We start from the raw sequence: 144,179 nt of genomic DNA on the forward strand, positions 1-144,179 counted from the left end.
CCAAATCAGTCAGCTCCCACCTCCTTCTAATCTGCCTTCTTACTAGCAGGAGAAAAATTGAGAGCACGAAGATCAAACGACGGGTCTGCGTTGCGCAGCCGGGCAGGCCCTAGCTGGAGCCGACGGCAGGGAAGGCCGGCTCAGCCTTTCCTGAACTGTGCCGGGACATGCTCTGTTGGGAAGATGAAGGCAGCGGGCTCATGCCGACGTGGTGAGGCAAAAGAGCATGCCCGGAGTGCGAAGGCTCCACCGGGAATTTCGGTGCTGAGCTCCCAGCCCCGACCGAGCGTGCTCGGACAAAGCGGTCTGTGAAACCCAGAGGCACTGCTGTGTGCCCGAGGGACCAGCCTGGTGCCAAGTCTCTGCTCTAGAGGCACTAAAAGCAGAGCGGAGCGGTTCTGTGTGCAGGCAACAACTTTTTCCCCACGCTTTGCTCTTGGAGCTTGCTGCAGTCGTTTCAGCCGGAATCACAAGCAAAGCAGAAGTTGCAGGAGGCAGGAGCCCGCCGCGCTCTGCCACCAGAACTGAAAACCAGCAGCGGGACCGGGCTGGGCGCGGGGACACCTGAGCGCCGGGGCTGCGAGGGGGGAAGGCCCGGCCCACCCCGTCCTGAGACCCCCGGGCCGGGTCCCGCGGGCAGCCGTGGCCGAGGCTGCCCCGGCCGGGAGAGGGTCTGTCAGCCCGGGGCCGGGCGGGGGCTGCCCGCCCTCCCCCACCCGTTGCCTCCTCCGGGACGGGGCCGAGCCCGTGTGCGTGGCGGCTCCCCCCGGGAGGGACCGGGGCCGTCCCCGTGTGCGTGGCGGCTCCCCGGGGCGGGGGCCGGGGCGGGGCGGAGAGCGCGGCGCTGCCCGGGCCGCCGGCGCCGCCGCCCTCCCTCCATCCCGCCCTCCCTCGCCCGCTCCCGCTGCTCACGCTCCGCGCACGACGGCGGCGGCGTCCCGCCATGTCGGCCGCCAAGCACCGGGGCCCTAAGGGGGGCAGCCCGCCCGCCGCCGCCGCCGCCACCAACGAGAGGGGCGCGCAGGCCGGCGGCGCCGAGGAGGCGGCGGCGAAGAAGTCGGCGGCGGCGGCGCACGGCCGGGGCGGCAGGGCCGCCGCGGGGGCCGGGGGGGGCCGCTCCGGCGCTGGCCCCCGCCGCGGCTGGGCGCTGCTGCTGGGCGCCGCGGTAGTGCTGGGCGCCGCGCTGCCCGCCGGCTGGTACGTGCGGCAGCTGCGGGAGGAGGTCGGGCGCAGCGCCCGGGAGAGAGAGGCCTCCGGCCGGCAGCGGCAGGAGCTGGCCGCCACCCTGGACGCCGTGGTGCAGAAGGTAGCGCGGCGCCGGGCACCGCCGGGGGCGGGCGGGGTGACCCGCAGGGCCGCTCCGCGGTGGCGGCGCCGGCAGCGGGCGGGAGGGCGAGCAGGGGCGCGGGGACCGTCAGGGACTCGGCATTGCTTGGGGGGGCGGGGGCCAACAATTGCTTGGGGAGTAACGGGGGGTGTTAACCCCTTTAAATAAGCAGCCGCGCAGCTCTCGGATAGCCCGGCTTGCGGGAAAGCAAGCGCGTCCCATTGCCGCCTGCCGCCTCTCGCTCCGTGAATGATGCTTCCGCGGCGTTACAGGGACAAACCGAGCCTGGGCCGCGCTTTGCCGCGCGCCTGCAGACGTGGCCACGGTAAAGCGAGAAATCCCTGGCAGGGAGCGCCGAGCGGGGCCGGGCGGGGCGGGGCGGGGCGGACCCCGGGACAGCCGGCAGCGGCGGCCGCAGCCGCTCCTTGCCTGGTTCGCTCTTCCAGGGCTTGGGCGCGAAGCCATTTTATGTAATGCAGTCAGCACGCTTACGTGTTGGCAGCAGTGCAGACCTGCAGTTTCGAGAGCTTGCTGGCGGTAATTTTACGTCTTCGACTCCCGCAAATCTTTTCAAACCGAGTGTGGCCGGTGGGCTGCTCTTTGTCGACACGTCGAGTGGTCAGATGTGCGTGCAGAGGGAGTTGGTGTGGCAGCACATCTGGAATGTGGCAGCAACCTGCCTCAACATCCCCGTGTGCTCTAAAAACCGAAACGTGCCAGCTTCAGCAAACAGCAAAGACCGTGCCAGAAACGGTGATCCTGCCGTGTGCTGCCCTCCACATTCCTGCTGCTGCCTCCGGCCAAGGGAACGAGAGTGTCCACAGCAGTCCAGGATCGCAGAAGAGCTGTGAAGTTGTTGGCAAAGGGTGTAGCTCAAGTGAAGTGAAAGAAATGCTAATTTTCCTCATTTTTTTCACTCTGGCCTTATTAGCCCCTGAGCTAGAGTTTCAGAAACAGCACTGTCCATCTGGATATGGCTTAGAGTACCTAAACCCTTTAAAAATGACATCTGTGAGGCATATCATCAACATAATCAAGTTCCTGTCTAGGGTATAGGTAAATAGGTTGGAAAGCAGTATGTAAAGTTACAACTGAGTCGTATCAAAGGAAAGGAAATTCTTGTCTCAGCTTGACGGCTTTCTGCACAGCGTGCCATGCAGATTCCCTGTATTCCCTGCAAGCTCGGGCCCAGGCCGGCAGTGGGGGGACAGGATGGTGGGATGTGCGCTGGCAGAGATCCTCTGGCTGTTCTGTGGTGATCCCAGAAGCGCGGCAGCCTGCACACGTGGAGTTTGTAGGATCAGTCTCAGTGTTTCCCCTCCCTTACAACAAAGAAGAAAAAGAAAACTCACATGAGAGGGGAAAGGGGTTGTAAAATCCAGGGCTATCGTGTTGTTTCTGAACCTGATTTTAAGTCCTGGGGGGTTTTATTCACTGATGGCTGGGGCATGATTTGAACTAGCAAGAGTTGTGTTTTTTTCCTAGTTTTTAAGGCATTTTTACAGACTCTTTGTAGGAAAGAAGAAATTGCAGTCACAGGGCATGCAGGACCTAAATTTACAATAGAGGAGTATAGAACCCAGGTGTATGAGCAATGTATAAGCCCTTCCAAGCATAGGTATGGGTACAATTTGCTGTCTCCCATCTCCATGTCATTGCAGAAAATCCTAAGCAGGTGTTATGTATTCTAGGGTACAGGTATATAACAGAAGTTTATAAACAGTTGGTTTCAAGGAGAACTGAAACTTTATTTGCGTATAGCAGATGGCTGATGTTAGACATAAAGTAGTGCAAGAATGGAAGGTGGGGGAAAGAGATCACACATAGTTTCGGTGTAACCCTTGAAAGCTTTGCTTGCTGTGGTTTGTGTTGTCTTTACGAAGAATATACTTGAGGAAGAGGAGACCAGGCTGTATTTCATTGCTTTATGGAAGTGCAGGGTCCTGCATGGTACTTACAGAGGGCCATCAGCGCAGGCTGCTGTGCGGAACTGGCTTTGCCCTTCAGTCTTTTACTGCAGAGAGCTCCTGTCAGGAGTGTGTGTTATATAAGCTCATCTGCTTTACACATCAGCAATAGGAAGAGAAAGGAGATGATACGTAAGTTTGGTCTTTAATATAGAACGATCCTCAGAGAGGCCAAAGTTGTTCCGTGGTTAAACACAAGATAGCATGACCACTTAGAGAAGACATAGTTGTTAGCAATAGATATATTTTTATGTGCTATTTATGATGGTAAACCTTTCAAGGGCAATGGTTTCAAACCTTGCCAGCCATGAACACTGAACAGGCAAACTTGCACATAGGTGCACACACAAATCAACTGTGTAGTGAATATGAACTACTACTTTGAAGTTGTGAATTTTACCCTTGTTGTGCAAGGGTTTTGCTTTGGGCCCCAGTGGCACTTGGTTAGGACAGATCAGACTAGAAGCTGGTCTAATTTGAAGACCCCAGTCCATTTTTATTATGTCACAGCTCTCCGGTCTTCAAGTGGCTGGCCTAGCTGGAAGTATAGGAAAATAGCTTCAAGTTAACATCATAGGCATTGCCTGAATGCAGTGGAGGAGCAGGTGTAAGGTACTTCCACTGCAGAGGGGTGGGATCTATCTCTGTCAAACATAGCAGCAGAGACCTGGCCCTTTGCACACTTCTCCTAGCCATTTCTGATGCCTTTTCATAGACTAACAATTGAAGATGCTTAGTTGCAAATACAAATTTGGTGATTTGGTTGGAATGTGTCAAAGAAAATACATTTTCATAAGAGGGGGAGAAGAACTTCCCTGTATATGTCTTCTAGATTTCCGAAGTCTGTTTATAGCGATACAGAAAAAGCTGTCTGTGTGGAGAAAATCAGAGTGAATAACAGCTAAGATGTAATGAAAATGGGATTGGTAAGTCAATATCATGGCTGGTGCCCTGCTGCAATATGTATGGCAGTATCACCTGCTTCCTCCCCACCCTTTAGCTCATTTCTAGTTTCGTATGTGAACACTAGAGAATACAAGTATAGGGGACATAAAGTCATTACAAACCTTTTTACAGAAGGGGGAAAAATAAGTCATCTTTATGAGCATTCTTAAAACTGTGGGGATCTATTGAGGCAAGAGTAAGTCTCATGGCCAAACTCTGCAATCCTTACACAGTGTAGACTTCCGTGAAGACCAGGGAGGATTTGGCCAGGATTTAGTCTTACAAAAATACATATGAATAACTGAATTTCTAGTCAGTAAGTCTGTTAGGTCTTTTGAAAATAATTTCTAGGCTTAGAGTCTGACTGGGAACTGGTAGAGCCTCCTTCAGTTAAAAAGAAAAGAAGCTCTGTATATTTCTTTCTAAGAACATATAAAATATACTTCCTTCTATTTATAAAATAAAACCACCCCTCCAGCTGTATATCTAATCATTAAACATGGTAACCCATGTGGCATGACTGATTAATGTACCACTCAGACACAAGGAGTAGCGTGAGGGAAGGCGAGATGCATTACTCAGCACTTGCCATCCTGCCAAAGCCTTGAGGTATTTTCTACGTGATGGATTCCTGTTGCAGCTAGTGGGAGTGCTTACACTGCTTTACAAAGTTTAAAAAAACACAAACCCCCCCCCCACACAGAGCCTTCTTCACAGTCCTGAGACTGATACTCTGCTTGGCCTCAAAATTAAGTAATGCGTGCTTCCCTGGCCTGGATCTTACCTTTAAATGCAAGAGTAAATGAATGTGGCAGCCACTCACCCCTTGACCTTTTCGCTCTTGCTACAGCTAAACCCAACTGTAAAGACAGTTTTTGTACTTGGGAAGCTTAATAGCATACCTGATCCAGTGGTAACAGCTTTCTGCATTAACCTGAGACAGATGCAAGTCAGTCCCCTTGGCAGCTGCTATGGCTTTGTTCGCTGCCTGAGTACATACATGTACCCCTGTTCACTAAGAGCATGTGGGTGTTCTCATGCGTGAATAATGAGGTACTAAGTATTTAAAGCCTTAAAGCATTTCTATTTTTTTTATCTTAAAAAGTAGTTAAGAAGAAAGCTGTGTCTCCATTGGTGTCTAAGAGCAGCAAAGTGTCATGATTACAGCTCCCATTCCCCAGCCATTCCCAGCTCCCCTTTCCCCCTAATTTTTCCCATTACTCTTTCTTGTCTCCTGTGAACTTCTTTCATGTTCAGGAATTGGCCTTGGGTCTTACTGCCTGCTATAGTCTAATCCCAGCTTTTCTGTATTCAGAAACTGATGCCAGATGTTCTTTAGGTTTTTTTTTACCCATCCCTTTCCTCCTTCATGGACTTGTGGCCTGTATGACCAGCAGTCGTATAGGGGGGAAATGGCTCAGGGGTCTGGATGCAAACTCTGGAGATCTGAGTTTGATTTTCACTTCCATGGATTTTCTGGATCATCTGTGGCAGGTCAGTGAGGCCAAGGATCCTCAGCAGAAGATGGATGTATCTATAGAGCTGTAAGGCTCTAGATGCTGGGCTTTTTGTGCCTCCTGTATCTGTATGTCATAGGGTCACCTCAGGTGTGGAGCATGAAGGATTGCAGGGTGACCAGATAATTTCATATGGTTACAAGAGCCATAAGGATTTTAGCCACAAAAGGTGAGGATGTAGGTAAGGATGAAGTTTTAAGTATTAAACATGTGGATTTCTGTTTTAGGTGCGTTCCCTTCAAGCCACATTTGGAGAATTTGAATCCATGATGAAAATTACTCAGCAGAAGCAGGAGGTTACCGAGAAGGCTGTTAAACAAGGGGAGAGTGAAATAAACAGGATCAGTGAAGTGCTTCAGAAGCTGCAAAATGAAATTTTGAAAGACTTGTCTGATGGCATCCACATGGTGAAGGATGCAAGGGAACGAGACTTCACATCTCTGGAAAACACAGTGGAAGAGAGACTAACAGAGCTAACCAAGTCTATAAACGATAACATTGCTGTATTCACTGAAGTCCAGCAAAGGAGCCAAGATGAAATCAACAGTATGAAAGCAAAGGTTGATTCACTGGAAGAGGCAGATGTCTATAAACATGAAATTAAGGTGCTAAAAGATGCTTTTGATGAGATGCAAGCATCCATGAAAACCAAAGAAAAGGACATAGAGACCTTGAAGAGTACAATAGACTCCATGGAGTCTGATGTGTATACTGAAGTGAAAGAGCTAGTCAACCTCAAACAAGAACATGAGAAATTCAAAGAGGCTGCGGATACTGAACACCTTTCATTAAAAGCTTTACAAGAGAAAGTTCTGAGAGCTGAGGATTCTATCATGCAGCTCCCTAGTGACATTAAAAGACTCGATGAAGATTTACTGCAAGTTAAAGCTGACCTCAACAAATGGGAAGAAAATGAACTCTTCAGAAAAGCGTTAGAAACTTTTGGGAAGAACAGTGAAGGACTGGAGTCTCGATTGAGGCACATAGAAGACAGCCTGGAATCTCTAACTTCTGTTGCTGCTGAAAACAGTGAAAAGTTGCAATCTTTCCTTTCGAAGGAGGCAGAGTATGAGAATAAGCTCAGCACCCTAGAGCAAAGCGTTACTGCTTTTCAGGGAATCTCAGATATGGACATAACTTCAGTCACAGACATTCTGAAAAATCTTGGTGAATCACAGACTTCGTTGTACAATGACGTGGAAAACTTGAGGAGAAGCATCAGTGACCTGCCATCTGCTGGTGCTCTTCAGGATGTCCAGAAGCAAATTAGTACTTTGTTAGATCAAGGGAGTCTTCAAACGGGTCAAGGACCTTCTCAAGGCTATCTTGAAAAATTTTCTTCTGTGGAAGGCTCTGTAGATGAACTGAGATCTTCTGTCAGCCAGGTTGATTCCGATTTGAAAATGATAAGAACTGCAGTGGATAGTTTAGTTTCCTACTCAGTGAAAATTGAAAATAATGAGAACAGCTTGGAATCTGTGAAGAGCTCAATAGATGACCTGAGGAATGATCTGGAAAGGTTGTTTGTGAAAGTAGAAAAAATACATGAAAAAGTTTAGGCAGCGGTGCTCCTTGTGCAAATAATGGATTAAGGAGAATGGCTTTTGTATGCCCAGTTTTTTACTCTTTTTAAAAGCAATTTGATACCTCCAAAGAGAATAAGAATACTTTAATAATAGAGACAGTTCTGCTTATTTCCTTTATTTCTCTTTTGTGTAGTGTTTTTTTGGTGGTTTTGTGTTTGTTTGTTTTAAATTGTTTTAAGAAGACATGAGTTTAGTTGGGGGTTGAGTTTCTAAGGGCTCGTCTTCTCTATTAAAAAGTTGTACCGCTGTAACTGTGGTGGTATAACTAAGGCACTACAGCCTTGTTAGCATGGGCACATATTTAATGGCATGAAGGTGTTTCACACTATGACACTAGATAGCCCACACGGAAGGGCTACAGCTGTTCTGGTACAAAAAACATACTGCTGTACACACTGAGAATTTTACTGGTATGTTTTAGTTTAGGAAACAAATGAACAAAACTACATCCCTATCTTGAACTGGTTTGACCAGTAAGTTTGTAAACTTAAGTGTGGACCGGGTTTGAAGCAACTCATCCGTTTCTGCAGTTTGGGACTCAGCCATGGAGTCAGTTTACCAGGCATCAGCTGAGGTGTAGTGTATTTCGTGAGTCCTTAATCTGTACCACAGAGCTAACAAGGGGCTAGCTGCACCCCCTGAAAGGAAGGTTTGAGGTAAGTGGCATTGCTTGGGGCTAAGACCTGAGAGAGGTGTTCTGCTACATGGCTGGAGAGATTCATTCTTTCTGGTCACAGCTGCCTTTGCCAGTATCCCGAGCTGCTGGTGCAGAAGATCAGTGCTTAGAAGGGACACCTGAAGGATGGGATTGATTTCAAGAGGGTACAGTAATATTTGTGTTGTATTTTTGGACTGTTTACATGATGAAGTTGTGTCTTTCCTGGAAAGGCCTAATTTGTCTGTGATACAGGATTTTCTGTAAAAACGACAACGAATTTGAATGAGGAAGGAGAAGGACTAAAACCGTACCTCTTGTGTTCCATGTGTAGCAAGCATGCTGATGGTAATAGTACACTCCAAAACACACAAGGGGGAAAACCACCATGAAATCAGCAGAATTGCTTCTAAGATGTATACATTTCCAAGTTTTCACACAGGTGACAGTGACCTGAAGTCTTGTTACATATTCGGGACTTGGTGCCTGATTCTTCTCACCATTGTTGTCACTGGGTGTCTGCCTGGGGCATTGGTAGCAAAGGATCCTTCTAGGAACTGGCTGAGAGTGAGGAAAAAGTACCATAATTCTCTAGATTTTCATTTTAAAACCACTTTCTCATGGAACTTTCTTGGTTTTCTGTCTTTTTGGAAAGGATTTCTAATATCCCTCCTTTTCAAGCTTACTTTTGAACTTTATCCAAAGATCTGGTAAAGGAGTCTGCACACAGGTAGCTTGCAAATAGGTTATGGACATCATGCCCACCTCAGCCTGCACTAGCCAGATCCTTGGCTATGTTAGAAGAAGAATTCCTAAAAACAGCACCTCCCAGAAGTGGTGTGCTTGTGGGAACAGCACAGATGAAAAGGAGTTCTCCTAGGTAAATAAGATCCCAAACCATGTCTAGTGTTGTACCCACTGTAAACAGGGAAGAATTGCTGGCAAAGAAAGAGGGACCCACGGCATTAAGGTCACTGTTGTCACTGTTGGAACTGCACTGTTCTTTGTTGACTTCTCAAATTTTGAACAATGTTGTTTAGGTTACTGTGAAATGAACTGTATGGCTTATTTGCGGTATTTTTAATACATAATAAACATTTGGAATATTCTTTGCACCTTTTTCTGATTGCTGCTTACTTGACGTTGCATTTCCTGGGGTGCTGCCAGTGGGGTAGAGGAAGGGCCTTGGGGGAAGGACCAGCTGTAACCCAGCCCTGCACTTGGGCTCAGCCTTCGCAGGGGAACATGGAGGCACTCCTTCCTGTGGCAGTTACGGACCAACTCTTGAAAATAGGATTTGAGTCGGGTCAATGCAGCTGTGCTGACACCAGGCTCAGGAGTCCAAGACGATAGTTGTGAGGTGTGAAATACTTCATTTATGTAATGAATGAATGCTATGTCAGACACTGCCAGCAATGCCTTGGTAAGACTTTCTCAATGCCTAAAGCACGTAGAACAGAAATAATGTACAGTATGAACCTACATAATCTTTCCAAAGTGGCTGCTGCTTTTGCATAGCTTTGAATGCTGGATTTCAAGGCCCATAAACTGATACTATCTTCATGATGGATGCCTGGCTTTTGAAAGTTTGGGAAAGGGTGTTCTAGAGTATGGGCATCATGATGTGCTAGCAATTCCTGAGGCCAAATTCATAGAAGTAGGTAATCCCTGTTACTAGATTACTTATGTAACAAAACAGGTGAGCACACAAGCCTTTCCATGAAAAAGAGATTCAATATAACCTGTTGACAACAAGCTGGCTGTGAGCATGCTGGCTTTAAAGGGTAGTAGCTGCATGATGAGAAAACTTAAAGAGGCTACAGCAGTGCAGCTGGGCCACATTTGAACTCAAAGATTAAATGAAGAATTACTAGTTACGCTTCCAGTATCTTAAATTTTTATAGCAAGCTGTTGAAATTACTTATTTCACTTAATAAGAATAATAGTTTTCTGTAATAGTGATATGGTTGGAGGCAGGCATAATGACAAGGATCCTTTGGCGGACTGGAGGTTCAGCTTTTATATTTGGCTTGACAATTTCATCAAACACAAACACTTCCTAATTCCCTCATAAATGCTCACAGAGCACATCCAGTCCTAGTGCTGCTCTTTACCGCTGTTCTTAACACTTCACAGTAAAGCAGCGGAGAAGGTCTCAAGCAAGACATAGTCTCTGTTGCCAATCTTCTTTCACGTTATTAGTCGTTTATCAATAACACGCTGTTATAGTAACAAACTTAAACCGAAACTGTCTACCTGATTGCTGAGGTATTGATTGAGCTGGTGCATTAACATTTGTATTCGTTTGCAGCTCTCATCTTGTAAATGGAGAAGCCGTTAACCCTGAGGCCCTGAGTACTTGATCACACTGCAAAGGCCTTGCCCAAAGAGCTGCGCTGGGGGACGTGGTGGAGATAAATCCTGGGCGGCAGCTGCTGCTGCAGGGACTTCTCCCAGCAGGGCTTCTACCGCTGCCTCGAGTGGAACAATGCGTAAGAGCAAGAAGAATTTTCTGGTGGCCTAAACGCGTATGTTAGAAATTTTATTAACACATGGATGAGTGATTTAGTCTTTTTGCCATCTTATTTGGTGCAACTCAGCTCGTAGTGTAAACAAAGCTGCAGAGAAGTTAAAGGACTACAGCAGAAAAGGCTTTCTGAGATGGACACGCACCACCACAGCCTAAGGTCCTGGTGTGGGCGCTCGGCTCTGCGCAGCGGGGCCAGGGACGGGCTCTGCTCGGTTTGGGGCACCAGGAGAGCTGTGGTGGAGCTGGGGAGACTCTCGAAGAGCAAAATGATGATGATCAGAGGTAAAATGTCTAGGAAAAGAAGAGACTGAACAATCGCGCCTGCTTAGGCTTGAGAAAAGTGGAGAGGGGGCGGAAGGGAAAAGAGGCGTGAAAGAAATGAAGGACCCTCGACTTCCCGGAGGGCTGTTCTGCGACAGGGACAAGCCCGTCCGGCAGCTAGGGGAGGGTGAGGCGTTACCGGCGGCGGTGCCGCAGGGGCACGCAGCGGCGCGGCCGCGCAGGTGCGACGGATACCGGTACCGCCGCCACCGGCCGGGTGACCTGCCGCCGTGCCGCTGGCGGGGCGGGGCGGGGGCGGCGGCGGGCGCCCCCCGGTGGCGGCGGGGCGGCGCGGCAGGCGGCTCGCGGCGGGCTGCCCGGGCCGGGGTCCCGCCTGGCGCCTCCCGCCTGCGCCCCCACCTCCCTCCGCCGGGCCCGGCGGCGGCATCGGCTCGTGCACCCTCCTTCGTACCCGCCTTGCATGACACCGTCCCCCTGGAAAAACCGCCAGCCGGTGCCGGGCTGATTTTAGAAGCGACTCCTGCTCACTCTGCCCGGTTTAGCCCTTTTGCTAGTAACTGGTCCCCGGCCTGTTGTGTCGCCTGCTCAGTTTGTAGGTGTTTAGGGAGGGGGAAGCTGTGGCTGGTTTTGTCTTGGTCTTAGTATCAGCTGTATATTTAGCACTGTGAGATGCTAATCCTCACTGGTCCTCACAGTGCTCTCACGGTGCTACTACCCTGCCCCTGCTGTGTGTCCTGGTCATTGTCATCTTCTGCCAGCCGTGAACAGATAGCCACCCGTGTCAGAGGTGCTGAGTCAGAACACTTACACGCAGGACTTTATCAACACTTATTTGTAAATCCTGGCATGAGATGGTCCAACAGCACGCAAAGCCATTTTCTTTTCCCAAGAACCCATTTGATCTGACACTGACCTAGGATGCTCAAACAGCAATTCTGCCTTGGACACCAAAGCAAAAAGTATTGTCTGCTTGCTCACACTGCAAAACCTCTCCAGAATATCCAGCATACAACATATTGCAAGCTCACAGTATATATCTTCTCAGGAGTCAGTGCTTGCTCATGGACTGAGAAAGGGAACTCTGAACTCTCTTTATAAGAGCGGAGCTAGTTGGTTCCTGCAATTATAATGCAAATACTAAAACCCAGAGCTATTCACAGTTAATGCAGCATCACAGTTGTAGCCTGCTTGACCTCAAAGAGATCCCTGAACTCTGCTTTTTTTATGTTGGAGCTTATTGAGCAGGTGTTCCTTTGGCTGCTTTGGATATACAAATAACACGTGTCAAAATCTTTTCCAAGTGGATACTATCTAGATGGTGAGCTTAGCATCGGAGGACAAATCTTTTCTCAAGTGATTCCAATTTTACCATGAGAGGAATAACAGCCAAAGAAGCAATTTCTCATTTTATCCTGTTCGGAAAAAAACAGTTCGGATGAAATACTTATTACACAGTTAACTCCTGCGCTCCACCTTGGTGTTCATCCACAATTCTAAAGGAAGAAGCTAGTTCATATAAGGCCGGCTTTGTTCCACTCAGAAAAATTTTCCTTTGGCACTCTCTAGATGTAAATATGTCAAATTCCTGTGGATAATCCTTTCTTGTCAATACTGCTTAGGCTGAGGTTGGGATAGAGTCCTGGAATTATGAGTAAGGACGGAAAACATAACAAATGGAGAAAGAATCAGGGTTACCTTGAAACTTTAAATTATTTCTTGGTGCTTTGACTTTCAAACAAAGATCTGAAAATGTTTTATTTTCTCCTCCTTTCTTCCTTTTTACCAAACTTCCCATCAATGTATACATGTCAGGGGGGTGCAGAATATGACGCTTCAGTATTATTTGCTTTACAGTGATAATTTGAAGCCACAAGTAAAAACAGGGCTTGAGACGAAAGCCACTGCAGAGCCACCTGTGTGGAGAGAGCACTGCAAAAGACACTACCTAAACAAGTGAGTTGACATCATTGTTAGTGGCAGGAAAAACAAAATATTGCAGTTCCCAGAGTGTGTTTGGATAGTTCACACTTCAGTGTCGCTCAGGCCAAAAACCCTTCCTGCCAAGTACCTCCCTGGCCTGGAAACCCAAAACGCTCTGTGCGAGGAGGTGGGATCCAGCCTGCGAGGTGGCCTGCCTGGGAGCCAGAGACCCAGGAAGGGCAGGCAGCAGGCTGCCTCCGAGCTGCACAGCCTGGGAAGCCTCACTTGGGCAATGTCTGTGGACCGCTCGGTCTGTACATTGAAAACAGCGAGGTCTTAAACAAAAATTTCCAACCAGGTGGGAAACAGAAATTACAGAACGACAAGGGTCCTGATCCAGATCCCACTGAAGTCAGTAGCTACACTCTCCTTTCCTTTGATGGTACAGAATCAGGGCCAAAGCACTCCGCCCAAAGCCACATGGAAAATGTGTAATATACTCACCAATGATTTCTAATACCTAAAGCTCCAAAAATCCTCTCTTTTCCTTCGAGTGCATCATGGCTGTTTACGGGAATACCTAATAGCTGACAGGTCTTCCCATACTGAGCGAGCCTTTCATTTTTGTAGTCCTTCTTGGGGTCCGGACACAGCAACGTAAGAATATTATCAAAGGAGGTAGTACTGGCTTGTAAGTTTTATGGTTTAAACAAATATGGTTTATGGTGTTGGGGAAGCAAGCTAGGCCTCGGGACATATTTACTAGCTATTTCTGTTCAAAAGATTGCAAACATTAATGGTATAGACAGCCCAACACTCATCATTAAGCTCCAGAGTAAACACCTAACTGAGGGACAGATTTCTCGATGCTATTGTTTCCAGCTGCCTGGAATTTCAGGCAGAACAGCTACACTAGTACATGTTTAGTTTATGCCTTCAGACATTCCATCACAACCCTCAGCCAGAAAGAAAAGGGACATCGACAGATCTGCATGTAGCGCCCTGTGTGAATGAAGCTGTTGTTATTCCTATGTCATGTATGTAACGCCATTGCCCAGATGTTCAAACCCTATCCTAACGGGTGCTGGATGAGAAGACTTATTTAGGCACCTGTCTGCTGGAATGCTCTGGGCACCAAACTGCTCTCCCAATGGCATATTTTGTAGGACTAAATGTGGACTTCAAACACTCCATTCTGATAATTTTTGCCTTTTCCCCATACCAGACTTCTACCATCATACATTCGGCTCTGAAGACGGTATTGTTCTTAGCACTTTCATTAAGTATTACACATTCTCAGCACAGTTTCTAAGAGAGGGAAAGAAACCCAGTTCTGTCTAATGTGCTTAACATTTAAAAATAAGATATGCAAGAAAAAGAACAGCTTTTCCATTCAGGAAGGAGATATTTGTATTGCTAAAAATAGCCCTACTAAGCTTTCATGAACATGAGATTGATGGAAGGATAATTAACATTTGCTGGAGCCTGAATCCTTGCAGATAATTAACTGAGGTGATAATAACCTCTTAGACCCATGAAAAATACCTCTGTACTTGAATGCGTTCAGTGATCAAACTGCATTACAGCATCCCAGAAAAATGTCACAGCCTTCCAGTGACTGCAGGTTGGTGGCACAACTGGAAAAAGCCCTGTACCTCTTCCCCGAGTCACTGGGGTTTTAAAGCCACAGCAACTGCACAGACAGCAGGATGACCCCTCATGGCCTCCCTTGGGTTCAGGGGAACCTTCCTGGATGAAGTCAGGCCAGGACATCGTGTATTGTCACACACATGCACTTCTGGGTTATCCTGTAACGACATTGGGAAGAATTAAGCTGTAGAGCTGTAGCAAGTGAGGGTGCAAGCTACCTTGGTTCTTTGTGTCACTGTTCCCTCCCTCCACTGTACAGTCACATAAGAGACTACGTGCCCAAAGGAGCCGATCAACCAAAGACAGCAGAAGGACAAAGACGAGGTGTACTAAAGCAACGTGGCACACAGCAGAGAGGTCAACTGGTCCAGGTGGCTGGTGGTAACCACCGCACCTGTAACTTTAGAATATTAACTTTTAGGTGGTTTTGTGCTTTCCCCTCCCTGTCTTCTGTAGGATCACATCTTTCATGCAGTATGATCTGAGGCCCATGGAGACGGATAGATCCTTCTCTGTTGATATCCATAGTCATTGGATGAGTTTTGTGTGGGATGGGATAAGGGAAAGCGAAGCATTCAGTTACAAAGCAAAATTTGCAAGGACCAAATAGAATAGGTACCTGCTGCTTTCCAGCCTCCAGCCCCATTTCATATTTTCCAGGGTTTGGGGAGCTTTATTAGTTTATAACTTTTTCAAAGGCAAGGAATCTTTTATTTCTTCTGTCCATGCTTTCAGTATGGATAGGAAATACTTACAATGCAGTTGGCAATAGGCAGTGGTATTTTTTGTTAAATACAACCCTCAAAAATAGTTTTTGGTTCAGGTCACGGAAGATCAAGGACTTTAAGCATTGCAGCTAAGAGTTCCAGAAGTTCTGGCAGCTCCATAATGCAAGACAGAAGTCGCATGTTTGAACTCTCCAGAATTAGTGTATTTTTACTAAAGTCCACAAGAATCACCAAGGGTGGGATGAGGGGCTGCATTCAGCTTCCATTCATTTGTTCATCTGGTTTGGGGGATCACTACTGGCATGTAATCTTGCTGTTGTAGTGAAAGCTCTGTAAATACTTTTAGCAGAGAAGTATGTGTCTCATATTAATGTCTGAGGGTCATGCCCCTTGCAGCATGCATGCTGACTCTGCTTATCGCAGCTCAGTGATGCAGCTCTTGTGCATGTGAAGGTCTTCCCCAAACCTCAAACAGCTGGAGTAAAGGCTTAATCTATCCAAGAGTCCTACTATGTTGTTTGGATCCTGATCTGTCTTCACTTGCCTTCACAAAGCTCTTCACTTTCCTTAGGTTTGCTATTTCGCATTCATTAGAACCGATATATTTTACTACTTCACCTATAAAATTAATTCAGTAACAGAGCTGCTGTTTCAAATGGTTGCACATAGCTAAAACCCTGTTTGTGAAAGTGTTTGAACTATAAAAAGAAGCATGTCTATTAAAAAGAGGTTTTGGGGTGCTCTTTATTGTTCCTTTCAATTTCTGTCATGTCACCATAACAAAAAGTTATCCTCCTCCTGAAGAGCAATGAAATAAATCTAAGTGCTTGCAATCTTCACTGCACAATCCAAATTCAGGACTAGGTGTGCTTTCTTGTGTTGGCAAAAGAGAAGCAAACTAAAAAAAGATGCACTGTAGGAAGTGAAGTTCAGTGTTTGCATTTTTGTCTGAACTATTTAGAACCAGCCAGGTGGTTAATACAGCCCTGATTTCAACATTTCCTGGACAAAATTTGGAGATAAGTTTGTCTCAGGATGGCTGAGGCTAGCAATCTGTACTTGATTCCTACAAAAAGGAATCAAGAATGCAACACACAAATGTACATCGCCACGTTCTCCAGTGAAACCAGCTGGCCTCAATACCATCGCCTGCAGAAGGGAAGGGGGTTTCAGAGGGTACAACTGCATCTGGAGTGTGAGCCCAAATTGCCCTCACGTCTAAACTGTTTGCACCAAGGCCTGTGCTCAGGAGTGGGGTTTAGTACATATTTGGGCAGAGAAGCCCAAAGAAGCTTCTTTCCTTCCCTCTCTTCCAGTCTGCATCCAGAAAGCAGCAGCAGTGATTTACTATGGTTTACAGAGGCAAAGGGGGATTGGGGGCTCAGGCTAGCAGCTAACTCTCCCACCAGCACAGTCAAAACGCCCAGCCCAAGTGCTTGCTCCCAATTCAAAGTGCTTGGGTCCCTCTGAAGTTTGTACCAAGTAAAGATAAACACATCCTGAAGTGCTTTGCTAATACTACAGGGATGGGCTTGACACAGGGTTTGAGAGAGGAGTTCTGCACTGCAAATGAAAAAATCCAGTCACCAGGTGATTTATTAGTCCCTCTTCAATGATACTTTTGTTTTAAAAGGACTTTGGTTACCCTCTGCTGACTGGAATTTTTCATTTATGTTGGAGAAGTATTGCTCCTTGACTTGAAAAATGACTTCCAGTGAGTAATAAATGCTGCGGGCCTCATCCTGTGGCTTTGGGCATGACAGCTCACCACTGGTCACTTTGCCACAGGATCCATGCCATTCTTTCCCTGTTCTCTTTTTCTTGCCTTATGCTTTACACATGTTTGCAGTTTGCTTTTTTTTCCTTTTTTCTTTTTCTTTTTTTTAAGTTGCCTTGTTACATCGCTCTCTGTTCCAGGCTGTCAGCTATAGATTTCCCTATATTTAAGTACCAGGCATTCCTCATCAACGTGCTCACTGAAATGCTTTTACTGCAGGAGAAATCCTTTGCCCACATTGTTTCCAGTACAGTGTGGTAGAGCGAGTCCTTGCAGTTAAGGAAAATCCCCTCTGGGGAGAGACCCTAAGTGCAGTGAAAGACTCAAGACCACCAATTAACCTGATTTAAAAAAGAACATCAACAGTTAAGGTGTGGCTGAAATTCTTCTTGTACATTTTGATCCTAGACATCATATGAACACTTCTGACAATGAAAGCTGTGTCTGGCTCTCTATTTTGAGTCTCCTTCACAGTTACCAAGGGAAAAAATTGCATGTTTTGGCATTGGCTCTCTAATGCAGGTTCTATGAGTAAGTTTACTCAAAACAACTGCTTTCTTTAGTATGAGCCCCGATCTTGTGGAGGATCTTACAGCTTCCTGTGCTTCCGCCACAGTATTGCTCCACCTTATATCAACCCTTGGTAAGGAACTGTGAGGTCTGTCTGTTCTTCCCCTGCCTTCTCCAGCTCCTTTCACCGGGAGTATTTGTGACAGACAAACACTGTATTTCAAGGCAGTTCAACTGAATTTACTCTTTTCAATGTCAAAATGAAACTATTTCAAAGTAGGTTTTTTACTTATCAAAGAAACTCTTGCATACTTACACACATAAAGAAAACAGCACGTTGTTATGATTAATGGTGTTAAATGTCTAAATGTGAGTAAGCAGCTGTGTGGGAGACCTTGCCAGAGCACCCGCATGCAGCAAGGTGCAGAGCTGCACGGCTGCCTGGCCAGCCTCACGCACTGGGCAAAGGAAAGCTGCAGCGCCCGTGGGACCAGGTGTGATGCTGAAGCCCCTAATTCTGCAGCTTGGTTTGTTGAGACATGAGAGCTCTTTCTCACCACTCTGGCAGTGTGAATGTACTTCCAAATTAAAACAATTCCATAATCAGTCAAGAACTTGCATTACTTAGGATGTTGTGTAGGGCAGGTCTGGTAGTGCCTGTCTTTGGCTAAACACGTTAACTGCTTCTTGCTGTCTCAGATCCCATAGTATTCTCAAACTGGTGCAGAATTTCCCATTTGCTGCCCTAGGAATGCATAGGGAGCTAGCTTCTGTTGACCAGGCCTTCTGTGATGACTTAAGAAATCGCATGAGTAACTCACACAGTGTTTGCTCAAGTCCACGTGGATCTAGAGGAAGGTGTCTCAGTCCATGGCAGGGGGCTGGAACTAGATGATCTTTAAGGACCCTTCCAACCCCAACCATTCTATGATTCCCTGATTCTATTATGATTCAGTGATCTCTGAAGAAGAACATTGATCACTTTTTATAAATATAGTATAATTATAAACACGTACAAGTCTTCACAAATACAGAGATATATTGCAGTTATCTTTCTAGCTGATTTGCCTGCGCAGATTTGGACAGATCAGCAACACTCTGATAATATCTTCTAACACTGCCTGAAATTTGCTTTATATTTCCTTATATCCTTGTAAAGGATAATGGGAGTTGTGCCTGGGGATTCTTCCAGCACGTCTTGCTTCATGAAAGATTTAGACTTCAGCTTTATGCTGAGACTTCTTCAAAGGCAGCCAGGAAGAGCAAGGTTGCCAGACCTCACTGCAACCCTAATGGGACTCAGTCATCCAGTTCCCCATGGTGGCTGTGAAATCCCACTCCCAGCTCCATATCTTGCTGTTTGCATAATGTTCACACCCCCATGCTACAGCTCAGCTAGCGTCAGTCCCTAGGAGGCAACTTGTCTTTGGCTGTCTTGAAGACCTGCAATTTAGTTGGTGTGCCCAAAGAAAACACAGGAAACACATCAGAGTAAAGAAGGAAATCAAGAGAAAATCAGATAACAACACTGATCCTTAGCATTGCCTTGAAAGCAGTGAGTTAAATGTAAAGAACAGAAGGAGCAGCCACCAAGTAAATAGGTCGTTACCAGCATGAGGCTATTTAGACAGCGCTAGCAGGAATGGTGATCAGATAGGCAAAGCTTTTGAGATGCAGATTTAAATTCCCCTGGTCAATGGCATGGCTCCAGATGTTCTTTAGTGTAGTGGGGCAGAATTTTTTCCACTGTATTCCTGCTTTCTCCTCCAGGTTTCACTGACCATAAACTTTTCATTAGTGCCCTTAACATGAGGCACAGAAGTCTTCAAACTAACACCTGTTGCATCTATTTTTATAAGCCAAAGGACTGATCGGTCCACAGGGGATTCAAGAATAAAATATATTTAGTAGCCATAAAGGTTTTCTATTAACTTTGTGTTTCTTTTCCTTTCAAAACTTGCGACTATATGGCCTATATGTGCCACCTGCTGCTGCTCCTTTTTGACAGAAACCTCTCTTTGTTTTGGTCCTTTAAACTCTGTGCCAGATTCTGCTCGTGCTTGTGCCTGCGTAGATCCAAAATAACTCCTTGGATACTAACGTTGTAATTCCAGGCTCTCTCTGGGGTAACTGAGAATAGGAGCTGGCGCTTGTCGGTTCAAATTTACCCTTGATGCAACTTCACTGAGGGTGAAGGACCTGCCATGAGGGTGTTTTGGCCTCAGCACCCCATGACACTAAATGTTTCCTGCAGGCTGCAAGCAGTTGGAGTGTTGTCCAGCCAAATGTGGTGAGTGCAGCAGGTCACATACCTCTCCTAAAGCTCTGGAGCTAAACTGGGTCAGCAGAGGCATGAGTCCACACTGCTACAGTGGCCCCTGTTATTTATGTGCAGGAAGAAAAATATGTGCAGATGCATCCATCCAGACCTGTAACTGGAAGTGACAGAGGCGAGGGGGAGTTCCCCGCTTCACTCTCTCATCAGCGATCCTTGATAATAACCCCTGACGGAGAAAGCCTCTTCCTGGGCAGCTGCAGATTTAATTTTGGTCTTTGTCCAGCCCAAGAAGCTGAGATCTCTAAAGAAGTGGATTTTCTATACAATAGGGGTGGGATGCACTGAAGCGTGAGGAGGGGGGTGGGACACCAGGTGTCTATGAATGAGCTAAAGAGGAGCCCAAAATGCCTCTGTATCCCTCCCCTGCCCCCTTGTTCTGCCCTTGGACTGGAACACGGAGCAGCACAATGAGTCAGTATTAGCACCGGTGCAGCTGCGAGGGGTCAGGCCCTGCACTTTTGTACAGACGTCTTTAATTTAAGCTCCTTGGGGACTCATTTTTCAACCGATGAGAGGGGTAATGCTGGAGCTATCCGGAGAAATGACATCAGTCGGTGAGAGGACAGGCATTTAAGAAAGCCAGCTTGTATTTTAACCTCTCCTACCACACCCTTGGAGTGATGCTTAGGTAGCCTTTTCTGCCTTGGTCTCTCTTTAGTAACTTGTATAAAGTCAATAGCCCAAATCCATTCACCTATTCTGCCACGGATTTTTAGGAATGCAAAATCCAAGGAAATAGAGAATTGCTTTTGGTGGCACCCAGTGCAAGGTGAAGTCCTGAGACACAAAGTCTGACAGCAGAAGAGGCAGAGATAGGTGTGCGCTTTTTGCTAACTGCATCATAGGGAGAGTTAAGGTTATCTTCATTCTGATCTGCTCTCCCAGCTGCTAAATATTAAGCCCTTTTGATCGGCTCTGATGCTTTGCAGTGCAGCCTGCTACTTGCACATTATTATTTTCTTTCTAGTTTTATTGACATAGCCTATGTTATTAAACACAGGCTATTTCTCCAGGGAAAATTAGGTCCTCCAGCCAACCCACAAGGAAGAGAAGGGATGCTTCATGCACACAGAGCAGGAACCCTCTGTCTCCACTCTTTGGACCATTAACAAGTAGCATTAATGAACTACCAGAGGGCACAGCCCTTCCTGTCTGGAATGGTGGTGGCTGTGATGGTGGCAGGACAGAAATGCCAGTGAAGGCAACAGGGCAATCATCAGGACCAGGAATGGGATATGCACCAGGGAAAAACATCCACTCTAAAGAGTTGGTACTGGGTGTGGGCACTAACGGTCTGTCTGCCTTCTCATTGAAAGTAAGGAAATCTGAAGTAAATGGAGAAAAATCAGAGGAATAGCACCTGCGGAAAAACTACAGTAAAGCAGGAAAAGAAACAGGCTCTGAAAGTTGTTATCTAGCATCTGTGCTGAAAAGCAAAGACAAAAATTTCCACCACTTACACTGGTATAAATGAGTATTATTCTTACCAAAGTAAAGTGGAGTTACAGTGACACGAACACAAAGAAAAATGAGGTCTCATAAAGAACAGTCTCTGGATTAAATCCATCACTGGTGCAAGCAAATACATTCCAGAGACCTCAAAGGAGCCATGCTTGTACCCATGGGGAATTTGGTTCATTTTCCCTGGAGGCCTTTTTCCATTTTAAATACAGTGTGCATGCAGATGGCGAGAGCTTCAATGGGGTGCCCAGCGTTGTATTAAAACAGGCAGCTTGGCTTCAGCTTAAATGAAGCGATGTGCTCCACTGCAATCGTATTTTTAGAGCTATCAGTGAACAGTATTTCAACTCCTTGTCAACTTTGGTTTTCAGATCCTCAAGCATCAAGATAAACATAAAAGTGTTTAAGCAATAAGAGCTTGCATGTGTACATACGTACATACATATATATAGGTATTATTGTTTATATATATTCATCCCTTCTGACCCAAACCATTCTACAATTCAATGATTCTGTGTATATATATATATATATATGCTGCTGTTTGTTATATCACAGACATGTGCACAAATGCACTGTTATTATTGATTACAATAATCCCTTGGAAATTAGACACTGCCGTGTGTTTTGACTCAATTTATCTGCTTTCCCTCAGGGTCAATCTAGCCTTTTCTTCAGGAGTGCTGAAGAGCTACTGCTCCCATCTAACACTGTAGCAGCCATGCATATCACCTCCTTTGAAAAACACATTCAGCTCTCACAAGCTTGCTTATGATGGGTCCTGGTTTGTTGGTGCTTCTCTTCTTTTCAAATAAAAATATTCACATTATATTACATCTGCAGTATCTTGCTGGAGGATGAGTCCAACAACCATACCACCGGCAGCTGCTGTTCTTGAAATGGGACTCTGCAAAGCTTCACCTTAGACTTCACCTCAGGCCCCTTTCAGCTCTGCCTGTCATGCTAAGAAATATATTTTTGTAAGCATATCTCTGCCATTAGGAATGCTGGGTCTTCTGTTGCTTTTCCAAAGAGTGGGCATCTGAGGCATCTCTGTCTGTGTTGCAAGTTTGCAGGCAGGCAAACAGAACAGCCACCAAGCACCTGCTTTATTAATTACAGAAGTGTTAGCTAGTGCAAGAGAAGGTGGCCTTTTATTCCCTCTGGTGGTCGTTTCACCTGAGCAACCCCCATGAATGGTAGAGGTGCCTTTGGTTCCCCCTGTTCCTGGAGGCAGAAGGGAGCTAATGTTACTGTGGCACTGCAAAAGGTCAGTGATGAACACAAGCCTCAGTGTCCTCCTTTTCAGCCAGGAAGCAAGTAGGGGTCATTGGCCGAGACTTAATGATACCTACAATTGATGATCATAGTGATTAAAGCAGGACATGATAGCTGAGAGGCATATTACATGGTGTGCCCTTCTAAGGGCTAATTATTGCAGATGCAAGGGCTTTGCTCCTGCACTGAAACCCACTGAAATCAGTTTTATGCAGATATAGCCTGATGGTCTGGTCCCAGGAGCAGTCCTTTTCCAAGAATCAGATTTGTGGGTTCAAATAAGCCGTGACCAGGACAATACCAGTAGCTTGGGCTCTTACGCTAGATGCTTGTGTGCTACTGAGGACCATATTGGCAGCTGGGTTTTCCATGGGACACCGTAGGCAATCGCTTTGCCTGCAGGTCTCTTTGTGATGAGGGTGAGCTTGAGCAACCAAGACGTTACAAGGCCCTCTCCTTCATAAGAAGAGTCAAGGCAACAGCTTGTAACATGTCGTATGAAAAGGTTTCACTGATTATTTATCACTGGCAAAGGACAATTTTGCACCAGCAGCCTTTCATGGAACCAGAAACCAAGCTCTGTCTTTATTTCTGATCACATCCCCTTTCATAGATCTTCAAATCTGATTTATAAATCCACACAGATATTATTTTTTTTTCAGGAGAAGTAAATTCTGCTCAAAAAAACATTAAAAGATCTTGCCTACCACTGATTTCTGATACCACTTCCCAGTGAAAAATTTGTCAGAGAAAGATATATCTATCCCTCTATGCCTGTAGGACTCTTACTGCAGCCAGGTCCTGGTTCACCGCTCAAGGCATTTGCTGGCCTACAACAACAGACAAGCACGAAGGTTTTGCCCGTCTTCTGACAGTTTTGAGTGTAACATGTCTAATACTGTCTTCACCCACGCTTTGGCCAGCTTCAGTGATGTTAATCCTAATTTACATCCAGTTTGGCATGCTGAAAATCGTGTTTACTACTTAAAAGACTGTAAAGTAGCTGGAAAATGTTGCGGTGCAGCACTGCTGCGTGCTTGTTTTGCAGACAGATTTTTCTACAGATGCTCAACCACTTGGTGGTGCTACAGAAGGGGTCTGCTTTGCTTTTTAAAGCGAAGCAAAGCAGGTTTCCTCTCTTTCATCAATGATAACGGGAGTTCACATTAGATAAAGCTGTGGCGAGAAGCTCCTTTCTTCCTTTCTCTTTCCTCATACGAGTATTGCCGTTGCAATGGTCAGGTTGAAATTTTAGAAATCTAGCTATCATATTTCCCCGCCAAATGTGTATGTAGAGTTACAGCCTCGGCTGATTGATTTCCCTCTATCAGATATTTGATCTACATATTTCCAATGGAGCTGAAAATTGCAGGAGAGGGGGAAATCTGGAAGAATTCACCAATTTAAAAATTAATGTGCCCCACACCACCTCGTGATTGTTTTCTGGATGATCCAGTGCTAACTTGTGTTTTTCTTTGGCATTACCACTCACAGAAAGCCAGTGTTCAGGCTGCACCCTCAGGAGCTCACACTGCAGTGACACAGGGCAGGTGTGTGCTGCTCCGTGCAAAGCCAGCGAGAGCTGCGCACCAGCACCCCTTCAGCTCCTTGGGAAGTCCCAGGCACACTGTAGGTGCTAGCTGGTACACAGGGATGAGAGGTGAAAACATTCCTTATTATAAAGCCAGGGCAGAAAGGTGGTGAAAGCCTTGAGAAGAAAAGTTCTTGAGCTTTGTGTCTAGTCCTAAGGGGGAAATGCCCACGAGAAGCCTGTCGCATCTGCCCCAGCAAGTGGGAGTGGGCTGGGGACTGAGGGAAGGGAACAAAAGCAGGGAGGGACGAGACAGAAGACTTCAGACAGTATCGTGGCAAGGGGAGATGACTGCAAAGGGAGAAGATCAGGAATTCCTGGCTGTTTTGCAGCAGCATCTGGTTGATTCTAGGCAGCCTAACTAGTGTCAGCTTTGTAGGCTTCGGTGCTGGCAAGGCTCCTGTGCATGGAGCCCTCATGGAGATCAGCACAAGCTGAGGTAAAGTGAGAAGGATATAGCCTTGCTAAAGCAATGGGAAGTATGCAGAGGTCATGTTGCTCCTCTTATTAAATTTGAATACTGTTTTCATTTTGGTAACAGACCTTCAAACATGTTCTTTAGAAATGAGTGTCCTGTTCCATTAAAAATAAATGTTTCTTTCTTATAACACAATTAGTGTCAGCAAAGCATTCTGCAGATCCAAGAAGATTTATTTTTGTATAATCTTGGGAGGCAGGAAAGAGTATTCTAGTTCTGGAGAAGAGATAAGGAGACACAAGTTTAAAAGTGTTTTTAGGCCCTAGGCCAGGTTTTCTGATTTGCCATAGATCATGGAGGAGAGGGAGGCATCTCTTCAAGCCTCTGTGGACTTGCTGGGGAAGGTAGGTCTTTCCTACAGTTAGCATCACCCAAAGCATTGTGCTCTTTGCATTGGTACAGGGATGCTGGAGGCATCAATGTGTTGCTTTTCCCTGTAGGATTGTGGCTGCATCTTCTCTTATGATCTGTTGGGGCTGTTGAACTGTAACTGTCTGTGGCTTCAGCATAGGCTGGAGAAGCCTAAGGGTGGCTGTCCTGTGGCCCAGATAGCATCAGCTCCAAAGAAAGTGACCTATCAGCATAGCAAGAACATCTCTTTCCCAACCCTAAAATCTCCCACGCTGGCCCTGACACCCACCCTGCTGTGGGTCTGGCAGTGAGGATGGCGTTGGGAGTCTGAGGGGCTGTCACTGTCCTCCTGGATGCTAATGCACGAGGGGGTGGCATCCTTTGCTCCCCTACGCCTGCTATGGGGATTTTGGAAATCTGCAATTCCCTTTATACTGCTTGAGAAGCACAAAGGAAACACAGGGAGCCACGAAACCTTCCCCCTCTCAATTCCCTAGCCAGTGAAATGAAATTTTCATGCATAATGGGGTTTTGACCAAGCTTTGTCGCTTAGCCAATTTGCTATTGATTTAAAGAGTTCTCTCTGCTAGCAAACAGGCATAAAGGGTGGGATTTTAAAAAGATCTGATGGAAAATTCTATTTGGTTCTTGGGCATCTATACGCAAACAGATTCATTTTCCATTTAACTGCTCTTTGTAGTTAGCTGCCCTAGATTTCTGGGTATGTCCTCTTCCTGTGAAAGCTGTGCTGTACCATTGGTACACATCCTAAACTCATAATATTCTGTTTACATCTTTCTAATCACTTGCCATAAAATGATTATGTTGCCATTAACAGTTTTTATTATTTGACCTAATTTTATTTACAAGTCATAGACAACACTATTTTCTAAAGCCAGGAAGTAGCTGCAGACAAATGAAAAGTAAACAAAATAAAGCTAAAGGAAGCTAGCAGCCTCTGCCCTGAATCTATTTTCTAATTTAGTAGTGTTTTGACTTTGACAAACTAATGATCAGTGAAGGAAAAATACAGCTAGTCTTACAGCTGTGAAGCCATGATACACACTATGCTGAATTCCAGTATTTCAATGGGAATTTAGAGGGAGGTGGGGAGCAGGAGATTTCTCAGGGCCAGACTGCCTCCCCAGCGTGCAGTCTGTGGCAAGAGGTGGAGTTGTCCACTGTTCCCCAAAACACCTCCAGGAAGGGATAAGGCTGCCTTTCAGGAAGGCACAATTCATCCCTTTGTCTGTGGAGGGAAGGAGGTTGCTGGCCAGCCTGCAGCACATGTGAGAAAGAGGGAACAGAGAGCCACGTTGCCATCTGTTCCTCACAGATTTATCTCCTAACAGGAGTCAGGTGGCACACAGAGCCCTTTTCTCCTCTAGGCTTGAACGGCATACCCACACTGCCAAGCCAGGCTCAGGGTCATACCCAGGGAAGTGATGTGTGTCATCAGTTGAATGTAATGAGTGCTGCTCTTTCTGATGAGGCACCTTGTATATGTACCATAATGTGGTAGATAGTAAGTTCTAAGTGTTGTGGGGTCCGTTTTCAGTAACTAGGCAGGATTTGCTGACAACCCAGATATCTGCCAGTCAGTGATGGTCTTAGGGATAGGCTGGCTCAGATAAGTGCATGAGTGTCCAGTAACTCATTGATGCCACATGCAGTGTGAGTTTTAGCATAAGGTCTTGTGCTTAACCTTTTCCCACTCTAAAATACATATATATATTTAAGAAAAAAATATGTCTTTTTTACTCCCTGTATTATTGGAGTAACCTTACGCTTGTATTTCCAAGAAAACTGGTTATGCATCCAATAGCTGTGTGAAAAGAGTGATATAATCTAGACACAGATCCACAGACCTCAATGTCAAAACAAACATCTTGTGCAAAACATAGTTTTGGTTTTCTTCATTGCATGCATCAGCGCAACGAATGCCACACAAAAGCCACAACTGAGGCTAAACCACCACTCCTTGTAGGATGTACCCAGTGGCTGTGATATCTCCATTTGACCAGACTGGGCAGGAAATCCTAGAGTCCTGGAGGATGTATCTGCCCCATCTCATCCATGAGTCATGCAGGATGAAGGAGTCACAATGGCAAAAGTTCAGGCTTCCCCATTATGTTCCCATAGAAACATCTCTTGAGTGAAGGCCCCTGCAGCGCGAAGCAGCTCCCCAGCGTGGGCTGGCAGCCCCAGCAGGATGCCCCCATCAGCATCTCGGTTGCATTTCGCTTCCTTCTTCTCCGCTCTGGCTGCCTCCTGGCCCCAACCCAACTGGTGGCCGCACAGCTCCACCCTTTTCCGCCACAACCCACAGCCACCGCCGACGTTTGCCCGTGTTTACCAGCAAAGGTCTTGGGGTTGCAGTGCCGAAAAACAAAGTTAAAACACCCTGTTTGTGTGCGCTGTTGTGCTGGGGGAGTTGGGGCTGGAAGCATCACGAAATGGTGGCCGGGGGGGCGACTGCTCTTGATGATGCTTTGGAGAAACTGTGTGTGTATAAGATTTGCTAAGAGCGGTTGTTCCACGTGTGGGAGCCAACAGTGGGCAAAATGGGCTGGGCAGGGATCCGGCTGCCTACATGTGGCCTCAAGTGCTGATGGTTGAAAGTGATGCAGCCAGTCCGTCTTTCAAAACAAGGGCAAAAAAACAGGCAGTGGAAGGGAGGGAGCCAAAGGCAAAGAAGGGAAGTGATGAGAGGAGGGGAGCACACTGCTGAACAACTTACTACTTTTTTCACTTCTTTTTTGCGGTTTGCACTGGTGAGATGTGCAATCCAACGACTGTGGCCCGCTGCAACTCCCTGCTCATGATGATACAGCTTGCTGACGTACGTGGACTGTAATCCCAAAAGGATTAATGTGCAGGAGAAGGGAGAGGGGCTGGTAATTTGGATTGTATGGCTCATTTATTTAATAAAAATAATATGTACACAACAAAGTAAACATAGCATCACAGAATTTTACTGAAAGAATATCTAAGCTGAACAAGAAATAGGAAAGAAACAGAAAAAGAAGGAATTGTGTGTGCCCAGTCCTTCTGGAAACCCTGCAACAGAAGAGAACCTAAGGCTCAGCCCCCACATTTCGTTTTTTTCTACTGTGTGGTTTGGGTTGTTTCTCCTTACTTCTCAGTGGTGGTGAGTGCCCCAGTTTAGCAGCAGTGGTGAGGAGTTCATGTATCATGCAGAATTGTTGGGTGTAGAAACTTGGATTTTACATGGATAAAATCATGTGACACAAGCATACAGGCACACACATGCACATGCAAATAAGTACATGAGTTTTCAGATCTGGAGATGTAAATTCAGCAGGTAATTGGTATTCTCTGTGGTATGGATATTCCAACAAAACATAGCAAGCAGTAGAAGAAATAACAAGTATTACCAGCAAAAATGATAATACATTCATTGCCTAAATTCTCAGTGAAAGCCACTGAAGCAAAGGCTTGAGGCTTGGAAATGGAATTTTAAAAGATGTTTTTATGGACATAACTCTCCTCTCCTACTGAAAGTCTTATACTCTTACAAAGAACCCCAGCCTAAATGGCAGAGTTGTCTCCTGACAGGCTTATAAGATTTCCTCAGTTTCTACATTGTCCATAAAGCTCTGTGATGGGTCCAGGATCCAGATTCAAGAGGGCTTAACTCCACCTAAGTCTCTGTATTTCCTATTTCATGGACATCTCAGAAGGTCTAGAGGCAACCAAACAACAAGAGGAGGTACATGAATTTAGATGGAAGTTATAACCTGTTAGAATCCAGATCCAGGGTGTGGGTATTCATTACTTAGTTGAAGTATTGTTTTAGGAGTGAACTGGCATCAGTGAGATGCAAACAAGGCACACCTCAAAAGACCACTACTTGTCAAGGTAAAGTTTTTTATACAGCTCACTACAGAGAAAATCAGCATTATAGGCTTAATCCTGACCTTGTGCGACTCCTCTAATTTTCATAAAGCATGCAATTTCAAGGATTGGATGTGATCTGCCAGGGTAGATAATATGCAGATACCTGCTGCAGGAAACAGATGGATGCCAGCTGTCTCTGCCATTCGCCTCTTTATAAAGGATAATCCCTATCATTGAGTGGAACGCATTAGCATGCTTTCACTTCATCAGACCAAAAAGCTTTCTCTCAGCAGGTACTTACACAGAGGAGAAAGTTCAGTTGAGAGAAAGTCCTCTGGTTTCACCTGCCAGCATCTTCCAAATATTTGCAGTTGTACCATCTTTAGATTTGCAGACTGGAGAATGCTGAGCACTTCAGCTTGGTCCAGCAAATGCATATTGCCTGTACTTCACTTGATCACCAAGCACAGCAGTCTAAATAACTCAATTGACTTTAAGACTATTGTTATGTGTTTCTCCACATACAGACTAAAGCTCAGCAGAGAGGACTGAAACTTAAGAGATCAGCACGTTAGCATCTGAGAGTACGGGTCTGCTGCATCCAGGATCCCCTTTTAGTACTCAAGATTTCTCCTCTTTCTTCTATCTTACACTGTAGGGAACAAAGAAGGTATTCCGGCTCTCCATCAACCCCCTGGAAGCTGACCTTTGCAAGAGTAGTAACAACACTGTTGGAACACTTTACAAGCCCTGTAGAGTGCTTATGAGCAAAAAGTCTTGCTTGTGTACAAATGATACCATCTCACCAAGTTAAAAATGCAATGTGTATAATTGTTAAACAGAAAGTACCTGGCCTTAGTCTGTAAAATACATATTTGTAGTAAGTATCTTTGAAACCCAGTGTTTATTTTTTTATTTAGCTAACTACATGGAATGAATTAACATCAGCTCTATGAATCTTATGTCTTATTACAGGTATTGTAAACTTTCAGAGGAGACCTAAACATTTGACCGAGAGCTATTAAAGCCGGCGTTTTCTTTATCTTGAGTGTCTCTGTGCCAGACAGCAAGTTGTGCCATTTTGAAAGTCCATGGCAAGAATTAATCCTAAAAATGTACTGAGTTTTATGATAAATTTGTATTGCTAACATGTCACAATCCTTCAAGATTGTTTTCCAACTCGCACTGACTTCAGAAAGGTAAGCCTTCTGAAACTGTGGCTTTATCATTGTTATTGTGATTTTCTGTATAGTTTAGATTCGGTACAACATATCCTCCAATACTGTTTTGCAAATTGGAGCCTAATCCTATTTCCTTTGAAGCTGGCTAGCAGAAGCCTGCTGGTTTCAATGGGAGGACAATACCTTTTTGCGAATAAGGAAAAGCATTTATGTAAAATAATACTGTCAGAAATGAAGAATTCCCTAGTGGTGTCTATACACTCAGAGAGCTGAAATTCTCACCAAATGTTTATTTCAGAAACAGTTAAACACTGCATGTTTTACACTGACATGAACAGCGAGAATGATGCAAATTGCCTACAACAGTAACTAAGATTTTCTATGTCTGTTCTAACATTGTCTCACCTGCCCTCTGTGATTTTTACTTCTTGGTATTCTTATACCTGTTGTGAAGAACCTGGTGTACTAGTTGCTCTAGTGATTTTTATTCTTGTAGTGACAAGTACAAAACTGATTGCAAAGCTGACAATATGCTAAAAATTAAAAGGAAGTATCTCTATATGTCAGTGATAAACTCAATCATATGTGTACTTCTATATTTATCATTATTTTCAATTCCCATTGCTATTACATATGAGCACAGAAAGCTTCTTGTGTCCAGTTTCAATTTAAGTATTTAATTTGCTTAGTGCCCTCTGGCTTCACATTTAAGAGCATGGAAATTTAAAAGGAAAAGTGGTATTTCTAATGCTACATAGTACTTGTGCTTATTCCATTACAAAATTGGCATTTTTCATTTTGGAGCTTCTGGTATTTTATTGTACCTTATATCTCTCCAATCACAATATATAGCAATGATTCATGACATATTTCTCTATGGAACTGGTGATGTATGCTTCCAAGCAGCTAGAAGAGAGTGCTCTTGGGAATATTAACAATGCTCATAACATAATGAAACCTGTTTTCATCACTGGCATTCATGCTTTTTGGTTATTCAAGTGGTATAAAGGACCTGGATATAAGCTATACTGAGTTCCAGCCTGAAGGGAGCTTTCAGATAACCACAGCTGAACACTCTTCCCTTCTGCCTCTGGGGGGACTGAACCATTTCGGAGCTGCTCATGCAGTCCGGTGCACGGTCAGCTGGCAGGGATCAGAGCAGGACCCAGGCTGCATCTTTGGTGGGACTAGGGCTTGCGCTGGCCATGCAAAACCACGAGGCTGTCATCTTGACAGCCTGCTGTACCCTTGGCATTCAGCAAGATCGAGCTTCTGATTTAATCTATTTAAGTGAAGTTGCACTGAGGTGAACACATGCCAGGACAATTTTTCACTTTTTGCAGCAGTCAAGGGCCCCTCTCCTAGCTCCTTCCTGCCTCTCAGTGCTGCATCCCCATCCCATCACCATGCCAATCCCTACTTGCAGCAGGTCTGCCCTTCGTTCCTTCTGGTGGATGTTTCTTGGGGCATCCCCTCGGTTTCAGAAGAGCTACATGAGTGGGTTTCAAACGGGGGGCACTGAAAGTAGCTGACGGAGTAGCAGATCTCCCTCTCCTGCATGTTTAAGTAATTCAGGCATTGCTTTATTCTGTGCCAGCTGGTGGGAATGCATTAGCACTTCAGAGCACTAAAGTAAAACAACAAAACCATGAAAGCTACCAACGTACTCTTACTTCTTACAAAGAGAAGGCCACAGAATTTTCGTCCTTTCCACGATTAAAGGAAGGGACTACAGGAGGACAAAGCATTCTTTTTTTGTGTAGTAACAGAGTGAGGTTTCCCCTACCCTTTCTGCTTTGGAATAGCTGGTTTGTGGTGCACTCTGTAAAAGAGATGTTTAATTTCATGCTCCAGGGCTTAAGCTAATATCAGGCTCCCAAAGATCAAGAACACAACGTGGGAGGTGTTACTTCTGACCGCTGCAGGATTCTTTCTGTCTTCTTCAACCCATGCAGCATAGTGCTGGCTCCTGCCAGGAACAGGGTATTGCCCTAGGCAGACTCGTCTTGAGTCAGATGGACAGTTCTGCTGATCCTAGAATTAAGGTGCAGAGATGGTAAGTACAGAGAAACTTGTGATTTTCAAGTCAGAGGGGCTGAGGCTGAAACCTCAGTGTGTTCACTATCCCAGGAAGAAACCTTGATGAAGTCCAGCTTTATACGCTGGCCTGGTGAGCTAGAGGAACCAAATGAGAGTCCTCACCAAAGCTGGTGCCTGGGCATCACCCCAACACCTTGACACTCCTGAGTTAGCAACCTCTGACAAACTTGAGCCTGCACAGGAGCCAGCCAGTCAAATCACCGAGCGCACAGAGCAACTTCTGTGTTGTTAACACTCCCCGAACAAGACGGAGGCATGGAGTTACTGACTCCCACAATTCTGTGCCTTGACATCGCTGTGACCACGAAGCTGAACCCAGGATTTCAAAAGGTCTGTGCATTAACCTTGCAGAGCAGACAATCCCAACCTGTACTTGACAGACAGTCAGTGGGGAGGACACACCAAGCCAGGACTCTCACACAAAGGTTTTGCATCGGTTCAGCAAACTGGCCACACCAGAGCACGGCAAAATGCTGTCACCCCACGCAAATTTCCCATTTCTGCTACAAGAGCCCATCTGCCGGCTCTGGCCATGGGCTCGGGTACGGCTTCTTTTCGAAAGCAAACATCTGATTCGTCTTAACCCTGGCAACAATTTACACGTCCGCATTGGTTTTTCAAGACGTCTTTGCAAAAGAAATAACCACCTTCCTTTAAACGGAAGGAAAGCATGGACACGATGCATTAACCCGCATCGCACAGATCCCGAGGGCAGAGGCGCAGGGTGCCGCAGCTCCGGGCCTGGGTGCAGGCTGGCACGGCCACGCAGGGCCCGCACCGGGAGCTTTCTGAGGGGCAACAACCTCCCGCCGCGGGCAACCGGTGCCTGGCGGTGCCGCAGGCCGGCAGCAGCCGGGCACACCCGCCGTGTCCTGCCGGTTCTAGTTACGCGGACACCCTCCAGGACCGCCCGCCTGGCGAAAGGGGAAAATTTCGCGTTTTCTGGAAAACCTTCCGGACCCAACTTCGGAGCAGGTCACCGGGGGCTCTGCCCGCCCCCGCGCAGGTGCGCCCGCCGCGCCCGGCCTCACCTCAGCCCGGCCCCGCGCCGGCCGGGGGCTCAGCCCCGGCGCCAGGCCGCCCTCCCGCCGAGGCACCGTCCAGCGGGCCGGCAGGGCGGCCGCGGAGCCCCGGCTCAGCGCACAAAGGCGCTCCCCGCCGCCAGCGCCGGCCCCGGCGAGGCCGCCCCCGCCCGGCCCGCGGCGCTGGGGACGGCCCGGCCGGGGCGGGGCGGGGCGGAGGGGCCGCCCCACGCCTGTGCGGCCGCCGGGGCGGGCGGCGGGGAAGGGGAGGGAAGGGGAGGGGAGTGCGGGGCGCCGCCGCCCCCCGCCCCGCCGCGCTGCGCCCCGCCCCGCCCGCCGCGCCCCATGGTGCCGGCGCGGGCGCGGGGCCGAGGCAGAGGCTGCGAGGCCGGCGGGGCGCTCACACCGCTGCCCGCCGCCGCCGGGCATGGAGGGCGTCGAGGCGGCCGCCCGCGGCAGCAGCAGCCCCGCGCAGCCCCGCTGCTCCTCCTGCGGCTCCGGGCCGGCTGCCGGCGGCGGCGAGGCGGCAGCGGCGGCCATGGAGGAGCCGCTCGGGGAGGCGCCGTCCCCGGAGGTAACGGCAGCGAGGAAGCAGCAGGGGGTGAAGCGGCATCACCACAAGCACAACCTGAAGCATCGCTACGAGCTGCAGGAGACCTTGGGCAAAGGCACCTATGGCAAAGTCAAGCGGGCCATCGAGAGGTTTTCTGGCAGAGTGGTAAGGCAGGCGGAGGGGCTTCTCTTTGCCTTATATTATATATACATATATATACCCACACATATACGTGTATGTCATTTTTCTTTCCAACGCCTGCTTCAGGAGGCGGGCGGCCGGGCGCACCCCGGGGGCCCGCTGGGGCCCGGCCGTGCGCGGTGCCGGGGCAGGACCGCGAGGCCTGGCGGCTCCGCATCCCGCCCGCATCCCGCCCGCATCCCGCCCGCATCCCGCCCGCATCCCGCCCGCATCCCGCCCGCATCCCGCCCGCATCCCGCCCGCATCCCGCCCGCATCCCGCCCGCATCCCGCCCGTGCCGGCGGGCGCTTGGCTCCGAGGCTTTGTTCGGAGTGCACATCCTACAGGGAAACTTCTTTCTGGAGGGGAGTGGTGGCGGTGCTGTGGTAACGCATCAGAGCGGTTTAAAAGGATGTGTTATTATTGGAAAAATAGGGCGGCTTCTTGTTTTTTGTTTGTGTTTACATGCGGGTCCACTGTGAGCAGTTATTCTTTCCCCACTGGAAATTCACGGTTTAGCAAAACCTGTCACATCCCCCAGCTAACCAAAGCTGCTCACAAAGTACCGTCAGGAGGGCAAATAGTGCTTCTTTGGTTAAAAAATGCAGTGATGCAGTCATACTTTTGTGACCTGAACTTTGCTGACACCTAAAAAAATGGCAGGGACTGCAACCCAGCCCCATTGGTTTTTACGATCCGTTTCACTGCTCAGTGGTGCCGGCTGGCTTGAGACTTCAAGCAGCCAGGAGGTTGTCCAGCAATAACTCAGCTTCAGCATTTCCTCATTGGTACAGCGCTCCAGCGGGGTGCAGAAATGCAATTGAAGAAATGTACATATTTGTCAGAGTTATTGTCATTTTTCCTTCCCTGGAATACTAACTATTCGCAGAAGGCAAGGGAACGAGAGGCAGGCACTGCATTAAAGATTGCCCAGAGAAATATTTTTCTAAACAAGTCTTAATGCTGCTTTTCACGTAAAGTATACTAATTGAGTTTGCACTAGACTTCATCTGAAAGCAAGACTTTTCCCTAGTGAGTTACAGGTATCGTCTCATATATCTTTCCCTTTTGGTTGCCTGGAAGCTCCATGTGTACCCAGAAGTGGAAGCAACTGTAAAACAGAAAATGAAATTGCAGATGCCATGGCTTTAATAAGGAACACTTACTCTGCAACTAAATATCTTTGTGTCGACAGTGAAAATGAGTTTCAGCCAAGTTGTAGAGTCATATCATGTACGTTTTCAGTTTAGCTCATTTGGAGGCTGGCTAAAGAGAAACCAGAGATGGACATCCTCTGCACATGCTCACTCCAAGTCCATGTTTTTTAAAGTTTGCTGTCTTGGCTGTTTTACAATTTCAGGCTAACAAAAGCTCCAAAGCTGTGTTATATATTAACTATGATTTTGGAAGTAGATTATTTTTGAGTTGCATTACGAAATGTAGTAAGTAAGCAAACACATTGAAACCACCTTTTTTTAAAAGATGTGATGAATTTTAAAAAAAAGGTGACTGTTGTAAGTGAGATTTGGTTTTGGGAAGGGGCCTCAAAGAGGAAAGGATGTAGTATAGATGTGTATCTCCTCTAAGTTAACAACACACCAGGTCTTTCCATATTTTGCTAACTGTCAAGCACTTCAGCTACACGGCCAAGGACAGTTAGATGATGCGGTCTGAACTGAATTTATATGGCTAATGCCATCTTGAAATGTGGTGAGGGTAAGAATCAGAATACCCATGCAATCTTAAATGCAATAAAAGTGTTACACTTGCTCTATCAGCTGGTATGTAGGAGCTAAACAAATTCTTACCAGGGTGTGAGTTTTATACTGGTGTAATACAAGCCTCGGCGTGTGGCACTTCATAATTATTAACTAGTCTGCTGGCGAGTTCTGGTGTAATGTGTCTGTTTGAACTTTAACATCTGTGAGTGTTTGTAGAATATCCACATTTTGTCTGCTTACAGAATAAAAGCTCGTTGTCAGGAGTCCAGCCAGACCTAAGTGAATGGAAAACGCTTCTTGTTTTCTGACAGTTCCCTTGTCTGGCTGTTGGCAGTGAATACCGATTGCTTTCTGTGGGTGACACGAGAGCACTGACAGGACGACTGATCGGAGAGGGGCAGAGTTTTCCTTCACTTTTTTCCCCTCACTGCTTTCTCTTGCCTTTCCTCTCCTCAGTTCTTTTTAGTGGGTGGTTTTGCAGCATTGATGAGCAGGTTGGAGGGGATGCTGCTGTGCCCAGCAGGGGATGCACAGAGCGAGTGATGCGGCCAGCATGTCTCTTGCTCCACGTCCAATGCAAATCATCTCACAACCGGCAGCTAGGTAGCGAGAGTTCCAAGGTCGCTCTAGTCCAGTCTGTTTGCTTCCTATCCTGCTACTGCGTTACCTAATCATCTTTTTCTTTACTCAGCGGTAAGCAGGTATTTGAAGCTGTATGGTAAGAGATTGCAAAGCTGGACCTTGGCAGCAGCATTGTGTTCCTAGTCGTAGCCTTGTCCAAGCAATTCTCCTATTTGGCCTTTCAGTGTCTCTTGTCTGTTAAGAATCTCTTTAGCTGTGCAGCATTTCATAAAGATACTTGCATGATTAGCCAGGCTTTTAATATGAAGCACAATTTTCGGATTTGTTGTCATCTGTACAAATACAGAGCTCAGGAGTGAAACAGAAATTGGCAGACGAGTTAACAAAGTAAAACCAAGGTGAGAAGATGGTTCGATCCAAGGTACAGATGTGCTTTCGTCCTGTGCCATTGGAAATCACTAGCAGGATTTCTGTTGGCTTGAATGAAAGTGGTATTTGGCACTTACTAACAGTTGTAGGTTTATTCAGGTTGTTACAGTTTCTTTGTCTTTCCTCTTAACTCAGTAGAATATGATCATAAGCTCCGGGGTAGATTGTATGATACATTTAGTTTGTTAGTGGAAACAACTTCTGTGAATCTGTGTATTAGTTTCCACAGTGACTACAGACAGTATTACATGCTGCATGAAGCAGTTAAAATATTGCCCACTACATGACGTATGAGGTGCCTAATTTTGCCAGCAAGATTTCCTTCATTAGTACTGGCTCAGTATACACTGTGTAACTTACGATACTTTAAATTAAGGCACCTGTTAGTAAGTGTAAGGATGAAGAGATGATATCGCAGGTCTGTGAAGTAACACTCATGTTGACGTTTCTGTGGGTGTTTTCCCCACTTGTCATCTTGCACATGTTAAACCAAAGAACTGAACTTTTGTTCATGTTATTTATTCAATATTTGTTAGCCAAGAAATCCACAGTTAACACTTATGTCAGCCTTAGATAAGCTCTGTGTTGACCACCTCTGGCCAATCCCATGCATGGTGCACAAAGATGGTAGATGCTGCTGGGTTCTTTGTGTAAATGCTTCCTCTGCTGGAGTAAATACTCCTTATAATGCAACTTTAAATTACGGATAGGCATTTTCAGTCTTGTTATCCATCTTTTCCTGACATTATACAAAAAGCAATGCCTGGATACAAAAATGCATTAATATTAATTAAAATAGCATTAGTAAAGGAGCATGTAGCTCTCTAAAGTATGGAAGACACCGGGTAAACCCTGTTAGGCTGCACTCCCAGCAGAGTTTAAACCAGGGGTTCAATACCCTGTCTGGTTTACAGCTCCCTGTGGGTGCCCTCCTGCGAGCTGCTGTGCTGGGAATCATTTGCTCTCCCTGCCACTGCTGGACCTGGAGCTTGCTAATGTTGCTGGTGGTTTTTTGTAACCTCTGATGAAGCACCTTGTATTATCTGCCCTTTCTTTCGGTTAGCGTCTTTCCTTGGGAGAGATTTTGCCGTTTGCAAAAGCTGGGAGCTTTTCTCCCTTTCTCTCCTTAGGTTGCACTTGGGAGGCGGTGGGGAGTAGCTCCAACAGCTCCCCTCTTGCCTTCACTTCCCTCTCTGAGAGCCAGGGCATCTTTTCTTCCTCCTCGCCAGCAGGTGGAGGAAGCACTATTCTCCTCCAGCCGTTCCTCCAGAGCGTTAATTATTTTGGGAATTGATGACAAGCTGCAGCCCAGCATGAAAAACAGACGTGCAGTGCATATTTGTGCAGGCATGTTATGTGTGGTACTGCATGTTATTTATCTCTTTTGCATTGAAGTGCAGGTAGAAGGATGTTGCCAAATGAAATTGGTTTCCAAATTAAAATCTTGTAAAAAACAAACACCAACCCACCAAAAAAACAAAAAAACCTCCAAACCAACCAACCAAAAAAACCCCAACCAAACCAATCCCCCCCACTTTAAGGCAACAAATATTTTTAGTTGCAACTCCAGTGAAAATCTTTGCTTTGAAACAGCTCTGCTTCATGATGCTTTTGAAGTACTGCACAGGGGTTTTGAAAGCCTGAAACAGCAACAGGAGGACCTTTGCTTTGCTGATTGTATTTATCCATATCATGAAAAGAACAAAACATGAATACCAACAATGACAGCTCTGTCATGTCAGTAATTAAGGCCTTGTTGGCCACACAACCATTTATTTGTTTGCAGTGTGGTTTTTAAGGGTTCCAAATAATAAGATAAAAGTGTGCTCATGGGTCACTGAGGACAGTGAAAGGCCAGGTGTGATGTTTGTCCCAACTCTGTTGTCTGCTTTGCTGACATTGTTGAAAATGTTGGTATCTCTCTCTTCCCTATTATGCACAGCAATTCTCTTCTCTTATATTTAATGAATGTTGTATTTCCATTTTTTGCCTGAGAACGTCTGCTTTAGTTAGCACCTGGTCACTACTTAGTAGTGATTTTTATCCTGATCTCTCAGCGTGCGTCTCCTGCAGGATAATGTCCGAATCTGATGCAGAGCTGTTTATTTTTATTTTTTTTGAGGTTCTTTGTTGCTCTTATTAAGGTATCTTCCTTTGTTGCAGACACTGGTGGAAGTATCTACACAACACTGCTGTGATGTGAAGTGCTTGTACAGTAATTTGCACAGCAGGATCCTGATGCGTGAATGTGGCTTCCGCAGCTATGATAATACACTTGAATAACAGTAACAATGGCTCGTGTTACTGACCTGTTTTATACATCAGAAAGAAAAACTTGTGGATTAAAGCCAAAATCATTGAAGCATCAGCTAGTTTGGAGTGTACAACCTAATACCTGATTTTTTTCCAGACATGTAGAGTACATAACATCAGGGTGCTATGGGTGACAGCCTCCTCCTGCAGAGCTTGGTCTCTCCTGCCTCCTGGCCTTTTGTCCCTGTGTGACATTCAGCTTGGGTTCCTGGTTCTTTTGTACTTCACTTGCACTGCTGCCTCTTGCTTTTTTTCTGTGTGCCAGTGCTGTGACCTGCACAGAAAGTGCTGCCTTGCTCCCTGTTTCCAAGCTGGTGGCTGCTAGAGAATCTGTGCAGCCTGTGGTGGGTGCTGGGTACACCTCTCTTGCCATGCCACACTTATGTGGGGCCAGAGGTTCCTTAGTGGAAGCGGGATTCTTGCAAAATGTATTGCCAAAACCTTGTTTGTTTATTTATTTAAGATGTGCAAACTGAACTCTTTCAAGGACTTAAAATGTGACTTAATCTGGACGATGTTTTCATGGTGCTGAAGGCCTGTTAGTGAAACTCAGGTCATCCTCTATAAAAATCGTACCAAAGCATGCATGGAAATTCTAGATCTGGAATGAATAGAAGTTGGAAAGACTATATGGGCTTGGAAATAGTTTTGCTGTTAATTTTGTTATTTGTTCCACCCTTAATTATTAGATGCATTCTGAGACTGGTTTAAAAAAAGAAAAAAAAGAAGAAAAAAAAAAAAGGAAAAAGAAAATCCCACTGCATTTAATCTTATATAATTCACAGTGAATACTGTGGGCTTATTACAATAGGAGTTACTACCTGGCTGTAAAAAATTACTAGTGTCTTCACATAAACACTTGCATAATTGAAATGCCAAAGGAGACCTGAACATCAAGAGCTGCAGACAGAAATAACTGATTACAGCATGCAGGTCATTAGAGGAAAGGCATTAGTACAAAATACTTGTTTTCTGCACTGAGAATTCTTGTTGGAGAAGCAGATTTGTTCAGGGGAGTATAGTTCAGTGGTATGAAAGTCTGAATTAATGACTAGCTAGTAAAGGGTCATCTGAATACGTTAGCTTGTCAAATCGTTTACCAAATTAAAGAACAGTATGTTCTTTCTGAGCTTTGAATGGACATCAAGTGACACTTCTTCAGTGATGTTGGACTCTCTTACAAGTGAAGAAATTACAAGTTTCTGAGAGACTGTTGCTTCCTTGTCTGTCTGGCCCCCTGCCACCCCCCATCCCACCATTGGACTGAGCAATTGTAACAGTGTTGGGCAGGTCAGTTAACTTCTCTGTGTCTCCGTGTATCCCTTTCTGAAGGGATACTACTTAATATAGGCAGGTTAGGCCAATTAACAAGGCACGTTTTGGCCTGATACATACTTTGTGTGATCTCTCTAAATGTGAAATTCACAACAGAATTTGAGCCAATGTTTACAATGCATCCTTCAGCTAAAAACACTGTAAAATGCCTAAGCATTATTACAAATGATTTCACAGCACCGTATGTTAGAGAACACAACAGAATGGAAATTGCTTGTACAAAGTCTTTCATTAGATATGGCTAAAATATCCTGCGTTTTTTGGTGGCATGTGTTCTAAAAATTGTTATTATTTTTAAGAACCGCAATGTGGATTTGCCATGTGGAGACAATTATTATATATATTGTAGTTTGGGGTCATACATGTTGAATAAAACTATGTGGAATGTGCAGTTCTTGTGAGCAATTGTTTATTCTTTACAGAACTGTAATCGTAGTTAGTCTGTGTTTTGTCTGGTAAATAAGTAACTAAAGAGTCTTTGCAGGAGTGAGGAATTGGGAGGAGGCACATGGTGGCCGCCACAACGGTGTCAAGGAAGAGTGCTGAATGTGGGTTGAAAACTGATTCCAGGTATATCAGCTTTGAACACTGGCAGGTCGACATGTGTACAGTCATGGTAATCCAAGTGCAGAGCATATGGGACGTGTTTTCAAAGTCTGCATACCAGGGATTCGCAAATTGGCTGCTGACCTTGTCTTTGATGTGGGCATCTTCCTGGCTCGGGTCTCTACCTCTTGTACAAGGCTTACATACCCTCTATCTTTGCAAACCAGGATGCTGATGTCAAAGCGTCTTCTCTTACTGTACAACCGTGCTCCTCTCAGCAGGATGCTGTTGTTCTCCTTGTTGTCTTGTATGCTCTTCCTGCGTAAAGTGGAACCAAACCATATGTTTTCTGCTGCAGTGCTGAATGATGCTCTGAAGCCAGAAGTGCAGGTTTGTCTCCAGGCTTGGGGTGGGATAGGAGCTTGCAGCATGGACGGTAGGAAGCGGCAGCTGCCTACTCTTCTGTGCAGAGGGGCCAGAGCCTCATCAGCTCCTGACCTGGGCAGGGACGGAGGCTGATGCCAGTACCCAGTTCTGGTGTACGGTTTTGATGGTTTGCATGCCATCAGTGACGGGCGTGTTGGTGTGGGACTCTCTAACCTACAAAGAATGTTGGTCTTGTCTCTTCTTGCCTCTTCTTGCCTCGTATGTAAGTCAGGATTTGTCCCTGAATTGCCCAGGTGTGCACTGGACACCTTATAGAAAAAACTCTTGTCATTAGCCCTGGTAGATCAACGTACTTGGGATAGTTCAGAGGAAATGTCTCGGATGAAAAGGTCTCTGACTAAATATGCAAATGATATTTGTCACCATTTCCCTCAAATATCTTCCAGCAGATGTGAGTACCATGTGTGTCCATTTAATAAACTGAAGGCAAAATAATTTCCACTTTGCTAGATATATGGGGAATAGCTAGGGGGAAAAGGCAGGGCAAACTACAAAGCAAGGTAAAAACTGCATATGTGGGTTGTTATATTTGATGACCAATTCATTAAAGCCATAAGTGTATCCAGGCTTTCAATAGTGTTCTCCTGCTGTTGCTTCCTGTACTCCCTGGCTACAAAATCAGTCTCTATGGCTCTCATTTGTCTTACCCACATGAAAGACTTTGAGCATCTGCAAGTTATGATTTGAGAAGTATCTGCTTTTAAACAGAATGTATTTATCACCGTGTCTTCACAGGCAACATAGTACGTTGTATCAATTAGGGGATCCTAGACCTTTGAACACTAGGGGGCTGGGTGAGATACTCCGCGAGCGTATGGTGTCTGGCCATACCCATCAAACATCCTGGACCCCCACCAAAAAAGCCAGATGTTCAGTAGATGTGGAGGCTCTCCTGTAACCTTTGCTGCATGTTGTGAGGGGGCAAGCTTCTAGCTGTCCTTTGCTCTGGCGCTGTTTTAGTACTCTTGTTTGAGTTCAGTATTTTTTATGTTTTGAACTAAAGACCATGGACCAACTCTCAAATCAGTCTGTTAAACTATTGCACAGTTTAAATGGTTAGTGTTCCCTGACTCTCCAAAGACAGATGCGATTTGATTCTAGCTCTGGTGGTTTACAAGACATCAGTCCTTAAAGCTGCCACTTGCCCACAATGGGGTGCAAATCCTGGGTCTTGCTCAGGTGTGAACTTTTTCAGGCTGTTCTCACCAATGGAGAAAAATAACAAAATACTTAAATGAGTGGTTCCTTTCATTTAAAAAAACCAGCCATACAGCAGTTATGGGAAAATGGGTTGACATGGCTGGCATGTTCAAAATGGTCCTGGCCAGCTGTAGGTGAACGCAAAATCACAAAATACATGCAAGTCTTGTGGTTTATAAGAAGACCACTGAGGTTGCTTAGGTTAATGTGCAACCAATGTAACTGTTAATTTCTGGGTGCCTCCCCAGCCTTCCCTTCTCCCTGCCTGCTTTTCCCACCTCGCCTCAGCCACCCCTCCAGTATGGCGCCTTAGGCCCTTTGCTGTTGGGTCCCATGGGAAGCCAACCTGGTGAAGGGGAGGGTCTCCTGTGCCTTGCGTGGGGCTGGCTGCCTCCACGACGAAGCATCAGTGCTTGGCAGGCTGCTCCATCCCTGTTGCCTTGCCTTCATGGGGGATGTCAGCCTGTAGTAACCCCAGAGCTCCTCACCTACCCTGGCCCAGCAGCTGGCATGTGGGACAACTTCAGCAGCGAGGCTGGAGGAGCTGAGTGTCTTTGTTCTGAGGTCTGGCAGCTTGAGGGACTTGCAATTATCTTAATGTCTCACTGTGCCGAGGAGCTGAGTCAGTGTATTTGGGCTTCAGCACTGCCGCCTTGGAATAAAGACACTAGTTAAGGGATATTAAGCTTTAAAAAAAAAAAAAAAAGTTTTTTAAAAAAATCTCGTTGTTTCTGTTAAAAGGTACCATGCCAAGTTTGGAGGCTAATTTTAGCCTTTCATGGGTAGATTAGAAAGATTTGGGTCCTGCTGTCGATGGAGATCTTAAAGCCTCTATATCATGTTTCCCTTACGCAAAAAGGCATTTCATTTCTGCTACAATTTCTAATCTCCATGAAATGCCTGATGGTGAATGATAGCTCCCTTTATTTGAGATACAGGTGTTATTTTAAAAGTGAGTGTGAATATTTTTTTGATCACAGAAGGCAGCAATGAAGGTTGGACTTGTTTGAGCTGTGAGGTAACTAAACAAATGTTCCTTTTTGTTAAATGGTGTTTTGTTGTGTTTTTTGTCCTTGACGCAAAAAGATTAAGTCTTTTGCACTTTTTGACAGGGGAAGGCGGCAAAGCATTTGTTAAAAAAACCAACCAACAGTTCCTGAGGCACGTGTTTGGAGCTGTCATTTATTTGCATATTTTTGCCATTGCATTCTGCACAAATCAAACCTTACCGCGTCCCCAGTGGAACTGAGCTCGGCGGGGAGGAGCGAAGGCCAGCCTGTCTCTCAGGTGGCCGGGGTGCCTGGCGCAGCGGTGTCAGCAGGGCTGTGCTGTGGCTTGTTGCTTTGGCCTTTGGGAGGAGGCGAGGGGAAGAGTGTGACCTTCCTGGCTGGTGTGTGCTCTAATGCCATGTGGCCTGGAGCATGCGAGCTGTGCTCCAGTGTGAGGTGAAGGTGCCTGTAAAACACCTGCTGGAAGCAGTGCAGGCTTAGCTCACCTGTGCAGGGGTACAACTGAGGTGTCCACATTGCCTTCTTGGGAAGACACATTTTTAACCGGGCCTATACATGAGGCATACATAGCATCCTCCACGCTCCTCTCCTTGTCATGTTTATTCAATTCAGGGTGCCAAAATGAGGCGAAATAATGACGCGGTGATCTGTGGGTTTAAGCTCCGTGTGCTGTAGGAGCTGGTTGTCACAGCTGTGCTTCGGGCACTCAGGGGATGAGTGGTTTCCCTGAGGTTAATTAGGGAAGTCTGTGGTGGAGCCCTGGGGAGAGCTGAGGTCGACCATGGCTCCAGCGCTGCACTGAGCTGAGCCCTTCCTTGTGTGGGTGAAACCATCGCAGGAAGGTCGCTCATAAAGCGAACGTCCTCTTTCATGGCTGCAGTCACACTTTGAAGGGATGGTGCCAGTTTTTCAAAAGCCTTCCAGCTGTTGTGACTTGGAGCCGGATGACTATGGGGTACCACTGTTGATCACCACTTGGCATCACTGGATCACTGTTCTGTCTCCACAGCCTGGGAGGAACGAAGGCCTTCGGGTAGACCATGCAGCAATGTACATTCAGGCCAGGGATTAACCATCTTTTTCAACAACAGGGGTTTTTTTCTGTGTACACTTTGAGAGTTCTCTACCTGCTTCTCTGTTTTGGTAAAACAAATGTGTTCTCCCATCCTGTCTGGCGTTTCATGATGAAAACGCGGTCTAATGGGACCTGTGAAATGCCTCGTTGTGGGTCATGGGAGGAATTCATTGGGGAGAAGGATTTCATGCTGTACTTTGACCTCCTTCCAGCCTTTCTTGGATGAAAGGAAAACTCTGCAGCCGTGAATGTTACTGGTTATCATTATTGGATGTCATTACTCACTCACTCTGAGCATAAAACAAAAAAATCGCATCCCCTGTGATGTCCGTGGGTAAAATGCTGCTCTCAGTTACATTAACACTGTTGTAAACCAAAGAGTAGAGCTCGGCCCTTTGTTTCAATTGAAATATTTGTTTAGCACAGGCAAGGACTAAACAATACACTTGAAAGTGATTTGTGTTATTGTCTGTAGAGCAGAGCTTGTATTTTATGAACTGGCTGATCATAAAGACAGCATAAATCATGTAAAGCATTCTAATTTACTTTTTCTTTCTTTTTTTTCTTTTTACAGATGGGGCTTATAGAGTAGAGTTGCAGTCAAATGTCTGCTCCAGGATATTTTAGTTGAACTGTGTGAGTCCATTAAACAAATGTAATGGCTTTTTGGAAAGAAGTGCTGCGTGTTTCAAACCAAATGTTTTACATAGAGAACATCTGGGTAGTTCTGGGTGTTTGTATGTAGAACACATCAGACAGCAGCCGTAGTGAGCTCAGCTGGGAGGTTGCCTGGGATGTAGTTGTAGGATATGACAGTTCAGTTGTTATGGGGAATAATTCCTATGAAGTATTGCCATAAACTGAATGTTTGGCACAAACAGCTATATCTTTGTTTTACTGTACACCCAAGTTATTCTTCTTATCTGCCCAACAAAACTCTGAACTATGTTTAAACAACCCAGTAAATGTTGGCACCCCTGAGCTGCGGCATGTGCATTAAAGCAAACTTGAGGAAGCTGTTACTGTTAAGGAGAAACAAAGCTTGCTCTATTTTCAATGAAGCACTATTGATTCCTGCTACGGGCAATGCAGTGCAAGTGAGCGATGAATGCAATATGTGCAAATGGTTTGTGGGGTTGAATTGGAAATGATCAATGTTCCAGCAGTGTTGCGTGTTGTTGCTTTGAGGAATGTGAAAATGCAAAACCAGTGAAATGCATGTAATTAGCCTGACATTAGACTTTATTGGGGCTACTGGAAGAACTTTATCCTGGTTCAATTAATAAGACTGTTCTTACTTCACAGCATCAGAGGTAATATATTTCCAGGAAATGTAGGAAATGTTGAAAAATGTCTTATTTGGGAGTTGGTTCTTAAATTATTTCTGCAGTTTAACTGAGGAATGCGTGGTTCAAATGAGATTAAAGCTGTAATTTCCAGAGTAGCAATGCAGCTTCCCCTTTCAGGATTGTTTAAGTAAAAAGTTAAACAAAGTGGGTTAGGCAGTCTCTTGCTCCAGTCCCTTGTGGACAGCAATTCACATTGTGCAGCACTGCTTTAATAGTCCTGCTCAGTCTGACATGATTCGTGGTATTTGCTGAGATGAATTTCTGGACGGAGCAGCGTGAGAGGGAATTGCTCCTTGCTCTGAGGAAAGGGGTATGTCCAAGTCTGTGCGAAGGTCACTGGCAGGGTGAAGTGGGAAGCCTGCACTGCTGCTGTTGCACTACCTCACAGCTTAGCTTTTGGCAAGGGGATCCCAGAAATCCGAGCGCTAACTCTCCCTTGTTCAACTGACTGCGGCCAAAACACATGCCAAAAAAGGTGTTTGTGCGTGTTGAAGAAGGGGGCAACGGTCCTGGAGATCACAGGGTCTGGGGGAGTTCTTAGCCAAAAGCTTTCCATCTAGAAAAAAAATAGCTTTGCTGTTTCTCCCCTCCAAAGTTAACCCTCCCCATAACTACTTAGAACAACTGTCTGCAGTTGTGAACTCCTCTTCTAACAGGGAAAGCTAGAATTATGCGTTTAAGGCTGCAAAATTGCTTGATCACCAGCTACTTAATTGTAGGAAGGCGTGATTCGTTCCTCGCCCTCTCACATTTATTCCAAGCCCAACTGGCTGTGGGGAGCAAGAGTGTTCCTGTGTTACTCTCTCCACTGAGCCGTTAGGGTGGCCCTGGTCATTTACTTTCAATAAATAGAAGGGAACAACAGGAGGTTCCTCTACCTTCAGGGGTATAAACATTTCTCAGAAATCAGAGACGGATTTCTTCTGGGGAAGAAATGTCAGCAAACTCCTTTCCTCCCTCTGTAGCAATTCCACCATGTTCTGTCATAAATTCTAGGACGGTCCCTTCCAAAAAGGGACCATTAAATAGGTAACGTCCAGGCAGAACAATGTAATACTGAAGAGTGCTTTTACAAAGCAAATTTAATATTGCAAAGTGATCTGCAAGCCCTGGAGCAAAATAACCTGGGTGAGGCTTTGATACACATGATTGCCAATCTTTTTGTTTTCCAAGAGCACTTTTCCAGATAGGATGTGGGTTTATGGTTCACTAGATTCCCACCAGAAAGTGGTGTTTATATTTTGATCCACCTTAAATCAATTTAGAAAAATATACTAGATATAGGTGCTTCTGATAGTTCTGTGTCATTAACCTTTCCAGCTGTGCTGTTTACATACATCTGTGTGCCTCCTGTGATATAATCTGTGGCCCATCATCCTTGTGCAATGATTCCCTGCTCATCAATGTTAATCCAAAAGCCTCAACTCTATAAACTCAACTTTAAAATCTGTCCACGCTTCAAAATTCTAATTTTGAAAATTGGATGTTAACCCAAAATTCCAGTGGGTTAATTTTGAATTTGAGGTGGTCAAGCAGTTTAGTGTTGGGTTTTAATGAGCATTGTGGTGCCTGAAGGTATGGACATTTCTTCAACAAAAGAAAGACTCTTCCTAAGTTTTCCTTGTACTGTTGTGATTCTCATGGTGAAATAGCACTTCCTTTGTTCTTTGGACTGCAGAACCAGGAGAGCAAAACTGGAAGATCCACACAATACTGGGAGACTTCACATGTGTGGCAGAAGGGGCATTGTAAAGATGTGCAAAACTCTCAGCAGTTCTGAGGCTTCTCTGAACTCACAGAAACGTGAGTGAAAGAGTGAAAATAAGCCAAATTACATTTCTTTACCCACATCTTCCTCAAGCAGAACATACCAAAGAACAAAAATGCCTTGTCAGGTGGCTTCTTGGAAAAAAACTAGTTCTAAGAAAGAGTTCAAACAATGTCTAACCCCATTCCTTGTTTAATGTGAATTACAGCCTTGCACTGATTTAGCACCTTTCACCTAAATGTGCAAAATCACTTTAGAGACTCTGGTAATTGCTGAGGTTACCATTATTTAGCAATTGTTTAGCCGCCCATTGCAATAGTTTGCAGCAGTTACTCAGAGGGTGTGAATAACCCCATTTCCAATTTAAATTATTGGGAAGAAATACGTGAGACTGTGTCATTTTCAAACTGGAACTAGATCCAGGTATCAGGTCTCTACACCTCTTTTCTTAAGGAAGTCATAAAGGGTTTTTTCTAACAAAGTAGCCAGAATCTTGGTTTTGCATTTCATCCCAAATCAGTGCCTTGAATACTGTGCACTCCTACTTCAGAGGATTACTTCAGTGTGGTTCACTGCTTATTCACAATGAAAAAACAACATTGAATTACAGTCCCTCTCTGCTGCCCCAGGTTAGCGTTTTACATGACATCAGCAGCTGTGGTAGCTGTGAGATCAAGCTTCAAAATTAACGTGAAATCTATCTTCCAGTTTTTGCAGGGGGAATCTGTAATACCCATGTAACACTGAGAACTGTAAACTTGGGGCTTGTGAATTCGTTCACTCCTCTTCAACCTGACTTGCCAGTATTTTAATTAGTGCTAAACAGTCTGTGCACAGACTTGCAGAGAAATTAAAAGACTGACTGACACAGGATTTGCTTCCAGTGACTTTTCCTCTTTTGCACATGTGCTGTATGGAGCTGTGCTGTTTGGAAGCTGATCAATAATGATTGCACAATTCTAACCTTATTTAAACTATGATATAAACAGACATGATAGAAATGGATGCTACCAGGTTTTTCCTACTTAGAAGTGAAGTCAGCTTTCTTCTTTCTGCTCCACACCCCACCCCCACCCACCCCCGTTTGTGTGTGTGTGTTTTTTTTGGTTTTTTTTTTTCTCCTTTTTGATTCCAGCAAAATTGTAACCTGGAAGAAAAGCAGTTAGACTTTGTGAAATCCCAGTTCAGTGTAGCATTTGGCTTTAGTAAACGTGGAAGCCAAAAATAAACATCTGCTTGGCAACTTCACCAGAAGTTAACTGTAAATACAGTTTTCATCTTTTCAGTGAATGTGGCATTCAGTGCTGGTTAACATCCATTAAGGAGGAATGATCCACAGTGGAGGTTGTAAAGCAGTTTTTTTCTTTTAAATACAGTTATGAACCTCCATTGCCTTGGGGAAATCCCCTACCCCAGTTTCTTTCCAGATATAATTTCTTATGTGCCAAAACATGAACTTCCCTTGAAAGCTTCAAGGATGGGATATTTGTGAGTTATTAGGCTTTGGAAAAGAGATGATCTTACATCGATCTGTGCATGACAGCCCCAAAACTTTAACTTGGCCATTTTTTTCTCTCGTTAGTCCTTTAGAATTAGATCATAAGCCTCTTTTTTTGCAGGCTGGGTTATGAACATTTTAAATATTGCATCTTTGTATATTCAGAAGGATAAGGAAGTGAATTAGGAAAAATGTAAGCAGTCCTACTCTTTTCTCCAGGAAGGTGAACTGAGCAGTCCTACAACTTGGGAACTCAGTAATGCTGTATGCAAAGCTTTTATTTTGGGAAGGGAGAAGTTTTTTTGGTATATTTCTGACATATCAGTAGACTGTCCATTTCTGAATTCTGCAGCCCTCCCTTCTCCCTGTTTTCAAGATTCACTGCCTCACTATGAAAAATCAATAACCAGGTTGCTAGCTTGTGTTTTCAAATGCTATTGGAAATCAGATCTGTGCTAAACCACATGAATGCTTTTTTTAATTCCTAGTGGTAAATCACTCCTGAAATGTTTAATACAGAGCTCTGTAAGATCCATCTGGTGGTAAGAATTCTCAGCGTTAAACGAAGAAGTATCTGCCAGATAAATTTGTCAGAGGAGAGGCATAGTGTAAATATGCCAGGCTTCATATATGTTGGTGAGGATAGTGGGTACCAAACAACAAAGGGATGTAAATTTTCCAGTAAGGCAGTAGTTACTCAGGAAATGTGCTCACAAATCCTGTTAACAGGCACTGAATGCGGAGGTGAGGAAAGAAGTGGAGGAAGGGTGTTGTACATGTTCCTCCTGGCACCCACTTTGTATATGTATGGCATAAATGTGTTCATCTGGTGCCTTCTACTGCTTATTAAAACTTGGTTCCACAGGTGTTTTTCTCTGTGAGTAAAGGGGGAACTGGAAAGCAAATACAACTCCCTTACCTAGTGTTCGTGATTTTCTTTCTTGTTTGTTGATTCTTGTTAATTTATCTTCACTTGATGAATCATCATTTATATTATGATAACAGCAACTATGTCCAACATAACCAGAAAAGGAAAATTAAACCTGAGGTAACTGTACCGTGGTTCTCCAAGAGGCACTGGCACATTGTACCTCAGCAGCTGATGCAGATAGAATGTTAACATTTATCACGCTGGCTTGGGACTTCTTGTGCCTTAGCGCGAGAGTGAGTTTCTCCACAGGTAGTGTAGTGATAGAGTGGCAGTAAATCAGCTTTGGTTTTTAGAAATACAACCTTTTTTATGTGGCACACTGGGAAGAGGGGAATGAAGCAGAGAGGCATAGATGTTTGCTATATGCTTTTGCCATACAGAGTGAGGCAGCTGTAAAAACCACCCTTGCCTCTTAAAAGCAAATGAACTTGAAAGGTGCACTGTGACACGTGCATCCTCACCCTTTATGTGCGCAGCTGCTGGCTCACAACAACAACAACAGTGTTTTGTCCTTGGTAACATCCATGACATGAACAAACATGCAATGGAACAGAGTAATGGGGCAGAAGCCCTGAGATTTAAATCAGCAGTCTCACTGGGTGCAGATGGCACCAGTTACCGCTTTGAGCAACTCCCCTGATTACTGCATAGTTTGCCAACATATCAAACAATAGAGTTGGGCCGTTGATAAATAATTAATAAGGATTTTGTTGCATGCTTGTCTCCCAGGCAGTATCGCCATGGAGATGATCAGGCTTTTAGGATCTAAAAAGTAACAAAATCCAAAACAATGGGATTGTGTAGACCTTGCGCTTTCTGTGAAAGAGAGAGATCTCAGAGATGTGTTAGCAAAATGCACAACACCAGGCACTAATTTTACTTCAACTCACAGTGGCCTTTTGTCCAGCTTTTCAGTGAGTGCAAGAAGTGTTTTCTGTGATTCTGCAGAAGCTTGTTCTTAGAACTGCATGTCCTGCATGATGCTCTTTGTTACTGCATTTGGCCTGGGATTGGAGTCTCAAGGTAGGGTGTGTTTTTTTTCTAGCAAAGGACACAGCAAAGATATACTCGTGTAGGATGAGTCTTACAAGAAGTCTGCATGAGAATACCCTTTGCAGAATTCTTTGGATGCTTGGCTTCCCTGTAGGGATATCTGCCCATGACTCGTTCTTCCCACCTGGAAGGTCCAGAGGCCAGATAGGCAATTATTCAGCCCATCCCCAGCCTTTCCTTTCTCTCCTTTGTATAACCTCTGGAAGTGCTGTTTCAATGCAACTGCATTATCAGCACCCCCCTCCTTATCACTTGATTGCAGCAACCTCAGGGACCACCCAGTTTCATAGCTTTGTTTCTCTTCCTCTTGTGTTGGTGGTGTCTGGGCCAAAAGCCATAGGCAGAGACTCCCCTGGAAAAAACATAATACGGTGCCAGACTTTATTCTTTCTTGCTCAGCTCTGTGGAGCTGGAGAAAGAACAATGTGCCTTTTCTCTCCCCACCCCCAGACATCCTCTGCTCTCCCTTTCTCTTCCCCCCTGGTTGATCCACCTATTCTTTACCTCCCCGCCCCTGTTGGCACTTGACTATTGCATTTCCCACCTCGGAGTCTCAAAGAAAGGAAGCAGAGCTGTGAAACCAGCTGGGCTCACCCACTTCCCATTGCTGGGTGGGGATGGCCTCAGTTCACAGCTTTTGGAAAGGAGAGTTTTATGTGTATTTAACCCTCCCCTCCCTCTTCACCCAAAGAAAATAGTTTTAAATAATTTTCTCTAAGCTGCATTTTTAACACATGTCTTGGTGGCAGCATGCTGGTTTCCCTTTCTTGGGGGACTGTGCTCTCTGTCCTGATGTCATTTTTCTGACTCTCCACAATAGTATTGCAAGAGCCCACTGGAATTTGCTCGAGCATGGGCGGTATGCACAAGCGCTGGAACCAGCTTAAAAGTCACAGCCCCCGCGGTGGAAAAAACCAGTTTATTCATATCTCATCACAGTCCTAAAAATAGCCTTGATAGATAATAAAGAGTGGAAGATTGTTTTCAATGGGACTGAATGTACTGCATGCAGAAATTGCTGGGGAAGGGTGAGTGTTCAGGTGGTCGGCCTCAGTTACAGCACTGCTGGCTTAAAAATCTGTGACTTTCTGCACTGTGGCTAATTCTACCTTTGTTTATATTCACACACCTCGGCTGGAAATGAGGGAAACATAGGTTCATTAGATTACAACAAACACATGAACCAACTTCCTGAAATCAAGTGAAACAACTTTACGCTCTGTTGAAAATATAGCTTTGTTGCTCATCGCATAAATGATGATGCCAGCAGTGACTCAGCAGACGCAGAGTTGTGATATGGAAGTGGGCACCTGCTGCCTGCCATGGCCTTTGCCAGATACAGAAAAATATCTCAAAGTCTAAGTATGTGATGGTCTTGATCTGCCTCTGTAAAAAAGAAAATTCCACTGGTTTTGCTCTGCCCAGTGGCTGAGAAGCTCATAAAGGAGGAGAGATACTTCTCTTACAGATAGGACTGAATGTACAGAAACCTTTGCAATAGTCATATTTTTGAAGTTATTTATAGTTCAATTCAAGGTATTTGTACCACACAAAAGCAAAGGAACATGAAGTGTGTTGGAAAATACTGAATAATCTCTCTACACCAGTTCATAGAGGGAGTATAAATCCTTTTTCCAGCAAATGGAGACAGGTAATTTATTGCAGCCTTGGAGAGCAGCTTATTTCTCCACGCTTCCTGCCCAGCAGACTCTGCAAGCTGACTCACAGAGGGATGGGAAGCCAAAAACTGTGCTCCCTCTTTCCTGTATGCTTCTGGAAGGCAGAGCAGCAGTGGAGCAGGGACTGTGCCCGTGCAGAACCATTTGGAAATGCCTGGCAATATTAGAGGTTCACAACCCCCTGCTTTCTCCCTTGTGCCATGTGTTTTGGAGAGGGTGTTCTCTCTACCTGCTTCTGAACAGAGGCTGGTACCAGAACTGGCAGTGCAGGTGCAGGTGGAGGTGGTTTCAATGCATCTCTGGTGCTCCTTTCTCCCCCTCTATCCCCGTGTGTGGAACCATGTTGCCATCAGAGCTGGAGAAGAGATACTGAGGATGTTCCTGGTGTGTACAGCTGGTATTGATCCCCAGAGGGACTATCAAATGGCCTAGTTTTGAGCTGTGACGCTGTGACCTTGGTGCTTATGCATATATTTAACTTTATGTGTGTGAGCTATCCCACAAAAGTCAACGGCCTGCTCACATGTGTGAAGTTATGCATGCGCTAAAGCGTTTTGCCAGATTGGATACTGTGTCTATAGGGGCTCTGGGTGAACTTGAACTTTGTTGGGGTGAGAGGCTTTAGATTTCATTATTAAAATCTGATATGTTACACTGTCTGAGTACAAGGTCTTGGAGTTATCTCATTAAGACAAAAAGCTAGGAAAAATACAAATTCCTCCACTAGTAAAGTTACTAAAAATACTATAATTAAATTATCTAAGTCTTAAAACCAGTAAAATATATTGAGAAAATGTGGTAGAGATACAAGTACAGTGTTTTGAGAGTACCGAAGGGACTAACAGCACTTTCTCTGCAGATCTTGAGCTGGAATATTTGGAGTAGTTAATGTAACTGATGTAAAAAAGCATGTTGCGTTTGACCCTACTCTTGATTCATAGGCTGTGACCCTTAATAAATTTTGATGTTGCACACAGTAGAGCTGTTGCTTGCAGAGAAAGCAAGGAAAGTAAGCAGGCAAGCAAGAAAGAAAAGGACCTAAAGAATGAACAAACAAGTTCTTTCATAAGGTATTTCTCAATTGAGATTATTTCTTATTAGCCTTAAGTTGTTCGAGTTCATCATGTACCATATCTGGCAGCAGTCCTGTAAGTGGGGTTTTGAAAAATGGAGACAGCTCTGTCTGGTGTTAAGAACATAAACTGTATTTTCTGGAATATGTTTCTGAGTAAAATACGTTTCATGAAAGAAATTCTATTATTGGTATTTTAGAATAGCTGTAGGAAATAGCTGTTTTACAGCCTGATACCCTAACATACAGCTAGGGATCTTACTTTGTTCAGAGAGATGAAAACAATGAAATGTATAATAAATACCTAAAATGTGATCATGACTTGTAATGTTTCCATTAAATACTACCAAAAAAAAAAAAAAAAAAAGAAAACTGGACTGCTTTCTGTTTTGTGTTGTTTTTTTTCACATCAGTAAACTTAAGTCGAAGTACCCTTGCTGACATGGTTGGAGGGGGCTGATGCAGGTGAAATCCTTTTCTTAGAGGGGAAGAACTGTCCTGCTGCTCCGCTAATCCTGCTTTGGGATGCAGCCTCTGACAGTGACAATCCACTGACAGTGATCGCTCACTGTTTGCCCTTTTGGACCAGGTCACCAGCAAGGCTGTGCGCTCTTGATAGCCTTTGAGACATGGAGCCTGTCCTATCCACTTGGGCATTGCGCAGGCTGCCAGGCAGATGGCGCAGAGTAAAAAGCGTTTATTGAGATGCCTTCAAACCTTTCACTTCCCTGCAGCTCTTTTTGAAAGGAAAAATAGCAATTGAACAGGGGGAATGGTATTGGAAATCAGCCTTTAAGAAAGAAATCAGATGGTTTGTTGAACAAGGCGCTCCTGTGGTATGTTGCAGAGTTTGGGAGAGAGAAGCAGGCAGCAATTTCTCAGATGCTGCTGTCCTAATTTCCTTTAGGAGTCATGTCAGCTTTCTGTTTTGATTTCCTCATATCCGAAAGGTGGACAAATAGTGCTGTTTCATCGCTAGCCTCCCAAGGTTTAATTAATAAATGGCTGCACTCTGCTTTGAGCATCCTCACGTGCTATGCAAATACAGTGATATTATTTCGTTAGTACACGCGAGTGTTGGAAGCCTCGCTCCAATATGGAGTGCTTGTGCTGGTAACAGACTGTGCCCCCGCTAAAGGGCCGTTGCCTCCTCTGCAGCGCTCTTGCTGTTTGTCAGGGTTGCATGGGGTGGTTTGTGCATGGGCAGGTGGATGCTTAGCAGGAGCCAGCTGCCCTGGCTCTGTTGACACTACTGGAGTTATGATAGTTCACACCTGGCGATTGTCTTTCCTTGTTTCCAAGTGCTGGTCACTGTGTTCTGAAGTAGCTGAGGGAGGGAAGAGAAAGTCCTGAATGTTAAAACCCGAGAGATGTGTTCAGCGTGCATTCTTTCCTTATGTTGGGGTGAGATCTTGCAGCCTGGATGTCACTGACAAAACCCAAGTACCTTGACTGGGCTGCTGAATTCTACCCCTGCAACTGGGAAGTGATGTTTTCAGGAGAGCTTAAGAACCATCTTCAAAATTCGGTTAAACTTTTACAAATAGCCTTTATAAATTAAGGCTCCTAGGTGCCTTAATCACTTTTCAGCAAGGGGTGTGAGACCGTAAACTCTCTGGTCCTGTTGAAAAATATGTTCCCAGGCAACACATCTGTTTGCATTTGAAGATTAATCTCAGCATATATTTTACAGAGTGTTGCCACGCTTTTCAATCACATTTGCATTTTTGTATCTAAAAATATATGTTTTCATGTATGCAGTTATTCCGTGGAGGCCGTTTGCAGTAACTATGTGTAGACGTACAAAAGTCCTGTCTGTGAAGTACAGTCAAGTTAGTAGGAGATTGGCGTGCCCTCTGGGGTGCCATTATTACTTTACCAGCCATGAATGGTGAAGAATTTGCTCCCTGTTGTATATCTGACAATGAAACCCTTCTTAAATTCTTCCTCAGAGCCAAGTACAAGGCTGTCTCTTAATAAAAATGTGTTTTTACCCATGTCTATATTTATTTCTTGCAGGAATGCACATGCTGCTCCAAGAGCCACCCACATCCTTCTTGTATACAGGGTGTATTTGCATTTGTAGCCTGTCCCAGTGCAAACATGGGAAGGGGGAAAAAATCCAACCTCATCTTTAGCATTAGTTGCCTTCGCCATCTCTAGAATTACTTGGAGATTATCTTGATCATTCATTCAATTAAGATTGGTTGTAGTATCTTTCTAGAAATACGTGCCACGTAGGTAAGACCATGGTTATATTGTTACTTTTAAAATCTCTATCCCAAATGTTTGGGTCAAGAGGAAGAAAATAATTCGTTTGGTTTTAACATGCAAATCTTGAGTTCTGCTTTTTGTTCTGCTGTCCCAAATTAGGGTAGCACTTGAGCATGAGCTTGATTTTGAGCATGTGCTGAAATCTTTGGGAATTAAAGGGGATGGGACATGTGCTTAATGCTTTTTTGAGCAATGTTGCTTTCCCGAGTCCAAGGCTTTGTAGGAAACCTGGTCCTTTAAACTAGTTCCTGTTTATGTACATTTCAATTTTATAATATTGTAAGTTTTTCCCTTTTTTCTTCAATGTCCTCAGTGCTACATCATATAATGAAAGCAATACTGGTCATGCCACTTGCAATTACTGAAGCAGGCAGTGAAGGAACTTGGGAAATCATGTAAATCACAGATTTACAAGTGTTTTCCCAGGAGAGATCCACACTGGTTGGTTGCACAGAACGACAGAAATTTTGTTTACCCATAAAAGGGTGGTCATCTCAGCAGGTCAGTGATGTTTTTCAAAGACATATCGTTGATTTTAACCTAGCTGGTAATTTATTCCTTGAGCTCTGGCTTACAAAAATAAAGCAGGGTGAATATTGAGTATAATAAAGGTTGTGCTGCCATTCAGTGCGCACAATGCCCTCACCTTCCCTCTCCCACCAGCTTCTCTCCGTTGTTGGCTTCTTCATTTCTTGTAGGGTATGAACTGACCTCCGCGATAATTTATGGCGTTGTTCAGATAAGCCCTTTTTTCACAGGCAATACACATACACACACTCACAAGGGCTGTTATAATTTGAATTTATATTGCAAGTTTAGCTATCACTTCCTCTGTTCCCACCCTGCCTTTTGGAAAGATACCCAGTCACACGATGTGCTTGAGAAAAGGTTGCTGATTGAGGAAGGATGCAGGAAGGATATGGTTTTGCAGTGATTGCATAAGTGCAGTGTAGGTAGGACCTGAAAGCCTTGGGTTTATATGAGGACGAGTTTAGATATGAATTTCAAAGAAGAGTATCTGATTTTTAAAGAAGTCATAACTCCTGAGCAGTTTGCTTGCTTTAGAGAACCGTGGAGCAACCCATATTAATGTGATCCTTAATGTATTAACATGGACAAATAGAAATTTTTAATTGGTATCCTGAATTCCCTGCCTCTGTTCCACCAGAGATCTCAACTTTATTTCAGAGAAATTGTCTCCAAAGCTTCTATTTGCAACTGTCAGATGCAATCATGTCTAAGCAAATGCGCTTCCCATCAAAACCGTTTGGGAGTTTTGCCATTTGCCTCACGTAGAGAGTACTTAGGCTAACACAGAGATCCTTCCAAAAGATGCTGTGTTCCCCCCCTCAGTGAAGCCCTAAGACCTGAAGACCTTAAAACTTCATGTCACCCATTACTGTAATGAGAGTGTATTTATTGCTATGCAATGAAGGAGCTGGGGCATGGAAGTTTGTATTTTAAAGCTTTGTTTTGGTCAATCCATTTTCTGCCGGCGTCTAACATCTGTATTTATTTTTTGAACTCTTCTTAATGGATTAGATGCATCTGTTCAGTTCCAAGAATAATGCTTGATTTCCTGAATTTATAGGTTGCAATAAAATCCATTCGTAAGGACAAAATTAAGGATGAACAAGATATGGTTCACATCAGACGGGAGATTGAGATCATGTCATCCCTCAGCCACCCTCATATCATCACCATATATGAAGGTTAGTGAATGCAATTCTCCTCCCTGACTGCTCTGTTATATTCTTGCAGACATGATGTTCGTGTTTCTTGAGATCATGCACCAAACTGCTACTCCTAGTGTAACCCATCCCTTACCAAAGAGACTGTTCTGAGCACTACATTCCCTCTGAACCACCAGTGGTTCACAGATGCATAACCCTTTGCCTGGAGGAGCTTCTTCATGTGTGAATTGAGTGCTGTGTCTGTGGCAGGTGGGAAATTGTATCACGGCAACTGCTTGCTCCTGTTGGACAGTTCAGTTTAATTTCACCCTCAGTCGCATAGCAGCCTGATGTCCGTTCATGTCCCCAGCCCCTGAACCAGTCCTTTTAGGTTTTATTTTCCCTGGACTGTGCAAGACAAGTCTTGTCTGCTCTAGGCCTTTGGTTCTCCCTTACCTGCCAGTTAGCCTTGCTGGTTCTGTTGTTGCTCCTTTCCCCCCTGAATCCCAGCATCCGCTTCCTATCCACCTCTGCACACTTTCCTGTTAGTCTGATTGCTGGCGTATCATTCCCGTTTCCTTATCCTGTCTTCCCTCTCTCCTTTCTTACTGGGACAGCGCTGGGAAGCCTGCTAATTCCTGCCTCTGGGAGCTGCTCCCTGGTCACACAGGATGGAGCAGGAAGCCAGGGGCATTCCTCCCTGATTTGCCTGTTTGTTTGTTTATATATTTATAGTGTCACTCTGTAGTAAAATCTGCTTCTCCCTCCTTCCTTCCTTCCTTGCTTCCTCAAGTAACATCCCAGCTCTAGCTGGGGTGTTCAGACTGGGTGCGTGCTAAAAGACACCGGCCAAGAGGTCTGTTGCTGCAAGAAGGGTGGCCGCACGGTGGACCTGGGGTGTGGATTCTGGAGGTTCAGGGGGACCTGGGTCAGGCAGCCCTGTCCCTGGGAATTGCCTCTTCCCTTATGTGCAGAGCAGGCAGCCTGAATTTAGCCCTACATATTTACATATCCGTGAGGTAAATGCGCAAGGTGATGATATGTATATGGCAGCTCTGCTCTGAGAGTTAATACAACTGATTAAAACAAGGGCTGGCTTGGCGTACGGTTACAGTATCGCATATTGAGTTATTCAAAACCATGTTCTTATACTTGAAAAGAGATGAATATCTGTCTTTTTATTGAATAAACTCATAACAGGATCTGGGAACAGAAAAGGGGAGGGATGCTGTGTCAGCATGTGGGTTGCAAATGGAGCAAAAGTTATTTCAAATGTGCACAGGAACTCAGAAAGAAAAAAGATTAAGCATACTGTGGTCCTTTGACCAATTGCCCTTCTCTTCCTTACTTTAAATAGTTTTTACTGAGTTAAAACATTTGTAAAAGTTAAAAAGATTACAGCATTTTTAAAAAGCAGACAATAAGGTCCCGTGGGAGCAAAACTTTCCCCCTGGCCCTGTGGAGGGAGGAACAGTGCTTCTGTAGCAGAGCCAGTAAAGCTCCACGATGGAGGGTTCATCCTGTCTGCAGGAGGGTGAGCGTCTATGGCAGGTGATGTTGTGGTCCTCTTGTGGTCCATCAGCCAGCAGCAGTGCTTTGTGGCGATAAACCTGGAAGCATTTTTTTCTCTCATTTCTGAGTTTTCCATTCTGTTGCTGGTTTGTTTCCTTTTCTTTTTCTAGAAAGCAGAGCAGCCTTTCATGGCTTCTTATGTGTTTAATTCCTGGCCTGAAGGGATGGGCAGTAGAAGTTACCTTCTTGGTTGGACTGTAGTCCATTAGAAGGAATTACATAGAGCAAGAGCGGTTATACAGCTCATTCAGCCTTTCCAAGCAGTTAGAGTTGGTATTCGGCCTTCACAGGCAATACTATAACTTAGATATGGTGGCACTGGGAAGACATGTAGTTGTACAGCTGAGTCCAGAGGAGAAGTTACGTACTGCCCAGAGATAAGGATGTGAGCTCAGGGGTCCTTAAGAGTGTGGTTCATTTTAAGCTGAAGAATGTTTGTAGTGAAGGGACTACATCTAGGACTGAAGTATTTGTATCCTCTTGAAGTTGGATTTTAAATGCATTGCTATTGCTCCTGAGTGATGCACAAAAAATGTGATAGTGTTGCTATCCTCTGACATAAAATGTTGAAGTTATTCAGTCCTCGGGGATGGGCTTAATGTCACCAAATGTGAGTCATCCAATATTTAGGCAGTTGGTTTACACTAGAAGTCTAGTGTCCCTCTCTAGTCAAGAGAGATCAGCATCAACACAGGGTGGTTTGCTCCCTCCTGGGAGATATTTTTTCAGATAGGTGGGATAAATGACATACTGGAGGCTCCTGCTTGCTATAGGTGGAGTCTAGCTGACTAACTTGGATCAGATGCTTAACTTTTAAACTGAAGCCACCCCACAGATATTTTTATTCTCTCTCACTAATTTTTACTGTAGGTTTTCAGACTGCTGTGCACATCTGACAGCACTTTTGTAGGGGCTAGGTTGCACAGATCTGCCTAGCATGGACAATGCTGTATCTCCCCGTAATATCTTTGAAAGCTCTTTGTGTTGCATTTACAAACATGTGTTTTCCTTAAGCAGGATCCTTGTTTAGGTACCCTTTTGACCTGCCTGCTTAAAAACAATTAACCTCTGAATTTGTCAACACAAGCTTATCTTCTTCTTCGGTTGTTTTTTTTTGTTTGGTTGGTTGGTTGGTTGGTTGGGTTGTTTTTTTTTTTTTGATACCAAGGAAATTTGGAAGTCCGAAAACAAAGCTTTCCAGTTTAGAGATTTTTTTTTTTTGGTTTTGGTAACCTAATCAAAAGGCACGAACCTCGGCCATTACTGTGAGGGCAGATGTACAGTTGTGACTCCAAAGAAATTCCATCCTCTCAGCAGGGCTCTAATTGGCAATCTGTTGAGCAGGGCTGCAAGGGAAGTGCTCTTTCAAGTGACTTTAAACTCCTTGAAAGGGACTGGATAAATGAAGCTGGCTTTGCTAGTAGTGTTCTGATTTCAGCACATAAATTTTAATTTATGGAATAATGCCTCTGTCCATTCATCTGTCTGTCTCCCCCCTGCCCTTCCCCGTTTCTTTTTTGCCTTGAAAACTCCAGGATTTGATAATAAAGCCTTTGAGAACAAACATATTTTTCCAGGGGCAGCCTGAGTGCAAAATCTATCTCATCTGGCAATACTTTATAAAAGTTAAACCAGGGAAAGAGCATCAGGCCTGATTCTGCAAACATTTAAACATGTGTTGGACCAATCATGAGAGTGAAGTTACCTTTGGTACGTTCAGGAGTGAGCATTTGAGTCTTTGTGGTGTGAAATACAGAGCCAGTCGTGTTTCTGTGCTGGAAGACTTGTCCTTGGTCACCACAACCATACAGAAAAGTTCACCCATTTGCAAAACACGCTTAAAAACGATCAGATTATTAGTTAATATGTTTGTAGAAATAGTTTAACAAATATATTCCCTGAAGAAGTAATAAATAGTATGATCACAGTTTGGTGCCCGTGGAACTTGATGGCATTAACGTGAACGAGTAGCTGAAGGAAAGCATGTGCTGAAGTGCTTTGCTGGAATGGGGCCAGGATGCTTAGAACAGTGCTGGAGCTTTCACAGCAACAAGGCACAAAAAATGGATTTCCCATGTAAGAGGGGCTTCTTACTTTTTTTTTTTTTTTTTAGGTTGCGTTTTTGGTACTTCTAAGAAAAAGCACAGAGATTCTCTGGCATGTATCTACCAGTCCACAATGACTTGAGCTAGGCTGCATGTTTTGTAATCAGGAAACTGGTTCAGCTTTGCTGTACTTTCACATCCCAAAGGCAACAGAAGAAGATTTGACAGCGTGTAATGATGGTGGCATAGTACTCCAGGATACTCATCTTACTTGCCCAAATACATGTTCAGTTTCATGCTTTGTGCCGGATTTCATGTAGCAAAAAGCAAATGCATGTTTCATGGTGTTTCAGACACAGAGAGGCTTGTCTCCAGTGCAGGGCTCCTTGAGTTGTGTCAGTCAAGTCACCATGTTGTCAGCAAAAGCAACTGCATTGCCAAAAGTCTGCGTGGGTGGCAGCCGGCAAGGTGAATGGATGTGAGTCATTGCAGGCAAACTGTGTGTGTCCCCAGCAGCACCAGCTCAGGCAAGTGTCCCCCACTGCCTGCGGCCATGTGCACCCTGGGATGGTGCTCGGGGCTCGGCTGCAGCTCACACCATCAGTGGGTTTGTGCATGGGCAGAACAGAGTTATGTGTCTCAGGCTGACACAACCCCAGCCTCTGTCCCAGCCTCTGCTATCTCCTGGTTTTCAGATGTAATCAAAACAAACTTTGGTGCTTGATGACTTCACCCCTTCTGTGTGCAAAACACCTGAAAGAGTCAAAAGTCTCTTAAAAACATCACGTGGATGACTGGGCTTTAAACAAGAATGAGGAAAGTTGGAAAGCTGGAATGTTTTTTTTTTTTTTATGTAGCCAAGAGAAAGTACTTCAGCAGTGACACTATTTAACCACATTTCTAATTGTTTTCCTCTAATTATGTAGGCTTTTGACCTTCAAGTGCTTTATTCCCATTGTTTCCAGTTGATAACATCCAAGAACATAAAGTAATATTTCAAGAGTCTGGCGATCATAATGAAAGAAATATAAACAAACTTAACTCTTTAGTTACCATGCCCTACCTTTATGAATTTCCTGTCATTCAGGGTAATCGGCTAAACACTTTGTCAGACATGACATGAACTCAGACGTGTGAGATCACTGGCTGCCCCAATTCAGATGTCAGAATGATTGCAAGCAATGACGACATTTATTTCCATCTTTCTATTTACACAGTCCTCCCACTGCAATGTAAATGTTTGCTTGTCTGAAGTTCCTCAGCAGTTTGTAATCATAATTTTAAAAACCGGGGAATTAGCTCTTGTATTCTTTGCTGAAACAAAAGACAATTAGTGTAACATGTTATTGTGGCCAAATTAGCAACTCTCATTTTCCTTTCCTTTTTAAAGAGTAGACTGTCAAAATCTGCATATCCTCAGTCTCATTCTCTGAGAAAGAACCTCAGCAAGGATAATGGTTCTCATTCTGATTTAATCTCCTCACTGGGGAGTAAATTCTAGCACGCTGTCTGATGTAAAATGATTATTGCAGGATCTTAACTACACTCCTTTAATTTAAGAAGAGATGCAATTTGGCTGAATAAGACCATAATTCAGAAAAACAATTTAACATAAGCTTAGCTTTAAAACACATACATATCTCACACTCTTCCATTATGATTAAGCATATGCATAAATTTATGCATATACAGAAAGTGGTTTTCTACATTGGACCTTGAATATTTTCATGTCTACTGTATGCATTATTTTAAGAGTAATATGATAATAATGATAATAATGATAATGATGATAATAATAATTCCAAATAAAAAATGCGCCAAGGGGCTGTAAAACTTTCAAAGTAGTCAAGAACACAGAAGATGCATCAGGCTGAATTTCTAAAGTAAAAAACAGTTTTCAGTACTTGCATGTCTCATAATTTGAGCCTTATTACACAAGTGAGGTAATTGGGTCATACATGACTTTTCTGAATGAAAAGGTTATTCTAGTCTGCATCTCCAAAATTAAAAACAAACTCGCTTGTTCTTTTGATTTGGCTGACCTTTAATAAAAGAGCATTTTGTAGCAGTGGAAAGGTACTTCTGTCTGCGGCTGTTAGGAGAGTAATAAAAATACCGCTGAATGGAAAGACACCAGATGGAAGGAATGTCAACATACTGGAACTAATTTAGGAGATTGCTCTGATAGAGAGCAAAGGCATGAGGAGAATTCAAATGGTTCCAGTGCGAAGAGATTGGCTGAGAATGGCCACCCCTCTTAAACTAACAAACTAAAATCCTTACCCCAGGGTTACATGTAAACCAAATGGAATCAGCCCACAAGGAGGTAGTGCATTAAAGGGGGAAAAAAAAAAATCCAGCCCGCTCGTTTGACTTTAGCATCCTGTAAGCTTGGAGGAAGGGCAAAAGCCTTCTACTTTGTTTTGCTTTTTGAATTTGCTAGTAAGTCCAAAGCAAACTGTCCTAATAGAGAGGTGTACAATGTACTGTTAAATCTTTGACTGATGTTTGCAAAACCATGCTCATGTGGGCTTTCAACACTTTTAGGGTGAAGTCTATCTTAGCATTTAAGAGAGACAGTGAGTATGTTCATCCAGTGTCAGACTCGTCCTGTGGAGTTTCAGCGGTGGTGACTTCGGTGTAGCTAAAGGGAAGAATTTAGCCATAGGGTTGAAAAGAAAAGAAGAGAGCTGATCACCAAGAGGTCCCTATGCAACCCATACCATTTGGAATATGGAAAGCTGTAGATAGAAGCTGAGTTCATAATTTCACAGCCTCTAAATATAAATAAGTGGAGAGATTATATGCAAGAATTATTGCTGTAGTAGAACAGCCTGTGAAAGAGACAGATTGTTGACGTTACAAAATGTACTTTGTCTCAGATATGTCTTTGGTAGTGGGAAGTGAAGTTCTTTCCCAGTTTCACATTCATAGTCTTCAATGAGCTCTGAAGCCAGCAGATTTGGTTTCAATTATCAGCCTAGAAGTATAGAACTTTGTCATTTAAAAAAAAATAATAAACACACGCATTAGAGTTAAGGGGGAATTTAAAGAAAAGCTGTAAGAAATCTTTCTTTGACCATTGCATCTTAAGCACTTGCTGCTTGGGTAGAGTGTTGCTCTTGGCCTCTGCTAAGGCTCTTGGGGTGAGCAGACCAAGTCCAAGCAAGCTTGTAGCCCACTGGAAAATGCAGTTTCTCCACATTGTCGTGGCCCATGTACATTAATGTAGTGCTTTTGCTCACCTCCTGGAGGTACAATCACATTGTTCCTTGCACCTTGTGATACATCCCGTTCCTGCTCCCATCCTGTTCCTGATGGGCTCTCACAGTGCTGTCCCTGCCTCCTCCCCTGTGGCCAGGTAGAAGTGTACGTAGCCATCTCAGAAGTCAATCCTTAATCCTGCAGTCTCTGTCAGCAAAGGAGTGCTATTGTTTTGCAACCACTACCCTGCAGCACTTGACCATCGTGGCTAAGGTAGTGCAGCAGCCCTCCCACCACGGTGAGGTCTTGCTGCAGCTCTCCGTGTAACTCAGCTTGCAGAGTGCTGGAAATAGAGTGGCTCAGAAATAAATGACACTTGTAGCAAGCATTTCTCCTGCTGCTGTCTCCTTTAATACATGGAGCTTGTGCCTTGTATCGAAGCAACCCACATCTCTTGATTCGTGATTGACAGGCCATCTCTCCTGCTACCGCATCTGGGTGTTGATGGTGACAGTTCTCCACTGACCTTATTTGGCCAATTGTTTGCAGAGTATCAATGGTTGGAAAGAAGTAAGAACAGCCCCATCTTCCTTACACATAACCTTTCTCCTGCCCTTGACCTTGGTCAGGGTTGAGGAGCAGGCATGTACGGCATGGCCGTCCCATCAGTAGCAGGCTGTGGGATGTTCCTGAGGTGCAGCATTCTGCTGAAGCCATGCTTCGCAGTTGGCAGTAGGTGCAGCCAGGGTTTAGGCACACTTCTAGGTGGGGTGAGTTTCAGAATGAATATGCAGTAGGATGGCAGGTAATAAATCATCTGCAACAAAAACAAAGAGTGAACCAAACAGCCCCAGAAGCTATATGGAGGCAATCCGTCCATCATCAGCCTGCAGGTTACAGCCCAGGTGTTAACAGGGCAGTATATTTATTACCTCATTATTATTTGCAGTAAGTCAATCCAGCCTTTAATTAATGCCCTCCTCTCCCCCCAGCCACTGGCCACAATGCTTTCTTGGAGCATATGGTTATAAAGCTACATACTGTGCTCAGAAGGGAAATTCAGAGGTGTCTGTATGAAACCTGCCTGGCATCCTAACTACTACTTTGAAAATTCATTGTGTGCGTGGCTGATAGTCTGAGACTTGCCAGAATACCACCTTGTCACGTGCCTGATAGTTTTGACCACTGAATTCCTCTTTAAGATTGTGTGTGTGTCTAGATGTAAAACCTAGTGCCTTTCCGCTCCCTTCTTCAGTGGCAGCTCTCATTTAAGATGTTTTTGTCTGCTGTTCAGTTCCCTCTCTGCGGGAAGGTAGCTGCATGCCCTCTCGTGAGATTCAGCTGATACAATGGAGGTGCTCTGAACCGAAATGATGCAGTTGTAAGAAAATACCTCCCCCATCCCTGGAGAAAAAAAAAGATTCTCCATTCACCTCTGCTCCTTGGTGAAGAGATGGATTGCTGTTTAACTCTGTAATGTTCAGCTATGATGATGCTGAGGAGGTCTCTGTAATGTCATCTAAGTCCAAGGGCAGTGTCCTTCTCACAATGCTCCCTTGTGAAGAAAAAGAATGTGCCAGTTTGTCCTGAGTACACTGATAAACTGAAACCCAAATACAAGTTACTGGGTTGCTTCTATTCTCATTGATTCTAGTGCAGTTTTACGACAAAAATTAAAAATTTGGAACAGTCACTTATGCTTTCCTAAACTCAACTTTAAGGTATTATCTCAGTTTCCTAGAGGGCATAAGAGAAGGTTTAAGATGGAAAGTACCTTTAAACATGCATTCCACCAAACGGAGTGCTTTCTGCTTCGTTTCTTTAGAAATGCAGGAGAATATGTCTGGATCAAGGCTTGTATTAATATGGCAAATTTTAGTCCAGAAAAATTAGATTCTGGAATTTGTAATTGGAGAACATCAAGGATGATGTGAGAAAGCTCTCATGACTGAGTGATGAAGGCAAAACTTTAACAAAAACACAGTCTGGAAGAATGCGCCATGGTAGCAGGGCTGTTACTGCTGTTACTGTCCTCAGCAGCACTGAACACTTGGTGGGGCATCAGCGGTTGGGACAGTGGGGTGGGAAGAGTTGAGGGCCCCTTTGACCCCATCTGTGCCCCGCTGGTGAGGCAAATGTCCCCCTGCGCTCAGGGTGGTCCTTGGCTGGTATTGTTGGAGTGTGCACTCCCATGAGAGTCCACTGAGATCAGTGATGCCACGTGGCAGCTTTGCCTCTATGTTCATGATGTAAAAACCCCTAACTCATTAAATCAGGGTGGGTTTTTTTGAGGAGGTGGGGGATTGTTTTGGGGTTGTTGTTGGGTTTTTTTGAGGAGGTGGGGGATTGTTTTGGGGTTGTTGTTGTTTGTTTGTTTTAAATAAAAACTCTTAAATAAGAGCATTTTTAGTGATTTGTCTCAGCCTACTGAAACTCTTTACCTTCCTAAACAACCCTGTATCTAACAAGCCTTTCCAGGCTTAGAGAAACGAGTGTGTGCATCACTGCTTTATTGGTAGCACATCACTGCACTTCCCTATATGGCACAGGGCATGCTTAGTTTTCCCAGACAATATCATTCTGTCATTCTTGGAGAGGATACTGTAAGTGTAATCCATCCAGAGACGGCTCTTCCAGTTTCTGAAGTTTATTGCTAATGAGGATGCACATAGGATGCAATCACTGGCAGGAGCCTCCTCTTTGGGATACCGTGAGGCCAGCAGACAAGTAAGCGGCTGGTTTTATCTGGCTGTTTGCTCTCCCTTTTATCAGAGCTGTTTGGCTGGGCTTCAGGGGTGTTAGAGGGAACTGCAGAGGCTTTGGCTTGTGGAGTTGAGTGACAAGGTGTGAGAGGACACGAGACAAAGCCTAAAAGCAGTAAATATCTGTGTTGAGAAAGGCAGCTTCACATTCCACTGCAAAAGCTGAAGTTGTTTTTTTTTTTATTTTTGTTTTTTTAAACGCTAATGACTACTGGCAGAGCTTTGCTAAAGATAGGAAGGCATCATTCCAGTAGAGCTGGTCAAAACCAGCATCCATTTGTAATAACCCCTGTAACCTCGTTGATTTGCAGATGCTTTGCTGCCGTTGTGACCTAGCCTCAGCAGGCTGCTGCCACAGATAGAAAGAAAAGGAAAATCACCATGTTTTAATATGAGCAGTGGTTATTTACGGCAGGTGCAGGAAGTTTCCAGTGGATTTTTGGTGTCAGAATGGAAAAACTATGTAGCAGCCAGGGCACTATGGCAATTTGAAACTACTCACAGTCTGCTTTACTAGATTAAATATTTAGTTATCTGCAGCTCTCAGTGAAGTTCTTGACAGCATGTGGCACAGAGTGCCTTCAGTCCTAAAGAACAGTCAAGTTGTGACGTGTATTGGATGAATGTTCCTTGCACTGCTTGTATGGGAGTTACACATTGCTGCCAGCTCTGCGCAAGTGGCAAAGGATGTATGTACAGCAGATGATGGGACACGCAGTGGAGGCAGGAGATAAGTAAGCTTGAGCATGAGTTGCGTGCATGAGACAGGGTGCAGAGCCATACTGACAAGAGCTGTACAGCTCCAGAGACATTGGAGCCGCTTCTAGCTCAAGTTGCTGTGCCCACCGTGCTGTTGCACAGAGCTGGGCTGGAAAAGGACACATACATCAATTGACTTACTGGATTTTGATGGTAGGTAAGAGCCAACCAACAGTCGTTACAAGCCAAATGGCAATCCTGTATCAGCCAGTCGTTGGAGACAGTTTATTATGCTTTCTATTAACCCTTTCCAAATTATATGAAAGCTCTTGTTTTCTTTGGTCCTTTGGCCTCAAGAGGACTATTGGTAAGAGGCAGTCCCTGTTGGGACAGGTGTTAGTATTCAGGTGTTGCTGGCACAGGTATCCACCTCACCTCATTAGGATCAAGTTGATGTTGCTGCCCTGTGACCCTGTATTAATAGAGGCAGAGAGCCTCTTTCATGTAGCCATATGAAAGTGAAGATAGCCTCCACTTTCCTCTCTTGATCTGAAATATTGTAAACTTCCTCTGAGAAAAATTTAGCTTTGGAACTTGGTTTTTGCAGTGGGATTGGTAATACCTCTCTCCAGGCTGCAGTGGTGATATAGGATGGATTCAGTCATTCTGAGTCTTCTTCACTCTTTAAAGTGTCAGTTTTCAAACGTGTTGAATCAACAGTGGTGTTTTTTTCTTTTATCTTGTGCAGTGTTTGAAAATAAAGATAAGATTGTGATCATCATGGAATATGCAAGTAAAGGAGAGCTGTATGATTACATCAGTGAGAGGCGGAGATTAAGTGAAAGAGAGACAAGACACTTCTTTCGACAGATAGTCTCTGCTGTACATTACTGCCACAAGGTGAGCAATATATTTGATATTAAAAATGCTATTTGAAGACTGATTAGTTACTTATATATGTTAAAGCATGTCTGAGGCAACAGCATTCATTATTAAGTATCACAGCATATGATTATATTAGTGCAACAGATCATCATTAAAAGTGCTACAGTAGTTCACTGCCTGTTTTTAAGGACTAAAGATGTTTTCCTGTGTTACGGCAGATACCAGCCACTCCCTTACATTAGCCCTACATTGCATTTTTGCCTTTGAAATAATTCTTCTGACATTAAAGAAAAAAAAATTAACAACATTAACTAGAAAAGGCATCCCATAGAATTTCTACAACATTAATATTAATACATTCAAATGAATGATAGTTTGCAATTTGAATATACAAGTGAGCAACTTTAGAATAGGAGATAAGATATATGAAAGAAAAAAGCCAAGAGAAGGGTAGGAGTTTTCACGGATGAGCTTTAGTATGCATTCATTCTGAATAGGCAAAAGTAACTTTTCCAGATGTAGCGGTAGCACTAGAAAGATGCCTTTTGCTAATGACTTTATCCATCATGGTACCCACTAGAATGACAATTTAAGCAGTTAAATGCAAGGTAGCTGACTGGCTGTTGTCATGGTCCTTTTATCACTGCTTATGAACCAACTGCATAGAGCCAAAACTTGCATGAAACTAAAGGCAATGAGCAGATGATTTTTTATTTGGATTCTTAAACACTTTAATCTCCACTTGCATTTTGATAAACAAAGGAGGTTTTCAAAATCCTCACTGTGCAGCGCTGAAAAGCTGCACACCTTTCCCTGTGCAGTTAATTTCCCCCAAATTTCTTTACAGAAGGCTCTGACCTAAACCCAGCTTGTTCGCTTCCATCCCTAACATTTACAGTGCTTTAGGATTGTAACTCCCCCAATCCACATGGCTGCACATTGGCGGAATAAGGGCTTTTGTAAGGACTAGCGTCATTGACAGATACTGTTTTCTGGTGCCTGAGGAGAATATATTGCTTTCACACAGTGGGGGCAGGATCCAGGCTGGAATTAAGTTCCGAAAAGACACCCTCCAGCCCTCCATCCCCCAACCCCCCTGCTGTTTTAGAGGCTTTGTGGGAGGACAGATTCCATTCATTCTTCCCTTAACCACACACCAAATGACTAATGCATCGCCTGTCACTAGTCACTGGGCCGTGCCGGTTATGACAGTGAAATCAGCCCTGAAATGTCAATGCAAAGACCACCCTGCCAGCTCACCTTTAATTTTCCCACTATTTTCTCACGTACTCCCCCGGTTTTTTTCTTCCTTGTTTCAGAACGGTGTTGTCCACAGGGACCTAAAATTGGAAAACATCCTTCTTGATGACAATTTTAATATTAAGGTAGGATTATTTTTCTCAGCTTCTCAGAATGGATTTACATGTTTTGTAACATCTTTATCCAAGGTATTAGAAGAGCCAGTGTTATGGCAACAGCTACTAAGCAACAGCATCTGGCAAGAGGCTCGAGGGTTTGGAGGTTGGGGTGACCAGTCATACATGCTAAATGAAGGTTTGCATAATTTGGGGGAGAAGGCCCTGCCCTGCTACGCAAGGTCCACAATTCCCAAAGCAGTATCTATTTACTGGTAGGAAACAGCAGAGCATTTCATGCTGTCAGGTTTATTGTATGAATGATATTATTGCTGGCTGCTGCTGGGGTAGGAAAAAACTGTCCAGGTCTACAGGATTCAAGTGCCTCCTACAGAACACTCTGAATGTCCTTTTGATCATGGCTGGAAAATAAGCAAATAGAGTTTCAAAATAAACCTAGCAAAGCACATGTGCTTCATTAGGAAATGGCTTTGGAACTGCAGACATAAATGTATACTTTGGATAGTGATGTCAGTGATGTTATTTCCATGTCATTTCTCCCCAGTGAAAGCATGGGAATGACCTTTTTTTCCCATCTTCTTTTTTTCCTAATAGCTGTACTACAAAGATAAATAATGTAGAGATAAATGTAGGTTCCAGGTGGCTGAACCTGTTTCACTTTCAGCTTTGTTCCTCCCTGGGTAGCTGGACTCGAGGGTGGCTGGGTGCACTCATCTATGGGCAAACAAATAGAGGGAGGGACACCAAAGAGTTTCTGCTGATACTTGGGCATCCTTGCTTAATTAACAAAGTAAGTGAGGAGCTCCCTGCATAGCCAGATATCTAAATAGCCCAGATCTTCATTTCGTCTCCACTGAAAGCCATGGGGCTGCACGCGCTGCCTTCTGCGCTTCACGCTGGAGAGATTGTCTTCATTTTAAGCTGATGTGCAATGGAAATGGAAAGTAACATATGGTAGCTGCCATGTCTGTAAGGCTGATGACAGAAGCTAACTTGGATCAACTAGTGGATTAAAGGCACATAAATATGTGGTTTCTAAAAACAGTTTTTACAGAAAGCCCATCCAATGCAATACTTGGATGTTTTGCTGTTAACATCCAGCGTTAAGGCGAACCTCGCCACTCCTGTTCCTACAGGGATGGTGGCTGCAGCAGCCCCAGCTGTTCTCAGCAGCACTGAAACAAAAAGTAGCCTTTCTAGGACATTGTATACGAAACAGGCTTCCGCAGGCAGGATGACCTTTCTTTCCGCATTACACGCCAAACTATCTTCCCAGCTAATCAGAGAATTCTTGAGAGAGAAGAGGAATTTGGGGAATTTGCTAGCTGCGGTGGCCTGGATCTGCACTGTGGTCCTCATATGCAAAACCGATCACGCCTCCAAGCCCCCGGGGAGCTGTGCTTTGTCAGAAAGCTCCGCTCCCTCCCCTCTCTTCTTTATGGGAGAGCAGGAGGATGGGGCAGGGACAGGTAGCTATGTGTTTGTGTCCAGACTATGGAGCTGACCCAGGGCCTTCAGAACCACAAATGCATTTCAGCTGCCATAGTGAGTGGCACTGCTGTGGGAGAAACTCGGGTAGCCGTAACCCCCCACATCCCTTCCAATCATTTGGTCATCTTTTTCTTGAAGGCTTCCATTTACTGAACCGGGGTGGTGTGTTTCAGCTACCGGGTAGGTATTTTGCATATTTCCAGCCTTTCCTCAGTTACTTCTCTGCAAACTGTAAGGCACACCTCTGAGCGTGAGGCTGCCTTGGTGTGGGTAGGTGGCCGCAAGCTCCCTTGCTGTCCCCTGGTAACTGTTTCTGCAAAGGGTCTCACAAAGCTTAACAAATAGACCGAACTTTGGAGGCGGTTGGTATTTCATACATCTTACTGTCAGTAGTGTTTGAATTTGGATTACTTCAAGACAGGTCTTTTTGAATTGTTTTCCTTTTTCTTCCTGCTTTCTGGTTTTTTACACCTTGTGACTAAGATCAGCTTTGAGTACTTGATATTAAGCACACTGCCACTATTTCCCTGATGCTGAAGCTTTGAATATGTTACTGTGGTTTCTATGTTACTTGCACAAAATCTTACTTTACCCTATTTCTTTGTTTCACTAAACAGTAACTGTTGCCAAGGAAACACATATGGAGCTGTAAATTATTTATTAGTAGCAAATTTATCAGATTCTCATTCTGAGAGTATTTAAATATGGTTTATTCAGACAAAAAAAGGAAATATGCAGTTTGGGGTTTGGTATTGACTGATGGCTTCAAATACTCAGTGGAAGGCATTTTCTAGAAATGGAGTGATAGTCTTATCTGTACTTTCTCAGTATTTATATTTCATTCAGTGGGTTACAAAGCACCTCCAAAATTGTCAGTTTGGTTTCAAGAACGAGAAAATGAAAGTAATCCCTTTGTTCTTGGGTGCAGTGTGCAACTACATACATCTTTCTGAAGAAGCCAGTGATCTCTACATTATCATATACACAAGCATGTCATAGTAATGTGAAGAAAAAATAAGTTGTGGTAAAAATAGATCCATGTATAGCAACTTAAGAAATACTTTTAGAACAGGAAATAAAGAGGACAAGTAATCCATTAGAAATTATTATCTGACCTAAAAGGGCCCCAAGCCATTTTACATGATACTACACTAACTTGGAAACCATTTTTAAATTTTAGCTAATTAAATGAAGGGCATGAAACAGTGCATGGAGACATAAACAGCTTTTTTGAAAGAGCAAAAGTCTCTGGCAACAGTCATGTGTTGGACTACAGCAACTATGAAACACCAGTGTCTGAAAGCTGACAAAAAATTAGGTAGAGGGTGATGAGGGGAAGAAAGTGATCTGATCTGTAGTATATTATTATGTTTCCCAGGGACTTCGTGTATGTGCTGATATTTCCTGCAAACTATTACTTAAACCCCCTAAATGCAGCAAATACAAGTGAATAAAATGAGTTTTAAATACTTGTGAGACTGAACATGCATGCAGATCTGTGGGGTACAAGGAGTTAATCCAGCCAACTAATCAAACAGTACCTTGCCCCCCCAGATACGCACCCAACTATCTTGCAGAAACCCTGAGTGTGTATGTTTCTCCTGGGATCTAGCCTGGCTGCGGAGGTCAATAGTGGGGTACAATCCTGGAGCTAAACCTCACCAAGACGCTGCAGCCTCATTTGCTTTCTTACTTTGTTCATGGTGCCATGTTCTTTAAAGAAATAACGTGGCAATGAAATTGAGGTTTCTGCAGTGTGTACAAACCCCTCTTTCCTCATCCATGTGCCAGCTGCTAACAGCACAGTTCACCTTGAAATTTACTCCGTTCTCCTTTCAGCTGCCTGCACTTGGTGACTTCCACCTTCCGGCTCCAGGTGACTCAGAGCTGCCCTGTCTGCTTGCCCTGGGTTTCTGGGTGTGGGTACAGCTGCTGCCCCCACCACGCAGTGGCAGAGCAGCCTCTCACTGGCATTTTTATCCCATTAAGAGAATATCATTGTTCATAGTATCAGACAGGCAGCACGGCTCAGGCAGTCCCCAAGCACTGAAAGAACTGCCCTGAGTTGGTGAGTTAGAAAGCCCTTTGTGGGAAGAAACTTGTGATAGCTTTAGGCGTCTGCCTTTGGTGGTCTTCAAAAAAGCCTTTTGGGGAGCCTTCTCTTCATGAGTTTTCAAAGGGACTGAGGATGCTGGTTTTTGGTTTATTGTATGTATGAATTTACTAGAAGAAATAGCAGCGGGGCAAGGATGTAGCTGCCTCCATTCACCCATAGCTCCTGCAGTTTGGCCTGATGAGAATCACGTCACATGTCGCCAAGCACTGCCGCTCTCCCCAGTATCTACACCCCTAAAAGGAGGGGATGAGAGAAACTGTTGCCCAGTGCGGCAGCCAGGGAATTGGTGCCTCTTGATGGCTTATCCAGACCCTGTGTCCCTGCCCCTTGCCACAACCTGCCCCCAGGGACACCTCTGTCACGCCACCTGGCACAATGGAGGGGGCCTCCTTGTTCACAGTAGGGCTGTGGCAGCTCCTGGGCTGGGAATTGTACCTAAAAGAGATGTCTAGAAGAGGTTGACATAAACTGTATGATCAACCCCAAAGTGATAGAAGGAGAGAAAAATGCAAGTATAATAGTAACATAATCCTTCTAACTGCACTTTCTCTTGGGCTGGTAAGGGGACACCAATCAGACTAACCACTAAAAACCCATGAGGGTTTCATATATACAGTGTAAGTACATGTAATTGGGATTTACCTTGCTGGAAGTCTCACTGACTGCACATACGTTTCATTTGCTTTAAGAGACCTAATTATTTCTCTATCTACAGTACAAAGAGACAGATTCCTAAATGGGATAAAACTGACAATTTCCATGAGTGTGAACTTCATGGAATTTATAGTCCACACTGAACCAATAAATTACATCTGGTTTATCATAGCTAACAGTAAATATGAAACATACACCTCCTGAAGGGAGGGGGATAAAAGTCCATTTCCCTGCTCCTCCCAATTTAGGAAGTTTTTTTGACTTGATGCCTTAGTTCCATTTAAGTGCCAAGAACATGAAGTAATGTTGGCTTCAATTAATCTTGTTTTGGGGGGGCATGACAGTTTTAATGGGAAAAGCTGATAAACATCAGTCTGTGAGTATGGGAGTGGACTGTAACATAAATACTCTTTTCCTGAATGGTCAAAATGAAAACATGAATGCCCAAGTCTGAGACTTTCTTAGTGTGAACAATGGTATGTGTATCCCTATATATATATATATATTCATGCACATCCACATACATTTTATACATTCCATGGTGTTAAGGGAATGTATTTTCTTAAGGAATCACACTGTGCAGTGTTTGTCCTTGTCTTAGCTGCATCCTGAACTAAAATAAAACTCAATGACCAGCATGAATTTTTAACACTGAAATGATCCCATTCTTCCCCTGATTGACAGGGCACACTTCATAAGGCTTAAAACCAACTTCCTGCAAGCCAGGCAGGGTGACTTGATAAGAAAATGGAATTTAGAGCAATTAAGTGCAATCTGAGCCATGAGAATATGTTTGCAGACTGCAGTTGTACACCAGCTGTTTTCAATGACATTCCAGCCATACAATGAAGATTTTACAAACCACATTTATATAAGGGTTGAATTTTCTGCTGTGGCTTGATAATACGCTGTTTGAGGGACCGAGTGACTTCGAACTATGAATGGATGTGGTGAGATGAATTAACATTAATGAATAGGAATCACCTGCTTTTTGAGCAGGATATTATGCGACAAAATTGTCAGTGGAACACCTGAACAAGCAGAACAATAGGATAAGGTGAAGCATGAAATCTCATATTTGCCCTGTGACTTTAAAAATCTTGGGAAAATTACATCTTATAAAAAAGTTTATATTTCTTACATGAAAGTCTCTATATCTATGCATTTATATCTATTTATAAAGTGTGTGTGTATGTATATATATTTCTATTTTGGGGTAAAGAAATAAAATTGGGAACTTCTGCCCATACTTCACCAACCCTGTTCATTTTGGTCTCAGCTGTGACATTTTTAGGTATAACTGTAGGAGTTTAGATAGTAGCCACAAAGACTTTATGTCTCCCAAGAGTTCGCTAGACATTGCATTTAAACAGGTACTAAAGGCACTGATGACACACATTTTAGAAAGTCAGGAGTGAATGATGTAAATCCTTCTCTTTTCCATTCACTTTATATTTTCTTGAATTTTCTCTTGTGAAAATTCCTGGGATTTAATTTTGTTCCAGTAGAAAAGGCCTGAAGTATGTGAAGGAAACCTGGAGAAAACTCCTGTGTCTTATAGCTGTAATACCTTTTTTATGCCTGTGCTTTATGTCTTTTTTATATGCCTTATGTCAATAGTGGGCAGTAATAAAAGTACCTCTGGGAAACAGAAGCGTTTGGGTTTTAAACAAGATAAAAAATGAGATGTGTTGCCTTGTGCTAGAGAAACAAAGGAACTGCAAAGGTTGTGGGAGTATTTTGGTGTTGCTATCCTCAGCCTTTGTTTTGTAAGAACAAGAACAGAGAATTGAAGTAAACAAAATATTTGGACCTGATCCTGCAATTCCTACATGGGCAAAATTCCCAACAGTCTCAAGTGAAGTTTTGTTTGTGTTGGGAAAGCCGGATTTGGGCCCATTGTTTCCCATTAGGAACCAGACTTGTGTTTATTATCTCATGATAGACATCTTGTGTGCTTAACAGCTCAGATTCCTCAGCTGGAGTCCCTGAATCTGGAAGAGTTAGTGAGTGCCTCACTTTCCCCCTCCTTAAAGTGTAACTAAGTTCCAGATGATTTTAAAAATCACTTTCTTCTGTAATGCTTAGTTTCCTGTGACACTCCTGCCTGACTTCTCCTGTTGGATTTAAAGGTCTTGGCTTTTGGCTTGCATGTGTGCGATAAGAACGGTAGTACTTTCTGCTTGCTTTCCTTTGGTATTAATGATGATACAAGATGAAAAGCACGAAGTGGACAGCAGGCCCAGTGCCTCACAATAGGAGATCATCTTTGCAAGCATATGCAATTCATCCAGGATAAAATTAGTGACTGACAGTTGGTTGTGCAGTCAGTCAGTGACCGACTGTGAATGGGACCAAAGCATCCTTATCCCTAACATGGAGGATTTAACCTGGGGACTCTTCTCCTCTGGAGGCTCTTTAGAGAGAAAAGTCAAAAAATCATAGAATGATGGGTTGGCCAGGAAACTTGAGAGATTATCCACAGTGAGACCTCTGCCCTACAGCAGGGTCAAATATAGCTAAGTCTTTCTTGATAGAGGATTTTCTGTTGCATTAAGATATTGTTAATACTACAGATACCTTGTGCAATTCTACTTGCAGATCGCTGATTTTGGACTCTCCAACCTTTATCACAAAGACAAGTTTCTACAGACCTTCTGTGGAAGCCCACTGTATGCTTCCCCTGAAATAGTTAATGGACGACCTTACAGAGGCCCAGAGGTAAGAAGGGTCGGCTTTTCTGTGATGTTATGAGGATGTCTTTGACGATAGTGTTCTTGAGGGTTAGTCTTAATGCCTGTGTTACTGCGCATGCGGGTTCACTTGGGTCTCTCCCATACTGCAAGTTCTCAAGTTGTCTTCGTTTGCTTTTATTTGCCTGTGTTTAGTCAGATGTTAGATACTGGTTTGCCCATCAGTAGGCGCAGTGGGATGTGATGCTGCCCTTGTGGTGCTAATGGCAGTGAGAAGGGTGGTGATCAGCTTTTTCCTGGGCTTCACATGCATTGTCTGTATTTCAGGTTGACAGCTGGGCCCTTGGTGTATTGCTTTACACTCTGGTTTATGGAACGATGCCCTTTGATGGCTTTGATCACAAGAACCTCATCAGGCAGATCAGCAGTGGAGAATACCGTGAGCCAACACAGACCTCAGGTATAAAAAAAGAGTGAGGGCAATGTATTGAGCTGATAGGAGTTCAGAATGGAGGGTTTTCCCAGCCGCTTCCAACATGTTTTGGTGTCATATTAGAACGATGAAGAAAAAAAATATTTGCCTACTGACTTCATCTGCTATCAATTCCCATCTGGGTACAGCATTTACCAAAAGCCCTTTTGAAATTAAAGTTTTATAGCAGATAGATTTTATTGCCTTGGGGAAGCTGTAATGGGCTCTTTTAACTAGATCTATGACAGTGGAAGGTCTGTTAGCTATTGCAAGTGGAATTGTTCAGACAAGCTGTAAACTGATATAACATACTGGTACAGATCAGTCCTCTACACTGTGGTATATCACAAGCAGAGAGAAGACGAATGCTCAGTGATGCAGTCTTATCCAAGAAGGCAGGCCAGAATCTGAATTAATGCCACTGCGTTCGCTTTTACTTCCACTTAGAGGATAACACGTTAAGCAGTCACCTGATGGAAAAGCATCACCTAAGTCCAGGTCATTGGTTATAATGACTCCTTCCAGCCTTAAACATATTATATTTAAATTAATATTTATCTTGTATCATTTGTTTACTGTCCCTTTCAATTTCTGCCTTCTTGCTCTCTTTATGAAAATATAGTTTTAAAATATACAGAAGACTACACTTTTTATGGAAAAAATAAATGCAAAAGCAATAATGTGTCGACCATTTAAAACACCCCAATTCCCCTTTGTTTTCCTCTAAGTTTTGTAATGATTAGAGTCAATAGGTTGGTGACTTCCTTCAATAATATGGAACTATTCACTGATTAATATGGTACAAATATTAATGTCTTTGATAACCAAGTGTACATTTGTGAGGGTAAATCATGTTCTTCTGATAAGAAGTAGTACACAAATGCATTTTCCAACATTGACTGATGGCCAAAGCCTTGCCCCCTTTCACTTCTCGTGTTGTAAGAAGCATTATTTTTGCTCATTTGGTTGACTTCACCCTTCCAATTTAAATGGACTAAGACATTTAATGCCCATATGCCCATAATGCCCAAATGGACAAAACTAAGAATGCCCGTATTCTAAATATTTTATATTCCATTCTTTGTCCACAGATGCTCGTGGTCTTATCAGATGGATGCTGATGGTGAACCCTGAACGCCGAGCAACCATTGAAGACATTGCCAACCACTGGTGGGTTAACTGGGGCTACAAGAGCAGTGTTTGTGACTGTGATGCCATGAGGGACTCTGAGTCCCCATTGCTGGCAAGATTCATTGATTGGCATCACCGTTCTACTGGCCTCCAACCAGAGACTGATACCAAAATGAAGTGCCTTTCTAAGCCCAAAGGTCCTGAAGTTACACTAGAGAGACAAAGGTCTCTGAAAAAATCAAAAAAGGAAAATGACATTGCACAGTCCATCCAGGAAGGAGGAGCTGAAAATGCATCCAAACCCACCTCCAAGAGACCCAAAGGCATCCTGAAGAAAAGGAGCAACAGTGAACATCGATCTCACAGTGCAGGTTTCATTGAAGGAGTGGTCAGCCCAGTGTTACCCTCTGCTTTTAAGCTGGAGCAAGAGTTGTGTAGGACTGGCGTAGCCATTAAAAGTGTTGTGGAGGGAGAGGTAGCGGGCAAATATGGCACTAAGCAGTCTTCACTAATGCCAAAAAAAGGAATCTTAAAGAAGACTCAGCAGAGGGAGTCCGGCTATTACTCCTCTCCAGAACGAAGTGAATCTTCTGAACTCTTGGACAATAATGATGAGACAGTAAACAGTGACACTTCTCCAGGGGTCACAGAGCCATCCAGAAATGGGTCTTACAGTCATTCCTGCAGGCGTAAGGGTATCTTGAAACATAACAGCAAGTATTCTACCAGCAGCACTGAATCTGCTTTGATTAGCCCTGACACACCAACACTGGAGGCCATGGAAGAAGTGGTCTTGCCTGGGGATGCATTACCTCGAAGTTACAGTCGCCCTTCCAGTGTGATTAGTGACGACAGTATTTTGTCCAGTGACTCCTTTGATTTGCTGGATTTGCAAGAGAACAGGCCAAACAGACAGAGGATACGGAGCTGTGTCTCTGCTGAAAATTTCCTCCAGATCCAAGACTTCGAAGGACTTCAGAACCGCCCACGGCCACAATATCTAAAGCGTTATCGCAACCGTCTGGGGGACAGCAGTTTTTCTCTTCTCACAGACATGGATGATGTGACTCAGGTCTACAAGAAAGCCCTAGAGATCTGCAACAAGCTCAACTAGCAGAGGGAAGATGGAAAGGGAGGGAAGGGAGTTTTTCTGTGTACCTTTATGATGGAGTAGGCCAGGTCACTGATTTGCTGACAATGGTAGGTTTTGCTTCAAAGGAGCTGACTATGCCTACTGAGCTGAACTCCTAGTGAAGTAGACCCGAAGCCATCTCACACTTCTCTGATTTTGTGTCCTCAAAATATTACCTACCTAACCAGAGAAAAACCTTTGGTCTTTGTATATGTGATGAAATCACATCAGTATCTAGCAGACAAAAGCATCAAGATTTGATGCCTTGAAGTCAGAGCTAGACAGAATTAAAACTGGAAGTGAGGGGCACATGTTTTGAGAGGTTTGTAATTAATATTGGATTAGCTTTATCAAGAAGTGAACTGAATTCTTCAAGTCAAATTTGGATGTCTTTTAGAAAGACAGCCTTTATTTCCCCCTGAAGTTATTCATCTGGATACAGTCATTGCACATTGGAAATCTTTGGCTTGCGTTATGCAGGAAGCCAGGCTAGGTGATCACCATGGTCCCTTCCACCATGGTGGCCTGAGAGGTTCTAAGCACATTCTGGGACGGATAATTTGAGAGGCTCACCCCAGAACAACCTCACGAGGTGTCTGTGGAAAAGAGGTGGAGCAGGCATTCAGATCTTGGCCCCTCCACAGCTGTTGCTGTTCAGTGAGCAGGAGGCCCTAATATTGTTTCCAACCTCTGCTCCTACTAGCAAAAACAGAGTCACAGAAATGATGATGGGAACTGGAAGGAATGGATGTTATCAGCAGATAAATGACCTTTTAAGGCATTTCAACCTGTGTGTTCAATGTGTGACTCTTCCAAAATGGCCAGCCAGATGAATGCCCGAAGATGGAACTAACAAAGGGTCTCAAGGGTTAACTGACCCTCCAATCTAGAGTTCAGTCGAAGTCAGCAAATGGTGCCACTTTGCTGTTAGCTTGTAGTATTTGAGGGTGACAGGTAATTTGTGACCAGAATGTTAGGCAAGGAGAAGATTGTAGCATGTAGGAAATGGATAGAGGTCAGAAAGTTAGTGGAAAGATGCCTTTCTCCAAATGAAAATGTTTCTAGGTAGGTTGTAATGGAGCAGAAAGAATTGAGCAATGAAATGATAATGGTAGATTTGATAACATGGTTAACATAAAATTGCAGGCCACGCTCTATATAGTGTAGCTGGTACTTTGTGTGCAATGATACCAGTTTGAAAAAAAATGAGAGGGATATGTGTTTGTGTTCTCAGACATATCTAACTATCCAGATTGAAGGCTTCAACTCCCATAAAGGTACCACATGGGTCTACTGGATTACCTGAATGTACGCCTATGTCAGAAAGGCACTGTGTGTTTGACAGGCCCGGGCAAACTGGAATCTTAAGGCCCATTTCAATCTCATTTCCTTGAGCACATAGCCCCTGGCTGTCTTGGAGATGCACTGGTGCGAGTAGGTGGCAGGTTTCAGCCTATGATGTCAAAGGTTCCATAGCTGCAAAGTTATCTAGAGACATACCCAGAGCAGAGGAGCACGGGGCAGGCTCTGTTCTGACTCCTACCCTGTAACTGGAACTGAAAGAAGAATTTGGCCCACTGTATCCCAAGTCCTAGAGACTGTGTGGAAATGGAATGGGGTTCCTCAGGATTCCCTGGGAATCTGAGATAAGCCCACAAATCGTTGGTGTCAGAGGCAGGGAGCTATTTCACTTGCAGATTCCTTATTTGGTGTATCTTGGTACTTAAGTCTGTTTAGTCCTCCTAAAAATCAGCTGGGGTGCCTAGCATAAAGATGAATGAGCTTGGATTTCCTAAATCAGTTAATCTTCTTCTACGGAGAACCTTTACTTATTGTGAAACACTGGACCAAATTTGGCCCTGGAGTAAACAGCATCAATACCATGAAATCTGTGAGAGGAGTGCTCTCAGGTGGTCAAGTGAAATTTGGCTCACTGTCCATTTGCTCAGGAAGGGCAACTGCAGGTCATTTCTCTGTAGATGTGTACCTCTCTGTATGATACTCAGATGTCCCGTCTTCTCACAGGCCCTGCATGTGCTCTTTTAGCCCATCCCAAATCAACACCCCGTTTTGCAGTGTATTGAGTTAACAGGTTTGCTGTGGTGCATTTAAAAACAACTCAGTATAGTCTCCATGGCCTTTCTGAAACAAGGATGGATGTGCTTTGCAGCCACGGCTTGTTACTCGTGCCCCGGAGCGTAGGAGCCAGATCCTCAGCTGGTGTAGATCAGTGGTGTCCCACTGACATGCTGGAGCATCACGTCGGTGGGGTTACACTGATTGACACCTTCCCTGCAGGTCTGGTGCTAAACCTTGAATGGGTTAATAGAGGTTTCAGGATGAAGGGAAGGGAGCCCAGCCGGTTGTGGCAGGGAAGCGAGGAGCACCCCAAAGGCTCGAGGAGCAACCCCAAAGGCTCGTATCTCCCGAGGCTCTTGCCCAGGCCTGCTTCCTTGTGTACAAATGTGAATGAGTGAGTGACTGCTTGCTGCCAAACTGGAAATGTTATGTAGGGATTTACTGGCATGTTACTGGCATGTTACATGTTTACTGGCATGTTATCATTCCTAGAAGAGAAGAAAAAAAAAAAAAACTTGACTGCACATTGTTATTATTAGTGTTGTGATTTTTATTTAATTTTTTTGTAATACAAAGTTGACTTTTTTATTTGAATTTGTCTTTTTTTTTTATTTATTGGTCTGAAAGCCATTTCAAAGGTATAATAATATATTTGGTGTAATTTAATTGGTGCAACGTTATTTTACAGCTCCAGCCAAAATTGTTTGGTGTTATTTTTTGGTTTTTTGTTTTTTCTCCCAATCCTTGGTTGGTCTGAGGTCTATGAGGCACACAGGGGAAAACGCTGGATAATCACCCGAAGTGTTTGTATTTTTAATCTGATACTGTTTTTTATTAAATAAAATGAAATTAATGTAACTGTGAAGGGTCTCTCTCACTCACTCCTTTTTCTTTTTCACTGTACATCAGCATAAGCTGAAGCCAAACGGTAATGAACTTGTCATGCAGAAATACAGCAGCATCTCAGCACATTGTACCAAGTTGTTTATGCAAAGCTTCTTGGCTCGTTTGTGCATTTGAATATATGAAAAGGCTGCAGAGACTCCCGTGCTACGAAGTATTTGGCACTGCAGAACACCCAGAGCTTTCAGCTATAGAAATATTTGGTGGAGAAGAACAACTGACTGGGCTTTCTCTGCCAGAGATGAAAGGGGTTTGTGGGCCAGGTGTGCTTCAGGTGAGACAGAGCAGGCTGGCTGACCAGACACGACACAACTCATTTGTAGGCCAGAGACAGATGGTCATGGTCCTTTTCCCTCCCTGGCAGGGAGAGGGACACTTTATTGGCAATGTTAATGTTCCTGTTGGTATAATTTAGGGGTTATTTGGGCAAAAAGACCGGTGGTCATCCAGTGCTGTCAAATGTGGGATGATTTCAGTCAGATGTCTTTGAGCAGCCAGCATAATCAGCTGGTGAGAGGGAAAAAGGGAGTCAGTTTCTTTTTTTTGGAGTACCCTTGATAACCAGAAGGCTTTAGATTGTTTTTCTTGGAAAACAGGTGGGCATCATAAGGGAGATTGGGTGTTAGGTATGCTGTGTGTGCTGGGGACTTGTTAAAATGAAGGAAATGGTTGGCAATGTCGTAACATTGGCTCTGAGCAGGACACCGTTAAACTTCACCCTTGATGCAGCCAGCCAAGATACCTGTGGTGTATATTCTGCTTTTTAAATTACAGGCGGTTTGGATTAGGACCCAAATTTTGGATATCATGCAAAAAAGACTTTTTTTTTCTAATTAATTTTCTTTCTCTTGAGCCTTTTAAAGCAAGAAGCCATGGCTGTAGGTGCTAAGTTTATTCATTATGACCACTTAAAAAACAGTAGGAATAAAGGGAAAAAAACGATGATGCAGAAAGGCAAACAGCTGTTAATACATAACAAAGGGAATGATTAGCTGCTGTATGATAATTGAACCAGAAATTGTGAGGTATGTATTCAAAGTCAGCACGTGTGTTCTTGTACCTGAGGTGAATAAGGTCTAACTGTGTGGGTGCTGAGTGGTAGAAAATGTAATGCTAGTCTCTTCTGTAACAGCAATTATGTAACAACTTTTTTTTTTTTTTTTTTTTTTTAACACACTGGGGAAAAAAAGTGAAGTTGAGGCTGAACCCTTTGTTCTGTTTTAAAAATTACTTTTAGAAGGAAAGTTCTGGATGGCTGGGTATGGTGTGCGTATGTGGCAAGCACTCAGAAGTAATTACATACATGTTCGTACAGCTCTGAGAGTGCACACTTCTGGGGTGGGGCGGGGAGGTGGGCGTCTAATTTTCCTATTTATTAAAGGAGATACGTGTGCAGTGATAGGCCTTAGCTGAAGTTACATAGTAAGTCTATAGCCAGACCTGGTCTTCTTTCATGCTTGCTCCACAGGGATTCTAGTGTTTTTCAGGAATTGTTGAATTTTTATGGATTGGGCAAGACAGGAGCAAGGCAGCAAGACAGGAGCCTTGGGAGCTATGCAGATGAGTGACAAAAACAACAGTGTTTTTTTTATACAGCCACAAATAGTCTTGTCCATTATAACACTTTACCTCTGAAAGTCAATAATCTCAATTGTTGATCCTGCGAAGACTGTGCATGTGCATAACATGATAATGTCAGGGATCCCTCTCGCTTCAGTGGTAGGCTGGCTGAAGTCCATGGTCCAGCTCATGTGAACAGCGCAGCCTGATGCCAAGTGACACTTCCATGTTATCAGCAGAGCACTTGGAGGCCAGCACAAAGATCTGCAGGAGAGCCCGACACTGCTCCTCAAGGCTCAGTGGCCCCAAGGTACTGGTGCAGAGGGAGAGGACTTGTGCTGACACAGCTGGAGGCAGCTCTCTTCCAGTGCTGTCACAGCCTCTGCGGTGGTGCCCACAGCCAGCCTGTAGTGCTGGCAAGAGAAGCAAAATTCAGAGTGATTGATACAGCACGTAGAAGCCATAGAAGTTTGCATTTCATTTGTTGTCATGTCTCTTCTCACAGAAGAGACTGGTCTCCATTTAAAGACTTCAGGGACTGTGGAAGCAAGGTACTAAATTGAGGTGAAGAGATGGTATTTTTAGTTATTGCAGAGAGGTGTATTCACAGATAAATTTGCTAGTGACTCTATAAGCATGTGTAATAATAAACTTTGCAACACCAGAGCCTCAGTTATAGCTACAGGGTAAGTCATAACTAGTCCAATGAAGGGAGAGGTAATTTACTCATGTAAATTTTGTGTATATGAGAAGGTTATCAGTTTACTTAAACATTTATCTCAGTGATTCACATCTCATTTTAATGAGATGCTTCTGGAGACAAATCTGCAGGAATGCTTTTGTTGAGCCATTAGAAACTCTGGTGTTTGCTAGCATCCACCCAGGCTCTCTGGTATCTGTCCCAGGGTTACTGGTTTCAGGGTTTCAGCTGAAAGTTTTACCACAGAAAAGAACAAATTGTGTTTCCCCTGGATTAGTATTGTCTGGTGGAGCTGTCTTTTCCTCCTTGCCAAACCAAGACACCTTTCTCATAAAAGACTGAGTAATTTGGCTAAAGAAGCAACATTTTTGGATAGACGATCTGAGTATTTTGTTACTGGCTATCTCTCTCTAGTCCTTGCCTCCCGCCCCATATTTCCTGGAATTTCATCAGTGCAGAAAAACCTTTGCTTTGTGTATCATCTGGCAATACAGAGCCCTGTGCTTTTAAGGACATTATATGTGTTTGCACTGATGCTTCATTGTTCCTTGTAAAAGCATTTTACAAGACAATTTTATGCATCACCAGAAGGCTCCTCATCCCAAATCATGTGCTGAGCCTAGAGCTCACACTGAGAAGAAGTGCACGAGGTCCAGGGCCATGAAGGGAATGGATAGGTGACTGTCATCAAAATAAGGAAATCAGCTGTGGGTGTTGGCCACAGGTGCAATTGCAGGTCAGGACATCACCCTACCTCATTTATCAAAGCAGCTCTACTGCCAGTGTGAACTCACGTTTTTTTGACACTGGGCACCTCTGAAAACTCAGGCTTAAGTTTTCTCTCAATGTGCACCCAGCGCTGAAACCTTTGCTCCCAGAGACCATGTGAAAATGTTGGCATCAACCTGCCTTGACGTTTTCTTTTTGCCCTTTCCCCTTTCACTTTATCCTGTTTATTTAACACAAATAATGTCCCTCACTCTCTTCTGTAGCCTAAATCTTGTTTGCTATCCTGTTTAGTTTTGCTCTGTAGACTGTGTAATATCTTGCCAGGATGGTGGGTTGGACTTTGCTTACAAGGTGCTTTTGCAGTGCTAACCCTGCCCATGGTATTGCCTCTGATTCGGAGGCTGTTTGGGTTGCCAGCTGAAGGCACAGACTTGTTCTGCAGCGGCAGCTCCAGCTCTGGTGCTCTGCAGCAGATAACTTTTCTTCCTGGATGCAGAAACTCTGGATGGGACCTTGAGCTAATAGCAGGGCACTCTCTGAAAGGGACACCATGCTGAGGAACAATTACGAAGCTGGGCTGCCAGGACAAATGGATTAGACCAACCGAATAGAAATCCCTGGAATTGGTGGTGAGATTATATTCTACCCGGCAGGAATTCACTTAGAAAACTGTGCCTCTTTCATAGGCTGGGGAGATACTATTGCACTTAGAAATAGAGGCAAGGAACAGCTGTAGAAGAACTGGCTTAAAAGCCAAGGAGGATGGAGAGTTTGTCTTGTGGCTCTGCAGTATATAGAGTTTATTAGCAGACCCTTCCAAATTTCAGCCTCGGAGATAATAGGACAAGACATACTTTAAATAGAACCAAAGGGAAAACAAATTCATAACAGATGTTAGGAAATATGTAAATATATGTTTATATTTACATATAAAGCCCTAGCTGCCTGCCAGGCAAGTTTGTTAGGACCAGAGTATGTGTCATCATCCTGGCTGCACTGGGAATTATCAAAAATATTTCTTTAAATGTTCCTTCAAACTCTGTTGTTCTCTTTAGCTGCACGTCCCAGAGCTTGACAGTTAATTTGAAAGATTTCTTGAGACGAGGGATCTGCTGCCTGAGAAGAGAAGTTTGTTAAATTCCCATACAACTCAGTGCCATAAGGAATGTTCAGTCAGCTCTGTCCCTTAGAAACCCCAGGGTAGTTAATCTCCTTGTGCTCACAGGAAAAAATTGTGCCAGAGTGGAAAGCAGCAATGGGTGATGTCTGAGTACTACATCCCCAGATAGTGCAAACTGATGTTGACCCAGCCCAGACAAGCATCCAGCCTTAAAATATAAATCCATATTATTCTGCAGTGGGTATGGCTTCAGGTCCCACATGCTCACCATTTGGTTTCCCCATATGAAGGGTTCTGGATTTTCAAAAGTGGTTTCCGAAATAGCTCTTTCTGAGAAGTCAGTTTGAGCTGCCTGCACCTGAATTTTTGAAACTGATGGCCACCTTCTGATCCTCATGACTTCAGCCTCAGCCATGATCACTTCCTGCTTGCAAGGATAAGGCTTACGTGTCCTCAGGCTGGACATTTCAAAATGGAGATACTCCAAACCAGCAACTCTGAACTCTTTAGCCTTGCCTTAGCTGACAAGGGTCTTTCAAATCACTGACACACCAGGGCATTGTATAAGTCCCCGCTTCCAAGATTTTTGGGAAACTGCACGGTTCTTCAGCAGAAATGGGAGTGTTAGTGATGTTTTTCTAGGAAATCAAAATGGTTTTATTTTTTCAGGATTGGATGACTTGGAGTACTGTTTAGATGAGAGGGAGCCTCAGCCACTTGCAAACAAGACACTTGCAAAGCTCCCAACAGCCCAGATCTTGTGCTATAGTTCAATAAATCTGTCATTTCCTAAGGGAAGTGAATTGGTGCTGTTGGTCAGGTTTGTAATGTGGTCTTAACCCAGCATATCCCACCAGATCAGGGCCAACAGCATGTAGACCAATCCATGTCTGGATGGGCATAGAAATTGCCCTCCTTTGACATTAATAGAGAAGGCAGGAACAGCTCAGATGATAAGTAGTACATGAAAAAAGTCACCTGGTCTTTGAAGATATAACTGCAGTGGCCATCAGAGTTCCTTTTCACTGGAGCCAAAATGCTATCTTCTGCGAAGTGCCAAATTAAGGCTCTAACGTGGCAATGGCTTAGCTAGGTAACTCTGGAAGAAACAAAACTATTGATGATTATAGAAAATGAGGCAGAGTACGGGCTACGTTTTGTCTTAGTGAAAGAGCAGAGCGGCAGACTTTTCTTGCACTGGAGAGAAGTGAATAAATCCATTTCCTTCTGGTGTTTAATTCTAAAATTGGAGCAGTCTTACTGGAGCCTCCTTCACTACTTTTCCCATAGCAAATGCAAGCAGTTAGGTTTGCTCACAATCAACCTTGTGAGGAAACTGCAGGTTTGCACCTTGTCACCATTTGCAGCAGAACTGCAATACTGTGCTGAGGAGAGGATTCTGCTTGGTAACAGGCAGAAGGAGAGCTCTTAGAGCCCCTCCAGGGAGCCCTGGTACAAACACAACTGTAGCATGAGAGAGGGAACACAGCCCATAATGTGCTTGAATGGGGCTGTCAAGGACAGCTTTTGTTAAAGTTCTGCCATGCAAAAAAGGGAAGATTTGCATATTTTCTCCTCTGACATTAGCATGCCCTCCCAACACCTGCAAAATCACCCTTGCCACAGAGGCCACTTCTAAAAATACTGCAAAAAATCCCCACGTGTTGTGAGAGAACCTGACTGCTTCAAACAGCAGAAAAGCCATTTTTGTCAACACACTAAATCTTAATTAAAATTGTACCCATTACACTGTAAAGTTATCTGGCTTTTCTTTTGGGAAAGCTGGTACTACTGAGACAGGAATTTGCCCATCTAGTTTATATGTCTTCCCCCTCTTAAACTGTTTCTTTTGAAGAAGCCCTGGTCAAAAGCTGAAGCAGGGTCCTCCAGTCATAGAAATGATGCTCAAGTCAGTCTGAGAAATGAACCAAAAATTACATGACTTATTACCAGTCACCACTTGTCCACACAACCTGCATCGAACATTGTCTATCTAGTGGCAAATTCCCAGAAATACTGTGAGGCCATACCGACTAACTGCTCACTGGTAGGAAATGTGTTGGAAGTATCAGAAGGCTCCAGATTAATTTAGTCCTCTGCCCTAGTATATATACTCCTCACTCCTGGTAAACACTCCAAACAAACATTTAGTTGGCTGCGCTCTGAAAGGACAGTGAAAGCCTCAGAGATGGTACAATTTGCCTATCTACTGCAGAGTTCAAAAGAGATTTGATCTTTCACCACAAAAATATCCACACTCTCTTTCACATGCATGTGAATAGAAAGCCTTTGTTCAGATCAAGCCAAGAAGAAATAAACTATTGTTGGAAGGTCATTTCATCTTGCTTCGAGGGGTGGGGAAGAATTACAAAAAATAACCAAATGTGGTCTTCTTACCAGTGATTACAGATATTGCCTTTCAGCAGAACAGGCAAGTTTTTGTTAGATCTATTTTTGTATTGGACTAATTCATTGTAGGTTCAGGCTAGGGTTTTATAGAAGTTTTAGGTACCACCGTTCCTGAGTGTCCAACTTGAGACACCCTAGCAAGGTTTGTTTTTTAGAGAATGAGTGGTTGCTGTGAGGAAACAGCAAATGCAGTCACCCAGTCTGCACTGCAGATCTTGATAGTTGCTTATTTGACTGGTACTTGTCAGCATTCAGGAAATTATGAGTTCACCTTGCTATTAGAATAGGAAAGACTTCCAGTAATCGGTTCTGTATTGATATTTGGAGGCTTTGCTTGGATTTCATACTCCACCTTAATGTAAGTCCACCACCAGGTTGGCAGCAGCCACATTAAGTCCATCTTCCAGCAAAACACCACCACTTTTATAAAGAAGAGTTTTGGCTACAACTAATAAATTCATTCTAAACAGAGTGCAGGGAAGGGGTACATGTGACATTTCAAATATAACTCTGCCAGGATTTCCTGTAGTTTAGACTTTTTATGAAACCTTCCCCCTTATCTCTCTCATATGAGGCCTGATTCAGTAAATTACTCCTATAAATAACTTTCATATGTTTAAAGGTAGGCCTGCCTGTTCCTTGCTGACTCAGGGGTATGGCTTTCTATCTGACAGTGAAATGCTATCCAGGAAAATCCCCAAAGGTCAGTTTTCAAGTATTATTTTTTTACATGAACTCAAAGAGGCTGGAAAAAGCTCTTCAGTAGTGGTTTTCTATAAAAAACCTAAGGAATATTATATATCTGTCTTTCAGCAAATCTGAAGCTTTGGTACAAACCACAGGTTGCCTGGCTATGTCCTGTTTTCTTCTATTTTGAGTATTTATTTCTGAGGATAAATGGCTTGTGGTAGTCCATCACACAAATGGTCATTAACAAATCAAAGCTGAGATTTTTAAAAAACATTCAGCATAAGCCTAGCTCTGCTTTTGTTCAAATTACTAGCAAAACCCCCAGTGATTTTTTTTCTTTTTCTGCAGATAGCCCCTCAAAAGCCTATTCTATGCCTTTGCCCCAGAAGAAAATCTTCCCATTTCTGGTAGAATCATTATAGGAGTTACTGCATGAGGCGTGAACACTTTGGCAAGATTATAATGGTTGCCCTGATCTTTTTAAAATATAATTATGAATTCAGAAGGAATTCAATCAACAAGCTTAGTGATGGAGAGAAAAGCTGAAGAGGTTGTTCCAGTACATCCAGCATGCCTGTAATTTTTTAATTTTGTAGCCCATAAAATCTCCCCTGCTGTAGTGGACAGGTCATCCTCACCTACATCTAAAATGACTGGGTTTATATGCAGATTCTTTCCCCAATAGCATAGGTAACCTCCTTAGGCTATGGTTTAAACTTCCCTAAAAACCCAACAAAAATAATAAAGATGACCTTTAACCTGTTTGATTTCTTTTTAAGTGCCAAAGTAAAGTAAACTCTCTTTGAAGGAAAGAAAAGAAGCAAAGCCAGAGCTCAAAGCAAATGGGTATCGCAGGGAGTCTCTCCACAGCTCTTTCTATCCTGACTTTTCTTGTCACCTCATGGGCCATGTAGCACATCCCAGCACAGGCACATACCGGGCACGTCATCAGCAGCCTCCATCGCAAGCCCAGATCTTCTTGCTCCAAAGGTGCCATCACAGCCAGGAAACCTCCTGAATCTCTGCTACATTGTCCCTCCTGAACATCCTCTGTTCCACACACACCTTGAGCTGAATGACTCCAGGGATTCCCTTGGGGTCTTTTTTTGTGCCCCACTTCCACCATTGGTTTGAGTTTTTTTCTTGGAGCTTGGTCTGTTTCTGCTGATTGCTAATCGAGGGCCAGGGTGCCAAGACCACCTGTTTTCCTCCATTTTTTCCAAGTTAATTTGATTGGTGGGTTTGCGCAGGCAACAGCAGAGACCACTTCCTAGCTGGACAACACATTGCATGGTTCATTCTCACTGGCTCCCCTAAGACAGGGCTAATTTATAACTCCTGCTGGGGCAGGCAATTTACTTTAAAAGTAGATAGCCAAGTACAGGAAGGGGCTGGTGGGTGATGAAGCAGTTGGTTTCTGTGCTGGGAATCCTCATTAGGCTGAATGAAGGTTATCTTCTTTGCTGAGCTGCAAAGCAAGAATGGAAAGTCACACTGGGTTGCCTCAGACCTGCAATAACTTGCCGAGCTAGCGGCCTCGGCTCTGCCAGATAAAGCAGATGAGAAGGCCAGCTTGCCTGCATCCAGATGCATTTCTTTCAGTTGAGTGTCTGCTCCTGACTGCTTATCCAGCTTTCTTCCTACTCCTAAAAATGATTAATGTTATAATATTTTTTGTATTTTAAAAAGATGAACTAAGAAATAAAACTGTAGGCTGCACCTTCTGTGCACCCTCCCATATTTTTTGATCATTGCTGTCTCTGTGGGCCACATTGCAGGTTGTGAACTCCTTGGGGGGATACAATAACATGTACATAACTATGCAATTTTTATGCACATTTATACAACAGTCCTTAGCTGAGCACAGCTCTTGACTGATGTCATGATTACTCATGACAGTGTCATGGAGGCTTCAGGCTTTTGTTCCGCTTTCATGATGGCTACGGGGAGTGGCACTGGGCAGATCTTCCAGAAGTACCATTGCCAGGAAAAGAAATGAAAGTCATCTATAATTTTGCTTCTGTCAGTGAGTGAAATCTGCTGTTCAGGACATTTTGAGTTATTGTAATAACAAACGCAGCTCCCTCTCTTTTAATTTTCATTTGCCTGGACTTGGATCTTTCTCTCAAGTTTTCCACACTTGTATTCATTATGAACTTATTGTGAGCTAAAACCAAAGAAACTGAAGATCTGCATAGTGCGGTTACTGTCTAAGTGGTTTTGGGTACAGCCACATTCTCAAAGGAAAAGTTGTGAAAACAGTATAAGTCGCTGGAAAAAACGAGACATTTTTTTCAGCTTCCCTTCAAATTGCAATTAAAGCATTTTGTTTAAATTCCAAAATTCCAAAAACTTCAAGCAGCCACACTGATCACTCATTCTGCAGCTGTATTTGGGGAGACTTGGGAAGTTGCAAATAAGAGGCCTAAAGAACAAAGACTTCTGCCCTCAGGAAGGATATTAATATTGAAGGAGGCCTATACTTGAGCATACTTCTACCCCTGCTTCAGGGGATTTTCTTGCAGCAGGGATTTTCCTGCTTCATTTGCTACCTTCCCTGAAGGCATTTTGACTAGTCGGATTCCTCTTTACACATTTTGTCATAGCTATGGTATTTGAGGGAGACAACGTGAAAATCTATGAATCTGTACACATACAACGAAGGAAGGAGTTGTTAGTATATACTTAAGGGCAAACAAAGGATTAGCTTCTAATCTGCCCCTTTTGCTTAACAGAAGGTACAGAGATTTACCAGACATGACTTGCATCTGTTTAAATTACAGCTTATCATTTAGAAAATAACCAACTTTGGTACAAGCATTCCAGTGGATGAAGAACCAATTGCATTCCTTAGGAAATTGTTTCAGTCGTTTATTACTAATACATGAAACTGAGATTTTCAGAGTCACCTTGAGAACTGAGCAGCCCAAGTCCTGAAGGCAGTTCATCTTTAAAATCTCCATATGGACAAATTTCTTTAGCATTTCAATAGCGTCCCTCTGGAACATGTCTGAAACGGAAAGTGTTATTAAGTCCCTGAAGTCTTTTGATCTCAAGGAGAAATTTAAAAATGGTTGGAGAATATGAATACTCAATGCATGTCCACCGTGTGCATTTAACCCCCTGCCCCTTTCTCCCCAAAGATTTGGCTATATACTAAATAATGACTGAATGAGTAAATAGATATTGCCTGTGGCCAGAATCAATAGGTGTGCAAAACATTTATCTGGTTAAGCTTCCATCTACTCCTGTGGGAGGCATATGCTGGAAAATGCTTCCCTTTCATTAACAGAGATCTGAAAAATGGAATTTTGGTATTCTGTAGCCGATGCTCAGAGAGTGAGGGCTGGGACATTGGAGTGCTTGCTTCACTTATGCAAAGCAAAAAAAAACCAGTCTTGGATAATATTTTCTGAATTGTTTTGGAAAAAAAAGTAATTTTTCCCCATCAGTTAACAAATTTCCATGACAGGTAAATTAATCTTCCAGTAGTGTTCTACTGTTGCCAGTCTATCCATAAAATGTGCATAAAATTCCTAGTTAATCTCTTATAGCAATTAACTTTGAAAATACTGCAGAGGGTTTGAATTCTGTAAATATTAATTTGTATAAATATTCAAAGGAGACCCTAAAATATTTGACAGTGAAGCTAAGTTTGTATTACAAAGAGCAAAAAATTAACCTGGAATAGAAACCATCCCAAATCTACTGTCTGATTTTCTGATGCCTCTTCCTACTGTTATCAGTGATGGCGTGTGAAAAACGACCACAAAATATGTAGCTTCATCATACCAGAAAGACACGTAAGTAGGAGAATGGGACTGGATTTCAAGAAAGCAAGCTGGATTTATGGAGGAAGATTAAAAAAGCTAATTATGTTTAACTTGGCTGACAGACAGCTAAAAAAGGGATATGATAACTGCCTACAAATATTTGAAAGATGCAAAATACACCAAGGAAAGACGGAAACAGTTTGAGATGAAGTCTGGTAAAGCAAAATTTAGGCTGGGTAGAATGCTAACAATGAGACCTGTCAGACTGCAGAAAAGTTTCCCGAGGGAATTAGCCGACACCTCATTAAAAATACCGTGGACTGAAGGGGATTGCAGGGAATAATCCTTCAGTGAAAAAGCCAAGGACCAGGGAGCTTCAGAGGCCACATTCTGTTCAAGTATCAGCGATGTTGTCAATAAGATATGATTTTAAAGGTTTTTTCCCAACAACGTTTTAAAGACAGATATTTATTTCCACCCTGACAAACAGTAAGTATAAGGAAGCTCTTTTTGAGGGAAATTACTCTTTTCATGGAAAAACTGGAACATCAAGGGAAAGTCACTGTATTTGGAACTGGAGCTGTGCAACACACCAAAATGGTGCCGTGCTGACTTTCTGTTTCCTCAGGGAAGTTTCACTGTGGGTGACAGGAGTGCTTTGGTTGAAGTGCCAGGGAACTGGAGACAATCTGGGGTTTGGATCATGTATGTAGCTCCTGTTCAACATGAGCTCCATGGCAGACTCGCGCTTGGGCAGCTATCCTGTGTCAAAAGCCAAACTGCCTTGCGTCTGTGGGGTTTTTAACCTAAATCAGCTGATTTGATATTGTCAACCCAGCTCCAAAGCACGTTATTTTTTTTGCAGTCTAGACCTACCTTCACTATTAGGGGATGCAATTTCTATGCCAGAAATACCAGCCTATATTTTTTCCTGGGACATGATCTACCACAACTGACACTTAACATAGCTGGAGTAAAGCAACTGTGAATCTACTTAGCGTTGGTCTTACGAAAGTCAGTGGAAACAGCTGATCCCTTAAAAAAATGAGAAGGGAACTAGTGTTTCACCGCACATCTATGCCGATGTAACTCCTCTGCCTCATACTAGGATAAAATGAAGCTAGGCAGCAGTGAATCAGACCTAATATGTTTAGTACTCGTATGCTAAATTTATGAGGCACCCAGTGACATTTGCCTTATGTATAATGGTAGTGCTCCCAGCAGGATGATCTAATCATTCATGAGGAATTACGGTACAATGTTGGAGTTTATTTACTGCTTAATGTTCACAACAACCTCCAGCATTGATTTTAATCTGGTTACTGCACACATTGTGAAACAGATCTCAGAGGAGCAGCAGCAGCAGAGTTCAGCCACATTCCGTGCAGTGTGGCATATATCAGCGATACAAAGTTGTGCTGGTTTTCTGACAAGCAGAGGAAGCAGAGATGATGCACAACCAGAATGATTCCTCTCACCAAGACACTTAGGAATGCATCAAAGGAAACCGGGCTTTCTCTGCAGGCTTCCTCTGAGCAATAGGCTTACTGTAAGTCTGAGACTAAAAGAATAGCACTCTTTAAAAATGGTGCCCTTGACAAAAAAAAGCAGGAAAACCTGTGGAAATTTGGATCTGGCAGAATGGATATACAAGAAGTGCACACCAAGATGTTAATTTTGCAATACATACTCAGAGGGGCACATTTTTCTGCTTCTAATGTTGTATTCCTGCCAGAATGTAGACTCAGGCCAAAAAAGTTCTCCACCTCCAGGAGATACACTGTCCTTTAAAAAGAACCAAGAACAGAAAAAAAATGAGGAAAGAAGATATTCTTCCAAGTTGGTTACCCAGATTCTAAGGAAAAGGTTTTTATTCAGTGAATGAGCTTTTCATAACCAAAATCCCCTTCTGGGGTCCCTGCAGTTTGAAGCTGGAACATGCTTGGTTCATGTTGCCTTTGAGTCATTTTAACAGCAAATTATTTCCTGAGCAGGAAGGGCAAATTGTCCTGCTAGTGGAACTTAGTCACAAGATTTTAGGGAAATAACATCAATATTCACAGCTGCTGTGTCAGTACCACAGAAAAGAAGCAGCTTCAGGAGGACGACTGGTTTGCATCCTGTCCGGCCTTCATCCAAGGCTGGCGAGCTCATTTTTCTGATTTTCCCCTGGAGGTATCACTGCTTTATCCCCTCAATGATTTCTTGAGCTACTTGCTTAAAAGATGTATTTACATGGCATCTGTTTGTGTGATTGATTGTTCTTATGACTTGTTGCCTGGCAGCTGCTTAAATATTACGTTTAAAAAAATAGTGTAAAAAATTCCTTCATGGTAAGTTGAAGTTACATCAAGGAGGTTCTCACATTTAACAGTCCTCCTGTGACCACATGTGACAATGTGGTGAGCAACAGGACCCATCCAACTTGCTTGCCTTGGGCTGTCAGAGAAACAAATGACCGTATACTTTTCCTAAAGAAGCTTTTAACATCATTTTGAACGTCATGGGGCAACAGCCAAGGCTCATGTATTCTCCAAATGAAAACACACCACCTATGTTTGAGCACTGCTGACACAGATCCTGGCTTCTGGCTAGGAGGAGACGCAACCACACTGCGTCTCCCACAGCTGTGGAAACAGCTGGCAGAATGTGACAGCCTTGTGTGGCTCCGCTTCTCAGCTGCCCTGTGTTTGCAGCATGGTCTGCCCACTACCCTATGCATGCTGTTTGCTCAATGAAACGACCCTCAGTGGCTACTTGTAGGCAGGTCTTTCCATGTGCCCTGACAAGGATGCTTCCAGGGCAGGGATGTGAGCCCTTGTCCTGGCATGGGGTGGTAAGTACCTACCACAAACTCCCCTGAATCCAAATTGCAGCTGTGTCCTGGGCTGCACCAGGGGAAACAGGGTTGTCCGAGAGTGAAATGGAGGAGGGAATGAGGTTAGCCATAGCAAGAAGCTCAAGAAATTAGGGTCCAGTTGTGAGCCTGTATCATTGACTTCTGGGGTAACTGATACATTCATGGTACAGGACATAATTGGGTACCCTTGGGCTTCTTTCCCAGAAAGGCTTGTGGGGCTTGATCTCACCATCACCAGTGGCTGTGGAGATGGCAGGGGGACACACTAATTATCAGCCACTCTACAGATGCTTTGCGTGGCTCCTGCGCCTGTGAGCCGGCGCTGGTGTGCGCAAGCTGCCGAGGAACACCGCTGTTATTGGGTAATATGTCTGGTTACTTTATAGACCCAGCTAACAAGAAGGGGTGGGGGGAATTCTACATTGTGCAAAGAACTAAAGAACTCTTTTCTGCTTCCCCCCCCCCCCCCCCCCCCCCGCCTTGTTTGGACCTTTGCCACTGTTTAAATTCAAGCAGATTTGCAGTCCCAACATCTGCAGTTTGATTATTTGACTATTGCCTGGCTCTGGGTCAAACCACAGCAGAATACACTAGTCTGTGATTTAGAGCCTGGGCTGTGATTATAATGGTTTTATTTTAGTTGGACCCCTATTTACAAGCTCATTTGTATTAGTGCACAGTGTTATAATAACAATGGTAGAATTATTAGGTCTCGCAGAAACAATCGCACATAGTAAATGGCTGCAGCTCACAGGGCGCTGCTTAAGTGCTCTAGCAGCCCGTCGGTGTCTGTAACACAGGGTTTTCCATTTTAATAGCGAGGTAGGAGGGGTGAGTGAGAAGAGGACCAGGGAGAGGGAAGGAGCCGAGGAGAAACGTGTTTATTATTCATTCTTTTCTAAGTAAATAGAGAGGACGTGTGTTTCCTGGATTAGCAACTGAAAACAAATGCCGAGAGGGGAAAATGCTGGTGTTTCCCTCACCAAGGTTAAATAAGGTTCTCTGTCGTAGCACTGATGGCTGCCGGCTGCTGGGAGCTGCACTGTGCCATGCAAAACCCCAGAGCTGGCACATTGAGGGGCACCCGCGACCACAGGGAGGGCTGGGGATAGCCCTGGGTGACTCAGCTCACCCCATGGATCTCATGGCCACCCATGGCAGCGGAAGTGCCTAGGGTGCACAAGCACAGCCCCACTGGCCTTTCACGGCAGCAGGACAAGGGAAGGGTGAGGCGAGGCCGGGGAGTTTGGCAGCGGCTCTGATGGGCACGTGCTGAGGCCTCTGCGCCCGCGCTGGCTTGGCCTGCCCTGAGCCATCGTCAGGGCGTCCAGCCACCACGCAGGGCCCAGCTGCCGCTCTGCAGGCTTTTTTGGGTTTTACCTTGGAACCCCTGTCTCACAAAAACCCTCCCTTTATGGATAGCAGAAAGAGTACTTGGGGCTTTGCTTAGCACATGACCCCCAGACCCACAACAAAGCCTTGGCCACATGTGACCAGCAGCAGGCTACTGCTGCAGACCTCATGCGTTTGATCTGCTGGCATGAGGAGCGCCAGCAGGTCCCACCACAGGCTTGCAAGTGTCTAGCATTTCTGAAAATTAGGTCCTTTAAGTGTCTCGTGGCCCCAGAGGTTCAGTGGCAGAGCTGGGATAGACACAATGGAGGCGAAGCTGGCTGTGGCTCTCCCGCTGTCCCTGAAGGGTGCGGGGAAAGGACAGCTTGTCCCCACTGTGGAAACACTGCCCAAGGACTTTTGCCCCACCAATGGCTGAAACGCGAGTATTGAATAGTGCTGATTCTCTAGTCTCAGAGAGGAAAAATACATCTAACACATCTGAATTTACCGCCTGGAAATACAGCAATCATAGCCCAGGCTGCTGTCAGTTCTCTACTTGGACAGTTGATTTTAGGCTGCATTTCTGCTCTGGGTTTACAGGCCAAATGGTGCAGGGCTGGAGCTGCCACTCAGGTTACCAGCAGGAACTAAAACTACCGGTGGCAGATGAGGCTACCAATGGAAGTGGCCAAGGGGAAGATTTAGATTCTATGAGTTTGAACACCCGATGTGAATGCTCTGCTTTGAGTCTAAGAAGAGCTTTTTGAGCTTTGGTGGAGTTTTTTTTGTTTGTTTGTTTTAAAAAGCTGACTGCTAGGAAAGTAAAATTTTCTGAGGGGAAAAAACCCAGAAATATAACCCAAATCTATACAAAATATGGTTTTCTAGAAATTTTCTTCACTTCCTCCCACCATTTCAATGAAAATAGCAGCTGGTGTTTTCTATGCCTTCTGCATGCAGAAAACTATGTATTTGTTTTCTTTCGTAATTTAAAATTTTAGGCCCTCTTTTTACCACTATGTGACAAATATACAGAGGATATTCACACAAATGAAGCCAGACTCTAGTGTAAATAAAAATATAAAAACCCCATACACATACCTAATAGGGAATATGAACAAGGGAATGAAGCTAAACATATTTCAGTTCCATATTGCCAAGATGCCTCTGAGCAAATATGACTTTGTTAAGACCCTTGGAACTGTGGCCACAACATTGCAGGGACATCTGCTAGTGAACATAAGAACTTGGCTAACTTATGCTATATATTAGTGTTATAGCCAGAGATCTCTACCTATTCCAAAGACTCTATAATCAAATAGAAAAATCAAAGGAAGAGCGGGACCAAGAGGCATTATTATTACTTGTGAAGAACGTAAGCCAAGGAAGCAGCCCTCACCCAACTTGCAGGGCTTAAGTCCCTTCCCTGACAGGAGTCTCTCACCCATCACCTGATGCTGCACAAGAACAGATGAACTAAATAATCCTCTCTCCTTTGACTATGGAAGAAGCATAGAGCAACAAAACACTTCAAGTAGATGTTTCAGATAAATTACTCAAGATGCCTGAGATTAAATCAGGTTTAAGATATTCTAGCTAAGATGATGGGTATACAATTGGGGTGTCCTTGATGCCTGTCCTGTGCTTAGTTACCCTTCCTCTTACAGATATGGTTTGGTATTGCTGACCAGCTCTGTTCAAGGGTAAACCCCATCAAAGCTAAATGAAAAGGTAGTATTTCTCTTCTTCTGGCTGACCTCTGTCTGTATACCTCTTCTGTTTAAAAGCTGTTGGTTTCCTGGGTGCTTTGGTCTTTTCCAAAAGAACCTTCTGACAAGAATTCTGTAAAGTGAGAGCTTTTAGGGCTTTCTGCAGTCCCTTTGTACTAATTGATTCCCCAGTGCATTAGCATCACCAAAGCTAGATTAATCTTCTTTTCATTTTGGTGCTGAGATCAATGTCTCTGTCAACATAGTTTATTGAACCTGGTACAGTTTTACCACTTGCCTTTACCTCCTGTAGGATGGCTTTTCTCTTAAGTATGTCCTGAGAAAGGATCCCTCTATCAAACTCTCTCTGGTCAAGCTGCGGGGTGGAATTGCTCTCCTGTGGGGCAGGATCCAGCACCAAAATACCTCCCTCTTCATTGCAGCTGTCAGATTTCCCAGAAGCTGGCATGTCATCCCACAGCTTTAGGAATCAAGCTGTGTCTTTTTGTCAAAGAAAAATTAGGATGGACTCCTCTGCTAAAAGGGAATGACTAGTGGGAGATACTTTCACACATAGGTTGTACAGCCTGGGCTCTTCTCACAGATGTAACACAACAGTTCTGCAGTACAAAACTTGTTTTTTGAGAGAGCCAAATATCTTCCCTGTGTTTTTCAGGTGCCATTGTATTAATTCCTTCAAAACTTGGCAATAACAACCTTTCTCTGTTTCCATTTCTTTTATTATCTGCTTTACTCAGGCCAATTGAAATTTTATGACTTCTTTTTTTCCAGAAGAAAGTGCTGGGGTAGGGTTGGCAGTGAGAACAAAGCCCTGAGTCAGTCCGTATAGCCACCGGCCAGCACTGCGAGAACATGATATACGCTGAGATTCAGAGCAAGCCACCACGGTTCCAGCATCCTCTGCTGTCTCCATGTAACCTTTTCCCCATGGAGCCAGCCTGTAAAGACATTGCACACTGAGTGCCGAAACTCTTAATAACTGTTCATTCAAAGTCAGCTTTATTGTACTGTATCTTGCCTGTTGTCTTTGTCTCAAATGAGAAAAAACAGGCTGAGAAGTAATTCCTATATAATTACCCAGCCTTGTAAAAGAGACTGAAAAGAAGAGGATTTGTAGATGGCCTTGCCTGAGCTCATTTATTTCATGCCACAACAGTCTGGGAAAAACAATCTTTCTGCTTACTTATATGGATGGCAGACAGCAAAGGGTCCAGCCCTTCCTTTGGCTTTTGCTGAAGCTGGTGGTAAATTGCCACTGACTTCAGTGGCAGATGGAAATGACCTCTTTTGGATTGTTTGCACTGTTTTTTCTTCTCTCTGCTTATATAAGGATCAGTCCTTGCAAACTTTCTGTGCACTGGCTGCTTCCACCAACTTCAAGTATATATTTGAGTGGATGAAAATTATTTGCTTATATGTGGCTTGCAAGATGAGAGACAAAGATCAATAAGTAGATGCACAAATTTTGCCTAAGAAGGTTGAAATGGAACTTAGTTTACTGTCGTGGTTTAACCCCGGCCAGCAACAAAGCACCATGCAGCCAGTTGCTCACTCCCCCTCACTCAGGAGAATCAGAAAAGGAATGTAAAAGTCAAGGGTTGAGATAATATAATAATAATTTAATAATTTAAACAGAATAGAGAGGTAAGAACAACAATAATAACAATAATACTAACAATAATAATAATAACAAAATGGAAAGGGTGGGGGAAAAGGGTAAAGCAAAAAATGCTCACACAAGCAAAGCAAAACAAGGAATTCATTCACTACTTCCCATGGGCAGGCAGGTGTTCAGCCATCCCCAGGAAAGCCGGGCTCCACCACGCATAACAGTTACTCAGGAAGACAGACACCATAATGCCAGATGTCCCCCACTTCCTTCTTCTTCCTCCAGTTTATATACTCAGCCTGACATCATATGGTATGGAATACATCTTTGATTGGTTTGGGTCACCTGTCCTGGCTGTGTCCCCTCCCAGTTTCCTGTGCCCCTCCAGCCCTCTAGCTGGCAGGGCCCAAGGAACTCAAAAGTCCTTGATTCAGTATAAACATCACCCGGCAACAACTAAAAACATCAGTGTCCTATCAACATTGTTCTCACATCAAAGCCAAAACACAGCACTGTACTAGCTACTAAGAAGAAAATTAACTTCATCCCAGCTGAAACCTTTACTCATCTGTTTCTGTCTCATGCAGTGAATCTGACTTGTAGCATTGCTCTGGCTTCAGCATTGAGGTAAATCCTTTGCAGCATAGCACTTCCCAAAAAAGCTGGGAACCCCTAAATCTGCAGGGAATATCAAAACAGATTGGAGAATTGAATTGTCAAGTTCCCACATGCAGCTCTGCATTTAAAATGAGTATAAACAAATAGATCTGACAAGCTGGGCTACTTAGAAAAGAAGCTACCAATGCAAAGTGGAGAAAAATCGGTTTGCATTTATGGTATTCTAGTCACTTGTACTTTCATTAAACAAAATACTTAAGTATATCTTATGCTTCAGTGAAGTTGAAGGGACTTAAGTACATGCTTAAAATTCTGTAAGTGCTTAAAAGTATTGTCAAACAAGGGTACAAGTCCTCAAAGTGCTTGGGTTGAATGAATACTTCAGTGTTTTGCTGATTCAGATCCATAGTGTCACAGAGCCCCAAGATGAGCTCAGAGGCTTCAGCCTAGATGAGGGATAAAGCCAAACAGTGTAACAAGAAACTCTCAGGATTTTCCAGAGTCTAATGCATAATTAGATTAAACATGCAATCCTATTTTGGGATGATGAATGGGTTTGGGGTATTTTTAGCTCATTAAAAAGAGAAGGAACCTTCCTCTGCAGACATACAGAGGTAGTTTTTCCTACTCTTGTGCTTTCCTCATAAGTGGCGTTTCAAAATTAAATATCAGGACATGCTGTTTAGTCCAGACTAATAAAAAATGTCACATTCGTGAGGGCAAATCCTTCTGTGTTCATCCATATAGCGTTAAATTCCTTCCCAAGTTTCCCTTCAGGAACTAAATGGGCTGTAACGGTATTGCAAGTACATCATAACACTGACCGTAATCATTACGTCTAAGCTGTGCTAAGCATACATTTCAGCAAACAATTCTTTGTTATATACCTTATGGCACATTAGCACATTTATTTTAATATACATTTTACATATTCAAAATGTTTCCCTTACCTCTGATCAGTGTTAGCCACATCCATTCCCTGCAGAAATGCATAAAGCAAAGCAGATTGAATAGCTTCTTCCCAGTGCATCACATCTTCATTCCCCTTAAAGTTCTATCCTATTACTTGCCTCCAGCCCAGTTGTGCCCTCCAGCACTGCTGAATTTCAAGGAAGTGATAACTGCTTTGAAATTGATGGAATGAGCCATAAAGAAGACTAAGGACATAAAAAGCATCTGTAACCCTCTCGCCAACTTTGTATCTGCTATGTGATTCCTTTCAACTGTTTGAGTTTAAAATTTGAATTTATTCAGTGATCCCAGCATAGTTCCTGAAACTGTACAGTCTGCTGAGAAAAATTTCCTTGTTTTTGACAAAGGCATTGCACTTCTGAAGAGAACTAGACTACCCCTTTCTCTTCTCTGTACTAGTCTTATGCTTGATGCATCCTGTTTGCTAGTGTTCTGCAACCTCCCCACTCGTGGGCCAGGGCCCTTGGGGCAGGAATGGCTGCCAGGCCTCATTATCTGGGCTCAGATAGCCCCAAATGATGGTGACCTGCCAGGAGCTGAGGTTGGGTGACCCATGCTGACTCCTTGAAGAGACATTGGGGTGTCTCCGCACCACGCTCCTCAGGTAGCAACTTTCCCCTTTTCTGGGATATCTCAGCAGTCTCCCATCGTCCTCCTCCCTCCCATGAGCACAAAGATGAGAGCTGGCTGCGGAGCAGTGCCCACAAACGTGTCCTGATGCCTAGAGTTGGGATCACAGGGCAGAGCTGGCTGGACAGTGCTCTAGCAAAAATGAAAGCAACTCTAAAGCATGAAAGCAGTTTCATTTCCAAGATGTCATTGGCCTCCTTTGGCTTTCATATGCCCTATATATCTGACTTTAAAGGGGGTTAGCAGTAGGGCTCAGAGTCCAGAATTTATGAAGATATATGGGGGCTTGATTCCCTGTGGGCCTCCATTCCCCTGCTGTGGCTCCACCAAGATGTCAGAGCATGCCCATGTGAAGTAGCCCAGACTCCGGGTGAGGGTCGCCCCTTCACCCAGCATAGTGGCAAGGCAAGCCATGCCAAGGGCTCTCCCTAGGGATTACAAGTAGCTGCTCTGCCCCAGCCCCAGTATTCTTGCCTTACTCTACACACAGTTGTATAGATGGCCCATGAGTCCTTTTTCTCCATGCCTCAGCTCCACAGTGCAGTAACCAAATGCAGGGAAGGCCATATGTTGCCACTTTCTGCTGGCAGCAAATTACTGTGCAAATGGGCCCAAACAGGGGCATGGAGGCAGGTACAGCACAGCACTTGAATGCTGCTCATTGCTGCTCCAAAGGGGATGAAACCTGGGCATTGCCTTTTCCTACATATGTCTTTAAAGGTACAATCTGACTATAATTAATTTAGAAAAATACCACCATACATCAATGGACAATATCCTGCTACATCAGCTTTAAAATCTACCGAAAGCAGGACCAGTCAAGATCTAGACCTCCCGTGAGTGATAGAGTCCTCAGTAATAATGAAATTAGCAACTGGAAGATAGTAATGCCAAGGAAAAATGAAACAAACAGACCTTCCAAAAGCACTTGGGAAAATATCAACGAGACTGCTCAATTAAATATGGATATTGTTTAAAACGTATGGGTGGAGGCAAAAACAGGCAAGGAACAGCTGTGCCTCTTGAATCCCATCCCTTTGTTTGAGCAACAGCACAAATCCCCACAGATGTGGGATCTTTTTTATTAGCTTGCCCCCTGCTCCATGTATCTTTATTTATAGCATCTCTAACAGCATCTCAGGTTGTAACCTTGATTTATAATATTGGAAATGCTGGCACACCGTTTTGTTTGCATAGACGTTAGGTAGGTGAATTGCATAGTTGAGCTGTAATGTTGCTGTGAAGAATAGCAGATGTTTAGCTGTTTTCATTTCCACTCCTTGGTGAACAATCAACAACATCTGATAACTTCTCCCGCTTGCTATGAGGTGGCCCAGAAATCTAAGTGGGGGGTCTGGCCAGAGAATCCCACACTACTGAATCAGCAGAATTACCTCCATCAGCCTTTACATGCACTTAATGACAGTAGATAGCTCAGTAATTTGGGCATTGTTTAGAGCTTTTTATGTACTTCTGGTTGCCCTAGGTCTGTTGCCAAACTTTTTTGGGTTGTTTTGCATATGTGATACAGTCCTCTTCTGGGACTTCCCACAGGACATCAGGTACCTTTCTTTTCTCTTCTTCAAGAACTGAAAGCACACAGTACAGATGGCTGAGAAACATTTTTCCCCTAGTGAATATTTTCAGTAAAATGGAAACATCTTTATTCTAACTGAATTTCCCATAAACTCTTAATAAGAAACCTCCTGCTTTTCAGTGGAAAACAAACAAGCAAGCAAAATCCTCAACCCACCCTTGTGCTCAGCAGGTTGCCTCAGCTAGGGATCTAGCCAGGCTGCAAAAATGATGTTGTTTAATGCCATGAAAATGTAAGAAACACAGCAAAACACTCTCAATCATGCCTCAGTCAAGCTATCTTCCCACTATTTTCCACCTGATTTAAACCGATATCCATCCTCTCTGGAGGAGTCCTAGACTGCATGCTGCAGTCTGTGTCACCCAAACAATGGCACTGTTTGCACCAATACACTGCAGCTCTTGATTGATCAGGATGCATTGGAGCCACATGGAGTTGTAAACCAATTGATTCAATCCAATATCAAAGCTGAATCATGCCAAAACAGTGTAGGTTGATCTAAAATTGCTGGAGAAACATAGTTACTTGAAAGGGTGCTAACTTCACCAATTTCAAGGGAGTTATTGTTTTGTGCCACTATAAACAAGAGCAGAGCTAAGCCATGAGTCATCACCCATCTCTCTTTTGCTGCTTCTATTTTCAGAGCAAATCTGCTGGCTTTGCTGCTGGTGGAGGTTGCAGCGATGCATTTTGGAGCTTCTTGCTAGTTAAACAAGGGTAGACTTTGTTCTCTGTGGGAGAGCAGAGAGAATCAGGATGTTATGAGCCGAGAAAGGCTGAAACCCAAAGGCTCACATAGTATTTTTAGTAATATTATAAAATACAGGTGCCCAAAAGCCTAGGTTTAGTCTCAGCTGGTAACAAGCATTTGAGAACAGTCATTCAGTGGCTGTACCAGGTTCCCCAAAAAATTGCTTGTCCTGAGCAATTAAAAAACAGGGTCTAGGGAAAAAAGTTTATGGTATTAGACGGACCCGGACAAAGATGCCTGAGGTGAATAGTTACTTTGAACCCCTTAAGTATCTTTGCATTGCTGGATAATCAGGAGGTATTTTTAATAGACACAGCTATTTAAAAACTCTCTGACATAGGCATGCACAGGCAGGATGCATCCATTTGCTAAGACAGGCGATGTAGCAATCCATCAGCTGAGAAACATCTGAAAAAGGGCGGTTTTCTTCAAAAGGAAAATGGCTAAAGAAAGCATGTGGCTTTCAGAGAAGGAATACTTTCTTATAATTAAAGAATCCAGTCCACAAAACATTTTTAGTCTGACATTTAGTATTTGAACTGTCCCATGTGGTACAATGCTGTAGCTATTAAAATAACTTGTTTGCAGCTACCAGTCAGCAAGTAATTCTGTGGCAAAGGTACTGTGTCCATATCTTCCTTTCCATCCAGCTGCCGTTGCTGTCTGGTCTTAGCTTTCAGAACCTGCTCATTGCTTTCAGCAGGCCTGAAAACAAGATGTGCTAGGAGCCATTAGAAACTGACAGGTTCTCTTTGCAGACTTAGGGCTGGATACCATGCTCGCAGGAGCTAATGAGAGTCGTGTCTTCCACACACACGTTGCTTTTGGATACAGTTTGTTCTGAAGATTGCCGTGTGTAGGCAACCAACAGGGGGTGTGTGCTTTACCACAGTCTCCTACAAGCCTTATTTTGACAACACAGTAATGTACAGCCATTCTGATGGTCTTCTGAAGATGAGTGAATTCCAGTCTTATGGCTTAACTGGTGTCACATTATTATGAATCACCACCAAAATATTTTCAGTGCTCATTGGAATAAATAGAAAACTCAAGCAAAAGCAGAAGAGCTAAACAGGAATTTAATACATGCACTAGGAGCCATTAAATTACTCTAGTTAGAGCCCTGTAAGTCTTGATAGAGAATATGCTGAATAAAGTTGCCTTCTTGTTTCTTTCAGGCTACCTTTTCTCTAATTTGCAGTCATGCCAGGTAGGGCTGATTCATGTTTCTGTGCTGCAGCACAGCAAGAAAAAAAAAACAGCATACCATGCTGGCAAAACTAAAGAGAGCTTGTGGACTACAATCTCCACTCTGGTGTGTGCACATGCATGTGTAGATATGCCTGGGTCAGAAACTGGAAAAGATACTCCTACCACTAGGGCAGATTCTGCTGCTATTGTACCCAAGCATTTTCCATGCAGCCCTGTGGACTTTGGTGGAGTTACTCTATCTGCATGGCGAGGATCCTTAAAACAGAAGTTGTATTATTGAAGTCAATGGGAACTTTGCCACATCCATGGGTTTCATGAAAGGCAGGGATATTGTTGGCTTAAAATTACAATCAGCTTTCAATTTTTCATTCTGGCTTGGGAGGGAAGGGCTTAGAGAGGAAAATGGATGGAGAGAAGCACTGATTAAAGCCAAGAGAAGGAGTTTGAGAGCAGCATCATTATGCTTTCTCAGAACAACAGGAATACAACATATCTCCAGAACAATGTAGACTGAAGTCAAATTGCAAGACTTGTATATTTTCCCTTAGGAAAAATGCTGTGGTGAAAAATGTTAACGATTTTTAAATAATGCTCCATTTTGCAAGGAACAGTTTTCCAAGCAGTCTTTGCTTCCAAAGCAATTGCTGACCATGTAATGACATAGTAAGTATCAAATACTGGCAGAAAGTGTATGTGGTAAGTACCATATAATCACAAAGTAAATTCACCATTATTTTTGCCTTAAAAACCAGCACATGTGTTAAATGATATTTTTGGGTCTGCTGTGTATAATTACCAAGCATCATACACTTCGGGAATACATAATTAGTACATATACTCCTTGTACTAGGAGTATACAATTACTCCCTCAGGTCCAAATTCTTCTCTTGGATGCTACAACTGTCCTGTCTGAAGGGCCAAGTGTAAGCCTAAATATAGGATCCTTATTGACCAGGACTTTGGGGGCTTTCACATAAATAGCCAAGTCAACATCTTACCCTGTTCTGGTTTCCTTGAAAAGCTTTGGGTGAGGCCAAGACCCAAACCAAATGTTGCAAAGGAATACAGGCTGGCTTAGTTGCTTTAGCTTTATCACAGAGACAAAGATGTTTCATCTGCCTCTGTCTTCCTTTTGCCATTATGTTACTGCACTGGACAGCACTGTGTCTGCCTTCAAAAGGAGCTAGAAAATTTCAAAATGGGTGCAGGAAAAAGAGTGACACTGTGGCTGGAAAACATGCCAGGCAGTCAGACACTTAAGGTATCAACAGGAAGTTTGAAGGGGTGACTGGAGAAAACATTAGTTACAAAGTCAGCTAAAGGTACTATGAAATGGGTGCCTGGAAATGAATGTCAGACAAGATCAACTAAAAAATTAAGGGTAGCAGTTTTAACAGTCAAAGTAATTAACCACTGAAGCAAACTGCTCAGGAAACTATGAAGTCTTCATCTGTGAATGTACCCTAATCAAACTCTGGATGTCTTTTTGGAAGGAAGACAAACAAGAATTATAGGGCTCAGGGGATGTCTTTTTGGAAGGAAGACAAACAAGAATTATAGGGCTCAGGCGAAACAGGGCATCAGTCTATGGCTTTCAACATACAGATGGTTATTCTGGTGCTACTTTGAAATGCCTTGAAACCCTGACTTGATGGGAGAAATCAGGAATCAGAAAAATCTGAGGTTGAGCACACATGAGACAATGACAAACCCATCCCCAAAGGCTGCGCTGTTTGGAGAGTGACCCTGCTGCCATCAATGGTGCTACATGGGATGCAGTGGGTGCAGATGGGAGCAGAGCCAAACATGTGACAGCCCTTTGGGTCAGTGTTCAGGGTGTGCTGGGATGGGCATTTGGCAGAAGCAACCTGAAAAACTCTGAGGAGAAAAAGAATGACTCCTGCCCAAGGAGCACAGCTTGAAGTATTTGGAAAAAAGGTAAGGGTAGAAGACAACATGAGGAAACTTCTTGGGAAAGGCATCACACTGAAATATGATGCATAAGGGCATTTCTCACCTCACTGCATATTAAGCAGATGAATATAATGATGTATCTGCTCAAGGCTTAATTTCTCAAGCCCTCCACCTGGGCAGAAAAACTCCCCATTCCCTAGAAAGACCACCAGGGTCTTCCAGCTGCTGAGCTTCTGGAGGAAAAAGAGAGTAGGGCAATTTCTGGGCTGAATAGCTGAATAAATCCCTGTGGGATGTTACCTGGTGCTGTGGATGTGATGGCCAGTGTCAGTGTTAACACAACACAGGGCAGAAAGACAGAGCTGTAGCCAGACATGATACCTGTATCACACTGAATTTCCAGAGAATGCACATAATGGTTAACCTGAATCAAATATTTTGCCAGAAAACTGCCAGTTCTATAAAGTAATTTTCTATTGACTGCAGACCTCTAAAAGTCTATTAAATCCTTTTGGTGAGGAAGAATCCTTTTAGCTGTGAAAGGCAGAACTAGTTGATTTCTATTTGATACCTTTGAGTCCTAGGAGTGTATGTTGTGTTCTTTTTTCAGCCGAATTCCCAAAGCCTCTTTTCTCAAAAGATATGCACCACGGAGCGAAAATATTCTCTCTTCCTTTTGGGTTCCCACTTTGACATGTTTTTCTCCCTCTGGTCAATGCTGGCAAGTGGTCACTTGTGTCTGAGGAAAGGAAGAATATCACTTGAGCAGACAAATGTAACCACAGGACTACAAAACCAATTCACTAATACTCTGCTATCCCTTCCTGTGATTCAGTGACGCTAGTATATCTGAGGCACATCCTGGCACCCTCTTTAACATTGTCTCACCACATATTCGATGCCTGATTTTTAGAAACCTTTCTTAGTCAGAGCTGTGCAGCATTGCTAGATTTAGATAAGGGCTCCGGGTCACTGCAATTCAATGTGTGTCCTGCTTGCTTAAACTGAAGCCCATTATACAAGGGAACAATTATCTCGATTTTCTCTGTCTTCACATTTGTACTCTGCAGTCTAGGGATCTCAAAGCAAATGCTAATTAGTAAAGATCTCTATTTAAATTTAAAACCATACTGTGAGATTTTGGAAGAAAGTTTACATTTTACTAGTACATTCCCACCAGTGTTAAGCAAATCCTGACTGTTTATATGTTAAGAGTCTTCCATATAAAGATCACAAACATTAATTATTTTACCATCAGTTGACAGTGGAAAGCAACTGAGAGCTATTTCAGCATGAAGCATTTTGCCATGCATCTAAGTAGGTGATTTAACAAACCTCAGGTTAATGTCAAAGGTCTGGGTGGCTCTCACACTTACAGGCTACTGCACTTTGCACTGCCTGATGTCTACTGTGCCTCAGCTGCAGAGATTTTGTTCAGGATAATGCTAGCAAGTATTTGCTTTGATGGTAGATAGCATTAAGTGAGTAAGGGGGGGGGGGGGGGGCGGGTAGAAAAAAGGAGAAAGAAAGAAAAGCCAGCCCTGAACCTATAATCCAATCTTTCTGAAATATTCAAGATAATAGATAGCCTGTTTTCACAGTCAGTCTTCAAGAAACTGTTTAGATTAGATTTGTTCCCGATACTGTTTAGTACTTCAGCACTAACATTTCATAATAATTGCAATATGGTGCAAAACCTAGGATACCGTTTCCAACCCATGCCGGGGCAAGTCTGGTGTAATTCTCCTTGTCAGAGGCTTGAGTCAAGCCTGATGTGAACAAGAGCAAACCAAAGTCTACAGCCTTTATTTGTGAAGAAATAAAAATAGCAGTGACACAGGAAATATCTGGAGGCGGTGTGACTCAGGGGATTAATGACGGTGACAAATGGCCCTTGTCAATTTACAGCTGCTCACATTTGGTTGCATATCACAGCCACCTCGCGTTTCCTTTGCCCAGATGTAAATGACCAAACACGACATTGGACACTAACAAGTTAAGCCCTACATGAATATTTCAGTTCTTGGGGGTAGTGACAGGTAGGTGGTGTTGCCTGGGGTACATGGTGCAATACCTCTCAGCACACCTGGGCGCTGACGCATTAGGAGATGAATGGTACAGGGAAAACTGTAGCTGGGGAGGGAGAACTGTATGCAACCACACTGTGCAGGACAGTGCCAGTAGCTGGAAGGGAACCAAGGTTCAAGGAGGGTGGAGGCAAAGGCGCAGAGTTAAGAAAGACTGTGGGTGTTCCGGAATGCCTTAGAGATGGACAGTTGAGGTTGTTTTGGCAGTGCAAAGGGAGCAGGAGCCTGGACAGCACAGCCAGATCTGGAAGGCCCAGGGAGAAGAAGGGAGCATCCACATGAAGTGCAGCTCTTGCAGCTCTTCTTGCCAACTTTTGTTCTTTTTTATTCCTCTTCTCAAAATAGTTACTTGTTAGAACAAGCTTCTTGCCAGGATGTCGCAATTGAGACGTTTGCTCCAGATCCTGGCTATGATTTCTGTAGCAAGACTATGCTAGGTAAATCAAACACCACTTCCCCAACAAGTGGCAGAAAACACAATCCTAGCTGCACTGAAAATAACAAATTTTGACTCACTTCCTCTTCAGAAATGCTTCAGTATGCCCCATTATGCAATTCTCCAGCCTCCTAGTACCATGAGGAAATTAATATCCATTTAATCCCTCAACAACAAGCTTCCAGGGAATACTTCTCCCAGCACAGCTCCTTCAGTCATGGTCATTTTAAAGTGGTGCAGCTATTCCTGGCCCTGTGCTGACCAGGTAATGCTCTGCTACTATCATCAACCTGTGTGTGTGTGTGTGTATGTGATCCAGATCTCTCCTTGCTATGTGGTTTACAGAAGATATGGGTTGCTTGGCATTTTAGCTAGAACACCTCAAATCCATAGCCCAGACTCCAGCAGATCAATCTTTCAGCTTTTCAGGTATACTGCAGTCTCCAGGAATTATCCCAACTGTCTGTCATCAAACCAGCACCAGACATTAAAAAGATGTAGGTTCTACTTCAGTGGATAGCATACATTTCTCTGGTGACTGCTGGGAGGTAAGCAGGGGAAAAGAGATGGACAATTGCTTGGATGTGAAATATGCATGAAGAACATTTTTATCAGCCCAGAACTGAATCAGGATCCCAGACTGCAGTCTTGCTGGGTTTTACATCTGTCAAGCCCTTCAGACTTCTGAGCTGCAGCAATAAATCTTTTTTCTGCTAATGACATCAAGGCAGCATGGCAACTATTTAGACAAAACTGTCCTGCACGCACACATACAGACACATGCCCTTTTGGTGACTGCTTGTTGGAAGAAAAATACTCAATAGATCAAGGACAGATGCTCAAAAGTAAAAATATCTTCTTAGTTGTTAGTGTGAATGAGGCTTTGCTAAAGAACCGAAAAGGGTGAAAGGAATTTCCATGAATTCAGGTGCTGGCTCAGCAGCTCAGTCTATAACAGGACCATTCCTCTGCTGAAAACTCAGACATGTGCATATGAACAGTACTGTCTCTATGGAAAACCAGGGGAGCCACAGCACATTTTTCAGCCAGACCACCCCCATTTTAGCTGCAGTTTCCCACTGAGTACAGCAACATGAAGGACCTATCCCAAGCACAAGGAGGTGCAGCAAGACATTAGTAATGTATGATGAACACTGAACGTTCACCTCTAAATTCAGTGCATTGTTTTGTGGCACTTCCCGGTGATATCTTGGTAAAGTTTTAGAGGAGCAGAAATACCTTTAATAGGGGCAGAGCACAGAATCCTTTTGAAAAAAACCCTGTTTTCATTGCCACCCAGAAAAGTGCCACAGATCCTGCTACTCATGGGAATATACTATTAACTTCTAATAAAACACCTAACTGCTTTTGAATATCTGGGCTTCTGTTTTATTAGTGCCCTCATCACAGACCCAGGCCCCATTCACACACTACTTCTAATCCTCAGGGATTTATATTTTAAATAAGCATATCAGAGACCTTAATCTGGATCATCCAAGAGTTTCTTTGGGGTTTTTAGTCCAGATTCCAATCAAATAGATAAAGGGATGGGACCTCGAGTCTTTTGCAGTCTGGAGTCTTTTCTGCAGTCAGGTGTTTCTTCTAAAACAGGGGCTGGGGTAGGAAGAACACCTCTGGCTGACCCTGGGCATCTGTATCCTTTCTCAGATCACATCAGCTCTGCTGCATGATGAATTCTTAGTTGGGGATCATACATAGTCAGCACCGATGAGGCAGCCAGCACTGAGGTGGGTAGCCGCTCCCTCAGGACTCCTCTAAGGCACTGGCAGTTTGGATGCAGCCAAACAAGCTGAGTGCTCGCGGGGAGATGTGTAGGTGCATGCATAAAATTAACAAAACACCCGCCTTGCCAAAGGGGCTGGGCTGCTGGAGGCACATGCTTGGTGGGCAGCTGCCTGTGCCTCCTGAACCTGGAGGCAGCTGTGGCCTGGCTGACACTGTGACAGGCAGCCCTTGTGTGTGTGTGTGCTTGTCCTCTGTGGAAGGGCCAAAAAGGCAGATGAACATGCAATGTGGCCCACTTGCCTGGGCCTGTCTGGCATCATGCACCCGATGCATGTACAAGAACACTGCCTTTGTTCTCCTGGAAAGGTAAAACAACCGCAGCTGGTTGTTGTCTTTGGAGAAGCTGTTTACTGTGCCCATGGGGAGAAGAGTGGGTCTCTTTATCTTTTTAGGGCTGCCCAGAGAACAGAAATGGGCCCAACACAAGGCAGAGCTACTGTCTGATGTACATTGCTGCCCATCCTTCTGCCCCACACTTCTTTGCAGACCAGGAGAGCCTGGCAGGGGCCCACTGAGACAGTCTCCAAGGTTCAGCCAATACCCATAGTTGAGATCCTCCTTCAGGGCTGCTGAAGGTCTGCGCCATTTCTGGTGCCACCTTACACTACCTAGGGAAATGTAGCCTTGAAAGGGAAGTCATCTGCAGCTCATTGCCCAGCTGGAGAAATGTCTTGAAGGCAGACAGCTGAGGCTGCTCTGGCTCCAGCACAGCTCAGTGTCTTCAGTACTGATGTCGAGGGTAGGTAGACATGGTGTTTGGTTGATCTGTTGAAGACACAAAGCTGGGAGACCTGCAGTGCATTTAAAATGATCTCATCAGCTTAGAAAAACAGACTGGAGAAAGTAGGATGAAGTTCAGTAAAATGCAGAATGCTATGCTTAGACTTGAACAAACAATCTTAAATCTTTCAGCTTGAAGGCGTGTGAAGGAGTCCTGCTCTGCAGGAAAAACCTCAGCTGGATTTTCGTGCTCAGTTTCATGATCAGCTAGAAGACCAGATCTCTACACAGTTTCTTTATGACTCAGTGTAAAACAGAGGCTTTGTAAAACAACAGACAGTGGCTGTTTAAAGATCTGTCATCATTCCCCTCTGGCACAAATACTTCTGTTGGTTTGATTGAGAGCACAAGCTTCTGGTGTTGTAGTCTGAGGGCATCAGAATTAAACTTTGAATTTCTCCTGGAAGGTGGTGGCCAGAAAGTGTATTGGCAACATCCTCTGAGTAAGAGAAACCACGGTGATGTGGTTGTGCTGGGGAATATGCCTTGCTCCCCTCCTGTGTTGCTCCAAGTCAATAGAGGTATTACTCCAACAACTTCAAGAGAGTTAAGCTGCTATGAAACTGGGAATAATGCAGTGTTTAATTAGATGATTTTGATAAGAAGAACCTGGGTTAACATGTGTAGCTAGAAGAGATTAATTTGAGCTTCCTTTCCCAAGGTAATTCCATGTAGGATTGCCTCTGGTCACAACACAGTTTCACTGTAATGGTGCTGCACATTGTTAAAAGTCAGCAGTCATTTATTTTGTGCTGAACAGACTACATTATGAAGGAGATAATCCAGTTTGCTGTCATTTTGGCAGCTTGTTAATGACATAGGGCAGCATAATATTGCATGGGTTCAGATATTAGCTGCTAAGCTTCAAGCTTTATGCTTTGCACATACTGTCATTCTTCAGAAATAGTTTTTGCTTTATCCCAAAACTCTGTATTAAATTTATTGTCACTTCTGGATAGTGTCTAAAGGGCAACCAAATGACATTTTTCTTCATGCCTGTTAAATGATGTAGGAACAGAAGGGGGGAAAAAAAGCACTGACAATTAACATGGCCAGAGCCTTTGTAAGAAGCAGACAGAACGGAAAAGAGAACAGATCTAATCTGACTCATTCAGAACAGCTTTTAACAAACCCTCCATTGCTCTAAATCTATGAATGTCCTTCATCTAGAAGGAAGGAAAGTCCAGTGGTGTGCATATTAGGCTAAGACCCACATGAGGCTAAGAGTTGGCCAGGACCAGGTTCCTCCCTCCTTCCCATACTCCATCCCTATCTCCTAATTTCCGGGTAAAGAAAAGTCAGGCCTATGGCCCAGCCAGGAGCCATTGTACGCACAGCTGGCAGCACCAGGGCCTCAGGTTTAAGCCCAGAGAGCAGGGGTAGATGAAGCTTTGCAAAGGTGAGCTTCCATGGCATGCCATGGATATCCTGGCCCTCTGCTCTCCGGTTCTCCAGGGGGACTGCCCAGCTCTGCCCTCTGATCACAGCCTGGTGTCCTTTCTGGTGTACAGGGAAGCACAGGGAGTTTGTGCTGAGGAATCTGAAGCTCTTTCTGTGTGGTTTCTGTGGCCACAGTAAAACTTGTCTCCTGGTTTTGGTTTGCATGAGCTCATATCTTCTGAGTTTTATTTTGACTTTCAGGGAGAAAAAGGGGAAATCTGCTGAAAATGGATAGCTCACTGCCATTTCCACCACACATTACCAAGCTTGCTCTCCATTGCATCAAACTCTCCTAGGCCAATTTTGCCACAGGTTTGGTCTTTGAGAGTATTTCATACTAGAAATGGTTTCAGGCTCACAGAAAATAACAAACTCTTCTGGAAACCATGCAGAGTTTGTGTGGTGATCTGTTGGGCTTGCAGTTTGGTTTGGTTGGTCAGTTTGATTTGGTTCATTGTTCGTTTGGAGGTTGCCAATGAGTGGAGAGGGCAATCAGCTCTCCTGCTTGCTCCTATTCATAAAGGGTGGGAACTTAGGCACCATCTGACAGTGCAGGCTTTATAAAGGCAGGTAGGCAGAAGGATCAGGCTGTGGAGGGCATTCAAAGTGGATACAAAAAGCCTGACCTTAATGTCCTGAAGCCAAGGGAGTCTGAAGAGTGATTCAAAGAGGGTAGGAGGAGCTGACACTGGGCAGTTGATGGACAAAGAATATGATCTTAGCAACTGCATTTGGAAGGGTGGCCTTCAGAAAAGAAAAGGAAAAAAAAGAAAGAAAAAGAAAAAAAAAGAAAATGAGGGCAAGCAATAAAGTTTTAGCAAAAAAATTGACCTTTATTCATGTTAACTGCTATGAATTATATCAGTTTATACCAGCAAAGGAATTAAGCCTGAATTTATTTTTCTTACAGACTCAACCTACTACTCACTGGTGAGTGGGATAAAAGTAGGAGGAAGCTGAGTGCTGATATTGCTAATAGCAAAGTCCACCGCTCAGGCCAACCTTTCAAACAAAATAGCTGTGATCTCATACTTTTGTGCCTTATGAAAAAGACTGAAATAAAGTCCAAACTGCACTGAGCTGCACTGAATGGTATTTATGGCAGTGGGAGGCATCCCACAACCCTCATCCCTCTCCTCACTCAGTAAAACACAGCCAATTGAAAAGGGTTGATATTTGCCAAGATCTGGCCTTGGTCTTCGTGAACAAGAGTGGGTTGACATGCTGACTGCATTGGGATTTAAGTGGATGGAGTGAGAAGCAGAAGCTGGAAAGAAATGGGTGGGAGTAGGGCTAGATTCTGGGGCCCTGGTCCCAGCAGCAACAGATCCATGTTGGTGGCAGAGCAGTGATGCCAGGCTGACATTTCTTATTGCCAGGCTTTCTCTTAGTATTGTTGCTTCTGGTGCACCTGGCCATAACTAAATCCCACCACCACCACCAAGATGTCCCAACCTTGACCATGAAAGCCTGCACAACCAGGGGACAAGGACTGAAGATGGTAATACTCTTTTTGGAATCAAAAAGGAATGATGCACTCATTACCAGGATAAAACTTGAGTGGCAGCATAAAACAGAGCTCAGCAGAGCCAGGCTGCCAGCTCAGCCCAGGTTGTCCCCAAGTTAAATCCTGTCCTTTCAAATGTTGTAGCCAAAACAAAGACAGACACAAACTGGTGGTCTTAGAATGAAGAGAGGGAGGAAGAGAGGGAAGAAGGAGGCCGATTTTTGATGGTTGAAAGACTCATATACAAAGGATCACCATGGATAAGACAACACAGAGTAGGCAGAAACAGCAGCATTTCTGAATGGCTCCGGAGCAAGCAAGGAAGGAAAGACTCATTTTAAGGACCTGAATGAGAAGGAGGATGGGGTATTCAGCAGTTTCCCATGAAGAACTGTCTTTTTGAATAATTTATAAATGTCTTGCATTTTTCTTATCCTTACAAAATTCCTTAAGAAATCAGTGGATCGCTATTGTAGGCGGGAGCTTTCATCACCATATTGAGTAAGCAACAATGTTCATGTCAATCTCCTGCCTTTGGATCACATTAAAGACTGTGTGTGTCATCACAATGGCTGGTTTTGCACAATGCCTTAAGACACTGCTGTTGATGCTTGTGGAAAGTACAAAGCAGTCCCTGGAAGGCACTGCACCCCATTGTCCCATACTTCTTGTTTCCACTCTTTTTCAGCTGGGGATAACAAGGAATATTGGCTTTTCTGCCAACATTTTTGGTTCTAGTTCTCCTGTGATTTATGTAGGGTGTGAGTAAGAACTATCTCCATCAACACCCATAGATTTACATGCTTTGAATTAATAGGCTGAGAGAGTACAAATCTTCTGCATTTAATTTGTATGATCCCTATTTTATAGAACTGATTTTTTAAAATTGTTCTCTCTGAAGAGAGTAAATTAACTGTATGACACCACAGTTTGACGTGCCCATATTTTTGTGGAAAGATATATGCAGAATAAGGGAAGATCATCTTAATCCTTCATCCATTAAGACAAAACTCCTGTTGTTTCATGCATTTTGGGATGTCTGGGTCTCTCTCCCTTGCTCCTGCTGTCTTCTCAATCTCCTCTGCCACCTCCAGCTGGAAAGACCTTAAAACCCTACGTGCTTTGTAAGAAATAGGACTTGAAGGCATTTCCTATGCTACTTCACATTACCGTTCCCCTTGCCCTTGAACACCAGCATAAATTTAGCCCTTTACTACTGCACTGCTGCAATTCATCTCAGAGATCAGTGCATTTCAGGTGAATATCTGTGTACAGGACAAGATCCCCCACTTTATGTGGGAAAAAAACCCTGGCAGAGAGAATGAAGAGACTCTCTGAGGTTTCCTGTGCAGTGGTCTTCCTGGGTGGTCTTTACGATGAGAGGTGATAGATAGAATGGGGAATTTGGAAGCTGCAACTGTTACACACTCTTGCAACCCCTCTTTCTCACTAGAGCGTGGAAAAATTCTTCCTAATTGAGCCAAGCACCATCTTCCAAGGGTAGCTCTTGTTTCGGGTGCCTGTTTTCACTGAACACCATAGCTCTACATACCACCTTGCAGCCTGCTCTGTATTGCATTTACACAGCTACTTTATCATGCTCATCTTGTTGTTCCTAGATAAGTAATTCCACTCTCCACTGGGTGTTAATCCCTTGCAAATATTTATGTACGTGTCCTCTCATACCATCACTCTTCCAGTGCCTTCAAACTTTCCTCTGAAGCCCCTCACATCTCTGGTGATGGGTAACTCTTTTCCTCCACAGTCAATGAATACCCTTCTGATAATAGATATACACATTTCTTTTTAAACTCCTTAGAAACCTACCTCATCTCTGTCCTTTTTGCATAGATAACAGGTATTATGATAGTGATGGTGACATCCCTCCACTGTGACCTGAACCCTTTGGTGCAGATATTCCCAAACTGCACAGATGGTGGTTTCAAATCCTGTGCTATTCAATTGCTATCTGCAAATCCACAGTCTCCCCCCTGTGCTCCTGTGTGTGGAGTTATTTCCTCCCTGCCTCTCCACACGCATTAATTTACAATGAGGGAAAGTAAGTCGATCACTGTTCTGCTTTATATAATTACATATTTGGAGCTTTAATTAAAATGCCACTAAAATCAGAGAAGACAAATGAATCTAGCTCTAAGACATTATTTAATCACCTAAATGCATTTTCAAATTAAGACAGAGTTCTTTGATAGCAGAGCCACTTAAAGCAATCCGCATTGGTAACATTATTTACCAGGGAACCATGCACATGCTGCCACCTGCATCATCAAAACTAAGGGTGCTCTAAATCATCCAGTGCCAAAATTAATGCAAACAACCAGCAAAAGGATAGAGAACAAAGAAAATAACATACCAGTCCTGGGGCTTCTCTCTCTAATCTTTGGAACAGCCTTAGGGTAGACACGTCAATTATTTCCTTTGTTCCTCATTCTGTACACTGTTTGCATTACAATTTGGCATAGTGATTTAAGAAACCCTGAATTGTGTTGGATGTGGGTGGTGGATTCATGGCTTGGAGGTTGTGTTGTTGCTGTATATTACCATCTAACTCTCAGGAGACTAAGCTTACTGTACACCATCTGCAATTGATTTATCACTTTGCATGTGTGTGATTATATAGTGTATATATTATGCATAATGTATGCATACATACACCTGTAGCTATTAAGCAATATGATTTTATTTTTTCCTCTTTTTACTGTAGACAGCAAATGTCTGCCTAGACTTTTCTATTTTTGATCACCTAACACATGATAGAGTAAGTTTTGTAGCACATAGCTGAGCAAACAGCAATGTCAATTTTCTTACATTGACTGTTCTCAGGCTACAGTGATGTAACTCTAAACAGATAGACATTGTAGCTACACAGCAAGATCTACAACTCATAGACAGAGTTTGGATATTCAGGCAGTTTCCCTCTGCTAAGGATTTGGTTCAGAAAATGGTCATCTAGAATCTGTGGTACTTCTTAATGAAGCTGATAGGAGAGACATTGAACACATTGAGTCAATAAAATTGTGCTGGAATAACTAAAAGAAGGATATGATCCATATTAGCCTCAGGCTGTACCACTGGTGTATCATCCAAGAAAACTGAAATAGTTGCATTCTGCTAAGATTTAAGTATGCTTTGAGGTGGAAATGCCGTTTAGCAAGCACATATATCAACAATTTGTCTTGTGGCCTCTTTCCTTAATGCCACAGACTGTAAGCCAAATTCAAGCCTGATGTCTGCTCCCTGGCTTCAATGGGCTTTCATCTGAGTTAACATTTGGTGTCTTCCACTTAAACCAGAACCAAACTCGTGCAGTGAAATAGGTGCAGACATGTCAATTAAGTAGTAAGTGCAGTACTGGAATATATGTAGGTAGTGAAATTGCTGCTGAGGAAACTTTATGCTCCAAGTGTAATTGGGCATCAATCAGGAAGGGAAACTAATCTTTAAAAACATTAGCAATTCTCTCCCAAACTGACATGAGAATTGATTTGGTAAACTGATCCTTTGACAGCACAGCACACAAGTCCTGTCACTTTACAGATTAGGTATTGACTGGATTTAGTCACACCCTGTTAGGAAATACTCAGAGCTGTACAGCAAATAGAGCAAAATGATAGTTTTTAAGTACTGTTTAGTTAATAAGGAAACATTGGGAAGAACAGCTTGCCTGTCCTTCCTAAGTTCTTGCACTACGATGTCTGGCTTACCACCGTACTCTGCTGAGTAGGTAGGGAAAGGCTTACTGAAAGCAGAGCTGATCCCCCTCTGCTAAAACCTCAGAACACAAAACATGGGGTATATAGAAGCTGGGAGTCAAGCCCTGCCACTCTCTTGGAACCACTTTCTTCCTTGCAGACATGCAGACTGATAAGCTTGGCTGGGCTGAAGTGACTGCTACTGAAACGGAGCAGCCTGTGTGGAACCAAGGATCACATATTGCCTAGCCACAGGGAAACCTCCAGGTTGTTTCCGATATATTGGGGCAGGTAGGAAATGAGCAGAGAGCAGATGCCTGGCAAGTTGTGTTATGGCACTAAAGAAATGCGAGAGAAAGCTCTGCTGCTTAAGCTTTATCTTTGTCCTCACTGCAACGCAGATGGTTCTGGATCATACTTATTCCAACGCTGCTTACTCCTTAGGCAATGTACAGGTCCTTGTAAAGACTGTGAGTTAATTTATGCACATGTAGGGTTTCAGAGCAGTATTTGTAAGCCAGGCTTGCAAGATGTTTACCATCTAGTCAAAGCACTGTTGTACAGTCAGTCTTCTCTCCCCACAAATAAGTAGGAAATGAAAAAGTGCTACCATGTCAAAGCCCTTCAAGAATGGGGGGATGCCAAGCTGTGCTCTGTGGTCTTGTAAACTAGCCCCCTTGTGGCGTTCACACCACAGGTCCTTTGTGTCTGGGGTGGGGAAAACCTAACGTTTTAATTGAAATTCTGCCTACCATAAAGCCCAGATTGCTGTGAAGTAGAAGTGACAAGTGGGTTCCTCCTTCAACTCAAAAAAATCTGTTGTCTTAAAATCTGGTTCTGTTGGCCAAACTTTGTTTTTGAAGAGCCTTAGCTATGTCTTTTGATTAGAAACTGAGTTAAAGCCAGATGGGTTTTGTGTGTCGTTACCGAATTTGGCAGTGCTCTGAGGCAGGTAGATACCATGCTGCAGAGCAAGCAGTGTAACATGCCTGTTGGGCATGAGGCCACACACCCAGTACCTGGCAAGGCTGAGGAGCTCCCACAGCTTTCTGCTCACTAGTCCAGGGGGCAAAACTAGGGTCAGTAGAAATTATGGAATATTTCCCCAGTGCTAGGAAAATCCCTATGAGTGCAGCCACACTGCACTGTACATTTATTAGACAAATGACCTCATGCATATATATATTAATGAGCATTGTCAGGGAGGCAAAATCAAAATGGCCTAGTTCCAAAATCCATGCTGCTCATGCTTCTTCGGCAGTTGAGCTAGTACTTCTTCCCTGCTTTAACCAGGTAGGCACAATCTCCTATGCTTAATTAACTTGTTCACCATCTATAGGCAGACGATCTGCTCTCATCACCAGCTTTGTGACTAAGACATCTGAAGGTGCTCTAGCCACTTAGGGGAAACCCAGAAACTAGAAAGAAGACCTGTTGCTAGAGAATCATGTCCTTTATACCTGTTCTTTGATGTAGGAAACCAAGAAGCCTCCAAGACGTGAACTATGAACATTTTCTGAGCTGGTAATATGATAATAACTTGTTTTTTAACTTCAGGTTAAAGAGGGTGTGGAGTCAAGCCCTCAGTCATGGAATAAAACAGTCATGTGGTAGCACATGACAATTTCTAAGGGAAATTGTTTGTCCATTTCTGTTGTGTTAGCAGAGCACGCAATTCAGACATGAGTAAAGTTGTACCAAAGTGTAAAAAGCAAATTCTCTTGTTTATGAATAACTGCATAAACCCAACCCACACTGAAAATTTCAGTGTAATTTGATCATTATGTCCATGGTTATAATTGAAAAGCACAAAAAATATCACATAGGATAAAGTTGTTACATGGAAGGGGTCTGATTTTGATTACCTTTGTAAGGCTTAGTTGGGTAAGTTTCTGCTTACATCCTACTTTATGAGGATGTGGGTCAAAACCATTTGCTACAGCTGAGGGTAAAGCCAGGAGATACATTCTTTACCTATTATGACTAATATGACATCTGTAGAGAGTTAAATAAAGAGTATCTCGCCTCCATGATTTTTCAAACCATCCTTCTACTACTGAAATGGGAAATAAATGTCAGGTTAAAGTGTCATGATAACACCAAAACCAACAAAGTGAGGACAACTTCAGACATTTGCCTGAAGCCTGGTGATCTTCCAGAAGAGCTCTGTGTTCAAGGCAGAGTACACAGAAGTAGTCAAGGAGAAGTGGAAACTCTGTGACTGATTCTTTACTTGATTATAGTAGTTGGAAGAGGGAAGATGAAGTTTCATCAGTCTGATTCACTGACTAAAGAGTGGACAATGACAGCACATGTTTTTAAACAAAAGTATTGCTGACCAATTGGTCAGCAAGGCTACAATGCAACCCTAAACCCTCACTAAGAAAGAAGATGTAGTAGGATAGAGAGATACTGCATCATAAGGTGGCACATAAACTGTGAAATCTGCTCATCTGGGTTCAGCTCCAAGTTCTGCCACTGTATATCAAGTATACCAGCGTTTGAATAAGTGATCATTATTTTGCACCTGACTGTGAAAACCCTAAGCCTGACTTTTTGCAAGTCCCTGAAACTCCAGCTGAAAATGCAAGATGTTTCAGCTGATTTAAACATCAGGACAAAAGTAGCTTCATCCTGCAAAATTAGAAGGTGCTTATTGCACATCATAGACCAACTTCAAGGTTTAACCAACGATATGCTTTAAACCTTGGGATGGAAAGTAATTCACACAATGAATGACAGGTTTATTCTTCTGCTGGTGCCCATTCTTTTTTCTCACACATAAAGAATTTTAGTTTAAATTGTGGAGCATTAGCCATTTTGATGTAGTACTCCAAACAATTATAGGATTATACCAACATATGATGATGTCCTAGGAACATTTTAAGTGCAATGAGATTTAGACCAGAACTTGGCCCTAATGCAAAACAAATACCAAGATAAAACATCATCTCAAAACTTGAGACATTGACAGTGACTTTTGTTAACTAGGGTATTTACTGTCTTGTGCTTCAGTTGAAATGTAATCACCTGGTACATATGTCCTGAAATGAGTTTTACAAAGGGTCTGCTTCTAGCATTTGTTTATATCTGATTCTCACCCACTGCTCATGAAGTATTAAGGAACATGACTTTCCTGTGCAGCTTGTTCACAGGATCCTCTGCATGTTGAAGTTTAGGAGCCTGTCTATACTGGGATGTTCATATTAATTAGGAAGAAAGGGGTGTTCATGAAGTTAAACATCAGATACAGGAGCAACCTTGTTAAGCCTTTTACACCAGATGGAGAAACAGGAATCACTGTGGATGTAGCCACTTGTTCTCTTAGGTACAGAAGTATTTTCCAGCAGCATGAACACAGCAGGGAGGCTAGTATCCTGGAAGCAAATCTATAAATAAGTGCATGGTCTTTACAAGTAGGTGATAGAGGTGACGAGGAGCAAGCACCGAGTATGGTTCCTGGGTAATGCAGGACTAAACTCCATGCTGCTGTGCAACTAACCTTGCAATCAAAGTCTGCACTGTTTAAGTTTTCCATTGCAGGTAAAAGATCATAGAATCATAGAAACATTTAAGTTGGAAAAGGACTTTAAGATTATCTAGCCCAACCACTAACCCAGGACTGCCAAGTCCATCACTAAACCATGTCCCTAAGCACCACATCTATGTGTTTTTTTAACACTTCCAGGCATGGTGATTTCACCACCTCCTTGGGCAATGCAGCTTAACTCTTTGCTAACAGCCAAGGGTACCTCTTTCAGGATGTAAGGTGATGCTTCTGAGAGCTGTCCAAAGGATTTATCATCTGAATGGGCCTCTGCTTCCTGTTTTGTGGCATTCGGTCTCATAGGTTAACATCGTTCATCTCACATCCCAGAGACTCTCATTCTGCTTACCTGCAACTGCTCAGATGAGACCCTGAGGTGGGTCACTGTCAGGGAGGACATGTGGGTGCCCCGTTCTTGAGCATCTCTCCCACTGCTGCAACCACAGTTGTGCTTCCCTTTTGGATCAGACCGTTCACCCTTGCTTATTCTAACCTTTCCTTTCTGACACAAATTAGCTGGAAAAAATATCTAGTCTCTAGATTAGAGCAGAAGTTTCTCTTGTGTTCTCCAGGGTATTGCAAATGAAGACTTATATCCATGCAATTTCTCTTGAGTGACGGATTTCTTTTTTATGAAGCATTACATTCAAATTCTGTGCTGCTGAACATGCTCAGCATCTTTGTCATTCATAGCAACACTGATGCTAGACTGTGCTCATAGCATGTGTAGTAATATTTAAGAAATCTGATATGAAGTTCTAAAGGATTTTTGCCTTTTTGATCCTTCTCCAAATTCTCCTCTGAGATTTTCAGCTCTCTTCTCTTCCTTATTCATATGAGATTTTTCCTCAGGCGACAGTACCTCTTGAGTGATTTCATTAGCTAGGATGCTGTTAGCTCTGCTTGCAATTCTGTATTTGCTCAGAAGTTTCTGATTTTAAAGGTTTTTGAAATTTTCCTCATGCCTCACAACATCTACTACATGACGTCACCTGAATAAAACCCTTAATGGGAGACATAGGAAGCACAGACCTCTTCTGCTCTGTCTCCAGTAGTTACTGCATCAGTCAGAGACAGACACAGGCTCATGTCTTTGTTACAGTGCAGCTCCTGGGAGAGTGTCAGGATCCGTATAGTCAGTATGTCTCATAATTTTGTAGATGGACTGTGAAAACTTTGGAATCCCCAAACCGGGGCAGAAACACAGAGCTAGCCATGACTCCTGACACCCAGGTGAGGTTCATTTTTGAAAAGTCCTTATTAGCAACCTTTATGATTTTATGACCAGAACCTGGAAGCCCACAGAAAAATGTTCGGTCCCGCAGATCATCCTAAATATTTCATGCTGACAGTGATGAATAGGTACAGATTATCCATAGCCCGAATGCTGAGTGATTTCACCAACCCAGTGGGAAAGATTCTTCTCTTAATTACACAGGAACAAGTAGAGAATTGCTCTAGTGACGTGAATAGAGTGATTTTGGATAGACACCAATACAGGAGAGAACACAATCTGGCGCCTTGAATGCTGCCAACAAAAGCCCGGTTGTATTATCCCATGACTTGACTGTGGCAGCCAGTCTCATTGAACCGATGTCTGACCTAGCTCCCACGGAAGTCAATGTGAGCCTCTGCACTGATTAAAATGCTTTTCAGTAGACCTTTTTGCTAGCCGGATCTGGTTTCGGATCAAGGCTTCCCTCACCTACTTTGAAACTCACATCTTTGATGGTGATGACCTAACTGCCATCTTACCTCAAGACTAGCCTCTCTGACCGAGGGGGCTGGATCAGGCGACCTTCTGAAGGCTGCTCAGGCATGAAATATTCTCTGTTTCTCTATGACTTGGTAATGAATAGGGCTATGGGAGACACAGCAATACTCCTGTCCATCAGCCCAACCTGTACTTTCAATGGAAGAAAGACTGCTGCGCAAGTCTTCTTGGGAATTTTAGGTGTTATTTAACTACTGTATCAGCATACCTGTTCTTATTACCTTACAATGCTCTCATCATGTTACAACATAGATCAGGACAAGCTCCAAACCCCAGAGATTTATCTTCTCTAAAGGAATGTTTCCAGTACTTTAGCCCAGTAAACACTGAAGCTTAGCTGGGATTTGGGAGGAATGACTTTTCTTATTTGATTTGCAAGGTCTGTGTTTCCCTGCCTCACTACAAATTTCCAGAATTTGAGGTGATAGGATTTCATTAAATAGTTTAAACCCTATAGAAAAAAAATCAAACACATTCAATTTTTCATCTAGAAAGTATCTCAGATGACACAATTTTGGAGCTATATGCCAATGAGACCAGACTGCTGAAAAATATAGTTTCTGCAGCATCTGCCCAATCACCAAGGTTTATGCCCAGCGAAGCTTGCTTTAAATATTCACTTTTAAGGCTTCTGGGCTTTGCAGGTTTTTTTTCTCTTCCATCTTAATTTGAGTTTTTGCACATTGAAAAAAGCTTTATTTTTTCCCCATGGAACTTTAGAACAAGGGTGGGGATGTGGTAGCAAGATTAAATAAGTGTGTGCAAATGAATATCTATTAAAAATCAGAATGCAGACAAAAATAGAGACTCTCTAGATCTGGCCTTTCTGCCAGATTCCTCTGCACAGATTGGATTATGGAAAGACTGATGATCTGCCTGACTGACCACTGAACCGTATCATTCTTCTTCCTTATTGCTTTTGACCTGATGAATAGTTTATGAATTGCTGACGATGTTCCCTCCACTAAGCAGATTGCAAACTTATAAAAAGCAGGCTCATCTCTACCCAGTTCCTCTCCCTTCTCCCAGGATTCAATGTCCCTGCCCCAGTTTGGGCAGGCTTTCTGTAAAATCATGTTGCAGTTTGAAGCATGCAGTTTTCTGAAATAAAAAAGGTCACATTAGAGTAATTTATCTTCGCCCTTTCCTCTCAAAAAAACAAGCCTATGAGTTGCACATTTAGGAAGAAAAAATTAGTCCAGAACCCTCCAGATTACCTATAGAGTTGAGAAATGACTAAATTAGAAAAAGAAAAGACCCATAGCAGTTGTTATATAAGTGGTGTACGAGTTATCCATAATTAATGGAGAGCTAGTCCAAATCTTACCATAATTGTCATATTCTTACTAAAGATGACATGTGGTCAAAAGCACAAGCATTTTGGCAGCCAGTTTGGTACCACAATAAGACAAGCATGTAGCATGCAGGTCCAATGAGACTTAGTATGATTATGCTATTAAACTGGCAGTGTTCTGCATGCTAGTTGTAATCAAAAGATCCAGGGCCGGAGATTACTATAATTTCATAGAGTAAAATCTTGGGCAGACTTGTATTTAATCTGATAGAGCTCACTACTGAAATCCTTACATGGTGAAATGAGTCATTGACGTCACTGGAGTTTTGCCTGAATAAGAACTTCAGAATAAGGCCCTGAGGGATTAGCTGTGCTCTTCTCTACTTACTCCTTAAGCAAATCCCATGCAGCTTCTAATGAACGTAAAATGGTGTAAATAGAAAGATGGGTCTTACATAAAGTGGAAAAGGATTTACTGGATTTATTGCAGACACCTTAAGTATAATTTTACATGTTTTGTTTTGGCGTTTTTTTCTTCAGAAGAGTGCTCACTATAGAAGAACAGGAATAAGAGTATCTGTAATCTGGATGTGAAAATGAAAATGAGAGAAAATCTCTCAAGGACTGTGGTTGTCAACCTTTTTTGGTGAGGAGATCCCTAGAAAACTTCCAAGGGAAGTGCAGACCTCCTTCTGAGGAGTTTAGGCAGCCTGCCAGTTGAAAGTTTCCTTTGTTATTTTTCACACACCTTTTGAAAGTAGCCCACCCACAGATCCTTGATTTAAAATCTAATCTAAGAGGCTGGCTTTTTCCAAAGAGGCAACAACTGCTGCTACTTGGGTTGGTCCCCATAAGCAAAGAAATAAACAACTGAGGGGGCAACATTTGGATCCAGTGCAATGACTGGCCAGCTCTGGGACCTTTAACACCTGCCGTGCAACCTTCTTGCTCAAAAATGATGTAGGAACTGTCCTGCTGGATAGGAATCAGGATCCAGCCCTGACACCTGTCCTTCTTGCCTAATTGCTCTCAAACTGAACAACGTGGACAGCAGATGGAGAACCCCACGCTGCTGGGAAAGGGATCTGTCCTGCTTTCCCCCTCAGTGCTATGAATAATCTTACCATTTGCCAGCAGCCAGTGGAGGGTAAGATTTCTAATCTCCCCAGGCATGACGGCTTTTTTCAGAGACAATTTCCAGCCATCCTGAAGGAGGTGGTGAAAGTGTAAAGCCAAAAGAGTACTTTTTACTCTGAACCATGGCATGTGTCCACACTAGATCATGTCTAGAGGGCTTGTCTTCATGAGGGACTCTGGCCCCGCTGATCCTGGAAAATGACCTTTTAGTTCCCTATGTCAGCTTCCTAAAATCCCTCTGGGCTGGTAGATACTATAATGTTCATCCTGACAGGTACCATCACCACTGATCTCTGTCTGTCCGCTGACAGCAGTATGTCATTCTACCTTAACATGACTTTTATTTGTCTTATGGAAAACACTAAAAAGCCACTGACATATCAGAAGCACTCAATGGCAACTGCATGTCTTTCATACAGTATTACGTTCACTACCCCTGTTCAGTCCCACAGACCTTCCCATTCCACAGCAAGTCAACGTTGAGGTGCTGCTGAATGTTCCCTGGTGCCCTCAAAGTGCAGGACGCCCTCTGATCCTGCTGACCATCTGGTACTGCTGCAGTCTTGGTGTACGAAGATGCTATGCACCCTCCCCTATTGATGGCATGGAGGGGGACACCTCAGTTACCCACCCTGGAGGTAGGTAGTACCCGCCTGACCAGAAGGCGGCTGGAGGGAGATGGATAAGGCTCAAACCTCCCGCTTCCAGAATCAACACTTCGATTAATCACATTGACATTCAACAAAGATACGGAGTAATGCATATTAAGCCAGGTCTTTACAGAGTACTGGGATTTACTGATGAATACTTTTTAGTATCTCTCATCTTGTTTGGGACAATCCCTTTCTCAGCCTCTCAAACAAAGCCATAAATGGGAGACTAACCTGAAATATTATCCCATTCATTGGCAAAGGTTTTTTTTTTCATCTTCTTTCCTAATATTAGGGCTCTTTTTTCTGAAGGCAGAAAACTTAGCTAACCTTGCCACGTCCCAGCAAGCACAGACACTGTTTGTTGTGTCAGAAAAAATGAACAACACATTTTCAATGTTAAATAAACATTTATCCAAAGATTCAGCATGAATGCTTAAAGCTTAAGTAAATCAATCACTGTAGGTTAACCTTTGCTTGCAACACTATTTTTCCTTTCTGAAAGCACTGTAACCATCAGATCTCACAGTTACATGGTTTTTCAAAGTGCCACTGTCAGGAGAAATACTTAGTGGAGAAATCTGGCACAGCAAATGCTTTTCCACCCAATGCTCTGTGGAGCTCAAGAAGTTTATGGGTTGCTGTGCTGTATCTTAAGGACATTAAAGATACAGTTTCAGCTACAATCCATCTGGAAAAATACCATGAATGTGAAACTATTGAGAGTTTAGGAGAAGTTAATGTTCCCTGGCACATGCATATCAGCGCAGTTCAATTACACAGTTACAAGTATGCTTTCCTTCTAAATCGGCTCAGTGGAACAGATCCTAACATGTCATACCAAGGTGTTTGCGTTACAAAGGATTATTGTGCTGTGGTTTAGCCAAAGGAGATGAGAATAAGAAGACAGAAGAAAACATTTGCAAGGAATTGAGGCCATGGCAAACAATGGCTGCTCTCCGCCCTGACAGAGCAAATATTTTTGTACCTGCAAAGCTCCAATTAAGTTGGATAAGCAGAAAAGTTACCCGGCTTAGCTGAAGACTAAAATGGAAATCTGAGAAGTGCAAGATGTCTTGCCCACTGCAAGGCAGCATTTTTTGTTTAAGAGTTTATTCCCTCTGCCGGTCAGCACAGATGGCCATTTCACTCTGTCTGCACATCTATAACAGGCAACAGCGCTGCACAAAGTCAAGACAGGAAAAACACATGGACGGAGAACAGAAGTGAAGTGCTTTCAGCAGTGGGAGGCTATTTTTAGTGCAGGGTAGATGATATAGTGGAGGTGGACAAGGTGGGATCCTTTTCACTGCATGTGGCTGGGCCAGCTAGTGCTTGTTCCAGAGGGACTCTTAAAGGATCTTCTCACTTCCCTGGAAATTCCTTTTTTTCCTTCTGTAAAATACTAGAGCACTTTTAGTTTGAATGAAAACCAGACTCTGACAGGAACTGGGGCTGTGAGGAATGTACCTTATGTGTCCCGGTTACCTTTCAGACAGCTGGAAATGCTGCCCAATTTTTTTTTGACTGAATGTCTCAGTTCTTCCTTCTGTGAAGATTTTCAGTAACAGCTAGAGGAAAAATCTCAGCAATCTTTAAGCCATGTACAGTCATGGGATCATCTCAGCTGAACTGGACTGTAAACATTTCCCATCAGAGGTTGAGCATGCTGCAGAGATCTGCAGACGGGAGCTGTGGCACAGGTCATGAGGCAAAAGGTCCCACTTCTGGCATTCCCTGTGAGAGCTGCTGTGGCTTCAGCACAGTGTATCCCAGCCACTATGGTGTCAAGCAGAGCATGGGCTTTGGCAGAAACCCGTGGATGTGGCCTAAACAGGAAAATGTTCCATCTCTTTCACTCCTTAAAACCAAACAGGAACTGTTCTTGAAGATAAGCTGCAGTCAGACACCAGTTTGGTGGCTTACTGCAGAGATACCAGGGAATCTGCAGCCAGTAGTTGCAGAAGGTCATACTAGGTGGGCTTACAGTTTCCTCCTGCCTCAATCACTGAGAACCTCTGAAGCCCCAGTGAGCTGTTGCTCTTCTTCCCGTATGGCATCTGTCGCCTTTCCTTGCTCTGCCAGCCCCAAGAGTCTCTTTCAGCAGTGCTATTTTCTAACATACAAAGTAGACCTTGCTTCTACATCCAGCCAAAGATGAAACCTCTGGAGATACCTTCCTTTCTCTTGCCTGTGTCAGTACTACTGCAATACGTTGCTTCCTCCTTAGACGTTTGCTCTTGCATGTCTCTAGGGATGATTCAGCTATTTCTTGCAGTGTGTAACCAGGCTTAAATGTATGGCGTGAAGATGGAGGGGCACCTGAAGAGTCTATAGCCTGATTAGTGTCTGTTACTCTGTTTTCCCACTTGCATGAGGCTCTTCCATCCACCCTCTGTGTAGAGATCCCATTTACGGGGCCAGCCATGGATATGACAACTGTGTGGACTCCTAAAGGGACAGGCTATTCTGTCACAGCCTCTCCAGTGTGCTATAATCAGGCATAAAAAGCGCAACAGTCCATTTCCATACTTGCAGACTCTGTAAATGGTGGATTTCTGTGTTAATGTGGGGCACACTCCATGTATCCTCACAGCTTTATCTGGGAGCTTGTTTCCTTCATGTCTGCAGGCTCTTTGAATTAGGCCACATGCAACTTCTACAACTAAGTGAAACCACGGGACAGCCTTTCAAATCCCAAGATTTTCCAGCCTGCTCCTGGAAGACATGCAAGAGAATACATTAAGCATGTACAACCTGCAACTCAGGTGATACTGGGGATGTAAATGGAAGCCAGAAACCCCTGTGAGATTCATTTCCTCAGGTTCAATGAAGAAGTAAGGTATCCTTTACAGGATGGTTCAGGGTAAGCACCTAACTTAGGTGCTTTGCATCTTTCCATAGAGAAAGCTGTTTCTCTGCTGATTAGAGGAGAAGGCTAGGGTGATTAGATTCACTAAGAAGAAGATATCTGTTGTGAATCCCATTTTCCCCTGACCTGCAGCCTCTCACACCCTCAAAATCCACAGCTTGGCATCGGTCTGCCAGGAGTGGTAGACATCTGCTTATTGCTGAAGTGATGCTCCCTCAGTGGGAAACAGTTCAGTGTTTCACTTTCTACCTGCTAGGTCTTGATGAGATGCAGCCCCTCCACCCTCTGCTGGGGTTTCTACTACAATCAAAGAGCATCTAATCTGACTGATTTAATTTAAAGTGCATCTCGGACAGTAAGAAGGAGGTGGTTTCCAGTCTGGATGTCAGACTGCTTCAGGCTATAAATACATCTGCTGAAAAAGCATGTAGGTGGGTAAGATGCTGGCCTCTCCTGGAGTTGCTGGGACGCCCTGGGATGTTGGGATCCAGCAACAATTGCCTGCTCAAGGCCATGCTGGAAAATCCCCGAGCTTTGCCACAGCACTTTCCCTTTTCTCTGCTTCTAAGTAATATCCACCAACCCATGCTGCTGCAAAACCACTATGGCTGTGGTAGTCTTCTGCTTAAAGAGCTAAGTGATTTCCTCCATTTTTTGAGGTAAACCACTAACCCAAGTCAATTGAGTACAGTGTTACTCGTTTGAGCTTCACCCTAGAAAAGCTTAATCCATCAATCAGAGAGGTATTAATACACACTGTCCCTTCCGCTAGTAATGGCAAAATAGAATGTGGTGGGTGACACAGGAGCTGCTGTCATTGCTCCCTGCTTGGTCTGTGGGCACATCGCTGTCTGCAGGCAGGGGTATGGACACAGCCCCTTCAGTGAGTGCCCTGCACAGACAAACCTAGCAGAGATTTTCCTTCAAAAATAGCCACCACAAGAAAAGGATTGGCCTTGAAGGTACTAGTTAGCTTCAATCAAGAAAGCATGATTTAGACTCATCCCTTTGAAAGGAAAACTGCAAACAAACAGTTGTTTTCTCCAGCCACACAGCAAAGTCCTGTTTGAAGTAATTTGCCCCCGAGGCAGAACATATAAAAGATACACCCTTGTTACAACCAGCTGCAGCTTGCTGAAGAAAAATCACTCCAGCAGTGCTGGATCCCTGCTTCAGAGTGACTCACTAACAATGTTTATCCTTCATTATGATGCAGGTTTGGTTCATTAATTGCCCAACTATTGTGTCACTGATTAGAGAACCCTAACTGACTAGGACAGGAGATGTTCACAACAGCTTGGTGGGATGGAGGGAGTTACAAACAGGTCAGAGACTACATGTGACCTGGCTTTAGCAAGGCAGGGGGGCTGGAAGAATCTGGAATAAAAACTTGTCTGGGACTCTCTCCTCCAGCTGTCACAAAAAGAAACACATTTTTCTTGCTAGGCTGTTGACTGCAGAGGCAACATTTTGCCATAGCTGGCTTATTCTGTGTTTATTGGTAATAATTGGGAGGGGAAAAAAAGGTGGACAAACAACTGCGTTCTTTGAAAGCTAAAGAGGTCTCATACAGAGAGCAGCAAACAGAACTAATGTCCTCCTTGGGCTGAGTAACAATGCTGTTTGCTGGATGAGTAGGGCATGGCACATGACCAAGTTACCTTGAAAAAAATCTGCTGTGTGACTTTATAGCACTTTAATTCATCCATTGCAAATACGTGTGCTCTTAGCCTTCAGTAGATACGAGGTCTAACAGCATGCTCCCAGGCAAAGGCAGCCAAGTGTCTAACACATTGTAGATTCTTTGCTTCTTGCTTCCTCCAAAATGAGTGCAGACATCAATTACTCTAATAAAATGACAAAAAAAGCACACCGTGGATGTCCATAGCATCTACGGTTAGCAAAGCCACTAGTGGGATAGTCTAAATGACTCGCATCAAAATATCCATGAAAAGAAGGCAGTTCAGCTTGGAAACAAATTGCTTGAAAGTAAGAACTTGAGGAAGTTGAAAGAGCAGGCATCAAAATGTCAGTCCTTCATGTTCGCAATTAGCAACCAAACATATGGGGGAGTGGGAGGAATCACTGCTTGCTCAGAGTGGAGCATCTGTTACACAAGCGATGCAGCAGTGCCAAGCTTCCAAAGTCCAAGGCACACAAACCTCCTTGTAAAGCAGATGTGCAACTGCGTGTCTTGCCTGCATACCCCATCCTTACTGTTGCATGAGGCCACGGCACTTACAAGTGGCTGATTACACACTGCTAGCTGGAAGTGGGACTTGTCATGATTAGCATTTGATGAGAGAGCTGTCTCAGATGCCAACATGTCTCCTTCCCGTCTCTTTCTATCAAGGCATTTCATACTGATATTCATCACCAAAGCATTAGAGCATCCTTAGAAACGAAAACTATTTTACAAGCAGGAACTGGTTAATGTTTAAACCCCCGGCTTTGCTTTTTCCTTTTCCAGTGCATCACTCTGCTTCACATGTTTTGCAGTGGAACCAGCTGTGCCCTCCTTCCACTAAGTCCTTGGCTCTTGGCATTCACTGGAAACATTTTCCAGCTGTGAGATGAAAGGTAAAAGGTTTAAAATTACATAGTGGACAGTAGACCTCTGAAACAGCTTATTCACAGTGAATCTGACATACTCCCTGCTAAACACCACAGCCTATAAAAAAACCTTTGAGCATGGCAGCCTGGCAACTTTTTTTGGAAAATGTAAAAATGGGCCACCTGGGGATCTGAAAACTTCTGGTTGTGTTCCCTGGCAGAGCCCACTTTTGACCAGAGGGTCCCAGAACTTTTTGACTCATCAAGCCTCGTTATAAGCAGCTCTGGGACCCAGGAAAGGAAACACTGGGCACCAACTATTGCCCAGTCCTCTAGGTAACCTTTCTGGTAACTAGCAGTCTGGCACAATTATTTGCCAAGCCATGCGGCAGCTATATAGGGTCATCCTGCTTAGGGGTTCATGCCCTTTCATCTGTGTATTGTCTTTTCACAAGTGCTTTACTCTCAGAATTGTAGATTCCTTACATCTCCATCAAGAAAGCACTCCTTCTTCTCCCTCATCTCCTTCCCCCCTCCCCTTTGGTGGTTTTCTCTCTTCATGGTTTCTATTGCTTCAGCTGCTCAGATCAAGAATGGCAATATTTTCACCACAGCTAAATAAAATACACCCCACCCACTCATTGCCACAACTTGCCTTTAAACTAGCTGGAGCAAAAAAACATTCCAACAGGTAAAATATTAATTTACCGTGGGCTCAAATGAGCCTCGGAGCAGTGCAATGCTCTATGAAATTGCACAGGACAGAGCAGGTGTTGTCTGCAGCTGAATTCATTAGACTTTAATATAAAAGGTTGGAGGTGGGCCCATTGGAAATTGCAGGTCCAGGTTCTGCATCCTGTTGTGACTGCATGCATCTCACCACAATGTCTCTCGATAGTCCAGGGTGTTTCAGATCCCAAGGCGCTTAAAATCCAAATGCAAATTTCCCTGAAATTCAAGGTACCTAAATTCAATGGCCAAATGGAGAAAAAGCTCAGCAGTGCTATTTCTGTTGCTTGGTCTCAAGCCCAGCATGTGGTTCAGAGACATATCTGTGTAACTTTGCTTTTGCTGTGAAAACCTCAGCTCCACTCAGCAGCGATCCTTCACTCCAGGAGACATGTTAGTCCTCCTCTGCTCTGCTCAAGTCTGGCTCAAGACATCTTCACTCTTAGTAGGATGCAAAAAATCAATCAGGAGAGCTATGGAAAGAACAAGAGGAAGCACACCACCTGACTCATTCAACACGGTCTCACAGAAATAAACATTTGACAGCATAATCTCACCGTTTGGCTCTATAATCTAAACTGACAACATGGATTGCTGTTACAAAAGAGAAAACTGAAACCATGTTTTCCCAGATTGTGGAAATTAATCTGGTTGGAGAAGATCCCCTTTCCACAATGACAGCAGATGGCCCCCCACCTCCCTCCTGTAGCACCTCTCCCTCACAGGTCACCAGTTGGGATTTGGGCAAAAGGGGGTTGCTCAGTGTAATGAGGCCTCCTGAAACTTGAAGGAGCAGTGACCTACAGGTCAGGCCCCCACCAGCGGGCGCAGAAGTGGTTGTGGGGATGGGAGGCCCTCAGCTTCACCCTGGCTTTGGCAGAGTATTGCATTTTGAGGAGACAGCTGCAGGGCACAAGCCTGTGTGAAGCTCAGGAGGTCCCACGTAACTCCCTCCAAACCATTGTGCCCCGGTGAGAAGGGCCTGCCATGACAGGTGACGAACAGTGGTTTTCAAGGACTTTTTGTGGCTGCCATTAGCTGGTTATACTACAGTAAAAAAGCTCCCTTCAGTTCAGTGCAATGAACTGAGGTGCAGCAGAAAGGTGATGTTCAGTCCGGGAAGGAAGGATGGGGAAGTGACCCAACCCCCCACACTTATCAGTGACTGGTAGCGCTGCCCCCGGGGGCGCTTCCCTGCAGTGCTGATGATGAGGAGCACCCTTATTCTGCAAGCTGCCAGACCAGCATCCCTGGGGTCCAAGCTCCTCTGGGCTCGCCTGAACCTTCTGGCTGTTTATCAGGCTCATTGCTCATGCTATCGCTTTTCTGAGATTCACAGTGAAACTCAGGCCAAGCAAGACCAGATGTAATTTATTCCAAGGAAGTTTGTGACTGTCTGTCTGATCTAAAATTTGAAAGGCTTGTGAATTACTGATGTGGAAAATGTTTTTCCAGGAATGCTTGCACTGGTCCTGTTAATCACATATGTACAGGGGTATGTACAACATAATCAGTTCTCCAGTGTTTTCCCCAATAGAGCAAAGTGACTACTTTGACACTGGGGCATGAAATTTTTCCCACTTGCATTACAAAGCCACAAGTAAGATTGGGGTTCCCTGGCACTTAACAGTGTAGAAAAAATGAAAGAAATTACAACTGTGCTTCAGTTTCTCTGCAGAGTGGATTAAGAAACAAGCATGATATGGTGGCTTGCTCAAAGCTACCTGAGCAATCAACAGAAGATGATAAATGAAGTCTAGATTTCTTGATTCTCATCCAACTGCCTTTCCATGGGACCTTATTGTTTTCACTGACAATGTTATTTTTTGTTTGCATAATTTGCAGTTTCAAAAGATAGGTGAATTGGATCTTGGTTATATAAACTGAAAAAAATCACCCCAACAAAAAAACCCCCACAACATAAAAGAAGCTAGACATGACTGTGAAATGGCCTTGAAGATGAAAGTGCAAGGTTCAAGCCATCATAGTAGGTTGCAAAATGTAAGTGATTTGCTCCAGAAAGAAAAAGAAAGGTTGATCAGCACATTCTAAATTATAAAAGGTTGAAAATGAGAACCATGAATTCCTTTGCATGAGTTTCTCCTGAGACTGGAAAGAGGAACATTTGACATAATTAGATCAGTACAAATGAGCCTGAACAAAAATGGATTGCTTCTTCACGCAGTTTATTAAGCCATTCTGAGAAATTGAGTGGCAAATTGAACCAGTCATTGAATCAAATGTTGCATCTGAATTTAGAGAAGAAAGGCATAATTTCTGTAATAACTGTAATAACTTTTTCTGCTGAGATGATGACTAGGCACAGTCAAATTTGATGATGCAGAATATAGGATATAAATTGATAATTCTCAGCACTGGGAAGGTGTGGCAACCCTTCATACCCTCTCTGCCAGTTTGGTTGGGCGGAGGGAATATATTTTCATAGTTTATGATAAGCTGCACTAATCTTACCCTAAATTTCATCAGTAGTGGTAGGGGAAATGTAGGTGATTTGATGGCTCTTGAGTAAGTGAGAGTCACTACCTTGTATTGGCTTGGTCAGTGGGAAATTCTTGGACAACACACTGTTGGTGGTGGACTGGGCTGTTAACATGTAAGCCCAGGTAGGACACGTTCAGAAAGCCCATCACTTTCATACCAAATTGCAGGTGATGTTTTCCCTTGATGTCATGTGCCCCTGACCCAGCTAGATTTCAGCTAGTGAAGCAATGTTACTATTCTTGAGGCCTCATCCAGGTTTGAGTCCAAAATAAATAAAAGTAAAGATAAATTTATTTTTCCTATGATGTATTAAGGCATTAGGGAGGACCAACACACAAGCAAACAACAGGAACAAATCTAGTCTGCTGTAAAAGGATTTTGTTCATGTAATACGATTAACGTGCATTTGAAGAATTTTATGAACAGTTTTGCATGGCATTTAATATATGGTAAACCCCACACAGATCTTTCCTATTTGTCTGGAATATAGGATGGTGTTAGCTCCTCCAGAGCAAAACCAAGATCTCTGCTGCAAACAGGTGACAGCCTGCAGCTTTAAATACCAGCTCTGGAGGGCAGCTATTTCAGCACAACAGATGTCTTTCTCCTGTGAAATTCCCAATGGCAGGAGATGCTTGGGTTTATGTATGCTTAACTGCTCCATCCTTCAGCACTTCCTTTCCCTAGAGTGAGGGAAGCTTAAGGAGAGCTCCACTTCCAGCAAGGATGCAAATGCTGTTTTGAATTACAAAGAGGAAAATGAAGGACTCTCCCTGGGCAGCCTGACATGTATTATAAATGCCTTTGTTGTAGGTGTAGTCTTGGGTCTTTCTCCAGCAAATAAGAAAACCAAAGGGTTCAAAATACTCTAGAAACACAAAGAGCCCAGTTTAACTCCCAGACCTTGAGCAATCTTTCCTCCCACACCCTAAAAATACCCAAAACAACAGCAGGCAACAGGATCCCAAATGCTTCTGCTGTAGTTATACTTCTCAGTGTAGCAGAGTTCTGGCCAGCAGCGGATTACCTTTTAAGCAGGCAAGAAGAAAGCATGGAGGAGTTTGGACAAACCATAACACCTGTGAGCTGAAAGCTGCTGGGGAAGCAGGATGAATTATGCAGGGAATGGCTTCTCTGTACTGGCATTTCCAAGCCATGTCTTCCTGATTTGGTCCCATTGTTGCATGCAGAGCTTAGGTTCATTGTATGGTTTGTCTGATCCCAGACAGTTCCCTTCTTCGCTCTTTCGCCAAGCCAGACTTGAAAAGGTTAGAGAAACACCTGGGATTTGACATAGTCTACTGCAAGGAGAAAGACGTTACCAGCATATTATCCTTGCTTTGTTGAAATATGGAGGAGGACACACTGAGGAAGACTGTGCCTCATAGTTTAATGCAAGATGGCTAAGAAGTAATAGTGAATGCAAAAAAGACAGAGAAAAATGACAGGAACCAATAATCTTTCAAAACCAGTAGTTAAAGATCAAGAAATACAGAATCAAAGGGAATTTGAACTGCTCTGCCCAACAACCAGGAATATAAGCCTGACCAGTAATATAAAAATAGCATCTTCTTATAAACTGAAAAATCTGTGCTAAGCCACAAAGCTTCAAAGTATCATTTGGTTCTTCTATTAAAAGTATCATCCTTCTCTGCCAGACACATTCCTACTACTGTCCATCCAAATAGAAAAAGAGAGGGAGAAAACTGCTCAAACATGATGAAATAAACTCATTACAAAATTACAGAATATATACCAATTACAGATAAAAATGTGGAAAGGGATACTCAGAGGGGAAGTTTGTAGTGCTTCTTCCAAATGACTCACAACTGTCAGTGGCCTGAAAATTATCACCTCTGAAAGATGTCATCTTCTAGCACACAAAGTAGAATCATTTCATAGCAAAAATTAAAAAAAGAAAAATACATGGGGGTGTGTGAACGAGGGACCGTTGTTCCCCACTCTGCCCTAGAGGAGCGAAGAGGGCAGTTTGCCACTGCCCCTTGATTGCCATTGCCCCTTGAGCCCATCGGCTTGCTACCTACATACACAGACAGCAACATTCATAGAAAAGGTTTCAACCTTTGCAGTTGGCTTCCTGGAACCTCTGTATCTACTCTGGTGATAGGTTAAATCTTGACTGGTCTGGAGGTGTGAGCTGGCTTAGGTATGCCACCAGGCCACTAATTCTAGGTGCTTAATTGCCTTGCAGGAGGGGGCCAGTAATACTTGCAAACCAAATCCTTATAACACTTGCACACAGTGCAAACCGGCACAGGGCCTGCGGTCAGAACTTCATGCTTACACTGGGTGACAACAAAGCTGAACTGCCAGTTAGTGATGACAAGGTGAGTAATCCCAGCAAAGATCAACAGGGAAGTTAGCTGAGGCATGATGATTGTGCACTGAGCTGCTTGGAAGTCCCTCAGGTGGTCACAAAAGCATCACTGGCCGATCCTTGCTGCTTCTGACAAAACTGTTCATTTGTCTTTCTCTCCTGTAACAGCTTGTCTTCCTGCTGGATATCAGGTGTGAATACCCTTCTGCCAGGACTTGAATGTCAGCCAAAGGGCTGAGTTCAACAGCTGAGAGTGCCCACATAAGCCCTACTTTAAATGTCCTATCTGGGAACCTGCATTCTGCTTTCAAGAAACGGGGAAAAAAACCCCCCAAAAAATCCCACCAACAACTAATTAAACATTGCTTTATTGTGTTAAGACAGGAAAGAATAAAACAACTAGTTTGGAGGCCAACACTACCAACACTCCCTTGGCTGCAAGCACAGGGGTGAGAACTGGAGCCTATCTTTCCTGGGAAAGGCAGCTCCCCACTGCCATTCCCTCAAGCCCCTCAGCTCCCATACTTTTGGGCCATGGAGAGGTCAAGTGCTGAGGCCATTTCACTGATCCCAGCATAAGCAGCCAGGCAGAAGCTGGAGCTGCTGGTTGCCTTGGAAAAGCTGAGCTGCCCTTTCAACTACTGCTCTCGCTAGCAGCCCTCTCTGCCCTCTACCCCACTTACCTCTTCTTCACTGCGTTCAAGCTGCTCAGTAGATGACAGCTGCATGGGGGCACAGGAAGATACCTTCCCCATGTGAAGACACTCCCCAGACAGCCCCCTCTCCTTCTCACAATGGCCAGATCTTCAAGGCCTGAAGGCAGAATGAAAGCTGCCTTGCTGTTTTAGGGAGCCTTGGGTTTGTTGGATACCTGTGGGTTGACTGAGACTTTTCATATCCCTACTATATCTTCTTCAGTTCCTTCGTCTTCAGTGTGTTCATGTGGGTATCTCTCTGATATATAAACACCTCATGTATTGTACAAGGTGCAATGGAGACAAAATATTTTTAGGTCTTCCTGCTGGCTCTATGTCTCCTCACTACCCTTCTGGCTTCTGGATTTGGGTTGTTATACTCTTCTTCCCCTTTAGACCTCAGCACCAGCCTTATATATCAGACTAATAGAAAATGCATTTTCTTAAAGGTTATAAAACAGTGAATTGTCTGAAAAGGTCTTGGTTTACTGAAATTTTGCATTAAAAACACGTTTTTACAGCTGTACATTTTTTGTATGTTACTTATGTTTATAAAATACATAACAGGTGCTTAAAAATACACAAGCATCAACAAAAACACTTTGCCTGTATGACTCAGCATTTGGAAAGTCAACTGAAAAATTGAGTCCAGCACTGAACTGCTGGCAACTCAGTGGATGCCTTTTCGCCCACCCATTTTCACCCCCCTGCACTGTCTCCCCACACACTTCATTACCATGTCACTTCTAAATCCATTAGAATGGGATTGCTGATGCTGTGTTTGCTCACAGACCTCAAACTCTCTCAGCATCTCTAGTGTTCTGTGAAAGTCTGTGTTAAAAGCTTTTTAAAAGTATGGCTAGATTAAATCTACCACTTTATTCCTGTTGGCTCTCTGGCTGTGCAATATAAGCATTTGAGCTTTGAGTTAGATGGAATTATGGCATTAAGAAAAACACAAGTAAAATTAATGACCGGACAATGGTCTACCTAAAGGAATATATTTATTCCTTATGACCTTCATACTAAACTGTAATATAAGCATTTATTTTTTCATGATAAGATCAGTCTATAGTTCAAACATACCAAAATTAGACCTCACAGAGAGGGGTAGTCAAGCTCCTTACTTGGTGTGACTTATGAATACATCCTTTTCTGAGTCTAAAGCTACTGTAGTCCTTCTAACACACTTTTTGTGGAGGCTTTTTTCAAGCACATGTGTGTGTGGAACAGCAAAGGAGGGAGCAAAAAGGGAAGTTAATGATACACCAAGGGAGGGGGAGAGAGAAGATAATCATCCATATTAATACGGCTTATGGAATTTCCAGATGTTTGTTAATGAAAAAAACATAGAAAGGATAAAATTAAGAGGAAAATTTAAATAAAAATAATTGAAAGCCAAGTTCACATTTGTCTAAAGTTTGCTGCAGCCCAGAAACCCTTTGTGTGAACCTGGACTGATTTATGATTTCACATCAAAACCACGCCAGCCAGGGGATTTTGCATGGTTAGGTTGTGAGACCAGATGATTCTCACTACTTCCAGGGTTTATTCAATTCCCGGAACACAAAAGAAAAGCCAGAGGGTGCAAGCCTGCATGAACTGACATAAAAGAGAAAACAGCAAATCTCTGAAAAGCACAAGGGCCAAGTTTTACATAGCTCCAGTTGTGAACTAGGAATTTCCACATATTCTTTCCACACTAGTGATTCCTTTGAAATTGCACCCTCTTCCCCTTCCAGCCCAGAGAGCCTGAAGTTACATGTGTCTTGACTCTTCTGTAACTGCACAGCTTGGCCCTCAATCCTCATCTGCAATGCTACATTAAAGTTCCCAGGAATCCTTAGCCAGGCACAGACTTGGGACAGAGGAAGAAATCAAGAGCTTCAGCACATGCTCCAGGTCATGTAAGGCAGTAGTGATCATACAGCTGCACAGCTCCCTGCACGCTCAGCATGGCTGCCTTGGCTTGCGCTGGGCTATTTTTAAATCACAGTATGCCATTTCCTCATGCTTCTCATTCTTCTATCTCGCTATTGCTTAGAAATGTTATTATCATTTATTTAAATGGCTGGAATACCAAGCAGTCACAATTTCCTTTCTAATCTGTGCTGACTGCAGACTGCTATTTCTCAATCATGCTTACCCATTTCAACATGCAGATTTTGCACTTCCCATATGATATATATAGTGCCCTCTGACACTGGTTCATCGGCCTCTCAGTTCATTGAAACAGTGTCCACACAATGCCAAATTGTCCTGAGAATCCTACAGATGCTGTTTCATAACATTATTCAGCATACATTTCAATCATAATTATTCATTACAACTTCAAATCAACACAGGGAGGAGAGCAGTTACCCAGTTGGAGGTTCTACTTGCATACCTTCCTCTGACATGGTTCCTCAGTCTGTTTCTCTCCTCTGTGGAAGAGATCTATTGGTTTTACTCAAAAAAAGTGATCCATTTTGGTATCAAACTGACTGACAGTGAAAATAAGAAACCCCACAAGCACCCCTCTGCAACTAAAAGCCACTAAATAAATATGGTCTCCTCTGTGCAGCTACAATTTTTTCTCCATGGGACCTGTATTTGAATAGCTCACCTTGCAGTAATCTCTGGGAAGTCACTAGCACTGTACCTAAAGGTTTGCAAGCTACCTCTAAGTAGGATGTAAATGGCCAGCAAAAAGACGGATGTGTCCTCTAGTGCTTGCAAACAGCAAGGACCAGAGTCCTGAAACTTGCTATAGCTGCCACTGCTGGTTTCCCAGTCAGTGAGGGTTTGGGAAGCTCTCTTCTAGGTGATTCCTCCTAGTCAGAAATCATCATTATTAGCAATTCTCTCTCAGAAAAGGACACTGTTCTTGTCTGAATTAAGTCACACGTGTCTTTGTGTTTTCAACAAGAGATTTTTCATGTCAGCTTCTGGAAATGAAGCCAAATCTCTTTTTGCTTCTAGCAACTGCTGGGCAACCTGTTACTGCAACAAGGCCTTTACCCTCAGTCAGATTCAACTGCCCATGCTGTTTCTCCTTCCTCCAGAGGCCAGACCACACTGCTCCTCCTCCATCCAGCCACCTCTCCCACCATCCTCAGGGCTATTTAACTACTTAGCTGGAAATAGCTACAGCTGCACATCATCCATGTCAATCAA

The 144,179-nt window shown here is 43.7% G+C and overlaps 2 protein-coding genes across 2 annotated transcripts; both read left to right on the forward strand.

Moving 5' to 3' along the window:
• The first annotated feature begins 848 nt into the window (after window positions 1-848).
• Window positions 849-9,112, forward strand: CKAP4 (cytoskeleton associated protein 4). The gene is made up of 2 exons (XM_037389533.1): window positions 849-1,306; window positions 5,984-9,112. The coding sequence occupies exons 1-2, from the start codon at window positions 944-946 to the stop codon at window positions 7,313-7,315; spliced, it is 1,695 nt and encodes a 564-aa protein (XP_037245430.1). The 5' UTR covers window positions 849-943; the 3' UTR covers window positions 7,316-9,112.
• A 24,284-nt stretch (window positions 9,113-33,396) lies between these two features.
• On the forward strand, window positions 33,397-82,919 carry NUAK1 (NUAK family kinase 1). Its single transcript, XM_037388826.1, has 7 exons — window positions 33,397-33,773; window positions 57,662-57,782; window positions 68,774-68,925; window positions 70,230-70,295; window positions 77,149-77,268; window positions 77,568-77,700; window positions 78,804-82,919. The coding sequence occupies exons 1-7, from the start codon at window positions 33,483-33,485 to the stop codon at window positions 79,955-79,957; spliced, it is 2,037 nt and encodes a 678-aa protein (XP_037244723.1). The 5' UTR covers window positions 33,397-33,482; the 3' UTR covers window positions 79,958-82,919.
• Window positions 82,920-144,179: the final 61,260 nt, after the last annotated feature.

The sequence above is a fragment of the Falco rusticolus genome, chromosome 5, assembly GCF_015220075.1.
Source record: "Falco rusticolus isolate bFalRus1 chromosome 5, bFalRus1.pri, whole genome shotgun sequence".
NCBI lineage: Eukaryota > Metazoa > Chordata > Aves > Falconiformes > Falconidae > Falco > Falco rusticolus.

Excerpts from the sequence above, each read along its gene's own strand:
- CKAP4 (XM_037389533.1), top strand. The coding sequence starts at position 944 with ATGTCGGCCGCCAAGCACCGGGGCCCTAAGGGGGGCAGCCCGCCCGCC. Across the intron at positions 1,307-5,983 it reads TGGACGCCGTGGTGCAGAAG|GTGCGTTCCCTTCAAGCCAC; the intron begins GTAGCGCGGCGC and ends TTTCTGTTTTAG.
- NUAK1 (XM_037388826.1), top strand. The coding sequence starts at position 33,483 with ATGGAGGGCGTCGAGGCGGCCGCCCGCGGCAGCAGCAGCCCCGCGCAG. Across the intron at positions 57,783-68,773 it reads TATCATCACCATATATGAAG|TGTTTGAAAATAAAGATAAG; the intron begins GTTAGTGAATGC and ends TATCTTGTGCAG. Across the intron at positions 77,701-78,803 it reads TGAGCCAACACAGACCTCAG|ATGCTCGTGGTCTTATCAGA; the intron begins GTATAAAAAAAG and ends CTTTGTCCACAG.